This window comes from Eulemur rufifrons, chromosome 24, assembly GCF_041146395.1.
Source record: "Eulemur rufifrons isolate Redbay chromosome 24, OSU_ERuf_1, whole genome shotgun sequence".
In the NCBI taxonomy this organism is placed as follows: domain Eukaryota; kingdom Metazoa; phylum Chordata; class Mammalia; order Primates; family Lemuridae; genus Eulemur; species Eulemur rufifrons.
The window spans coordinates 18,925,030-19,069,208 of NC_091006.1; the positions used below are offsets into that span (position 1 = coordinate 18,925,030).

General features: G+C 35.8%; 1 protein-coding gene across 1 annotated transcript; it reads left to right on the forward strand.

Annotated features, from left to right (window-relative positions):
- Nucleotides 1–30,178: 30,178 nt before the first annotated feature.
- Nucleotides 30,179–118,023, forward strand: CNOT6L (CCR4-NOT transcription complex subunit 6 like). The gene is made up of 12 exons (XM_069457112.1): nucleotides 30,179–30,225; nucleotides 65,526–65,647; nucleotides 68,459–68,645; nucleotides 70,027–70,112; nucleotides 84,646–84,735; nucleotides 88,504–88,572; nucleotides 92,216–92,373; nucleotides 94,464–94,618; nucleotides 106,571–106,722; nucleotides 110,267–110,494; nucleotides 112,648–112,850; nucleotides 117,243–118,023. Exons 2-12 carry the CDS (start codon nucleotides 65,536–65,538, stop codon nucleotides 117,453–117,455), a joined length of 1,653 nt encoding a protein of 550 aa, XP_069313213.1. The 5' UTR covers nucleotides 30,179–30,225; nucleotides 65,526–65,535; the 3' UTR covers nucleotides 117,456–118,023.
- Nucleotides 118,024–144,179: the final 26,156 nt, after the last annotated feature.

The window sequence follows — 144,179 nt, forward strand, 5'->3', positions numbered from 1 at the left end:
AAGAAAAAGAAGAGAATTTTGCTCACAAAAAACTCATACTGTTATGGGAGAAACCTACACCTAACACAGTATGGGAACAAATAAGAGGGAATAACTTAGCCCAGGTTGGGAGAATCTCAGATTTCAAATGAGAGGTGAGATTTCATTAGAATGTGTAGGTGTGAAAACAGATAAAGATGTAAAAAAACATTCAAAGGAGCCTGAATTTTAGGTAAATTGGCCATTAACAGCAGTGATCATTAAGTAAATAAGCTTTAGACAAATTGACTTCAGACTAATTTATTTTAGTTAAGCAATTTTAGGCAACTGTTTGTGTCTTTCTTTAGAAGTGGTTTCAAATGAAAGCCTTATTGAGTACCTACCATGAAAACAAGTGAGAGTCTGAGGATTCTGGGATGGATGTGAGTTCTCTTTGCCCTAGAGCTACAGGTCTGGATCACCAGAAGGGCTGGTTAAACACGTATTAGGAGGCGCCACTCCCAGACTTTCTAATTCAGAGGTCTGGGGTGTGACCAGAGAATGTCTAGTTCTAACAAGTTCCCAGGTGACACTGATGCTGCCTCTAGGAGACTACGCTAAGAGAACCACTGCCCTAGAGGAATCACAAACTAACTGGAAAAAGGAGGTTGGTATCTGGGAGGCCTGCACAGCTGAGTTTGTAATGGAAGGAATTTGTAAAGGAAGGACAAGGGGGAAGGGAATTCTGGGTGAAGTTTAGCATTTACAAAAGCAGAGACTGGGAAGGCAAGATTTAGGATATTTGGAAACTAAAGAACTCGTGGGAGACCCGGCAGGAAAAGAAGCCCTTGCCTGCTTGGCTAAGGAGCTTGACATCACTACGGTCCTTGGAGATTGAAGGATTTTAATCAAGACAAAGGAGAAACAATAATAATTTTACCACAACGTTCCTTTGACACCCATAAAAGTTAGCGATACTTGCTGCATTCTTTAAAAATGAGAAAACTAGAACTTAATAGTGCAACAGTACTAAAAGCAATTACTTCTAAATGATCTGTTCCCAGACGAAAGTCTGGAAGTGGGCTGCATCTTTGGTACAGAGGGACTTTTATTAGATATTTTATATTAGAAACTCAAGACAGGCCGGGCGAGGTGGCTCACGCCTGTAATCCTAGCACTCTGGGAGGCCGAGGTGGGCGGATCGTTTGAGCTCAGGAGTTCGAGACCAGCCTGAGCAAGAGCGAGACCCCATCTCTACTAAAAATAGAAAGAAATTATATGGACAGCTAAAAATATATATAGAAAAAATTAGCCGGGCATGGTGGCGCATGCCTGTAGTCCCAGCTACTCGGGAGGCTGAGACAGGAGGATCGCTTGAGCTCAGGAGTTTGAGGTTGCTGTGAGCTAGGCTGATGCCACGGCACTCACTCTAGCCTGGGCAACAGAGTGAGACTCTGTCTCAAAAAAAAAAAAAAAAAAAAAAAAAAGAAACTCAAGACAAATTTATTTAATGCCATAACAATATTTAAATAAAAGTATTTCAATGTTTCTTTCTTTTCTTTTTGTAACTAACTATCTGGGAAGGAAATATAGTTGATTTTTCTAGGCAGATTTTGACATTTAAAATAAACATAAGCCCAAGGGGTAGGGATTTTCATTACTTAGGTTTACTTTCAGTAAATCAAAGTGCTGGTTTGTATAATGTTATACAGCAGAATTTGTTCTATATGAAGAATCAAGAGAACATTGTAAATGGATATTAATAATACTTCAAATATATTTAAATTTTAGTAGAGAATTAAAGTCAGCCCAATAATAATGTACATTTATCAGTAATTATACTGAGACATATGTTGATAAATACTTCAGCACAAAGGGACAGATAAAGCTAAGAACAAGACTTTGGAATAAAAAAAAAACAAATAATTTAAAGAACATTCATGTTCTAAGTAGAACTATGAAACAAGAGGTATTTTGTATCTATTAGTCAAAAGCTGTGATTCAACACTGATGTCAGCCAACCACCTGTATTGTGTGCTTAGCTTGGGAGAGGTACCAGGCACTAAGAGTGTGTTTTAAGAGTTGTATTCCGCAAAGGAAAATTGTAGTTTCCAGAACAGTTTGTAAATACAGTTAAGAATGCCTAATTCACATGAACGATAGATAGAAGTGAAAATGTTATTGAGAACACAAGAGGTAAATATCCAAAGCCAAAATAATTTAATAAAAATTCATGTGGGCCGGGCGAGGTGGCTCACACCTGTAATCCTAGCACTCTGGGAGGCCGAGGCGGGTGGATCGCTCGAGGTCAGGAGTTTGAGACCAGCCTGAGCAAGAGCGAGACCCCGTCTCTACTAAAAATAGAAATAAATTATATGGCCAACTAAAAATATATAGACAAAAAAATTAGCTGGGCAGTGGCACATGCCTGTAGTCCCAGCTACTCGGGCGGCTGAGGCAGGAGGATTGCTTGAGCCCAGGAGTTTGAGGTTGCTGTGAGCTAGGCTGACGCCATGGCACTCACTCTAGCCTGGGCAACAGAGTGAGACTCTGTCTCAAAAAAAAAAAAAAAAAAAAAAAAATTCATGTGAACGTCAAGTGAAGTGGTGGGGAGGGGACAACTCATTTTTGCAGACAAACAAGTTTCCCCCACAGTGACTAGCTTAATTCTAAAAATCTAAAGAAAAAGACTCAATAAAAAATAATAAGGGAAAGAAAAGAAAGAAAAAGCGATTTAGTAAAAGCTGACCAATTGCCCAGAACTTAATTTTCCCTTTCTTTCTTCAAGGCATATCTATTAACACAATTTTTTTAAGTAAAAAAATTTAAAGTTTGTTCATATTCTCTCTTTCTTTCTCTCTCTTTCTCTCAATCACTCTTTCTCTCTTGATCTCTTTCAATCTCTCAACCTCTCTTTTTCCTCTCTGTCTCTCTTTCCAGGCATAGAATAGGGGGAAATTATCTTTTGCCATTGGAGAGAATATGTGAGTTTGTACATTTTAAAGACTTCGAAGACTTGTTAATGGTAATCATAAAATTTATTATAGACAGGTTATAAACCAAGATACTCATCCATCCCTGTAGTAAGCAAGCATTTCTTATCTGGCTTAGTCTTTCATCTTTCCCTGCCAAGCATTTACTAGAACAAATGACCCACTTATTTACTGCCACAGAAAAAAAGCATTGCAGTGCCACCTCTTTGTTCTGGGGAGACAACAGGGCTCAGGAGACCAAAATGCAGTCTAGGGAGACAGGGTCAATGAATACTGGACCGGGTCTTTGCCATTCCTTGCCTTTGGGATATTAAGCAAAGCATTTAATCATCCATTCATTCATTTAATCATTTTCTTTGAACTCAGATAATAGCACCAGAGGAGTAGTTGTGAGGAATTAAATAATATGAAAGGGCTTTGTTAACACAAAATGGTTTATTTAATAATTCCTTTAGAAACTGAAATTCATACGCAACTTCTTCATTAAATCAGATTTTTTATTATATAAACTAATCCCTGAAAATAAGTAGGAAATTTTATCAGGTAACTTTTAGAGATATTGTAAAATCTTTTAGATTACCTCCTTTTAGGTAGCTGGAGAAAAAACCTGTTTCAGAGGCCAAACTAGTATCCTCTCTTAAAAGTTATCGTGGCTTCAAAATAGAAGAAAATTAAGATTTATTCAATGCATTAATTCAACAAACATTTATTGAGCATCTGCCATGTATCATGAGTATAGTCTATTCCTTGAAAAAATTAGGCACTCAGAAATCTCTGGATACAATATTGTAGTCAAATACTTATGAAAGGGGAAAAGCAAATGAAAATAATTTTCTTCCAAATGCCTATAAACTTAAGCCATGTTGGTAAAATCTACTTTATAATGTAGAGAGTAATTCTTTTTGTTCAGTCTGAGAGGAATCACATCCATTGCCTGAAATGTCGGGAGGACAAGCCTATATTCAGTTTGGGATTTTTTAATATAGCACATTAAACCTCTTTTGTATACCAAAAGTAATACAAATAATTGCAAAGAGTGTAAAGAAGAAAATGAAAGTCTCCCATGGTAATCCCACTTCCCAGGAGTAATTACAGTTAACATGTTTATTCATCCAGACTTTCTTTCTCTATGTGCTAGATTATAATAGGTGATCCGAGAAAGTAGAAATTTCCAAAGTACTGGCAAATTTGACAGTCAAACCTCTTCTATACTTGATGAAAGCCTAAGAGAATCTTAAATTATCCAAAAATTGCCAACAGTGTAGGCCTCTCCCAGTCGGTCAGTGGCCTGCTGTGCTGCCTTGCCACACGAGTGTGTGTATAAGTAGCAGGGTACAGAGCACACGTCTTCATTCCCTTTCTAGTCCTTTTCATGTCCTTGAAAGTAAGAGTTGAAAACTTCAAAACAACCTCATTATAAAAGTTTTGTCACCACTCTTCATAGGGCTTTGTATCATCCTGTTAATAATTCCCAGACTCAGACTTAATGACACCACATGTTGGATATTTCCAGCAGGAAGACCTGTAACATGTTCCCTTTCCCAGCCAGTTCTCTCATTCTACTGATGTCAGAGAGATCCTCATATTCTGGCCAAAACATGCATGTAAAAAAAAAACAGGTTGATATTTATTCCTTCAATGTGTATTTTTGAACACCTGCTTTCTGTCAATGAATAGTTAAGAGTAAATGTCCTGAGAGGACATGAAAGCCAAACTTCTCATTTTGTAGATAGGAAAATCGAAGTCCAAGAGGTGAAGAGACTTTTTCCCCAAATTACACAGCCAGCTGGTTAGGCAGCAGTAACTCAGGACCTGGGTCTGTATCCAGGTTAGGGCACCATAGTAGGCTTCGAGGAAGTGTAAGCACACCAAGGAAATAAAACAAAAATTGAAAAAAAAAAGACATTTTAAAATAAATATATATAATACAGCTTGATTAGTAATCCTGTATGGCTTCCAAGACATTACTACTAAGAATAGGAAAATACAGCAATGCACAAGAAACATCAAAGGCTAGATTAACAATTTAGTCTTATTTCTGAGTAAAACACTCTATATCCCTCATACAAACTTCTCATAAGATGTTTTAGATCAAAAGACTTTCCAGTAGCCAGAACAAGACCCAGTGCTAGATTCTAGGAGTACATAAAAAGCCTGTTGCGTTTATTAAGCATCTTGGATCAGGCCCTATTCTGTGAAAAGATGCTAACATATTTCTGTTCCAAATGCTATATTTTATATATTTATCTTAAAATGTTATGGAAAGAAACTTTTTTGTTAGTTGGAGTCTGGTGTTATGTGAAAAATTCGTTTACTGCCAGGTGCGGTGGCTCACTTCTATAGTCCCAGCACTTTGGGAAGCCTAGGTGGGAGGATTTCTTAAAGCCAGGAGTTCAAGACCAACCTGAGAAACATAGCGAGACCCCAACTCTACAAAAAATAAAAAAATTAGTGGGGCATGGTGGCGCACACCTGTACTCCCAGCTACTAGGGAGGCTGGGGCAGGAGGATCACTTGAGCCCAGGAGTTTGAGGTTGCAGTGAGCTATGATGATGTCACTTCACTCTAGCCTGAGCAACAGAGTGAGATATCATTAAAAAAAAATTTTTTTTTGTTTACTATTGGCTGATATGTAGTTTGCTGATCAGTATGGCAGGCAGCTAAGTGCCTTATTAGACTTAGTCTCATGTCACTTAGACATGTGTGATACAAGTAAAGACTTTTGGAGGTAATGCATTATGAGGTCTTTCATTTTCACTTCATTTTTAGTTTTTTGTCATTTTCATCCAATCCTATTAGAAAACTCTGATGATTTCTATTCATTTATTTTTTAAAATTTCAAAATATTAAAGGAGTACAAATGTTTTAGGTTACATGGATCACTTTTGTAATGCTTGAGTCCCAGCTAAAGGTGTGCCTGTCACCCAAATAGTGTTCATAGTACCCACTAGGTAGGTTTTTGCCCCTCACCTTTTCCCCACTCCCGCCTGATTGATTTCCACTGAGTTTTACTTCCCTCTGTGCACATGTGTGCTCATTGGTTTAGTTCCAATTTAATAGTGAGTACATGCAATATTTGTTTTTCCATTTTTGAGCCACTTCACTTAGGAAAATGGTCTCTAGTTCCATCCAAATTGTTGCATAAGGCATTAATTCATCCTCTTTTATGACCAACACTCCATTGTACACATATACCACTTTTTATTAATCCACTCATGAACTGATGGGCACTTGGGTTGATTCCACATCTTTGCAATTGTGAATTGTGCTGCAATAAACATTCAAGTGCAGGTGTCATTTTGATGAAAGTCTTTTTTTCCTTTGGGTAAATACCAATAGTGGGATTGCTGGATTGAATAGTAGGTCTACTTTTAGTTCTTTGAGGAATCTCCATACTGCTTTCCATAGAGTTTGTACTAATTTGCAGTTCCACCAACAGTGTATACATATTCCTTTTTCTCTGCATCCACACCAGCATCTATTGTTTTTAGACTTTTTGGTAAATGCCATTCTGACTGAGGTAAGGTGATATCTCATTGTGGAATGGCATTTGCATTTCTCTAATGATGACTGATGTTGAGCATTTTCTCATATGTTTATTGGCCATTAGTCTGTCTTCTTTTGAAAAGCTTCTGTTTTGTAATGGGGTTGATTTTTTCTTTTTGCTGACTTGTCTTGAGTTCTTTGCTTTGAAGATTCTGGTTATAAGCTCTTTATCAGATGTGTAGCTCACAAATATTTTCTCCCATTCTGTAGTTGTCTATTTGCTCTGTTGATTGGATTTATATTCATTTAACTTGATTTCAAGAAATTGTCAAGCTGCCCTATATTGTTGTACTGAAACAAATGTCTTATTCCACAAAACTTCATTTGAATGAACAAACTATTGTTATATTCATTTAATAATATAATAGCCCTACAACTCTCCAATATGTTGATATTTGCTATGAAGTCATTGGCACAGACAATTGGATAAGTGCTCACTCTAATGCAGTCCTTGAAATAGAGCTTATTATAGGGCTCTCTTTTGATCCTAAGCAATTATTTGGATCTATAGAGTTCATTTCCTGTTTTTCTCCAGCTTCTATGATTTAAGTAGTACCATCTGCATTAGTAGTTGCTAAGATTTTGATTCTATATGGTGAAGAGTTTAGTGCTACTGGATAACCACAAAAATAACCTATACTATTTTTCTATACAAGGGTTTAGTGAAGAGTATTTCTATGATAGAAATTGTGGTTCAGAAATTTATTTTCTTTCCTTTCCTTTTTTTATTCCTTTAAGAGATGGGATCTTGCTATATCACCCAGGTTGGTCTCCAACTCCTGGCCTCAAGCGATCTTCCTACCTCAGCCTCCTGAGTAGCTGGGACTATAGGCTTGAGCCATCCCATCCAACCAGAAATTTCAAGTAAGTAAAACTACAGTTAAATGTAAGCATAAGGCAACAGGATCATTTGCGACCAGGAGTTCGAGACCAGCCCGAATAACATGGCGAGATCCCCATCTCCACAAAAAATATTAATAGAAAAATTATTTGGGTGTGGTGGCACATACCTGTAGGCCCAGCTACTCAGGAGGCTGAGGCAGGAGGATCACTTGAGCACAGGAGTTTGAGGTTTTGGCAAAGTATGATGACACCCCAGCACTCTAGCCCAGGTGACAGAGTGAGATCTTGTCTTAAAAAATAAAAAAAGAAGTAAATATAAATGGCTTGATGAAATAATGTACAGCATGAAGAAGCAGAAAGATCATGTCCTGAAGGTCAGAATGCTTGGATTTGAGACCTAGATCTGCCACATACCAACAGATCTTACTTGGAGACCTCACTGGCATATCTGTGTTTTCTTACTTGCTAAAATGACAGTTATGATATCACTCTATTTCTCCACAACAATGTTGTTGTAAAGATCAAATGAGCTGACTGTACATCAAAAAGTTATATAAATTATAAAGTAAGTGATATTCAAAATCAGAAATATATTAATAAAATATTTAAAAATTCAAAGTACTATTTCATTTATTCTTTTTTTTCCATAACTAAAAAGGTTTAGAAATGATGTTGTACTTTTTTTTGCCTTAATTCATTTTATTGGACCTTTTCTACACAACTCAGATTTTAGGAAACTATACTTATTGTCTAATTTGATTTTAATGAAACAATATTGTTTATGTTCTATACAAGACAGTCTGCACATGCCCACCATTAAGAATTTAACAAGCTTCTGTAGTATGTTACGTGTTAAAGGAAAAAAACCCCCAAGACATTAGGAACAGACTTTCCACTTTACTAATAAAACATTTATTTATTTATTTATTTATTTTTTTGAGACAGAGTCTCGCTCTGTTGCCCGGGCTAGAGTGAGTGCCATGGTGTCAGCCTAGCTCACAGCAACCTCAAACTCCTGGGCTTATGCGATCCTACTGCCTCAGCCTCCTGGGTAGCTGGGACTACAGGCATGTGCCACCATGCCCGGCTAATTTTTTCTATATATATTTTAGTTGGCCAGATAATTTCTTTCTATTTTTAGTAGAGACGGGGTCTCGCTCTTGCTCAGGCTGGTCTCGAACTCCTGACCTCGAGCTATCCACCCGCCTCGGCCTCCCAGAGTGCTAGGGTTACAGGCGCGAGCCACTGTGCCCGGCCAATAAAACATTTATTAAATATCTTCTGGGGAAAATCTAGAGAGAGCTACCCAACCAAAAGTCAAGAATAGCCAACTTGAAGTACAGAAAAACTTGAAAGAAAATGACAAGAAACCAAACTTGAAAGATAATCAAAGAAAAGCCTCCAGGGAAGTCTTTTCTCCAGTCAAAAGGATGTACTCAAACCTTATTTAAAAGAAAGAGGAAAGAGCTATTAGAGTAGTAAGAATAGTTGATATGAAAAAATATAAGAATGGTGTCAAGCAAGGAAGCTGAGGCACAAAAGCACTAGTGTTCTTAAGGGAGAGAGAAATTGATAAATGCTTACAAAAAGAAAGACATGTAATAAGCTAGGAAACTCCAGATATCCCTGTGGTTACACATTGAAAAGGGAGTTCTTTATGTTCATATCTATCTCTGCCACTAGATTGTTAGTTTGTTAAAGCAAGGTGCCACATCTTATTCATTCTTGTGTCTCTCACAGCAGCTAGCTCAGTTCCTTGCTCAGGGAAGGTGCTCAATGGATGTTGACTTGAACGTGAATAAAAGTTATCTGGACTGCAGCTTACATGCTGGCTGTTAAAAATAATGGAAGGAACAAAGCGAGACAACTCTAAATAAATATATACTGGCTTATTAATTCATTCTACAAATTCCTGGGGAGCATGATGTGCTAGGAAGACTGAGGATAGAGCAATGAATCATATGTGTTAGGATTCTGTTTTTCTTTACAAAAATATAACCCAGATCTTCAAGTTTAGCATTAGAAGGGAAATTTCCAGATGTTCAGGAGACAGTTGGACCACTTGATCCTGCCTATTTCCCCTGGCTTTCTCTTGCCATTGGGGTCTTTAAACTGAATGCCATTGAGACAAACGTACTAGTGAAGGTCGGTTTGCAGATCACCCCTTGGGCATTCTGGCCCGAGCATGAACAAGTGACCCTCTCTTTCTTTCTTGCAGTACAGCTAAAATAGTTTATTAAAGATTAAGGGATTTAACAAAGGGAAATAAACCTAAATAATTGCATGAATTTGGATAATGTGGGTTGAAATTATACCTTGCTCTCCAAAGTTCATGTGCTACCCTGGAGGGGAAAAGCAGTCCTTTAGAAAATAAACAGATCTTATCTGTGTCCTTCCTTCTTGGCTCCTCATTTACTACCATGTGGATCAGGGGAGCCATCTTCAATAGCAATTACTGACAAGTACACTTCTAAACTTTCTGACTCCTGGGCCTTTGGAGATCAAATCTCCTCTCATATCAATTTTGAGCCCACCCATTCAGTAAAATTTTCCTGTGTGAGGACTAGACTTTTTCCTTCACAGTTGTCAACAAGGAAGACCTAATCCTTCAAATGAGATTCTATTCTCTGGTCTGAGGCTTTTATATTATGGACTCTTCAGGATAACTGCATCACAACACAGTAAGATGAACATTCCTCCAAGAGATGCACACATACAGTAATACCATGGGTGGAAAAGTTAGTTCCCTACCGTGAAGGCACTATTCTCTAATTTCCTCTTTCATTCCTAATTAGGAAAATAGACTCTGCATATATTCCAAAAATAACAATATTATGATACAAGACTTAAAAATTGTTGATTATGTCTAGATATCCCACCAAGCTCCAAATGCATGTCATACAAAAAGGCAAAAAATTATATTTCATGTGCACAGGTTCAAAATGTGAACACACACTTTGGCTCAGAGCACTCCATAAGGAAAGGGGGCTGTGAGGAAAGGTTAGAGAGAGAAAGGGAAGCCACTTTTTAAAAATGTCTCCTATGTGCTGATATAATTCTAACAACACTCACAAATATCATCTCATTGAATCTTCACAACAACCCTATGATTTAGGAACTATTAGGTTCATTTTATAGGTATAGAAAACAAAATACAAAGAGACTAAGTGGAGAAGTCTGTTCATGTTTAGCTTATAATTATTTTGCTAAATTAGATTGAACTCAGATTCATATACTCACTCAATGGATACTTACTGTGAATTTACTATGTATGAGCATTACAATGTATCATAGAGGAAACAAAGTGGCATACATTCTCTGTCTTCGAATTACTTCCACTCTAGTAATGAAGAAAAAAACACTCCATTAATGAGAGAGTTCATAAGTACTGAAATAATATTTTTAGATGATAATAGTGAAGGTGGAAGCAGCCATCCGGTAGTTTGAAAAGTGAGTGGCTGGTGAAAAAAAAAGAGGAACATGTAACAGTATACTCCCTGGACATGTTGGTTCAAGTTAAAATTTCTTAAGCTCCTTTAAAAATTGAATTTGCTCGGTTATATTGAGTCATTCATTCAGAGACAGCCTTAGGGTAGTGACATTAATTAGAACCAATTGTAGCAGATCAAAATCTAGCACAGATCTTAACTTTAAAAGGGGGGGTGGGAGTAGGGAACAGCCTCATATGTTTCCAGAAAAGAATTGTTCCAGCAAGATCAAAAAGGAAAGACATTGACAAAGGGAAGCTGCATCAGAAGGTAAGAAAAGTATGGAAAAAAAGAGAATGAGTGCTCTAAGAAGTAATAAAAACTACATTTGGCAAGATATTGTAGTGGCTAAGCACATAGATTTAAACATCAAAAAGACCTGGGTTTGGATTCTGGCTCCCTTGAAGAAAGTTACTTGAGGCCTTTGAACCTCAGGTTTCTCATCTGTAAAATGGGGAGAAATAGTAATACTTATTTTATATGGTGGTTGTAAAGGTTAAATAGGCAAATGTAAATAAAACATCTGGGGCATTGCAAGGTCTCAGTTAAGTTGTTCCTATTGTGATTATTCAGTGAGTGAAAGAGATTGTGTCTTTGAATTTAGTAAATAGTTGGTAACCCACTAGTGTCATATTAATTCAGTGGAATGCTAGACAATCTTTAAAATATATTCTACAACCATGGTTCTTAACTGGTGTGCTCGCACTCATGGGTGGGGGCATTCTGAAAGTTCATAGGAAAGGTTTTTGCACATCCCAATCACAGGAGTGGGAGTGGGGAGTCATATTTGGAATGAGTGGGGATGCTCAATGTCCTAGAATTCTCAGGAAAATACCTACACATAGATGGGTGCATTCTACGTGATTTTCATATGTCCCTCTAGACAAACAGGAAAAATCTGTTTATAATCTGAACCTAGAACCAACTCTATTTACTTATAACATAAAGTGTTTTGAGAGGTTTTTCCCATAGTTTTAATATGGATTTTCTAGCAATGTGGCTACTATGTAAATGAAAGAAAGAATGTATGTAATTTGTTTTGTGGGGAATTTTACCAAGAGCAGTTCATCATTTTTGAAAAATCATGTCACTTCTATGATAAATCAACATATTTGTATATCAGTCTGCTCTGTAACCATGGGATGCACATTAAAGCGACATAGGTACAAGCATCTAACCTTTTCACTATGCCTTCTAATATACTCATGCCTGAGCATTTTCTTATATTATTTCATTATAAATTACTTTGCATTTAATTATTCTATATATTATAGTTAAGACATTATATTACTTTTTAATAAATTGTTTATATACATAAAATATATTATCTATGCATTCTAGGTCAGGATAATAAAGAAAGCATTACAAAATATTTGCTTTTAAAAGGGAATGTTGGGTCTGATGAGTTTGAGAACCATGTTCTAGGACAGGGGTGGGGAGCCTTTTGTGTTGAAAGGCCACATTAATTTAGCTGTAATCAAATAAGGCCACATTCAAGAAACTTCAATTAGATATACTTAAAAATGTCCATTATTTTGTAAAAATCTAACTACTTTGTACTTAATAATTTCAAAAATGAAAACTATTTGTTAATTTTAAAGTTAACTAACCGGCCGGGCACGGTGGCTCACGCCTGTAATCCTAGCACTCTGGGAGGCCGAGGCGGGTGGATCGTTTGAGCTCAGGAGTTTGAGACCAGCCTGAGCAAGAGCGAGACCCCATCTCTACTAAAAATAGAAAGAAATTATATGGACAGCTAAAAATATATATAGAAAAAATTAGCCGGGCATGGTGGTGCATGCCTGTAGTCCCAGCTACTCGGGAGGCTGAGACAGGAGGATCGCTTCAGCTCAGGAGTTTGAGGTTGCTGTGAGCTAGGCTAACGCCACAGCACTCACTCTAGCCTGGGCAACAGAGTGAGACTCTGTCTCAAAAAAAAAAAAATAAAAAAAAAAAATAAAGTTAACTAACCGGCCGGGCGCGGTGGCTCACGCCTGTAATCCTAGCACTCTGGGAGGCTGAGGCGGGTGGATCGTTTGAGCTCAGGAGTTTGAGACCAGCCTTAGCAAGAGTGAGACCCCCATCTCTACTAAAAATAGAAAGAAATGATCTGGACAGCTAAAAATATATAGAAAAAAATTAGCCGGGCATGGTGGCGCATGCCTGTAGTCCCCGCTACTCGGGAGGCTGAGGCAGGAGGATTGCTTGAGCCCAGGAGTTTGAGGTTGCTGTGAGCTAGGCTGACGCCACGGCACTCACTCTAGCCTGGGCAACAAAGTGAGACTCTGTCTCAAAATAAATAAATAAATAAATAAATAAAATAAAGTTAACTAACCTTCCAATGACTCTGTTGTATCTGATTTTTGTTGGAAAGCATTTGAAAATTTGGTTGCAGCATGGAGGTCCCCAGTTTCAGTTGATCCTCTAGATGGGTATCAGCTTTTGTGACCTTAGGGCATCTTGATTTGGGTTAGGTAGGAGAACGTAGATTCACAGTAATAAGTGGTTAAAAAAAGAAAGCATTTTTTTTGGCATGTTGTGTGGGTATTCTACTGCATTTTTCTGTATTTCAATTGGATATTTCTTAGCATCAAACAATGACTCTAACATGTCATCTACTGAGAGCTCAATCAATTCCACCTGTAATTCTTTAGGTGCCTTGGTGATATCAACTAGGTGAGGCCAAAATGCTTATTTGAGTGTGATGTCATGATTTTCACAGCCAGTGAAGCTTTCATTGTGTTCTCCAATTAATAGGTCTTTAACAGCTGTGTATTCTTCAAATGATGCACATATATCATCCTGCTCATCAATGACCTTTGCTAAATGGGGGAAATGTTCATCTGAAATTTCCTTTTGAACAGTGTTTTGAAAAAGGATAGCTTTTTTTGAAGTGCTTGGATTTTTTGCCACATATCATATATAGATTTAGTTTTACCTTGCAAAGAAATATTCACATTGTTTTGATTTGACATGATATCACACAGAAATGCTGCATTCCTATACAAATATTCTTTCAATAATTCACCATTACTAATTCTATTCCTCATAAAATTTAACTATCTGTTCTTGCACAGATAAAATTTTGGCTAACACTTGTCCCTGTGATAGCCAATGCATTTTAGAATGATACAGCAAATCCACACTGAATACCTTATCGTTCAACTTTAGCATGTTATGAAACTGATGATGCAGGGCTGCATTTGCACAAATATAGTGAACAATACTTATAACTTGTTGCAAAGTGTCACTTAAAAGAGTAGCTTTAGCACAGAGATTTTGTGGATACAAGATACAATGAAAAGAAATGAGAGCATCTGGATCTGTTAATACTTTTTTAAAATCTTGCAATAAACCCTTCATGTTTTCTTTCATGGAAGGTGCACCATCTGTACATATACTCACTAAATTTACCAAATTCAGTCCAACTTCAAGACATTTATCTTGAAAGTTGTTGAAGATATCCATTCCCCGTGTTCTGTTCACAAGAGTGCCCAAAGCCAGTAACTCTTCATAGTAATGAAAATCTTCTGTTATGACCCAAATGAAGTATAAAACCTGCACCACGTCAGTAGCATCAGTCGATTCATCCAAAGTGATTGAATAATATATATATATATATTTTTAATTAATTTATTTTTTTTGAGACAGAGTGTCGCTTTGTTGCCCTGGCTAGAGTGAGTGCCATGGCGTCAGCCTAGCTCACAGCAACCTCAAACTCCTGGGCTTAAGCGATCCTACTGCCTCAGCCTCCTGAGTAGCTGGGACTACAGGCAAGCGCCACCATGCCTGGCTAATTTTTCTATATATATTTTAGTTGGCCAGATAATTTCTTTCTATTTTTAGTAGAGACGGGGGTCTTGCTCTTGCTCAGGCTGGTCTCGAACTCCTGACCTTGAGCGATCCACCCGCCTCGGCCTCCCAGAGTGCTAGGATTACAGGCATGAGCCACCGCGCCCGGCCTGAATAATATATATTTTCCTTTTGAAGTATTGCATGAAGTTGTTCTGTTAAGTTGAAGGCTAATTCATGCTGCCGATCAGTTATGGTTCTCCTTGAAAGAGGCAGTTGTAGGTACTTTGAGATGTTATCGGGGTCTAAGCATCCTACGACTTTCACAGTTTCTACATCACTGAATGGCTTCCCTTTTATCCCAAGTATAGAAGTTACTTTATAAGTTACTCCAGTGGCATTATTTCCAGGTCTTATTGCTGCTTGAAAGAATTGTCTTTGCTTGTGCTTTCCATCTTTTAATTTTTGCAATACAACCTTTCATGCCTCTACCTCTAATTTAAAATATTTGTGGTCTTTATGAGTGTTATAATGCTGAGGAGCATTGAATTTCTTTAATGTTGATATTGCAGTATCACAAAACAAGCAAATCATCTTTAGTAGAAACAAGAAAAGATTGCAATTCTCAATCCTCATTAAAAAATCTGTTTTCTTCCTTCAGTGTTTTCTTGTTCTTCTTTGACATGATGGGCTGTTAAACAGACAGAATTGAAAAATACCACCAAGCTGTGCAACTATTCACAAATTCCACTTCAAACAGAAATACAGTGCACTGTTGTCAAAAGCTGATAACAGACTGGCGTACTCGACCCCTATAAACTCCCACCAACCAGCCTCGGTCAGTAGTGGCTCCAGTCAGGCGGGGGAAGTTAGAACTAAATCATGAGTGTAGCAGCTGTCAGTTTAGCTCTTGTGGCTTACTAATGTTCTAATTGTGCCAGTCAATCTGAAAGGATTATTTCATTGAAACTTATTTTATTCTTTGGCATTTTAAATGCATTTATTTTTAAAATAAAATAAAAATATAAAAGATAAAAAATGTATTAATAAAAATAAAAGGATTTGTTCTGTAAAATTTGGATTCAGTTAAAAGGCTGCACTTAAGGACCTAGAAGGCCACATGTGGCCTTAAGGCTGCGGGTTTCCCACTCGTGTTCTAGGATTATGTTTGATGGCAAGAAAATATATGAACAATGTAAGAGCAAGTGAAAAAAGTAAATTTCAAAGCACTGTCTATGGGTTGATCTCATTTTTATAAAAAAAAAAAAACAACAACAGAAGAACTCATACTTCTTCCCTCATAACATTTTACAGAATCACAGAAATAAGAGAGTCAGTAACCCAACTGAAGAGGCCTCTTATGTGCACCATAGTTAAGTAGCATTTTGATCAAATAATTTGTATGTTTCATTTCGCATTTATGAGTGTTAAGTAAATAGGGGTCTATGGTCAATATAGATGAGAAAACACTGTGTTAAACAAAGTTAAACATGTTCCTTTAGGTAAGACTTCTTAATTTTCTTGTTAAACTAAGAGTATTATGAGTTTTCAAGAGAAAGAATGCAGTGTGTAGCATTTCCTGTATTTATTTGAGCACAGAATCTCCCCTCTCCTTATTCCCTGAGAAACTCATGGAAAATAGCATTCTATATAGCAGGTATTGGGACACACTAATTTAAGATGATTTATGGTATTTTAGAAGCTTTTATTTTCAAAGGACTCAATCCCCATGGTGGGAATTGTCGGTCATTATAACACATAATGGGGAAAATAGTTTTGTGTAGTGACTCTCTTAAATCATATCATATATTGAAATCCTAACTTGTAAGTTCAGGTTGATAGAAAGAAGGAAATGAAAAGGTTAACTAGAGAACACAAATTAAAATGTGTGATAAGGATGAGTCATTTTAGAACCAAAGAGTGAAATAGAGGCTCTATCTTCACATCAAAAGGTTTGCTCTATTTCATAAATTCTGTAAAAAGAAACAGGCACGGTTGGCCTATTCAGCTAAAATCATTAAATCTGAAAGTTATTTATAAAAACAGCACAGAATGGATATAAAGAGAATGTACTATTTATTATATATGGAAAATAAATAGAAGTTAGAAGATTTTAAATATTAGAAATAATGTTCTTTCCTGGCTATTTTTAGGGATTGGACCACCAACACAGACAAGCTAAATAAAAAAATAGAATATAATTCTGGAAAGAACATAAATAACAAGATTATCCCTGTTGTAGCAAAGAGCAAAATTCCTTTAACTAATGATTATTTTAAAGGTCAGCTGGCGGTACTTCACAGAGTTTGTTTTGTGTAGGTGCACCAGCAGTTAGTATTAGTTTAAAACAAAAAACAAAACTTAATGCTTGACATTTAAAGAGTTAGTACAGATCATATGTCTCAAATTTCAGAATATAAATTATTTAATGGGCAGAATATCTGTTGTATTTTTTTTTTTTTTGAGACAGAGTCTCACTCTGTTCCCTGGGCTAGAGTGCCGTGGCATCAGCCTAGCTCACAGCAACCTCAAACTCCTGGGCTCAAGTGATCCTCCTGCCTCAGCCTCCTGAGTAGCTGGGACTGCAGGCATGCGCCACCATGCCCGGCTAATTTTTCTATATATATTTTTAGGTGTCCAGATCATTTCTTTCTATTTTTAGTAGAGATGGGGTCTCGCTCTTGCTCAGGCTGGTCTCGAACTCCTGACCTCGAGAGATCCTCCTGCCTTGGCCTCCCAGAGCTAGGATTACAGGTGTGAGCCACCGCACCCGGCCTGTTGTAAAATTTTAATATCTATTTCCCCTGCCATACAGCACATGAATGTGCTATGTGAAAAGTAATTTTAATAAAATACAATGGAAAGCTTCATCATCAAGGTATTTCCACTATCAAAATAAAAAGAAAACCAAACAGTCAGATAATGGATTCTAAAACTGAATTAAGGCTTCTTTCTTAACAGATAGAGTCCTTAGGGCAAAAACAATACTGAAGTCTATATTTTACCAAACAGTTACTAAGTCCCCACATGCACAAATCATTGAGGTAGATTTCTGTGGGGAAAACTGTCATCACCCTAATCCAGGATGCACATTCATTTATTTTGAGTCAAGTAGATATTATGTATCTTCTGATGATATGCAACATGAAGTATATAATGTACCTATGATGTGTCCTAGCCACAAATGTTTCATTTTAATCCATTAAACCTTTAGATATAACATCCAGTTTATAGAAAGCACAGAGGACAGTACGCCCCTGCTACCCCGAGCGTGCCTGACCTCGTCTGCTCTCTGAAAACACAGAGGACAGTGGAACAAACCAAATGATAACACAAGGAAGCAATTAGACAAACCAGAAAGTATGACGTTTTCTGGTTTAATGGATTTTCTAGAACAGTTGTCCTGGTTCCTTCAACAAGTCAGGGTCATAAAAAAAGGGACAGTGCTAGATGAAGGGAGACTCTGCCATGTTAACTGGATGCAGTGTGTGATCATGGATTGGAGACTGGTTTGGACAAAGCAGCCCTAAGCGACAGTTTTTTCTCTTTTTGTTTTTGGTCAATAAGGAATTAAAAAAATGTTCTGTATATTAGATAAAACAAAATTTACTAAAATAAGTAGACATCATTGGCTGATAAAAGCAGGTTACAAAACAGCATATATTAATATTATATGAGTTCATTTAGTTAAAAACTATATATAGAGAACTGGAAAGATATGCACCACTTAAGTGTCAAATGTAATAGAAATGTAATATTTTTGCTGTATTTTCTAATTTTCTATAATGCAAATTCATTAATAAAGGGCTATCAACAACAACAGAAAACACATGGCCGGCCCTCAAATAAAAATTTCAGTTTTCCTATAACTTGTCAGGCTGTATTTTAGTAAGGGAATATGACAAAAGCCAAGTTTTGCTTGGTCTCATGCTAGTTACCAGTCTCTTGCAAAATGCTTCCACCCCACTTTACCCCTATCCCCCTATTCTTCTATCAGTCAAATATTTCTAAGAGTCTTTCACAAGTTGTTAAGAGTGAATGCTTCTCCCTGTCTCCTAAAGATACACAGAGAAAAGGACTTCAACTACTCTTCCCACTCTAGGAAATGTTGGATGGAAGCCTTTCTCTGCTGTGCTCCTCACTCCCCAGTGCTCCAAGAAAGCAGTGGCAAACCACATGGGCTAGAGCTTGGTATTCATTAGAGCGTATTTTGCTGATGGATAGAGGTGCTGGGCCTAAAGGGCAACTCTGCACTTCATTACATCGGATGTATTAGAATGTGTTTCTTTCCAGCTCCAATATGTTAGCACATCTGGACAGAGCCTCAGCGTCTCCCTCCATGGGGACAAGACCTGCCACACTCTTAACGCCTATAGCTGTCTGTCCACCAATCTCTCTCTTGCTGCTCAGCTTCTTCCATACAATGGGATAAGTCAGCCAACCCAGCTATCTTCATTTCCATGGGAAGGAATTGAAGGAATCCCCCACATCGGCCTCAGCCCAATGGTGTAGCTAGTTCAGGACTTCCTTCAGCACAGTATGAAAAACATTTTTAGAGGCTATACTAAATATTCCTTTGTTGACAGGAAAATCCCCAGAAAAATGTACTCGGTTTTTGAAATATAAAAAGGTTTCAAATAGACAATTTAGAGCATGCAAAATTTATATGCCTCACAATTCTTTAGGAAAATTATGGTACTATGCAGTGCTTTCAGAATAACATGCCAGGTAGTAAAGTCTTGAAAAAATGTGCAATGTCTTTCCATCTTTTTTTTCTTTACCTACTCTTTCCACTTCTCTGTTGAATGTGATGATATTCTAATTAAAAATAATACAATAAAAATAAAAACAAAAATAAATCCAAAGGTTAAACATCTACATTCTTCTGGAAATTTGGAATTTCATGGAAAGTTCTCATCTGAAAAATCATCCCTATAGCAACTGATTCTAACTTTATTAACAGATTCACGTATCAGTGTGAGCTCTGGGTTGATGTCATATAATCGTTTGATGATTTCAAGCTCTAGATCATGCTTGCTGCACAGAATTGCAGATTGACCTGGAAAACAAGAACAGAAGAGCATATCCTTCCTCAATGCTTTTAGCATGAGAGCACAGTGACATTTGGTGTTTTTGTTAAGGCAGTTATGTGGGTCAACCCATGCATTAGCATATAATCTATCCACCAGAAGAATTAGTCAGGTGAAAATATTGATTTAATCGATCAGACAATTGTAAATGCTGGACTATTAAAGGAAGGCAGGAAGAAAGGAAAAAGCAAGGTAAGAGGGTAGATTGGTTCTGGGGCACTGATTAGAGTGTGTTATCATAAAACAAGGTACTATAGTTGATAATGAAGAAATTCATTACAGGAAGAAAGCCCAAAGAGACATACCTCTTTTAACCATTTATTTGTCTTGTTGTAATAACAAAATTACTAGACTTATAATAATATGTAGCATTTTTTGTTATTTATTCTTTCTCATAATATTTTCACTTAGTTATCTTTACCTTTAAGTTGTTTAGGTTATGTAATGTTCAGCTTTTATTCCCCGATTTTTGATAGATGAGGAAGCTGAGAAGTGAAAATTCTGACAAATTGCCAAAGGTAGCAGAACTAATCACAAATTAGAAGTGGAACACATCACTCCTGCCTCCCAATGCAGTACAAATAGATTTGTGTATTTCTGTAATTTTTCTGGCAATGGTTACCTGGAGATTATCTGAGAAGAGATTTCTTCAATTAAACATGTGCTTTAAGTAATTTCTACTTGTGATTGCATCTTCTAATTATGGTTGATGTGTTTTGTTTTCATGATTTTTTTTTTTTTTTTTTTTTTGAGAGGCAGGGTCTCGCTCTGTTGCCCAGACTGGAATGCAGTGGTGCAATCATAACTTCTGGGCTCCTCCCACATCAGCCTCCCAGAGTGCTGGGATTCCAGATGTGAGCCACTGCACCCAGCCTATTTTCATTTTTTACTTCTGATAACATCTTACAAAAGAAAGCACAACAGCTACTCCTTGAAGGCGTCTTTGAAAAATTCACAATATTAAATACAAGTCAGCACAAGCCTGTATGCTGTATCTATTAATTTAGTCAAGAAACATGAGAAACATGGAGTGCCTTCTATCATCAGGCTTAACAATTACTATTTCATTTGTTTTCATGCCAAGGCTGCAAGTAGATATTATACCTATGTTTCAGATGAAGTTATGCAATTTTTCTGTGATCATATAATAAATGGCAGAGCCAGAATTTGTAGTCAGATCTGTCTTACTCCAAAAATCACAGGGTTTCTACTACACCAAGTTTACATGTCAGAGTCCCTTCCCCCATAGTGCTATGGGTGTTCAGATGGGGAGGACGATATATCTGGTTGTGGGGGGATTGAGTAAGTCTTCATGAAAAAGCACTGGAGCCAGTGTTTGAAAGATGTTCTTGTCTGATGGTGTGGAAATGGGAGGTTGAGAAGTGGAAGCTGAAAGAATGTGAACAAAAGTATGGAGTGAGAAAGTCAAGGCATGTGTAGAGAACAAATTTGGATGGAATATAGTGTGAGTGAAGGAGAAATGTGCTAAATTTGGAAATGTTTGGGTCTAGATTACAAAGGTCCTTGAATGAAAGGCAGTGGGGAGACTTTACTAATTGCCATTGGCTTAGAAACATAGGGATGAACATAATACACACTGTCCTAAACTTTCAATGGTATCTCAGATAGGAAAAGGACCTTTTCTTAAGAAGAGACTTTTTAAAAATTTCATAAAGAGTAAGGAAATCCTTACATTCAGCAATTAAGAATTTAAATATAGATGTTCTTTGGGATAACAAAAACAAACTCTACTGACCTTGCAGAGAAAGAGAGAGAGACAGTGATAGAGACAGAGACAGAGATAGAAATAGAGATAGAAAGAGAGAGAAATTAATTATTGGCTTCTAAAGACAGACCACGAAGGTTTTGTTGAAAGTGTCTTGCTATAATTTAGATAAACATAATTGTAAGTTTGCTTTTAGTTATGAAACTCAATACAATGCTTTAACTCTAATTTCTTTGGACTCACCAACCATTCAATTTTGAAGTGATGGATTGCAATGTTGAAGTGATGGATTATATCTATGCTGCACTTAGACTGAGGCTGTCCAGTAGTTTATTTGCGGTGGCAGTGTGTTTAATTGAAACACTATGTTTCCCAGCTTCCCTTTCAGCTACTTGTGTCCTTTCATTAAGTTTTTTGACAGTGAAATCTAAGCAAATATTTTTTGAGTGAGCCTTTCAGGAAAGTGTTTAGGGGTGGGGATAATTTTTACCATATATACAGGAAAACAAATGGGATAGGTGGAATCCCAATGGCCATAATATATCTGTTAATGTCTTTAGGGCCTTTGAACAGAGTAGATGCAATTCCTCATGGCATACAGCCCCCACATACTTCTTGATCAGATGCTTTTGCATTAAACAAACTGTGGAACTCTATGGGTGGCCCTGACAGACTATGAAGCAGGAAGGGAAAGCTATGCTCTAAAGACAGCAAAGCCAAGAGAGAAGGAGCCTGGCCCTGCTTACCATGGATGTGCCATATTAGCCCTAAAGTTGCTACTTCCAGACTTCTTTTATGTGAGAGAAAAAGAAATTTAAATTACTGTTATTTCTGATTGCCTTTAGTAGCAGCTACTTGCGAGTAAAATAAGACTACATAGTATGATTTGAGAAGTGCTATAATTAATTAATTAAACAAATATTCCTTGGGAATTCTGTATCAGAAATTCTGCGATGTGCTAGAGATAAAGATAGAATTTGCAATCTAGGATGTGAAAGGTGTGTACAATTACAGTATAATGTTATATGGTTGTTCAGTTTGCACATTGCGCAGGGACACCTGGCCCAGACGTTAGTGGGGACTGTGCTTTGACAGAATGCATCAACCCAGAGGGGAAACATTTCCTGATTCATCTCCACAAATCGGTTGCATCTTTTCAAAGACTATGATTCAACCAATGATAATGCTTTACTGTAGTTTAGTTCAGTGATTTCCAAACTGAAGAGCAGCGGTTAGCCTTCTTTGAAAGAACAGTCATACAGAAACACAATACATTATTATCCAGATGTTTTGGTTGCAGTGGTCTAACCCAAGTTAGATGAGATGTATTAATAGAAGAGAATTTACTAGTTAATTTAACCGCAATTATTGTAATAGAAGTGGACATCTCCATTACAATAGGTGTAAAAGGAGTACAAAGTAGGGTTTTTAGAGAAGGCTTCATAGAGGAAATGATGGTTAGGCTGAATCTTGAAGGATGATTTCAAGAAGAGGACAAAACCGGAAAGAGTATACTATGCTGAGGAAATAGCATGTGCAAAGATATCTAAGAGAGCATTTCCTGTTTCAGAAATGACAAGCAGTTGATTAAAGGCTGGGTGAGACAGAGTCTGGTGATAAGGTAGCTGTAGGTGGTCGTGGTAAGAGAGCAGCAGATCATTACAGGACATACATGCTTGTGAAGTTACGTTTTATTTTATAAATATCGTGGAGTCATTTAAAGAGCAGAATAATATGAACAGAATGTGTTTTAGGAGGATGTTGGGATTATACTTAGTTGGGATACGTTAACATTAATAGATAAAATGCAAAAGCTCAGACAAGAGGTGACAGGCTGACTTAAAACACTGGCAGTGCATTGGAGTGAATGGACTAGGTTAATGAAAATATTTGGTAGGTAGAATTGGTAGATCTTGGTGAGGATGTGAGAGAAATGTTAAGAATTATTCCTAGGATTCTGCACTGGGTGACTATTCGTATGATTATATGATCTTTAGCATGATAGTACCATTTTTACTGAGAGAGGGTCATGCAAGGCCATGAATGGATTTTGAAGGAAGGGCAATGGAGCTCGGTTGTAGGCATACAGATCTCGAAATATGTGTAGACTGTTCAGGTGGAAATATCCAGGAGGAAATCTGAATTTGTGGCAAGAACTCTGGATTGGAGATGTAGACGGGAGTCATAAGCATAAAGATGGCAGTTAAAACTTGTAGATGTGACTATCTAAGACTTGAAGACTGTGTTTGAGTCCAATACAAAAAACTTTTGAGAGGCTCAAAGAGGAAAAAGGGTCTATTATGGCTTCCATGCCACCAAATATCTTCCCACTGTGCAGTCAGTGTCTGAAATTGCTATTGTTTTGATTTAGTCTTTCAGGTTAAAGTTGTATTTCTAAATAATTGCCCTTTAAAAATACCTTTGGGAGAAATTAAACAAGAGTAGCTTAATGAAAAGAACTTAACTAGGCATCTAGAGACCAGTTTCTAATGCTGACTTTGCCATAGATTGCCTGGGTGATATCCATTCAGCAAGTAACTTTGCCTCGGCTTCCTCAGGTGGAAAATGAGGGAATAGCACTGAGTGATCTTCAATGTTTGGTAGGCTGTGACTCAAACAGTAATAACGACTTAAGTCTAGTTCAGTGATTTTCAAACTTATTGAGCAGCAGTTAGCCTTCTTTGAAAGAACTCTCACGCAGAAACACAATGTATTAGGATGTTTTGGTTGTAGAGGTCTAACTGAAGTTAGTTAGGATATAGAAGAGAATTTGCTAGTTAATTTAGCTACACTATGTGAAAAGGTACAGCTGGGCCCTCAGGGATGACTGAAACCTAAGACTGGCGTAATGCCAGGAATTGTTCTTTACACTTCTCATCTGTGTGGTGGCTTCACTCTACACAAGACTACTGGCCGTTCTCAAACTTCCTTTTTGGCTCTACCGCTACAGTGGAATAGCCCCTCTTCCCTTAGTTCCACCAGAAAACATCTTGGAGAAGAACTCTGCTTGTTTTGGTCTGAGTCATATGCCCACCCTTGTAGCCAAGAAATTGGGGGATTCTCTTGAGCTGCAGCTGCCGCTAGAATCACTGTTGATAGTACAGGCAGGGATAGTTTCCCCAAAGAAAAGAAGAATTGTTTGGGGGGAAAAAAGAAAGGTTAGTGGGCAAATAGATGGTCGATATGTAAAACAGATAAAACAGGCTTTTTAGGTGAGGTCCTATCCACCTGGTTCCCGCTGTGTACTGTAAGTGGCTTCTTTTTTTTTTTTTTTTTTTGAGACAGAGTCTCACTCTGTTGCCCGGGCTAGAGTGAGTGCCGTGGCGTCAGCCTAGCTCACAGCAACCTCAAACTCCTGGGCTCAAGCGATCCTCCTGCCTCAGCCTCCCGAGTAGCTGGGACTACAGGCATGTGCCACCATGCCCGGCTAATTTTTTCTATATATATTTTTAGCTGTCCATATAATTTCTTTCTATTTTTAGTAGAGATGGGGTCTCGCTCTTGCTCAGGCTGGTCTCGAACTCCTGAGCTCAAACGATCCGCCCACCTCGGCCTCCCAGAGTGCTAGGATTACAGGCGTGAGCCACCGCGCCCGGCCTGTAAGTGGCTTCTGAAGCATACTTTGGAAACCCCCAGAAGGATACTTGGAGTATAGCATTAAAATAGTTATCCCTTGGTATCCACAGACGATATATTCCTGGACCTCCTGCTGATACCAAACTTCATGGATGCTCAAGTCCTTATATTAATATAAAATGACATAGTATTTGCATATACCCTATGCACACACTCCTGTATACTCACCTCTAGATTACTTATAATATCTAATACAATGTAAGTGCTATTCAGATAGTTGTTATCCTGTATTGTTTAGGGAATGACAAGAAAAAAAATTTGTACGTGTTCAGAACAGACACAACTGTCATTTTTTTCCTGAATATTTTGATCCAAGGTTGGTTGAATCCATGGATGTAGGACCCACAGATATGGAAGGCTGACTGTAGTTGATTTAATTAATTGGGTAGCATGCCAGTTACCTCCAAGTCCTTGACAAATTGAGGTACTAGATAATTATTGGTGGTGGTACTTGCCTAGTAAAAAATTTCTGTAATATAGGAAAAGTATTAGAAAGAGTTGTCCTGATATTGATGGGGTTGGGATGTAGATTCTAAATATTCAGAGATCAAGGGACATTGAGAAGGGGAGTATAGAATGAGGCAGGACACCTGCCTTTAAAGTCCAAAGATGAACTTTACTTATTTTACTATTTTGTGGAAGAACTGATGTATCATATGTCACACTATTAACAATGATGGAAAATGTTCATCTTTGACTAAGATAGGGGGATGATCATTGGTGTCATCCACAGTCATACTGAAGAAAGGAACAAAGGGGAGGTTGATGGCAAGAGAGTAGATGCACTTGGAAAGTGGAGCAAAGATGAGTAAAGCCACCTTTCTTGGATGAACATACCCATGGTAGATGCTACCTCAAGGAAATATAAGAAATAAATCAGGGGCGGATGGGGCAGGGAGAGACAGAGAAAAAGAGAGAGGGGAGAGAGAGAAGAGGAATAAATAAGTAAAAGATAGGAAGAATGAGAGGAGTGTAGTTTAGTAAAAGGTAGACTATATCACAATACATGGTTTGGAAGCGGCCCTATCAAGAGTTCTGGGAAGTAAAAATTCAAGATTATCTTGATTAATATTTGTTTTACAGTTATTTTACTGATGAATATGATGTAAAAATATATTTTACTAATTATACTTTATATACATTTTAATGTGATACTTTTATTGTAAAGTTATGTAGTTATTAGTATAAACATATATATTAAGTAAAATAAAATTTAATCAATTCTTTATCAAATAGTAATAATTTTCTTAAATAAAAAACTGAAATCTCCGCCTTCTGAGCAACCTGCTCAACAAAATTTCAGAAAAGAGACAAAGGAACATAGTTACAATGGATCTTTTTTTTTTTTTTTTTTTTTTTGAGACAGAGTCTCACTCTGTTGCCCAGGCTAGAGTGAGTGCCGTGGCGTCAGCCTAGCTCACAGCAACCTCAAACTCCTGAGCTCAAGGGATCCTCCTGTCTCAGCCTCCTGAGTAGTTGGGACTACAGGCATGCACCACCATGCCCGGCTAATTTTTTCGATATATATTTTTAGCTGTCCATATGATTTCTTTCTATTTTTAGTAGAGATGGGGTCTCGCTCTTGCTCAGGCTGGTCTCGAACTTCTGAGTTCAAACGATCCGCCCACCTCGGCCTCCCAGAGTGCTGGGATTACAGGCGTGAGCCACCGCGCCCGGCCACGATGGGTCTTATAGGACCAGCTACCTGTGTTACCAACAAAAACATGGAGGGATAGGAAGATTTATTCAGAACAAATATTAATTGCTAATTTTGAAAAGACACAGGTGGTCTCTAGAACATGAAGTACTTTTTAAAACTGAGAATGAACCAATTCTGTAATAATACAAATAAACATAAGTGTTGTTTCAGAACAAATTGTACCTACACACTGTTGCTATTAAGCCAATTTGATCAAAAAGGCCTTACTTAAGCCAGAAGTTGCAACTGAATAAATCATTTCTTTAAAGAATATTTGATTTTCTTATTGCATTCTTATTTCTAATCTTAATAAAAAAATTGCAATATCTGGACAAACATGAAAAATTCCCAGAAATGAGATATCAAAAGCAGATTACTATTCTGTTGTAAACTTTGATCCAGTATAAAACTGTTTTTAAAAAATGGCTGAAGTGCCACTCTATTGTTTTTGGAATGTCTTTTGAACTGGAATGTTATGAGGAAATTTTTTTTTTAATATCAATGAAGATTTAACTTCTCAGCATTTGTACAGTGTCAACTAGCTGAAAATTATTTCTTTAATGTCAATCTAATTGCAAATGAGAAAAACAATATATTTAAAAAAATGATCAGTTATACTAATGATATATAAAAGTATTGTTTCCTTTTGTTTTTAGCGAGAGTTGATATGGTATAAAGAGAACATCTCTGAGAGCAGAGATTATTTAAACTTAACCTGCATTCAATCGATCTTTTTATGACAACATCCACTATCCCTAACTCTAAATGTTGCTATTACCTTTTTTCCCTGATGGATTGTGATGCATTTACTATTCAAAATTTAGAGGCCAAAAATGAACATTCCATATATAAACTTGGGCTCTAGGACTAGCAAACCCCACTATTTATTAGTGCTTAACATTCACAATGGCTCTGTCCTTTCTCCCTACCTGTCCATCACTATCTGTAGGTAGCCTGTGGGAGTGGGCAGATGTCATATGGCTCAAGCAAAAATGCCAGTGCTATCAGCCTACCTTCCTAAACATTATTGTGACTATTAATTTTATGTCATCTTTCACACTTTCATTTCTGGTTTGTTCTGTGAGAATTTCCTGTTTATGTGTCAGCTTCCCCTATAATGATTGTGAGCTACTTAAAGATAGGGACTATACATGCATGACTGTGTGTCTCCAATGCTAAATATAGTGGCCAGAACATAACACACCCACCATATGTGTTTGTGTATTGTACATGATGAAAATTCATAGACTATTCACAGAAAATTCATAGAAATTTATCTATAGTTATTAGAGACTTAAATCTGTGAAGATATCACATTATCTGATTTATATTTTTTCAGGTATTTATTTCCCTCTTTCCTCCAACATTTTGCAGCATTTGTCCTTTGGGAAGAGTGTGTGCCAAGGAGAAATGCCGTGGGAAGATGCCATTGAGGCAGGCCCACTATTACAGATTCCTGAAGTTACTTGTTTGGATTTGTTGCTTACAAAGCCAAAGATAATTATTGATTATATGTCAACCTAGACTCTAGATAGTTGGGAAAGAGTGAGACTTCTTCCAGGATTAAGTCCATTTTGACACTTTTTACAGAAGAAGGTAAGGCCATGGTGTTGCTGGGAAACAACAGGTGGAAGACAAAGTAGCCTGCAGTCTTCTCTGTCCTGAGCAGTTTCTTCAATCACTCATTCATTCACACTTCCTGGTGACAAGATGAAAGTATGCGATTGTTCTTCTGCAATAGTGGACTCTTCTAATAGCTGTTCAGTTCTGGCTAAATGATAATTTACATTTTTACTGCACCCTTTCCCCCAAAAGATGAAGGCTTTTACATTAAAAAACAGGGCCTAAGATGAATGGCAACTAACACAAGGTGCTTAGTGTGCTAAACAACATTCTGGTAGAATAAAAAATACTGAACATTGCTAATATACTCTTGACCAACATCGGTAAGTACATGAGCCCAGAGAATGCATTGAGAAAAGAGATTAAAATTGTGTAAAACTGTAAGAGCAGTATTTTGCCCCTAGGGCCAGTGTAATTTGCTTTGTGGACTGCTGGTGGTGAAAGCTGAAGCAGGCCCACAAGAACAAAAATAAACTCCAGAAACTTAAATTATCAAGGCCACATTCACCAAGTAAACATTAGTATTTCGAGTTTACATTGGATGTTTTCATTCTGTAGCTGCGATGGATAAACTGCCAAACAACAAACGTAATTCTATCGCGAGAGGGGAGAATTAGAAAATAGGACGGAGTTACTGCAAAGCGTCACAGGTTTTCATTTACCTTTCACGACACAATTTACAGATGTTACAGGTTAAAAAAAAAAATCCCACCGAAGATGCCAGGAAACATTTCCTTCGGTCATCTCACCTCACCTGGCGTCTCAAAGCCACCCAGACCTGCGCTGTCAGGTCGCCTCGGGCGAGGGTGCAGTAAACAGCGCCGAGCCCACGAAAGAACCCAGAGTGAGGCGGTTTCCCCAGTCTCTTTCCCCATGGCTTTGTGGATGTGGTTTTAGATACCCTATCAGCCTCCTCAACGGTGCTGCTCGCTCAAGCCAAGAATACAGTGAGAAAACAGGAAGGGCAAAGGAGAAAATGGGCAACAACCACCAGCCACCGCGCGCGCACCACGACAGGACGCGGCGCACTAGGGGCGGGGCCAAGGCGCTGCGCACAGGGCACGGAGCTAAAGCGCAACGCTGGAGCTCCGCCCCCCCGCAGCCCCGCCTCCTTTCCCTCACCCCACCCCTCAGCGCCGGGGAGTGACTGACTCCCGCCAGCCCCTCCACGTCAATCAACCCTCCTCCCTCTCGCACTCTCTGCACCTTGTTATTAATCTCAATACCGATATCGCCCGGACGCCTCTCCCCCGGCCCTCGGGGGTGTGAACGTGTGTGAGCGACAGCGAAGGCACCGAAAGCTGGCGTCTCTGTTCAGCCTCGGCCCCAGCAGCACCAGGCACAGCAGCAACCCCCGCAGCGGCGGCAGCCCCAGCGCCAGGAAGCCAAGGCCAAGGCCAGGCTCTGCACGGCTCTCGGAGCAGTAGCCGCGGCTCAGGCCCTGCGGGGGCGCAGCTTCCTTCGGCTGGGGCCTTCGCGTCGGCCGCCGCGGCGGCGGGGCCTCTCCTGCTCGCCCAGGGTCACCGTCCTCGAAGCCCGGCGGCGCGGCCCTCGACCCCCTCCCCACCCCTCAATCGGTCTCCTTCTCGCTCCCTTCGGCCGCCCTCAGCGCCGCCGCCTCTGCCGTTCCTCAGGCGGCTCGGCCCGGCCTGCCCGCCCCGCGTCCCCTCCGGCCGGTGCCTCTCCCCCCGGCGGGCTGCCTGCATGTCTTTGCTGCCCTCAGCCCCGCCGCCACCGCCGCCGCCGCCTCCCCCGCCGCCGCAGCACCAGCACCAGCCGCCCCGCCGCCGCCGCCGCCGTCGCCGCCCGGACCCCGGCGCGCTGAATGCAGGTGAGGAGGGGACACAGGCCCCCGCGCCCGCCAGCGAACCCGGGATCCGGGCCCTGTCTGCCGCCGCGGCTTCCCCTCGGAGCGGGCGGGCGGGAGCGAGGCCCGCCCGTGGGTGTTTGTGTTTGCGTCTGCGGCCGCGGCTCTGAGGGAAAGCATCTGTGGGGGCCTGGTGCGCGCGCGCGCGTGTTTGTGTGTGTTTCCCCTGCCGCGGGGAAATGGCTGCTGTTGCTTCTTCTGGGCCAGAGGAAGAGAATGAGGTAGAGTGTTTTTGTGCCTTCTAGTAGGATCGAGAGTAGAGGGAAGAGGAGCGCGTCCCCGGGGAAATGAGGTGGGAGAGGGACAAATGTGCGTGTGGGTGTGCGAGTTGAGACTTTGGCGGGCGGAGAGGCGGCCTGAGGACCCACGGCAAGTGGGTGTGTGACGGGTGACTGGCGGGGGCGGCGGAGCTGACCCGAGTCTCTTCGGACGCGGGCGAAGGTGTCCGGGGTGTGTGTGTGTGTGTGTGGGGGGGGGGTGGGATGGGCCGGGGCCAGGGTGCGTGTCCGGGACCCCTGAGTGGCGCGTCCCCCCCCCTTTGTGGCCGAGACTCCAGAGCCTCGCAGGTGAGAGCTGCTCCGTGGGGGCCGAGGAGGGGTGAGTGCGTGCGGCACCCGCACGACAGCCGGGCTGCGAGAGCTGCGGGTCGGCGCCGCGCCGCCGTTCCGCGGCAGGAAGCGCGTCGGCCTGCTGTGCGGCCTAACCGCCTCGGCGCCCGCCCCGACGCCTCCCGGGACGCCGAGCCCGCGCGGGCCCAGGCTGCTGCCTCGGGCCTGGGCAGGTGAGGGTCCGAGGCGGGACGCGCCGATTGCCGTGCCTTGGCTGCCTCCGCGTCTCCCGAGGAGAGGCGAGGGCTTATTTTGGCGTTCCAGCTGCAAGCCTTTCCCGGGCCGGCTGTGGGACCTGAGGGAAAGTGAATCAAAGCAGTAAATCTCGTGAATACGCGGTGTCGAGATCCCTTCTTTTCATCCTTACCTTATGGCTGTGTGGAGGGACTAAGTAAATATTTTCGTTTTTCATTGCAAACACTTTCTCGTTGGTAAGATGTAATTTTTTTTTTTTATGAGATAATTTTCTTGGAGGGGCGGGGGAAGAAAGGGAAACTGGCTTCTTTGGCCTGTAGTGTTGGTGGGATTGGATAGATTTTGTGCATTTGAAATTGTTTTATCCTGCCTCCTGGGGGAAAGGCGTGTACACGCCGAGCTGAGGAGGTCTGTCAGGAAGAGGAAGTTACTGGAGCTGTCATCCTCCTTAACTCGGCCGGCTATTTAGCTTAGGCTGTTTAGGTGGATCGTGTTCAGGGAGTTTGGCTGTGCCGTTTGTACACGTTGAGAGCACAGTGCTACATTTTAGAAGATAGTGCCTTGTTGCCTCTAGTTATCTTAATTGTCAATCAAGATAGTCATGCACAACAAACACGTTTTCTTTACAGTCTCCAAAACCTAGATCAAGCAGCTTGTATTGTCTACTCTGTTTGCTCCTGGAAAGCTATTTTGCAAGTAGCCTAACTAAGCAAAACGCAGTTCTGAAGACACATCTGCTGCCAATAGGCGTGCAATGCATTTCAGAACCAAACATAAATGGCATTTGGGTTAATTGTTGGCTAATTTACTTTACCTACTCCAGCCTCTTTACATTTGCATCTAGTTAGCTCATCTAACTAGAACCCTGCTATGGATAAAATCGTAATACAGATTTGGTCCTTGTAGGCCGTGCTCTGTATAATGGCCAGAGATTGCTCTTCTCTGTACCGGGCTCACAAAGAAATAGTGTGGGAAGTGGAGGGAAGAGAAGGAGAGATGGAGAGCTGTTTTCTGTCACCACTACCAGAAAAACAATTGGAGTTTAATGGAGAAAGGACTTGTTTTACAGACCTCAGTTAGAACCCTGGCTGTGCCATATCTCTTAGCTGTTTGACTTTAGGCAAGGTATCTATTACCTATAAAGGCTGTTTTCTTATCTGTGACAGGTAAATACCTTTATAGTAAGGTGTTTGTGTGAATAGAATGAGAAATCATGTTTGGCACACAGTAAATGCTTAGTTAGATTTTAGTTCTGCCTCCTGAAGCCCTGATTTTGGGCATTGAAAACCACTTATGAGTGCAAATACTCATTAATTACCTAGAGCAATATTAAGTAACTCTAAGTTAAAAAAAAATCAAGAAAATGGAATTTTTCAGAGTCCTTTGATATACATAAACTATATATAAACAACTTTTAATGTATACGAGAAGTCTTTTTTCTAGAAATAAAACGGTCATTAAAATCACCTGGTATATTAGTTTATAGAGAGTTTATAATTTTTTCATATTTTCAAATACCCCATTTCTCAGTTTCGTTACTTTTTATGTGTTTCTGGTTTGCAGCCCTGGGGGAAAAAAATTTAAGCTCTATATAGCACATATATCTTCCAATACAATTAAGCATTAAAAAGGATCAAGGAACCAAAGTTTACTGTAAGTTTAAGTGCCACAAAAAATCCACATAATTATTTTAGCTCATGTCGACTGATTCTGGTAAACAAAACCTCTTGGAATATCTTTCTGAATAGAAGCAAAGTCCTTTATGAACTTAACTTTCAATAATGTTCTATTTTTATTATGTTGTCTGGAGTAGTAAATGTATTCACTACATTTTAACAGTTATGTGAAAAAAAGATACAGAGTAGTATGGAGTTGATGGTAAAAAAGACAATGGAGAGGTTAATTCAAGGCAAAGAGAATGTAGGAGTTTCATTGCTTTAAGTTTACAAATGCCAGGTTTCCCAGTAGGGCTTATACCATTATTTGTAATAAACAATGATAAGCTTTTTTTTTTTTTTTTTAAGTCTTACTAGATTTTTCTAAAATTCAAACTAAAATTTCAACATATTCAGTATAACTTATATATAAATATTTCTGTGAAGGATAGGGACAACTTTACTAGAATGCAGAATGTCATGGTTTTCATAAAGTGTTGTGAGGTTGTGTGTATTTAGAATGAACAGAATCATCTGGCATATGGTTATATTTAAAGGAAGAATTCTTACCTTAACTATAAATGATAATTTTTTAATACTATAGAAATAGTGAAATAGAAATTAATTTTGCCCTTATTTAGTATTTGGTAATTTTCATTAGACATTATGAATTATAGTATTTTAAAACTTCATAATTTTTTTTAATTTGGGAGAATTGGGGAGAACATCTCTCTTTAGTAATCATGAAAACAGATGTTATTGAACTAGAAAGATATTAAGTGGATGCGCTCATGCTATTATTTAGCATAGGAATTATGTTAACAAAATTCAAGGTGGAAATTTATTTAGGTTTTAAAATTTAATGTTATTTAAATGGGCTTCTAAACAGTCTTTCCAAAATATCTGTTATTAATTTCTTTCATTGGGAGGAATTGGAGTACTTAGGAATTTCTGCATGTATTACTTTGGCTAACGCAAATTAGATTAATAAATACACTCCAACAATTTCAGGGACATAACACATAGAAGTTTGTTTTTTGCTTTCATGACAGCCAAGTGCAGGTGCTCCTTGTTAGCACACTTGTGACTTTCCTCCATATTGTGATTTAGGGACCCAGGCTCCTTACATCTTGTGACTTCACCATTCTCTAGAGCCTTGGAATCCTGCCTATTGCCCGAGACTGTTTAAGAACCCCCAGATGTAAAGTGATAAACATCTCCCCAAATTTCACTGGCAAGAATTTATCACAGAGACTTATTTGGATGTAAGAAGGATGGGAAATGTCCCTGGCTAGTGGAAAGCTTGGCCCTACAAGGGGCATTTCATGGTGTTATTTTAGATGACAGCATATATTTATGAAATTATGTCTAAAAGGTGAATTAGAATTGCTTAAGAATTGCTTCCCATCTTTGAACAGTAAAATTCTGTGTGAGGAGAAGGCAGAGGGGAAAGGGAAAAGGAGGGAAGGGATAAGAGCCACAGGAACGGGAGCTCTTACCATTGAAGGGCTTGGATGGCAAGTGAACTTTAGCAGCTATTTAAAAATACAAATTTTACAGAGAACATTAGAGTTGGATTCTGTAGCCTATGGTGGGTCTCTCCTTTACTATCCAGTTACTGGTTGTCATGTGGTTTAATGGATTCTGGCTCTTTGAGTTATTTCTCTTTGTACTTTGAAATCAGTTGATATCAGGAGGGCAAAACTCTGAATTTCAGTTTCTGGGCTGTAGTTTCATAGGAAATATTTAAAAAAAATTTTTTTCTTCTATTGGGATAGAGCATTATTATTACTTTAAAGAAATATCATTTAGGTGGACTTTACCATGTTCTCTTGCTGCTGTTTTTGTAATTCTAAAGTCATTAAAATTAATATATGTGAGCATTAACCCAGAAAGAACAATAAAATCATCAGGTAAACAACAAAGGCTTAATTATTAACTTGTGCTCATACTTCATGATGAAGATACTACAACTTTCTTTGACAAATTGCACTAACACTGGACCTTTAATATGCTAAATGGGTTTTATCTTAATACAACTTTAATTTTAATTGAATCATTACTTAATCTTTCATTGTCCAGGATTATTGTAATGTGAAACCTCAGCTCTATGTCACCTTTACTTATTTTTATTCTAAGAGTTTGGTTAGGGATCTCTGGGGAGTTATATATAATCTATTCCCCAAAAGAAAGATTTTTGAGTAGTCTGGTTAACTTCTCCATGGTAAATATTTCTAATGTTTTGCATCTTGAAAACTACAAACCTTATTTGAGGATCTACTCTGTTCCCATTATTATACACAGTTATAAAGATAAATATGAAAGATGTAGAAGAGACCCTTGCAAAGCTTATACCTTATGAGTAAGGGAGATCAAACATACAATTTAATTATTTCAAAATAACAAATGAACAAGTGCAAGCCAATATAGTATAAACTGTTTATAGACATTCTGAGAGGGAGTAACATAAAATGGAATGGTAGGTGGGTTAGGGATTACTTAAAGGGTTGCTTTTTCTTTTTTGAAGTATAATTCACATACCTTAGAAGTAACCCATTTAAAGTGTACAATTCAATAGTTTTTACTATATTCACAGTTGTGCAACCACCACCATAATCAATTTTAGGACATTTTTATCACCTATAATATAAATGCTGTTACCCCTCATTCTTGCATGCCCCTAGTTCTAGACAGTCACTGATCTACATTCTGTCCTATGGATTTGCCTATTTTGGACATTTCAGATAAATGAAATCTTAATGTATGGTCTTTTATGATGGGGTTCTTTCACTTACCATGTTTTCCAGGTAAGTTCATGTCATAGCAAGTACTTCATTCTTTTTACAGCTGAATAGTATGCCATTGTATGGCTGAGTAGTAAACAAATAGATACCACTTGTGTTTGTTCATCACCTGATGGATGTTTACCATAGTAAACAAATTGATACAACATTTGATCATCTGTTCATCAGCTTATGGACATTTGGGTTGTTTCCACTTTTTGGCTAGTTAAATCGTGCTTCCGTGACCATTCGCTACAAGTTTTTGTGTATATGTGTTTTTAATTCTTTTGGGTATATACCTAGGGGTGGAATTACTGGAACATATGGTACCTCGTTTAAACTTTTGAGGAACTTCTAGATTGTTTTTCAAACCAGCCACACTATTTTTACATTCCTACCAGCAGTGTGTAAGAGCTCCAGTTTCTCCACATTCTTGCCCATAATTGTTACCTGGGTTTTTTTTTTATTTTTTTTTTTTATCATAGCTCCTCTAGTAGGTGTGAAGTGATATCTCTTGGGTTTGATTTGCCTTTCCCTGATGGTAAATGATGTTGAGCATCTTTGCACATGCTTATTGCCCATTTGTATATCTTCTTTGGAGAGGTGTGTGAAAAGATTCAAATCCTTTACCCATTTTTATATTGAGTTATTTTTTTGTTATTGAATTGTAAGAGTCCTTTATATATTATAGATATGTCCCTTAGCACATATATGATTTGCAAATATCCCTCATTTTGTGAGTTTTCTTTTCACTTTCCTGTTGGTGTCCTTTGAAGCACAGGAATTTTTAGCTTGAAGTCAAATTTATCTTTTCTTTTGTTGCTTGTGCTTTTGCTGTCATATTTAAGAAACCAGTGCCTAATTTAGGGTCACAAAGACTTACTTCTGTGTTTGTCCTAAGAGTTTTATAGTTTTAGCTCTTACACTTAAGTCTTTGACCCATTTTGAGTTACCTTCTATATATGGTTTGTTGTAGGGGTCTAATGTTCTTTTGCATGTGAATATCCAGTTTCCCAGTACCATTTGTTGAAAAGACTGTTCTTTCCCCATTGAATTGTTTTGTCACCCTTGTGAAAAATCAATTAGCTGTAAATGTGAGGGTTTATTTCTGGACTTCCAGTTCTATTTCATTGATCCATGTGTTTATCCTTATGCCAGTATTGTCTTGACTACTGTAGCCTTGTATAATAATTGAGAGATATAAGTCTTCCAACTTTTTTGTTCTTTTTCAAGATTATTTTGGCTATTTGGGTCTCTTGTATTTTCCTGTCTATTTTAGGATCAGCTTGTCAATTTTTATAAAGAACCCAGCTAGAATTTTGATAGGGATTCTGTTAAATCTATAAATCAATTTTGGGAACACTGCCATCTCAACAATATTAAGTCTGTCTGTGAACATGGATGTCTTTCCATTTATTTAGATCCTCTTTGACTTTAACAATGTTTTATGGTTTTCAGAGTGTAAGTTTTACATTTTTTGTTTCATTTATTCCCAAATATTTTGTTCTTTTAGATGTTATTAGAAATGGAATTGTTTTCTTAATTTCATTTTTAGATTTTGCATTGCAACTGTATAAAAATGCAATTGATTTTTGTGTGTTGATCTTGTATTCTGCACCCTTGCTGAACTTGTTTATTCTAATAGTTTTTATGTGGATTCCATAGGATTTTCTGTATACAGGGATCATGTTATCTGCAAATAATAAATGAAGTTTTAATTCTTCCTTTCCTTGTGGATGCATTTTATTTCATTTTTCTGCCTACTTGCCCTGGGTAGGACCTCCAATACATTGTTGAAAATAAGCATCAAGAGCAGACACTTGCAGCAAATCTTTTCTCTTATTCCTGATCTTAGGGAAAAAGCATTCAGTCTCCTGCCATTAAATATGATGTTAGCTATGGATTCTTTGTAAATGCCTTTTATCAAGTTGAGGAAGTCCAGTTCTATTCCTAGTTTATTGAGTGTGGATTTTTTTTTTTGTGTGTGTGTGAAAGTGTTAGGGTTGAGTTTTGAGATGTGTGAAACATGGGTTAGAAAAGTGAAGATATGTCTGGTAATGAGTGGCAGATAATAATGCTTAACTTGGGAAGACTGGCTAGATTTATTTTTACTCTTTTTCCCTCTCCCATCTTCCCTTCCTTCTCTACTCCTTTCTTGTTCTCTAATCATCTTCTCATCCATCCATATGCACATTTGGGGAGCACTTAATCCTTTACGGAAGATCTGAATAATGTACTTTTTTTTTTTTTTTTTAGCAGTGGCAAGTATTGTTTCTTTTGAAAATATTCAATAAAAACAATGTGGCAAATTTCTTTCTGATTTGTTTGATAGCTAGGTTTGAAGGGGAACACAGGAATTGGAATACTAGATCATAAATGAAGTGCTGATCATAGAATTAAAAAGTGAACATAATGGAATAATATTCAGTCATATAAAAGAATGAAATTCTGTCATTCTCTGCAACATGGATACAACTGGAGAACATTATGTTAAGTGAAATAAGTCAGGAACAGAAAGTTGAACACTGCATGTTCTCACTCCTAAGCAGAAGCTAAAATAAAGTTGATCTCATAGAAGTAAAAAGTGGAACAGAGGACACTAGGGGAGCGGGTAGGGGTGGTTTAGGGGAAAGGGAGAGGGAGAGAGATTGATTTGTTGTTAAAGGATACAAAATTACACCTAGATAAGAATAAGTTCTAGTGTTTATAGCATTGTAGGATGACTATAGTTAATAATAATATATGGTTGCAAATAGCTAGAAGGAGGATATTCAATGTTCCCAACACAAAGAAATGATAAATATTTGAGATGATGGATATGCTGATTACCTTGACCTGATCACTATACATTGTATCAAAACATCATTATGTACCCTATAAATATGTATAATTATGTGTCAATTGAAAAAATTAAAAAAAGGAGTAAACAAACCTTTGCCATATTAGGGGTGTGGTTAGTGAAGAATTCCATGTTTAGTCTGTTGTGCTTTGAAACTAGCTGTCATCTGACTTTTTCCCTCAAAACATTTCAGCGTCCAGTGGTTTTGTTTTTGTAAGTTTTCTAAAAAAAATTAATAGATTTCTTAGATTTTGCTCTGTAAGGTAATGTTTCACTTAATGTGATGATTACCCTTTGTTTAATTTTTGAAATTTTAATTGTGTTTCTGTACAGCTATGTTCTGATGAAATAAATATTTAAAACAATTTTACTTTCATCCTTCATGTATAGGCCTTAGAAGTTAAAATAACTTCCGAGTTTAGCCAGGAATATTCCTGTCCACAAGGCAAAATTGGAAAGTGGTAATAGAATTTTTGTTTTGTATTTCTCTTTTGTAGCAGGATTATTAATTTTCATTAATTTTTTTAATTCTTTAAAATTTTGTTACAGGTAAAATTCATTATTAAAGAAATAAATTTACTTTCCGTCATTCATACTGAATAGAAACCTGGTAATTTGGGCTTTCAAATATTTTCATTTATTAATAATTGAAATTGGTGACACAAAATAGAGATTAAAACACTTTGTCTTATATTCCTCTTTTACAGATAGAACCTCTCTCCGTAATCTTACAGTTTAAACTCTTTATTTCTCTCTTCCCCATATTACTTAGATTTCATGAATGAGTAACATAAATCAGAGTTATATAATACTAGTTATAAATACTCCTAAAAGAATAGAACTAAATTTAGGATATACCAGCCTTAATGTCTTTCTATAGAAAGACTTTGTGGGGATCTCACTTGTATATCCATTGCTTTCTGATCGTAATGTTTATTATATTTATTTATTTATTTTGAGACAGAGTCTCACTCTGTTGCCCAGGCTAGAGTGAGTGCCGTGGCGTCAGCCTAGCTCACAGCAACCTCAAACTCCTGAGCTCAAGCGATCCTCCTGTCTCAGCCTCCCGAGTAGCTGGGACTACAGGCATGCACCACCATGCCCGGCTAATTTTTTCTATATATATTTTTAGCTGTCCATATAATTTCTTTCTATTTTTAGTAGAGATGGGGTCTCGCTCTTGCTCAGGCTGGTCTCGAACTCCTGAGCTCGAACGATCCGCCCACCTCGGCCTCCCAGAGTGCTAGGATTACAGGCGTGAGCCACTGCGCCCGGCCTATATTTAAACACAACAAAACCCAAAACTATATAGATTCTACTATAGGTGCATACTAGATTTAGTGCAGTCTTCTGCAACATCTACGTATAAATTTATGAAACAATGTCATGTGAGCTATATACAGAATGGCAACCTGGAATCATGAGAATTTGAGTCACCAAGAGTATAACTTAGTAATAAATATTTATTAAGCTTCTACTGGCTACAAGCTGTTGTATTCAGGGTTCTGGGGAATAAAAAGAAATTTAGAATGCGGTCTTTCTACTAGAAAGTGGAACTAATATATATTGGACTGAGTAACAAGACTATGAAAAGCCACTCCCGTTTTTCCCTTTAAATGTGTAATCTAAATTAGTCTTCATGAAAATCCTATGAAATAAGCAGTATGATTCTCATTCTGTAGCTTGTTGAGAATGTGAGCCTTGGAGCTTCCACTTTCTAGCACTCAAGAAACTGATTTAACTTCTCCATGTTTCAGCTTCCTCATCTGTAATAGGGAGATAATCCGTATCTCAAAGAGTTGTGTGAGGGTTAAATGATGTAATACCTGTAAAGTGCTTAGAACAGTACCTGGCACTTCATAGTAAAAACAAACAAACTAAAAACTCTATGTATATTAGCTATTACTGTTTCTTAATGGAAAACATACAAGTTAATTAACATGCCTAAGATTACAGCTGGATCTGGTTGATTCCAAAATGCTTACTTCTACACTGCTTACACTTACAGGGCATTTAAGTCTGGATATAGTAAACAAGTGCAGGCAGAATATGCTAAGTGACAAAGTAACATTAAGTGCTATAACATATAGAGTACATATGGGTTTTAACCTACAGAGATGAAGAAAAAAGGGTTAGAAATAGCTCTTGCCTTTATGATGAGAAGAAAGGAAACAGATTACTGCAATATCTTCCTTGTTAGTGTATGAATTTCCATTATTGTTCCTTTGAATACATTGTCACCAGAGGAATCCTTGTAAAATTCATCCCACAATTGCTTACATTTCCTACTTTATAATCCTTCAGTAATAGTAATAGTTACTGTTTTCTGATTACCTACTGTGTGCTAGGATAGGAATCAGCAAGCTTCTTCTGTAAAGGGACAGATGTAGTAAATATTTTGGCTTTTTGGGTCACATAAGATCTTTGTCATGTATTCTTTTTTGTTGTAATTTTTTTTTTAATAATCCTTTAAAAATGTAAAAACAATTCTTTGCTGTCAAATCAGGCCAGATATAGTTTGTTGACTGACCCCTCTGCTGGGAGATTTACATGACTTAACTAATTTCTTCTTGTAGCAATCCTGGTAAAAATTGATATTATTAATCCCTATTTTACAGTTGAAAAAATTGAAGCTTAGGCACATTTGATGAAGGTCACATAGCAAGTAAGTGACAGATTCAGATTTAGATCATTGCAATTCCTAAACCTGTGTATTTCCCAGTGTGTCCTCCTGTTTCCTATTGCTTTTTAGAATAAGATGCAGATTTCTTAGCATTATATGTAAGGCCCATCATGTTCTTTGTCTACCTTTCCTGTTTATCATTTGTTACTCTGCTCTCTGTCATATACTCCCTAGCTTAGCCATAGTGAGTGACTTATATTCTGGTCTATGCTTTTGGGGGTGGGGAACCTGTGGCTTTGGGGCCACATGTGACCTTCTGGATCCTTGAGTGCAGCCTTTTGACTGAATCCAAATTATACAGAACAAATCCTTTTAGTAAGGGGATTTGTTCTATGAGGTTTTGATTTGGTCGAAGGGCCGCACTTGGGCATCTGAAGGGCCACATGCAGCCTTGAGATTGCAGGTTACCCACCCCTGGGCGGCACTGGGGGGGCCTCATTGACTTCTTTCATAAATTCACTTTAGGTTCTCCCTACTCTGGAAAACTTTATTTGACACTCCCAGTCTTTGCTTTATAATCTTTTTCTGTGCTCTCGTAGCATCCTGTGTATTCCTCTTTCATAACTCTTACCACATTGTTTTGTATTTACTTGGTTTATGTATCTACTTTTCCATTAGATTGTGTATTTTTTATTTTAAAGGGATGGGGTCTTGCTATGTTACCCAGGCTGGCCTTGAACTCATGGGCTCAGTGGATGCACCTACCTCAGCCTTAGATTGGGATTTTTAAGGTCGCAGATGATACATACCTCACCGTCGTTACTCAAGTGTTTGATACATAGTAGGCTTAATATGGAAAATTTTTATTAAATGAGTGAATAATCAAACGGCATTACAGATGTGAAAGTTACATGAACAGATGTGTAGTTATAGAAAGATGAGTCCAGATTCCAGGGTAGATGGGAAATTAAGTTAAATTTTGGTTAATTTCCAGGGCTTAAGTGGGAGCATAAGGCTAAGATAAATCGGAGCATGATTATGGAGAAGCTTGAATGCCTGGGTAAGGAATTTTAATTTTGTCCTAGGGTCATTAATACAGAGATTTCAACTGTAGAGCTGCAGGTGGGTTTTAAAATCTGTAACCTGGGGTCTCTTACTGATATCCAAATTTTATGTTATAATATTGCTTTAGATATTTTATAGGACTTTCATTACTTATACAATTGTATCGATTAATAGATACTGCAAATGTGGGTCTGGAATCTCATAATCATCAGTACTATAATACTGTTAAAGACATTGGGAGCAATTAACTTTGAGCCGGTTGGTGGTAGTTTGAAATTAATTTTTTAAGAGGATTAACCTGGTTGAAATACTCAGAATCATTGGAGGAGATGGGAGTGGGAGGAGGGAGGCCTTTTTTTTTTTTTTTTTAAGAGTTGAAAATATTATGTAAAGTGATAAGTCAAGAGAGAGCTGAGTGGAAGAGAAAGCTTTCAAGTGAAATTGATGATTGAATATGAGGAAGTCAGAAACAAATGAGAAAACCAGGAAGAGATGGTTTAAGGAAGGAAATTATGAATTTTGTGTCAGACAAATTGTTGTGATTTCTTTCTTTCGTGTTTTTTTTTTTTAATTTTTGCAATACTGTAAAACCTTGAAAATTGTTGTGATTTCTATTGGAATGATTTGTTGCCTGAATTTAGGCCCTGCTTATTTTATGCCTAAATAATTAGAATATTCTTGTGATTTGTTTCCCTCCCTGCCTCTAATTCATGGGTTCTTAACCTTTGTTCAGCACGTGGACCTTTTGGCAGTCTGGAGAAGGCTGTGGATCCTTTTTAGAATAACAGTTTGAAATGAGAGAAAGAAAATAGATAGGATTTAAAAGGAACCTGTTATATTGAAATGCCAAAATAAATAAAAACAAACCAGTTTATGATATAGTAATGTATACATCTTTATCAATGCACTTAAATAGGAAGGTCTAGCAGTGAGTCTAATAACTACTATAATTTTGAAATATTGATGATATTTTGATGATAGATGAGTATTAGACGATACTGAGATCTCTAGCAACGATAATGTGATATGGAAATGTAATTCTGTTAGTGACGAAAATCACAGGTACAACTAATACTATTATGGTAGGTTGTTTAGGTCTGTTTGAAAGAGGTACTAAATTTTAGTTAGAGGTTAGTGATATAATTTTTTTCCCTACAAATTCAGTTTCCCTGCGATCTATAGGTGCCAGGTTAATAATCTTTGCTTGTATTGTCTCCTGTTTTGCACTTTTCTGTGTATTTTTGTCATTGGAGTGTACTTTGCAGGTAGTAGTATTTTTATTGCTTCATGTCTGTTGTGGGAAGTAATATGTGCTCTTTATAGAAAAAATTCAAATGATACTGAAGAGCATAATTTTCTGGTTATCCTACTTCATGGAGATTGATATTGTTAATAGTGTAATATATACTATAGTCTTTTGGGATACTTGGGTGTTTGGTTCAAGGACCTCTATGTATACCCAGATGTACCCATGCTCAAGTCCTGCAGTTGACCTTGTGGAACCCGTATATACAAAAAGTTGGCCCACTGTATATGTGGGTCTTGAATCCCTCAAATGCTATATTTTGGATTTGTGTTTGCTTGAAAAAATATCTGCATGTAAGTGGACCTGCACAGTTCAAACCCATGTTTAAGGGTCAACTGTAGTACCATTATCTGTTTCTGGGCAATATGTACTTATATAACCATGTAAACATAATATAAATAGAATAATATTGTATATATTGTCTTTTTAACTTCGTTTTTCAATTTAATAACATCAAGACTTTTTTCCATCAATAGGTATCTCATGCTTTTAAAAATTTATAGGATAAATATTAAGATATATGTTACATAACATAAAACACTGTTAGATTACATTGTATAATCACCATTTAAAAATGTATACTTAAGTAATTTTAGTATATTCACTATGTTGTAAACCACCACTACTACCTAATTCCAGAACATTTCCATCATCCCCAAAAGAAACATCATATTTAATATCAGTTCCAATTCCCCATCTGCTGGCAACTACCGATGTATTTTCTGTCTCTATGGATTTGCTTATTCTAAGCATTTAATGTAAATGGAATCATACAATATGTGACCTTTTATGTCTGGCTTCTTTCACTTATAATAATTTAAAGATTAATCTATGTTGTAGTGTGCATTTCATTTCCTTTTATGATGAATACTGTTTTTCATTAATAATAATTTTTCATTAATATATATAACTTTTTGGCTATTATAAATAGTTCTGCTGTGAACATTCATGTACAAATTTTTGTGTGGACTATGTTTTCATTTCTCTTGGGCATATATCTAAGAGTGGAATTGTTGGATCATATGGTAATTCTGTGTTTAACTTTCTGAGGGATTGACAGACTTTTCCACAGCAGCTGCACCATTTTACATTTCCATATCTCATGCTTTTTAATGGCTTTATTGTAATCCATTTTATTGATGTGCCATCATTCAATCCCCTATTGGTTGATAGTTAATTCATTGCTGTATTTTTGGTGATTATCAACACTAATGAAGTGAAAAAACTTGTATATACACCTTCACACATTTTTTTAAAGGATAAATTTCTAGAAGTGGACTTCCTGGATCAAAATAATTACACATTTATAATTTTGATACATTTTATCTGATTGCCCTTTAGAAATGTACAAAATTACATTCCCACCAATTGTGTGATGGATGCCTATTTTCCCAAACTTTTGTTCACATTATGAATTTTTGTCATTCTGATAATAAAAAGTCACATATTTTAAAACTTGTAATTTTTTGACTAATAGTGGGGATAATTTTTTCACATTATTTTTGGGCCACTGTATTTGTTCTTTTATGATTTGCATAATCATGACTGTTATCCACATTTTTCTATTGAGGTGTTTATATTTTTTTATTGATTTATAAGAGCTGTTTATATTTTAGAAACATTACCTTGCTGTTCATTATAAATATTGCAGGCTCTTTGTTCCAGTTTCTTGTTTATCTTTTGACTTTGTTTATGACTTTACTCTTTGCCTATAGACATTTTTGCCTATAGACTCTTTGCCTATAGACATTAATTTTTTATATTGTTTAATCTTAATTTTTTTCCTTATGGCCTTTGCCTTGCTTAGAAAACTTCTCTGCACCCCAAGAATATAAGATTATTTTTTGCATTTTTTTTTCTAAGAATGTCTACCATTAAATTTCTCCTGATTTAGTAGAAGATGGATTTTGTAGTTGGGCTTAATTATGTTCAAATGCCAGTCTAGCCACTTATTAATAGCTATGAAGTGTTGGGTGTTTTCATACTGTCTCTGTACCTCAACTTACTCGTCTGTACAATGATAGTTGATAATAGTTGGTTTATAGTTTTGGTGAAATTAAATGCAATAATGCATGCAAACCATCTAGCACACTATCTGGGCATATACTGGGCATTTAGTGCATGTTTTCTTCTCTCTCCTGCTCAAACTCTGTCTTCCATCAGCCTAGTCAAAATCTGGACCAGAAGATAAGGGAAAGGAAGGTTTAAAAAAATAAGAGTGTTGTCCACAGTTTTCAAAACTAGTGAAGCCACGTGGGATAAGTACTTAGTGAAAAGAAGATTGGAAATTCATTTAGTAATTAGGAAGTAATTTATGTTTGATGAGAACATTTTTTAGTAGCATAAGAGAGCCATATTTTAATAGAATGTGGACTAAATAAAGCTGTACAACATACATAAAGGACATGTGCATATGCAACATGTATCTATCATTTATAATACCTGGGAGTCATAGTTGTAACTGTATTCTTTTCTCTCTCATTTGTTAAAATGTTAGTAAGAGGATAGAGAGAGCAATACTAACCCCTAAGTATGTTATACTATGTCTATTAATTGTATACAAATTTTGCTACTTTTTACTATGATTAGTTACGAATTATAGTATTTGTAACACTTCACAATTAAACATCAACCTGGTTAAGAACTGCTCCTCAGGAATTTTGTTCTTAGTAGTTCTTTCATAGAATTTATACATATTCTTCATTAAGTTACAACTATTTGTAAACACTTATATTTCCTTTGTAGAAACCAACTTTAAATACATTTTGGAAAGAGATGGGAAATAGGTAAATATTTACAGTATAGTAATCATTGTTTACATTTTTCTAATCTTCTTTCTCAGAATATAGGGCTTTTAGGGCAAGGAACATAGTTCTATAATGGATTTTTTAAAACATTTATTTAAAATTTTTTTTATTTTTAAGATTTTAATTTTTTTTAGAGACAAGGTCCTGCTCTATTGCCCAGGCTGAAGTGCAGTGGCTATTCACAGGTGTGATAATAGCACACCTTGAACTCATGGCCTAAATGGATCCTCCTGCCTCAGCCTCCCTAATGGCTGGGACTACAGGTGCACACTATGGCGCCTGGCTTATATTGGGTTTTTGAAAAATGTTTATGAAGTGTTACATTTTGCTGCATCTTTTTGTCTTTTGGTAAAACAAATAAGTGTTTCTAAAAAAAGTTAACAAAAATAGATGTTTATTTAGCTCTTCCTCACTTGAAATAATAATAGACATAGATTATGTGCAATTAGGTTTCAGAAAATGATATCAAATTCTATTCCTTGACTTTGGGTAACTGTCTATCATTCCTAGTACTTATGTATACTGTCATCATTTTGTTAGCTTCAGAACAAGAAGGGAATTCTCTGTTGGTTAGCTCAGTAGGAAGGTAATGAGTTTCAGTAACAAAACAAGAAATTTGTTCCTCTGTGACCTTTGATGAGTTTGTGAAGTTGGCGTTTTCACTGTAGGATTGAAATTGGGAAGAGCATTATATTTAGTTTGCTTTGTTGCTTTAGTGGAGGATCTACCTGCCAGGAAAACACAGGAATCCAAGTTAAAGTCTCTGCTACCTTTGTGGGAAATGATGAACAATACTTTTCCTTCTGCTGACAAAATCTGGGCATCTGTATTTTTCAATGGCCGGTTTTTGCTTTCACATAGGGCCAAAGTGTCCTTTTCCTGGAAGCAAGCTTGACTCAAAGCCTTTGTAAGGTCTCTTGTTCTTTATTCTTGTAATCAACTATTTTAGGAACTATTTTAAAGTTGACACCGCTTCCCTTCTAACCTTTTCCGCTCAATACAAAGCACCACCTTCTTGGCAGTCATTTGTAGGAGTAGAGTGGATACTCTTGTAATGCATTTATTCATGCCAAAAAGTTAAGGGTTAGCTATTTGTTTCAGCTATCTGTTTTGGATCAAAGTGAGTCAGCCTTGGCCCTACCTTTCTTTTAAATTTTTTCATAATTAAGACGTTGGCACCTTGGAACCCTTTCTTGAGTGGAGCTTTTCTTTATGCTTTATCAAGTTTTATCTCAGTTTGGTTACTAAGATTTTTTTTTTTTACCCCACTGTTTTCAATGGAGGCTTGTAGATTTAGATATGACTTATCCACATTCTAAACCCTGGTTCTCAGAATAGTAATACTAGTTTTAATACCTCTTTATATATATTTTGTTATGTTTATCTGATGCTGGAACGTTGTATAATTTGGTTCAGGTCAAAACCATGGGAAAGCTGTTCTGGTAACTCTCAGAGTTTCATATTGTTCAAAATTTTATATTCAAGATTTAATTTAAAATATTTTCCCAAAGAAATAGAAAAGCTAAAATAATAAAAGTTATTCATTGTGAAAAGGGTTCAGTAGTTAAACCCTTAGTTTTTGATATTATCAAGTTCACTTTTCTAGTAATTAGAATCAAATGATTTCTTGAATTAGTATTTAATTTTTTGATGCAACAGTGTTCTTAGTTTATATACAGATTGCTTGCTTACATAAGCAGATATTTGTGAAATAGTACTCAATTCTTTGATTTTTATGTATCATTAGAGAGGCAGAGTCTGAAATAGGAAGGTAGGAGAAGGAAAAATATGAGGCTTTTATAGGAAATGTTAGAATGTTCTTTTAGTTTGTTTCACATTTAAACATGTTGGACTGAATCTAATTTTTCTAGTGGATTTGTTACATTTAAGGAAAGAGCTCTCATACTCTTGATATACTTACTTTTAATAATGTGACTTATAGATGATATGTGATCCTTTTACGGATGCCCTTGCAACTTGTCTCAGTTTGGGTCTGAACATACTTACTTTTGACTTTGTTTCTAGTAGCAAAAATGTTTTCATTTTTGGTGGATTTGAAGAAACATACTGTGCTGTGGATTCTTGTTTACTCATCTTTCAGATTGTATAGCCAGTTGATTTAGGAAAATACTTTTCTTTGGGCAATAATTGTTATTGATTAGGAGTTTTAGGAGAGAACTTGCAGTAAACTTTCTGTAATTGTAGACATTCTTGTGTATAAGTACTCTTGCTTCTGTTTTTACCCCTCCTATTTAACTTTAGTAGGTTAACTATAATGGAAAAGAGAGGAATTCAAAGGAGAATTTGTGGCAGTCAGATAAAGTGACCTTTGATTATTGTTATGTTAGGAAGAATGCTGGAGAACAGACAAATGACTTTGCATGCTTGTCCTTGAACACATGACTTATGTGTTGGATAGATTTGTCTTGACTACGTAGTAGTATCTTGGTATGTAATAGGGTAGAAACTGTTCTGGTTCTGTGGCTTTTTTTTCTGCTTACCTGGATATCTAACAAATGCCCCTCTAAGAGGGATGTGAGCTCTATTGAGGTTAGGCTGACAGAATTTGGAGAACAAGAGTATGAATAAAATCTCAAACCATGATTCTTTTTTTTTTTCCCAGTATCTTTGTTAGTGAAGTAGGAAATGAAAGAGAAGAACTGCTAATGTGAATTTATTAGGATAATGGGAACATGGTTTCCTTTGTAGTATCTCTAAATTTGTTGAATAGTAAGCTGCTTTATAATGGGAATATAACATTTGTTCACATGTCAGACAAATGAACTCTTTTTGAATCACTACGTACTCCATTCGGGTTACTTGGATTCAGGGTGCTGGTGTGTAATAATAATTGGATTTGGGTATTCCTGGGTCTCTAACCATGTTATCATTTATGCTGCTAGTTATAATTCTACCTGTCTTTTTGAGGTTTCTGAGCTATACACATGAAAATAATTGAATTATCAACCTATTAATGCATGGGACTTGTGCTGGGCTGTTTTAAAATTAAGGCTTCTAAAGGCCTCCTAGTCTTCAGCTCTTCTTCTAGATCAATTTTAAAAAAATCATTTTGCTGAAATTGCCAAAATTATCTGATTTCTTTTTCTCAGGAAAGTTATTTTGAAATTTAGCCCCATTTTGTCATGTCTCTCAATAGTTTATTACTTTCTATTGCTGAATTCATTGTACAGATTTAACACAATTTGTGCATTATCCTATTGTTAGACATTTAGGTTGTTTCCAGTGTTTGGCTATTAAAAATAAAGCTGATAAGAACATTTGAATTCAGTTGAATCTTTTGGTGAACATATGTTTTCTTTTTTCTTGGGTATGTATGTAGGAGTGGAATGCCTGGGAAAGCCTGGGTGTGTGTTTAACTTTTTAAGAAACTACCAAACTGTTTTCCAAAGTTGTACTATTTTGCATTCTCATCTACAGTGTATGAGAGTTCCAGTTATTCCATATTGGTCAGTTTTTAAAATTTTAGCCATTCCAATAGGGATGTAGAGTAGTACCTCATTGTAGTTTAACATTCATTTCTCTAATGACTAATAACATTAAGCACCTTATCATGTGCTTATTTGCCATCATAATATCTTCTTTGGTGAATTTTCTATTATGATGTTTTGCTCATTAGAATTTTCTTTTTATTGAGTTTGAGAGTTCTTTGTTTATGCTGGGTATATACTCTTCATTATATAGATGATTCGTGAATATTTTTTCTCAGTGAGTTATTTTTTCATTTTCTCAATAAGGTCCTTCAAAGAGCAAAAGTTCTTGATTTTGGTGAAGTATGATTTATCAATTTTTTGTTTTATAGATAGTGCTTTTTGTTTTGGTGTTTAAGAAATCCTTGTGAAACTCATGATCACTGAGATTTTCTCCTGTGTGTTCTTCTGGATGTTTTTATAGTTTTAGCTCTTAAATTTAGGCATGTGATCTATTTTGAGTGTACAGTAGTTCTCCCTTATTTGTAGGGGATCTACATTTCAAGACCTCCAGTAGATGCCTGAAACTGAGACTAGTATAGAACTCTATATACTATGCATGAATTTCTTTTTCCTTCCTCAGAATTTCACAGATTTGTTCTTACCTTAGATCTGATCTTAGATTTTATCTTAGATCTTGGCAACCTCACCATATGATTTTTTTTTCTTATTAAGTGGAGAACTTTCATCTTTTCACTTGAAGCACCTTACTGCTTCTCATTAGCATTCAAATTGCCAGCATCACGAATTTTGAGCTTTGAGCCTTGTTAAGTAAAATAAGGGTTACTTAAACACAAGCACTATGACACTGTGACAGTTGATTTGATAACCAAGAAGGGTACTAAGTAACTAATAGGCAGGTATCAGATACAATGTGGATATGCTGGACAAAGGAATAATTCATGTCCAGGCAGTACGGAGCAGGACAGTGTGAGATTTCTTCACGCTACTCAGAATGGTACACAATTTAAAAAGTATGAATTATTGGAATTTTCCCCATTCAGTATCTTTGGAATGAGACTGGCCACAGGTAACAAACTGCAGAAAGCACAACTTCAAATAATGGGGGACTAATCTATTTTATGAGGAAAAAATTGAGGTTCATTTGCTTTCAATATGGTAATCTAATTGCTCTAGCACTACTTGTTAAAGATTATCCTTTCCTCATTGAATTGTCTTGGCACCTTTGTTGAAAATTAATCGACCATATATGTTTGTCTCCTAGGCACTCTGTTCTCTTGATCTGTTTGTCTTTATGTCAATACCTCATTGCTGTGATTACTGTAGCTTTATAATAACCTGAAACTACATCGTGTAAGTCCTCCAATTTTACTCTTCCTTTTTAAAGTTAGCTCTCTTTTAGGTCCTTTGTAATTCCATGTAAATTTTAGAATAGCTTGTCAATTTCTATTAAAAAAAAATACCTGCTGAGATTTCACTGGGATGATGTTAAATGTATACGTCAATTTGGGGAGAATTAACATCTTAACAATGTTGAGTCTTCTGATCCATAAATATGGATCTTTTTTATACGCTCATTCATTTTGTGTATCTACAAGTATTTTTAAACTACCTACCTTATTTGGCAACATTTTATTTCTCATTTTATTAATCTTTGTATTTTTTATAGTATAAGATTATTTATCTTAGTATTTTGCTGATATCTTTAGGTAATATACAGCTTTCTCAATATTGATAGCATGCTAGGTTATTAGAATTATGACAAGATTATTTTTGAAAATGAGTCTTATGTGTATCTTCATATATAGTCAAATGTCTTTTTGTTTTTTAATTAAAAATCCCTTTTTAAAACAAGCATGTGATACTGCTTTATGGCTACTAGAATGGCCAAATCCAAAACACTGATAACAGAAATTCTGGGGGGATGTGTAACAATGGGAATTCATTGCTGGTGGGAATGCAAAATAGCATAGCCACCTAGGAAGACAGTTTGGGCAGTTTCTTGCAGAACTAAACATACTCTTACTGTATGACCCACCAGTTGTATTCTTTGGTATTTACCCAAGTGAATAAAAAACTTATGTCCACATAAAAACGTGCACATGGGTGTTTGTGGCAGTTTTACTTATAATTGCCAAAACTTGGAAGCAACCAAGATATACTTTAGTAGGTGAGTGGCTAAAGAAACTGGTACATCCAGACAATGAAGAGTTATTCAGCGCTAAAAAGAAATGAACTTTTAAGCCCTAAAAAGACATGGAGGAAACTTAAATGCATACTACTAAGTGAAAGAAGCCAGTCTAAAAAGGCTATATAATGTATGATTCCAACTGAAATGACATTATGGAAAAGGCAAAACTATGGAGGCAGTAAAAAGATTAGTAGTTGCTAGGGGTTAGGGAGGAGGGGAAGAATGAACAGGCACAGTGTAGAGGATTTTTAGGGCATGCCTTATATTTAAAAATTTCTATGTTGTATTTAGCATATGGGAGTGATGCTTTTAATCTGTAAATAACCAGAAGGTACTATTCCATTAAATTTGCTTTGATGTACTTTATTTTATCCAAAAATACTTAACCATCTTAAAATATATAAGTATATTCTTATTTCCCTTTTTTATAGGTAGACATCGTAGTGACGTATAGGCAGTTCTTACATTAGCACTATGTAAACGAAAAATGATATTTTTGAGGGCATTGGTGAAAAGTTCCCTGCATTGTATCTCAGCATTTTTGTTAATGAAAAAAATTGAGTTGATTAAACAGTTGCATGTGAGGAGGGCCTGTGTACTCAGCATAGTAAGTTTGTGGGATATCAAGTTTTTTCTCCACAAGAAGTTTAATTAAAGGGTTTACTATCTCTTTGGGTTTGACTAAGAGCTGTATGATTAGTTAGATAATTTAGCAGTTTGGGAGACAACTCTGTATTGAATTATTTTTTGTGGACTTTATTTTTGGTCTAAAAATCTATCACATTCAAGTATAACAGTCTCGGCTGCTTAAAATTCATACATTAGGTTTGTTGAACTGAAATTGTAGTGTCTGGAAGGGGAGTTGGTAGATTGACTGCTTAAAATTCATACATTAGGTTTGTTGAACTGAAATTGTAGTGTCTGGAAGGGGAGTTGGTAGATTTAAATCAATTGATTTAATGATAAAAGGAAGAGAGAAAGGAGGCTTATTGTACTATCATATGACTCTATTATATTTAACCAACTTCTTTTTTTTCTTTTATTTATTTATTTTTTTGGAGACAGGGTCTCGTTCTGTCACCCAGGCTTATTTTTCCCAAATTGTTGCCACTTGGAATATAGATTTCCCAGTAATATTTTTGCATTGTTCCAGCACCATTTGTTGAAAATCTATCCTTTTTCTATTGAATTACCTTTACACCTTTGTTGACTGTGTGTGTGTGGATCTATTTCTAGTTTCTCAGTTCTGTTCCATTGAACTATATGTGTCTATTCTTTCATTAATACCAAACTGTCTGGATTACTGTAGCTTTTAATAAGTCTGTAATCAGGTAGTGTGTACATCCAAGTTTACATCTTTTTTCAAAAATGTTTTGACTATTTTAGATCCTTTGTCTTTCCATGTGAATTTTAGAATCAGCTTGTTGATTTCTACATGGGGAAATACACTGAAGAAGAGGTAAAAGATGACTTAAGCTAGAAAGGATGGATAGGAACTTGATACCCATTGAAATAGATGAGAATGTATATATCAGAAGAAATAGAAAACACAGACTAAACGAAAAAAGTGGAAAGATAGGAGTCAGGATAAGAAATCATAGTCCATCTGGAAAAATTGGTGTTGATAATTTTAAGCTCTTCTAATCACCTTCCATTTTCTATAGGATAATTCGATTGCATTCAGTATCTTTAGGTAAGTAGGCAGCATTAAATACAATGCATTAAAGCAGAGTGATTGTTAGGTGGAGACTAAGACCTAATTTGGAATGATAGAAAAGAGGTTAAGTTGTCCAAATTGATTGTTAATGAAATAAAATGAAACATGTCTAATAGTAGCATTATTTTGAAATTTTGAAGTGATTGGTAGATTCATAACCCAGGTCTAATCTCTGTTTTTCCTTTTAGTATTATTTACGTCTCATGTTGCTGCTGTTGTTTTCTTGTATCCTAAATATGGGAGAAAATTTCTAAATGTGCAGAAAAGGAGTTATATTGTAATTCTTTCTCCTTTTTGTCTTCCTGGTAGTACTTTAACTGACAAGTAGACCATACCCTTATCAGAGCCAGAAGTTTCCTGTATTTCTCTGGATTGCCATAAAGTTATCTTTGGTTACCTATGGAAAGATGTACCAATAAGATCTTCTCATCTTCGTCTAGGCCTAGGAGTTTTATTGCCACATATGCCAGTGCATTTTGTTTGGGTGGATAACTAGTGTTTTTTTTTTTTTTTTTATTTTTTATTTTTTTTTTTTTTGAGACAGAGTTTCACTCTGTTGCCCAGGCTAGAGTGAGTGCCGTGGCGTCAGCCTAGCTCACAGCAACCTCAAACTCCTGAGCTCAAGCGATCCTCCTGTCTCAGCCTCCCAAGTAGCTGGGACTACAGGCATGCGCCACCATGCCCGGCTAATTTTTTCTATATATATTTTTAGCTGTCCATATAATTTCTTTCTATTTTTAGTAGAGGTGGGGTCTCGCTCTTGCTCAGGCTGGTCTCGAACTCCTGAGCTCAAACAATCCGCCCACCTCGGCCTCCCAGAGTGCTAGGATTACAGGCGTGAGCCACCGCGCCCGGCCGATAACTAGTGTTTGACTTGGGATATGAAGAAGATACCTAAGAACGAACTGACTAGAAATAATACATGTGAGTCCAAGTATTTCTAAAGACCAAGAGGAGTCCTTGTTATTGCTGTTATATAATTATTTGGTTTGCTAATAAAGATTGTGAAAAAAATATGATCACTGGGTTTGGAAGCTAGTTGCTATCACCTTAATACCAGTTGTGGTATATGCTTAAACATATACCAGTTAAATATTGTGGTATATATTTAATCTGTTATCTTCAGTCCTAATTCCCAATATTAGGCCATTTAAAACTTGCCATTCTTGTCCTGGGAACTCTATTCTCTCCACCTGTCTTTGACCCTTCTAAAGGTTATCTATTATTCAACACCCTCATCCTTTGTGATAAGATTGTTTTATTTTCCCTTTAGTTCTACTCATTTCAGAATAGTGACAGTAGGGAGCAGTGCAACTACCTGTTGAAGGACAAAAAGTTGTAACAAGAAGAAATGTTAAATTATCATTTTATTTTATTTTTAGAGATGGGATCTGGCTTTGTTGCCCAGACTGGAGTGCAGTGGTATGATCATAGCTTACTGCAGCCTCAAACTCCTGGACTCCAGCAATATTTCCACCTCAGCCTCCTGAATAGCTAGGACTACAGGCATGTGCCACCATGCCTGGCTAATTTTTTAAATTTCTGTAGCGACATGGTCTCCCTGTGTTGCCCAGGCTGGTCTTGAACTCTTGGGCTCAAGCGAGCCTCTTACCTTGGCCTCCTGAAAATGCTGGGAGTCACTGTGCCTGGCCTCTTATAGAATTATTTAAAAGTAAAATATTCTATAACTTCCTTTTTGAAGTAGTGCCATGAAAATGGTATATGAGTGTAAGAACAATACTTCTCTTGTTCACTGTTGAAGCCCTAGTGCTTGGTACAATAAATGACAGTAGTAGGCATGCAATAAATGTGTCTTGAATAAATGTTAAACTGGTCAGAAACATGAGACTCCAAAAGTCTGAAGGTTATTTTTTTCATAATGATGAGTGACATCACCATCATCAAACATAGGTTTTGTTTATTTTGTTTAGAGTGGTCACAGAGCTGGAGATGTCATGAAAACTTGGAATGAGGTTCTTTTTGAATGCTTGCATTATTTATCATCTGTGGACTTTTTAGTTGAATATGTTACTAAATACAAATGCCATCCAGAGGCCCTTAATATGGAAATGGAATGAGATTGCTAGTGAAATTGTTCTTTATCCCAAGGTGACTTCTAAGCTCTTTTGATTTCCATCAATCTTTAATTTTGCCAGTATGATCCTACTATATGCAGTGTGATTTTGAGGTACAGTTTTTTTTAGTATTAGCTAGTAAGCCCATTCAGGTAAGGCATAAATTTTGTATGACAGTTTTAATGATTAATAGTTATGTATAGTTAAAAGTAGATATTGATGAGGAGATAGAAACTTCAAAAATAGTGCAGTGCAAAAGTTATTTGGCTTTATTAAACAAGAGATATGTGGACACATTTTCTCAGGAAGCTCGTAGTGCTTAAGACCAGATGGGAAGAATGATGTTTATCAAGGTGAATATTCAGTAAATAACAAATAATATGTTTTCCCTTCCATAACTTTTGGGAATAAATGCCAATATAAGACAGATTTATCTGCGAATGTGTAAAATGTAATGCCATTGACATTTGCTCTAAAACATAAACAGAAATATCTAATGTAGGCTTAATTTTGTGTTCTTCCAATTTTAGGAACTCTGCTAGTATCTGCATCTCTGCCCATAATTGCTTTTGTAAACTACTGTTGGAATGATCACTTAAAATTTCTACGGAAATATGTACATCTTTAATGATTCATATTTTAGGTTGAATCCCATTAAGTTAGAAGTGTCTGATTCATTATGAAGCACTCTTTGGTGGTTGTAGCGTTCTTTCTTAGTCTGAATTTTAAAGGACATAATAGTAATTGTGCTAAACTATAGACTGAGATAAAATGGTCTTAAACTTAGGGTGTTGAGAGAGAAGGTATAGGACTTACATCTTTACAAACAGTATAGAGCTACGGTTTTTTTTTTTTTATTTTTTTTTTATTTTGGAATTTCTTTTTTTTTTTCCTTTTTTTTTTATTCATGATAAATTATTAAGTGAACAGTGCAAGTTAAAAACAATAGTTTCATATTTTTTTCCCCACCCCCCCTTTCCCGAGTCAGCACCTTCAAGTGTTACCACTCCCCAAACGGTGCGCAATGCACTCATTGTGTAGGCATACCCCCATCCCCTCCCCCACCCCCCACCTCAGTCTGATGTCCAATTGGTGTCGTTCCCAGATTTGTATTTAGGTGATGATCAGGGAAACCAATTTTCTGGTGAGTACATGTGATGCATGTTTTTCCATTCTTGGGATACTTCACTTAATATAATGGGTTCCAACTCTCTCCAGGAGAACCATAGAGATGTCGTATCTGCATCATTCCTTATAGCTGAGTAATATTCCATGGTATACATATACCACAGTTTACTAATCCAATCATGTATTGATGGGCATTTGGGTTGTTTCCACATCTTTGCTATTGTGAATTGTGCTGCTATAAACATTTGGGTACATGTGCCTTTGTTACAGAATGACCTTTTTTCCTTTGGGTATATGCCCAGTAATGGGATTGCTGGGTCAAATGGTAGGTCTACTTGAATCTGTTTAAGATACCTCCATAATGCTTTCCACAGGGGTTGCACTAGTTTGCAGTCCCACCAGCAGTGTATTAGTGTTCCTGTCTCTCCACACCCACGCCAACGTGTGTTGTTTTGGGTTTTTTTGATAAAGGCCATTCTCACTGGGGTTAAGTGATATCTCATTGTGGTTTTGATTTGCATTTCCCTGATGATTAGAGATGTTGAACAATTTTTCATATGTTTGTTAGCCATTTTTATATCTTCTTTTGAAAAATTTCTATTCATGTCCTTTGCCCACTTTTTGATAGGGTTGCTTGATTTTTTCTTGCTGATTTTCCTGAGTTCTAAATAGATTCTTGTTATCAGTCCTTTATCTGATGTGTAGTATGCAAAAATTTTTTCCCATTCTGTAGGTGGTCTGTTTATTCTCTGGACTGTTTCTTCGGCTGTGCAGAAGCTTTTTAATTTAATCATGTCCCATTCATTTATTTTTGTTGCTGCTGTGATTGCCTTGGGGGTCTTCTTCATAAATTCTTTGCCTAGGCCAATGTCTGTAAGAGTCTTTCCTACATTTTCTTCTAGAATTCTGATTGTATCACGCCTAAGGTTTAAGTCTGTTATCCACCGTGATTTGATTTTTGTGAGAGGTGAAAGCTGTGGGTCCTGTTTCAGTCTTCTACAAGTGGCTAACCAATTCTCCCAGCACCATTTGTTGAATAGGGATTCTTGTCCCCAGGGTATATTCTTTCCCGCTTTGTCAAAAATTAGGTGACTATATGAGGATGGTTCTATGTTTGGATTTTCTGTTGTGTTCCACTGGTCTGTGTCCCTGCACTTGTGCCAATACCAGGCTGTTTTAAGAACCACGGCCTTGTAGTATTGTTTGAAGTCTGGCAAATTAATACCTCCCATTTTGTTTTTGTTGCTTAAAATTGCTTTTGCTATACGGGGTCTTCTTTGATTCCATACAAAGTGTATAATTATTTTCTCTATGTCTGTAAAGAATGATGTTGGTAATTTAATAGGGATTGCATTGAATCTGTAGATCATTTTGGGTAGTATAGACATTTTAACAATGTTGATTCTTCCGATCCACGAGCATGGTATATTTTTCCATCTATTTGCAAGTTCTGCTATTTCTTTTCTCAGTGTTTCATAGTTTTCCTTATAGAGGTCCTTTACCTCTTTAGTTAGATATATACCTAGATATTTTATTTTCTTTGTTGCTATTTTGAAGGGTATTGAGTCTTTAATTTGGTTTTCCGATTGACTGTTATTGGCATATATAAATGCCTCTGATTTGTGTATATTAATTTTGTAGCCTGAGACTTTGCTGTATTCGTTAATCAGTTCCAGGAGTCTCTTGGTTGAATCCTGGGGGTTTTCCAGATATAACATCATATCATCAGCAAAAAGTGAGAGTTTGATCTCTTCCTTCCCTATTTGGACTCCCTTGATTCTGCTCTCTTGCCTGATAGCTCTCGCAAGGACTTCCAATACTATGTTGAAAAGTAATGGAGACAATGGGCAGCCCTGTCTGGTTCCAGTTCTAAGTGGGAGTGCTTTCAGTTTTTCCCCATTCAGTATGATGTTGGCTGTGGGTTTGTCATATATGGCTTGTATCATTTTTAGGTAGGTTCCATCAATGCCTATTTTGTTAAGCGTTTTTATCATAAAAGGGTGTTGAATTTTGTCAAATGCTTTTTCTGCATCTAATGAGAGTATCATATGGTTTTTGTTTTTGCTTCTATTTATGTGGTGAATTACATTTATAGATTTACGTATGTTGAACCACCCCTGCATCTCGGGGATGAAGCCCACTTGGTCGTGGTGGATTACTTTTTTGATAAGTACTTGGATTCGATTTGCTAGTATTTTATTGAAAATTTTTGCATCTATATTCATGAGGGAAATTGGTCTGTAGTTCTCTATTTTTGTTGTGTCCTTTCCAGGTTTTGGTATTAATGTTATATTGGCTTGGTAGAACGTGTTGGGGAGAACTCCATCCTTCTCAATATTGGAGAATAGTTTATGTAGGATGGGCACCAGTTCTTCTTTGTATGTATGGTAAAATTCAGGTGTGAACCCATCTGGACCAGGGCTTTTCTTTTTGGGAAGGTTTTTTATTGCTGTTTCGATTTCATTTCTTGATATTGGTCTGTTCAGGTACTCTATTTCTTCCTGGTTGAGCCTGGGAAGACTATGTGTTTCTAAAAATTTGTCCATTTCCTCCACGTTCTCCAGTTTGTGTGCATAAAGATTTTTGTAGAATTCATAGATGATATCTTGTATCTCTGTAGCATCGGTTGTGATTTCTCCTTTCATGTTCCTAATGGAGGTTATTAGAGATTTTAGTTTTGTGCTCTTGGTTAGTCTAGCCAGAGGTGTGTCTATTTTGTTTATCTTTTCAAAGAACCAACTTTTTGTTTTATTAATTTCCCTTATAGTTTCTTTGTTGTCCTTTTCATTTAGTTCTGATTTGATCTTAGTAATTTCTCGCCTTCTGCTGGGTTTGGGATCGTTCTGTTCTTCTTTCTCCAGCCCTTTGAGTCTATTCGTTAGGTTGTCTATTTGCATGTTTTCTGTCTTTTTGATATAGGCATTTATGGATATGAATTTTCCTCTCAGGACTGCTTTAGCTGCATCCCATAGATTTTGATAAGTTGTATCTCCATTGTCATTTAATTCAAAGAAATTTTTGATTTCCATCTTGATTTCTTCTTTTATAGAATAATTATTCAGGAGAAGGTTATTTAGCTTCCATGACTTTGAGTAAGAGTGAGGGTTTCTGTTTGTGATCATTGTTACTTTTATTCCGCTGTGATCTGAGAAGATGCATGGTATAATTTCTATTTTTTTGAATTTTTGAAGACATGATTTATGTCCTAGGACATGGTCAATCTTAGAGAATGTCCCATGAGCTGATGAGAAGAATGTATGTTCTGTGGACTTTGGGTAGAATGTCCTATAGATGTCAGCCATGCCCATTTGTTCTAGCATTCTATTTAGGTCCATTATGTCTTTGTTTATGTTCTGTTTAGAGGATCTGTCCTGTACTCTCAGTGGGGTGTTAAAGTCTCCAGCTATTACAGTATTGTTATCTATCATTTGGTTGAGATCTAGTAGGGTTTGCTTTATGAATCTAGGTGCACCTAGGTTGGGTGCATATATATTGAGTATAGTCATGGCTTCTTGATGAATTGTGCCTTTAATCAGTATGTAGTAGCCATCTTTGTCTTTTATTATTTTTGTTGGTTTGAAAGCTAAGTTATTGGAAATTAAGATTGCCACACCAGCTTTCTTTTGGTTACCATTTGCTTGAAATATCGATTTCCATCCTTTTATTTTCAGTCTAAATGCATCTTTGCAGGTTAGGTGAGTTTCTTGAAGACAGCAGATACTTGGATTGTATTTTTTTATCCATTGGGCCAGTCTATGTCTCTTGAGTGGGGAGTTCAAGCCATTCACATTTATTGAGAAAACTGATAAGTGAGACAGTTTTTTGTTCAGCTTGTTGGGTAGAACTTCATTGTGATGTTTTCTCTCCTGGGCCATTGTGGTATCTGGAATTTGATCTTTAGCTCTTGAGTAGTTTTATATTCGTGGATCTTTCTTGTGCTGATCCGTGTGTAATTCTCTTCATAAATGGCAATCCGGTTCTTCTTGGGCATCAACATCGCGACGGCAGCAGGCTTCGGAGCCGCAGCTGGAAAAAGCAGAGCTACGGTTTTTATAAGTGACTCTGATGACCAATATTTACGGAAGTTTAGTTCTATTTTTTAACAGTTTGCTCTGGTTTGGCTCAGCTTATTTTGTCAGGGGGAATTATGCTGCTTTATTTTCCTAGTCCTAGATATAAAACCTGAGATTTAGGATTCTTTAGTAATAGTATACTTGGACATATTGGGTGTATTTTATATGTATTTTTTAATACTCCATTCACTGAAATAGTATGTTATGTAAGTATCTTTTATTTGAAGTTTTGGAGACTCTAATTTAAATTTTTCTATGTAAAATAGCCCTAGTGTTACGTATAATATTCCTTGTAATTAAAAAGATTGAAATATATTAAATTTTTTTTTTAAAGACATAAGGTCTTGCTGTGTTGCCCAGGCTGGAGTGCAGTGGCTATTCACAAACACAATTATAGCACACCGCAGCCTGGAACTCTAGGCTTCAAGTGATACTCCCGAGTAGCTGTGACTATAGGCATGTGCCATTGCGCTTGGCTTTAAAATATATTTTCTATAAAGTCAGTATTTTACAAGTTTATCTGAAGTTTTTGCTCAATGGAACGGAAGACTGCCTGACAAATTTATGAAAGCTTTCACTGTGTGGTTGGTAGTATTTAGTCAGCCTTTGATGATAGAGATTAAAACTTGTTTACTTCTGGAATAATTCATGTAGGGACTAAGAAGTAGGAGATAATCAGATTCCTTGTCTAGGACCGATGGTTATTCTCAGAAATTTTACAGTAGAGTCTCTGAAGGCTGTTAAGTGATACGCTAAGGAAGACAGTGGATGGCAGGTTCAACGCAGCTTAGTATTTGGGGAACCATGTAGAGTATTTTTCATAGAAAATGGTCTTGAAGAATGGGAAATTAAAAATATGTTGCAGTTTACTTTGTTACATAATCAGGATTAGATTGATGTAATGGGACAATCCTTTGGGAATTGGTATAAGATGTTGTAGAAATTAGAAACTCTTGGGAAAAACTAATTAAAAAACTTGCCTCTTTATCAATTTGAAATTAAAGATAAGGAAAGGAATTAGCTGTGCTAGGTTTTCCCAAATAAAATATTTTTGTTTTGGATGAAAAGTGTTCACTCAATATTTAAGCCTTGGACTGACCCCTATGAGACTATTAGAATATCAGTGTCACATTTAGAGATTTAAATTACATTTGAATGATTATTTCATAATTTGAAGTTACTTTGAAATAGATTTTTGTGGTATGCCCATAAGATGGAAAGTTGATACTGAGGACCTGAGAGGGGAAAATAAAACTGAACAGAAGGATTCAATAATGCTAATTTCCTGAATCTGAGTTTTTAATAGCATAGTCGAAAACCTGATGTTTGGAGTAGTAGTGACTAGAACTATACTAATTTAGTTATTGTAGTTAAATGAAAAATGTTTTGGCTTTAATCAGATGATCTAAATCTAGATCATGTTGAAGAATTAAGTGACTTGTGTTTTTATTAGCATCCTAATTGAATCCAAAATAGACCTCTGACCCCTAATATGGCAGTATTAATATTACTTTGGTTTTTACTTATTATAGATACTGGTAAACATTTTATGGAGCTGTTTTTTAAGGAAGAGGTTTTGTAATTTTAATGGGCTTATAAAGATAGAAAAATGAAAAATTAAAAAACTATTCTATATAGCTTCTATTTTGGAGATTATAATTGGAGCACCAGAAAGGATGGTAACTTCTCTTATCTAGATTTTAAAGATATTGGGGAAAATTGAACATGTAGATTTATTACCATTTCTTTAGATTAATTTTTAGAAAAGTATAGGATGTTAATTAGCTTGAGATGGGAAGGGTGGGAGGAAAGTGGTAGATTTTAGGATTATAAAGCGTATGATCATTCCACAAATACATATTAAGTGCTTACTATGTGGCAGGAACTGTATAGAGTTATAAAAAGGACATGCCTCCACACAGAAATAACTCATAGTCCCCTTACTTAACATATCATCTCGTGGTAACCATATTAAGACAGTCAGATTAAGTTGATTTATAATCCTATATGCTGTGTTTTATAAAAATGATCTAAAATTAATGAAACCTATTTAGTAGTTTTTGTTTTTTGCCCATCCTCTTTGTGGGTAATGGATTATGTAGCATGTGTTTGGATCTGGATCAGTTTGGTTTGGCTTTGCTTAATCCTGTATTTTGGTGGGTTCTTATATTAGTATGCAAAAGTAAAGAGATACATGTACCTTATGTTGTACAGTAGAAATTCTGAAAACTCTGGTAAAAACTTTATTTTCAGAAATATTATACATAGGCTGAATGTAGTAGAAATCAAGTTTTTCTCCCCTGGAAAATGATCATATTCTTTGTGCTATATGAAGTTCTAAGATATTTATGGAAAATAAAATGGCTTAGTATCACCCAAATTGTTTGATAGGATTAGAGTTGAGGTGCTTAACTGAGAAAATTGGGAACCTCTTACTGTTTACATATGAACAAATATGGAAAACTTTCTATTTGCCCCTTTACATAAATGGAAAGGAATGACTATTTTCCCTTCAGAAATATGAGAGAAAATGGTTGTATGGCAAATTTTTGATTGTACTCTTATAAACTAGCTTTGATTTCTTGATACATGATAGAATACCTGTAATTTTTGTTTATTCTCTGTGTGTAACAAATTTCAGACCACTTGAAACTAATTCTTCCGTTTGGGATAGAAGTTCTACATTCTACTTAGAGACAGTACCAGATTCCGATACTTTTTTTGAGGGGGGCTGGTGTGTGTATGTATTAAAATATGAACAAAGAACCAACTATAAATACTATGTGAGAATTTACTAACAGCATGCAGGAGTTTAATTAAGCTCAGGACTTTGTATCATTTGCACAATTCATATTAGATCTGTACTGGATTTTTTTCCTGCCTACTACCAAGTAGTAAGACTTGTATCAGACCCCTTGAATAAGTTTAGGGCCATTTGTCATCAGCTTCTTAGTGCATCTGAGGAGTTTTATGTCGAGTTGGCCATCATTGATGATGGTTCATTGATTATTTTGTTACATGAAGATGAGGGCATTATACAGTCACACACTGCATAAGAATGTTTCAATCAACAGTGGACAGTGATATAAGATTATAATACCATATTTTTACTGTACCTTTTCTATGTTTAGATACACAGATATTTACCATCGTGTTACAGTGGTCTACAGTATTCAGTACAGTAACATACTATACAGGTTTATAGCCTAGGAGTGATAAGCTATACCATATAGCCTAGATGTGTAATAGGTTATACCAACAGTCCCCCAATTTTTTGACATCAGGGACCAGTTTCAAGGAAGACAATTTTTCCACAGACTGTGAGGGGATGGTTTTGCAATGATTCAAGCATATTACATTTATTGTGCAGTCAAACCTCTCTGCTAATGATAACCTGTATTTGCAGCCACTCCCCAGCGCTAGCATCACCACCTTTGCTCCACCTCATATCATTAGGCATTGGATCATCATAAGGAGCTTGCAACCTAGATCCCTCACATGCACAGTTTATAGTAGGGTTTGTGCTCCTATGAGAATCTGATGCTGCTGTTGATCTGACAGGAGATGGAGCTTATGTGGTGATGTGAGCAATGGGGAGTGGATGTAAATACAGATGAAGTTTTGCTTCCTCACCCGCTGCTCACCACCTGCTGTGAAGCCCAGTTCCTAACAGGCCATGGACCAGTACCGGTCTGGTGCCCGGGGGTTGGGTACCACAGGGTTATACCATCTAGGTTTGTGTAAGTACATACTATGATGTTGGCAAAATGCTGAAATTGCCTATCAATGCATTTTTCAGAGTATATCCCTGGTGTTAAGTGACTCATGACAGTACTGGTTTTGATTAGGTTGGCTGTGTAAGTCATCCAAATTGGACATTTTTGAGAGTGAAAAGGAATGATAAAAAATTACTTCTGGAACAACAGATATAAACCAAGACTGGCCCAGGCAAGCTAAGATACGTAGTCATCCTAATTAGGATACTTTTGATTGCAAGTAACAGAAAACACAACTCAAACTAGCTTAAACAATAAAGGAACTATATTGGCTTGTGTATCTGAAAAGGCCAGTGTTTGGGAGTGCTACAGATGTGATTCAATGAGGACTCTGACTTTGTTTTCTATTTTCCAGAGTCTGCCTTCTATGGCTGGCTTCTCTTACAGTTGTTGGATGGCTGCCAATAGCAATTTGGGCAATATTCTTCTTCTTTTATGACCAGCAGGAGAGAAAAGCCTGCTTCTCCCATAAACATAGATTGGATCTTGAGACTTTGTGATTATTGGATACTTTTGAACTAATCTCTGTACCAAGGGGGATGTCTGTGCTGATTTTCTTAAGCATGGGATATCTGAGTATCAGTGAGTGAAGGAGGATACAATTACCTTATTCTTAGACTAGTCAGAGTTCATTCAGGAAACTGTAAAGTCAGTCTATCTGGGAAAGCAACACAACTGAATGAAGGGAAGGGGTTAGGAGGCAACCACAGTGTTTACTGCAAAATCCAGTGCTATTTCTTGTTTGCATTTTCCCTTAGGCGTCTGTTAATAAGTTCCTGCAAGAGACCGGTCTATTGCAGATGATATGTTTTTTTTTCTTAAGTGAGAATTTGTAGTATAAAATGACTTTTTACTACAGTAGAAGAGAAAAAAAAAAACAAAAAACCTGGCAGTGAGAGAGAAAAAAAAAAAACTTCTCATCCCATTTTTTTTCCTTTAAGATTATAATAATTGTTAATCTTCTATTTTTACAGACTAATAGGGATGCCAAAGGAAAAATATGATCCTCCAGATCCTCGCAGAATTTATACCATCATGTCAGCAGAGGAGGTAGCCAATGGGAAAAAATCTCACTGGGCAGAATTAGAAATCTCGGGTGAGTAGAATCTGAAGTATTTAAGCTGGAATATAACAGTAATAATGGATATGAGTTGAGTATTGCTATATTTATTTCTTTTTGTACATTTCTAATTAGATGGACTAACTGAAAAGATAGAAGATGCTGAGGTGTACTGGTGTTTATCTGTTGATTTTATATTTGCAACTAAATCTTTGTTTCTATCCTTTCTTTTGAGATTAGTTACATTGAGCAAGAATTGGCATCTGGAATTGAGGATATTGGGAATTCAATTTCTAAGTAAGATTAGGTTCTTTGATATAATAGGTTTTGTTTTGGCTACTTCAGAGTAATTATTTTTGCAAATTGAAATCTATGCCATCATCCTATCATCCCAGTTTTGGCAAAGAAGGAAACCTAGAAGCTATCTATTTTAACAATTAAGTGATAACTGTGTTTATAGGACCTTAATACATGTTTAGGATTTGTTAAAATAGAGTATGATTCCTAAAAAGTCATAACCCCAGGCCGGGCGCGGTGGCTCATGCCTGTAATCCTAGCACTCTGGGAGGCCGAGGCAGATGGATCGCTCAAGGTCAGGAGTTCGAGACCAGCCTGAGCAAGAGCGAGACCCCGTCTCTACTAAAAAAAATAGAAAGAAATTATCTGGCCAACTAAAATATATATAGAAAAAATTAGCCGGGCATGGTGGCGCATGCCTGTAGTCCCAGCTACTCGGGAGGCTGAGGCGGTAGGATCGCTTAAGCCCAGGAGTTTGAGGTTGCTGTGAGCTAGGCTGACGCCATGGCACTCACTCTAGCCCGGGCAACAAAGCGAGACTCTGTCTCAAAAAAAAAAAAAAGTCATAACCCCAGTCTAATAATGAGAAAAACGTCAAACACAAACTGTAGGACATTCTACAAAATACCTAACTAGTAATCTTCAAAATTATCAAGGTCATATAAATCAAGGAAAGACTGAGAAACTGTCACAGACCAGAGGAGACTAAGGAAACATGATAACTAAATGCAAAATGGTAGCCTGCATTGAATCCTGGAGCAAAAAGGTGTAAAAACTGGTGAAATCCAAATGTAGTCTGGAGTTTAGTTAATAGTAATATACCAGTGTTGGTTTCCTAGTTTTGACAAATGTAGCATGGTAATGTAAGATTCTAATAGGGAAACTGAGTGAGGCGTATATAGGAACACTGGAACACTGTATTATCTTGGTAACTTTTCTGTAAATCTAAAACTATTACAAAATTAAGAGTTCATTAAAATGGATTATAAGGACTATTTTTCTTTTATGAATTGGTACAATACAGATTATATATAGATGTATTTTCCCCCCAATTGGTTTGTGTTTGGAAGAGTTAAACCTCCATTGTAATTTCAATACCAAAAATTTCTTGCACATTTAGCTAAAAGGTAACTTTTAGCTAAAGCGTGGATTGGTGATTGGTAATGAAAAGAATGAATATGAGCAAATTCTATTAGCTTAGTCAAAGGTTTCTCAGCCTTGGCACTACTGACACTTTGGGCTCTACAATTCTTTGTGGTGGAGGGCTGTTGTGTGCATTGTAGGTTGTTTTGTAGCATCCTTGGCCTCCATTCACTGCAAACCAGTAATACCCTTTTAGTTGTGACAGACATCCCAAAGTCCCCTGGCGAGCAAAATCACCCCTGGTTGAGAACCACTTGGTTAAGCCCTGGGTAGAATTGAATGACATTTCTCTTTTATCCAGAGCCTCTTCACTTGAAAACTTTATTTCCTATTAAAATGCCAAATCCTAGTTGGCACTTTAAGTCTGATTATAGACAGCAGGAAGGAACCTGTGGTAGAAAGAACTCTGGACAGAGGTAAAAGTTTGAGTCTACTGCTCAATAGCTATATGAAAAGTAACATTTTCCCTTTGAGATTTTGTGCTCACTCTATCTTCCACTGCCCCTTTTATGAAAATCTATTTGGAAAATGCAACACTGACGTGCACATATAGTAATAACATTCATTGGGTGTCAGGGAGATGGGGGGGAAGGGAGGATGGGTATGTAGACACCTAACAGGTGTGGTGCGAACTGTCTTGGGGATGGACACACTTGAAGCTCTGACTCAGGTGGGGCAAAGGCAATATATGTAACCTGAACATTTGTACCCCGTAATATGCTGAAAAATAAAAAAAGTTAGAAAAAAACTATTTGGAAAATGATACATAATTAAAATGCTACTTAACTTTTGCAAAGTTTATAAAATACCTCCCTATAAAATATTTTGTATAATTAATACTTACAGGTAAAATAGGTAAGATAATATCCCATTTTATAGAAGGTGGGGCTAGATGATTTGCCCAGACTTACATAGCTAATAAATGGTCAAAATCAGGACTCTGAACCAAGTCTTCTGACTTGTTCTGGTACATGTTCCACCACAGGTATCAGATGCTGTGACTGATTGATAGAGCTTAATGTGTGACTGTTTCAATAAGTATGCTGCACTTAATGCAAAACCTTAAACCAGAGTTGATAATCTGTAATTGTGACATCAGAAAGCTGGGAAAGATGTCCCTTTTGTGGGTAAAATGGTTTTCCTGGTGACTAAGGTTGGTTCTATATCATAGTACTTTGCTCTTGTTTATTTAAAGTTGTAGACTAATCCACCTTGGATATGGATAATACCCTATTAAAGGGGGGGCAGGTTTGTTTGGAAGCAATCAAATGGCATTAAATACAAAATTAAAATGTCAATGATACAGTATCTGTTTGTATTTGCAGCATCTTCTACAACTTTTTAGTTCTTGCAGTTTAGCCTTCATCTTGGGCCTAGAGTTTTATGCTTCAATATTTTGTCTTTTAGGTAGAGTGCGGAGCTTAAGTACATCACTTTGGTCATTGACACACTTGACAGCGCTGCACCTAAATGACAATTACCTTAGTCGCATTCCACCTGATATTGCCAAGCTTCATAATCTGGTTTACCTGGATCTGTCATCCAATAAACTCAGAAGTTTACCAGCAGAACTAGGAAACATGGTGTCTCTCAGGTGAGAAAATAATACAGACATTACTCATTATATAATATTCTAAATTTAAGAAACTTAGGGGATGTTACTCATCTTACAGAAGGATTTCCACATGTGTGTGAAGATCAAATGATATAAACTGTCTATGCACAGTGCTTGCATTGTCCTCCATTGTACATTTTCCTTCCTTGAAATTTGGAGGTTTCCTGGATAAGAGTGTAGTGTGTATGTGTTACCAGTTTCTTTTGACAGACTTGAGGTGGGATGGGGCTAAAACAGTAAGTCTCACTTTAGGCTCATGTCTGATAAGACTAATCAGAAATAATTGGGAAAATATGATTTGCTTATAAGTAAAACTTTTAGGAACATATCTCTATTATATAAGACAAGGTATATTTATATTTTATATTACAACTTTTTAAGAAAACCTTAAAACCTGCTGAAGAGGATTTATTTCTCATCCTTCAGGATTCCTTAACTTCAGGATTCTTCATAAGAGAAAATTTTGTAGAAATCTTAAGACCTTATATAAATGTTCCCAATGAAGACAAGATTTGCTTTTCTACCTTGTTTATCTGCTGAGTAATAATTGTTAAAAATTGCTGTCACATGTATAAAATTAAGCATATTGCTTTAGAATTTTGTTCTTTACCATCCCCTTACTGGTTTTTTTTTTGTTTTGTTTTCTTCTACTTTTGGTCATCCGCTAATGAGGGTGCAATATATTTTTTATATAGTCTGTTCAAAATTTCACAGTCATAAACTTAGATCTCATTTATGTCATCCTGTTTTTATCTGTACTACCCTATGCTTTATTTTAATATTTATGTTCTGTCATAGTATTTTTGTCTTTTTACGTTTTCTGTTTGTTGTCTTTATTACACTACCTTGTTCTGTATTAATTTATTTTGTTTTGTTTTCATAGTATTTTGACACGATTAGTTGTATTCAGTTATAAAAAATGATGCAGGTGATTGGCTACTAATTATAGTTTAATTCTGAAGTTTGTGTGAAAATGTTATTTTTTCTATTAATTAGACTAAGTTCAAGGATATCTGTTGTTTTTTAATACTATGGATATCTGTTACTCTCATTTGCATTCGACAGGCATTTTGGGTGACAGAGAAAAGGGGTGGATTTAGCCTGAGAATTATGTGCAATTCCTACAACTCTCATCTGTGCTAGAGAATGAGTAAATCATAGAAACAGTGTTAACAATTGTGGCAAATTGCACATTTTGTAGTACTTTAATATTGTACAGCATTTTTGGATGAGCATATAGAAATTTGCCTTGAATGTAAACAGTCACTCATCGTATATTATAAGGAAGGTTAAGAATGGCAAATGTAGATGTTAATAAAATTTGGTATATTAAACTAAAACAATTTTTTTTTTTAAACAGGGAATTGCTTTTAAATAACAATCTGTTACGGGTTTTGCCTTATGAACTTGGTCGGCTCTTCCAGCTACAAACTCTAGGTTTGAAAGGTGAGTGATTTTTAAAAATATGATAGTGTTAAGGGAAGTATCCCAAGAATGGAAAAATAAGCACCACATGTACTCACCATCAAATTGGTTTCACTGATCATCACCTAAGAGCACATTTAGGAATAACATTGATCGGGTGTCAGGCAGATGTGGGTGGGGGAGGGGATGGATGTATACATACATAATGAGTGCGATGTGCACTGTCTAGGGGATGGACACGTTTGAAGCTCTGACTGGGGTGGAGGGGGGGGCAAGGGCAGTATATGTAACCTAAAATTTTGTACCCCCACAATATGCTGAAATAAGAATAAAAAAAAAAAAGAACAAAAAAAATATGATAGTGTTAACACTCAGTATTGAGGTGTTCTGAGCCTTTCTAAAAACCATTTTGGTCTTTAAAAATGTCAGGTCAGGTTTTAGTTTGATTTTGAGAATGTGACTATAGGTACTTTCTCTTGAAAGAAAAATAGTTCTTCGCGTATAAAATTGAGCTTCCAGATTTCAATATGTGCGATCATTTTAACAAATTTGTATGGAGAAATTTTTTTGTTTTTGTATTTTACCTTTAATTTTCTATAAATTTATTAGAGGAGATATTTTAAATTAACACTGTAGTTCTTCCCATTATCCTTTTTTTAATTCCTTTTAAAAAAAAGATGACTTTACATCATGCCTCATGTTTGGCTTTTCTTGGAGCAGATAAAATAACATTGAAATATTATATGATTATAAAGGAAAATATTATAACGGTAAAAATTAGCTATACGAAATACATATAATTATTCTAAATAAAAAGTATTAATCCAAAATATTCACATATGCTTCTCTGACCATCACTCTCAATCAGTTTGAGATGAAAGTCATATTCAATTCATACAAATACTGAAACTTATATATAATTTTCTCTTATGGCATAGCATATGAAGAAGAGTTTATTTTTGAATTCATAGAACTAAATAGAAATGCATTGGTTAAACAGTTTATGCTTATGGAGAATGAACATCAATCAAAGCCTTGTAAAGTATACACTTTCATATATTTTATTTTCCTTGTTTAAAGACTATTTGAGTGTCCATGAAAATGTTCTGTTTGCATTTACTGATGTCGTATAATGGAACATTAAGAATGAAGTTCGAATAAGAATGGAAAAAATGCTGATACTGTTGATTGAAATGACAGAATTAATGTTCGGCTTCCCTATAGTTTCATGAATTAGAGAATTACATGAATGGTCTGAATCTTGTATTTATAGTTTCTCTGTAGGATTTTTATTGATTTTTTTTTTTTAAATCATGTAAGAAGTAAAGAGAGAGGAGAATACTTATATCTAAAATATTTTCCTGAAGATTAACCTTAAGGCATTTGAAATTTTACTGTTGGAACATTTCTCCTCATTTTCTTTTTTTTTTTTTTTTGAGACAGAGTCTCGCTTCGTTGCCTGGGCTAGAGTGAGTGCCATGGCATCAGCCTAGCTCACAGCAACCTCAAACTCCTGGGCTCAAGCAATCCTCCTGCCTCAGCCTCCCGAGTAGCTGGGATGACAGGCATGCGCCACCATGCCCGGCTAATTTTTTCTATATATATTTTAGTTGGCCAGATAATTTCTTTCTATTTTTAGTAGAGACGGGGTCTCGCTCTTGCTCAGGCTGGTCTCGAACTCCTGACCTTGAGCGATCCACCTGCCTCGGCCTCCCAGAGTGCTAGGATTACAGGCGTGAGCCACCGCGCCCGGCCTCACCTCATTTTCTATATGCTGACTCTCATTCTTACGTAGTTGAAATAGCTACCCAGCTAGAATTGGAGTAGGAGCAAGTCTGTTCCTCTCTCTAAAAAAAAATTATGGCATGATTGTTGTTTTTGATAATCTTAGATTCATGAAGGATGAAATTCACACTTGCATGCTGCTTATAATAAATTATAATTCTTTATCTCTACTAAGAATAACCCTTGTTTTATTTTTAACCTCAGAGTAGCTATTTTTCTCCTCCTGATCTCAATGACAAATAATTTACTATGGAGCCCAGTGGACTTACCCTTGGTACCCAACAACATTCCTGAAAAAGCAAATGTTAATATTTCCTACTCTTTCATAAGTCTATTCTGTGTTTCTCCTAGAGGGACATGTTCCCCATAAATTTACACTAAGTATCAGTTGAGCTAATCATTCTGAATATCTCTTATCTCCTCAGTCCTTAATTCTGTTTTACTAGTTAAAATGTTAATTTTCCAAACTATTGTCTTTGACTGGCCTTTGATTCTAGTAGCCTTTTGTCTCCTGATTCACATTCATTGAAATTTTTTCTTAGACCTCTAGCAAGTCAGGCACCAGCTTGCTTCACCAATTATAATTTAGTTCTGTTCATGCCTATAGTTAAATGCCTTTTCATTAAACTTCAGTTTGTTCTATGGTAAATACCCATATGCAGCCCTTTTCTCTTTTTTGAGAATCTTGTCAGTGCCTCTTTCTATTCAGGTGATCCAGTACAGAAGAGCAAGGAAATTTCAGAAATGAAAGAGAACCAGAGCTCTTTGTGCCTTTTTTTAAAAGATGGTAAACACAGGATTGGCTTTATGAAGCAATTGAAGGAATAAAATGTCCCTAATGAATGGTAGCTTTATATTCTTAGGAAGGTAAAACTTGAAATAATTTCTAAATCAGTCTTAATAGCCACATTGTGGTACTTTGTACCCAGATTAAAAAAAAAAAAAAAAAAAAGGAAAGGGAATATAGCATTAAAAACAGCACAGTGATATGCTTAAAAGAAACAATAACAATGGACTGGACTGCCCCTGAGATTTCATTTTGTCTTGATAGTGGAAGAAGGAGTGCCCTTCTTTATTTCCTTTTCTTCCTTTGAAATATAGATACTGAGATTTTAATAATGATTTGGGTCATCTTGGCCCAACAAGCTAATTTTTAGAAATTCTATTTTGAGATTTGAGGAAGGTGTGTGTGGAAGGTAGGTTATTTGAAGAATTAGGTTAAGAAGGCCAATTTTAAAACCATACAGAGGGCCCGTGCAGTAAGTTAGAAGTGTTCTCCAAAGTCACTTAAAAGAAAAATCCAAATGTATTAATTTTATGGAAGAATAGTCATAAAAACAATTCTCATATAGTTATTTTAAAATAATTTAGAATTCATGTCCTAAGATGTAAGGCAATCCTTTCTCTGACATATATGCCAACAAATTGTTCTCAGGCATTAAACATTAATATCCTAGGTCATAGAAATATGTAGGACTTTAATAATTACAAAAATTTCTAGCTTTCTTCCAAGAATTACTTATCCCCCTTAAAATAAAATGGAACATGTCAGTGGAGTACTTTCTTTTACTGTATAAATTTGTTTTATTCATGGAATATATCATAATGTAAAAGAGTGACAACATACATTTTAAAGAAAATAAATGCATAACTGTATTCCCATTATGAACATTCTTGGTACATTTTTAAAAAATTGTTTAAAAATGTACTTGGAAAATTGTCATTTATATAGGAGGCAAAGTACTTATTTCTGTGTTATATATGACCTTCTGGAAATCAGTAAGAAAACAGTCTAGTAGAAAACATATTATAGTTCATATAATAGTTCACATAAGGATATACAAATGGTTCTAAAATATAGAGTTGATCAATTTCATGCTTAATAATGTAAATTGAAACTATACTCAATTACCATTTTTTGCCTATCATATTGGGAGAATTCTAAAAATTTCATAAAATAATTGTTGGTGAAATTATGGGGAAATAGGTATAACCATGCCTTGTTGGTATAGATCCCCTATAACTTTTAAGTTTCCTGTGTGCTGTTTCATTATTACATCTGACTGCCTTCTCCCAGAGGTTTCTACTGTCTTGAATTTAGATATTGGGGTTATGTATATATCTGTTAAAGGTGTTTTAACCTTTATATAAGTGTGATCCTATTGAAATGTCATTTTCTGTCACTTGCTTTTTATTCAACATTATGTTTTTATGATTCAGCCATGTTGATGCATGCATCTAATCACAGTTCATTTGTTTCACTGCTGTGTTGTATTCTGATATATAAATATGTTGTAATTTATTCATTCTACTATAGATATTTAGATTGTTTCCATTTTTGTTTTTGGCTACTATAAGCAGTGCAGTCATGAACATGCTTGTACACATCTCCTGATACAGTGCGTAGGAGTGGAATTGTTAGGTTGTAGAGGTTTGTGCATCCTTAGCTGTATTAGGTAATGCCATAATGTTTTACAAAGCAGTATTACAATATACTCTTCAAAGTAATATAGTTTCCATTTTTCAGTCTTCTTTCCAACACTTGGTATTGTCAGATTTTTTTAAAGTTTTGCCAATTATTATGAGTTTTTAATTGTACTCTCAATTTGCATTTTGCTAATGGCTAACAAGATTGAGCATCTTTTCATGTGTTTATTGGCCATTAATGTTTCTTCTTTGAAATTACTATTGAATTTTTTTTCCTTATTTTCAGCTTGGTTGTTTCTGATTGATTTGGAGGAATTCTTAACTTTTTTCTATTTTGTGTTATAAATGTCTTCTCCCACTCTGGCTTTCCTATTTTCTTTCTAGTATCTCTTAATGAGTAGATTTGACATTTTTAATGTAGTTCAATAAAAAAAATTTTTTTTTATAATTAGTGCATTTTGTGTCTTGTTAAAGAAATTTTGTCCTACCCTGGGTCAGAAATACATTCTCTGGTATTATCTTCTAAAGTTTCTAAAGTTTTGCTCTTCATGGTTAATTTTTTAATTCATTTCAAATTGATTTTTAAATATGATATGAAGAGTCTAATTTTGGGAAGGATCTAATCTTGTTTTTTCCCTACAAGTAACCAGTTGTCTCAATGTCATTTAGTAAATAGTTTTTCCTTTGCCCATTGATCATCATTCACCTCTCTCGTTTATCAACTATGTCTAGGTCTGTTTTGGAGATTTCTGTTCTGTTCTGGTGGTTAATTTGTCTAACCTTGCACCAATTGCTGTTATCTTAATTGGCTTTATATTAAGACTTGGTATCTGGTTTTGGAAGTCCTTTCACATTTTTCATTAGCAGTGTCTTGACAGTTTGGGCACCTTGACTATTCCTCATACGTAATAAACAGTTTAAGTTTCATGAAAGAACTCTATTGGAACTTTGGAATTGCGTTTACTCTTTGGATCGATTTAGGAAGAATTGACATCTTAATAATATTGAATCTTCTTGTTCATGAATTTAGGCTCCTTCTCCATTAATTTAGATCTTCTTTAATGTCTTTGAATAAAATTTTATAACTTTCTACACACTGGTCAAGCACATCTTTCATTAGATTTATTTCTAAGTACCTTATACATTTTTTTGTTCCTTTTGTGAACCATAACCCTTTTTTTGTTTAAGGTTTTTTTGTTTGCTTTTTGGACTATTGGTGTTGGGTATAGAAATACAGTTGATTTTGTTTTTTGTTTTTTAAATTGATCTTATAGTAAATCTTCTTGACTAAACTCTCATTCATTCTAAAAATTTGTCTGCAAATTCTTCTGGTTTTTTATGCAGATAATCATTTCCTCTGCTGAAAGTGACAGTTTTGTTTCTGTTCAAATTCTTATATATTTAATTTTTTCCCTTATTTTCATGCACTGACTAGTATATTTTATACAATGTTGAATAGAAACATCAATTCTGGACATCCTTCTAATCTCAATTTTAAAGGAAATGTTTCTAATATTTTTCTGTGAAGAATGATATTTGCTCTACGTTTTTGGTAAATAAATTTTTTTTAGTTTTCTTCCATTCCTACTTTGCATCCTTTTTCTGATGGTTTATCAAATGCTTTCCTTCATCTATTAAGATGATTATATTATTTTTCTCATGTCAAAGGTTGATTTGGTACATTATACGTATACTTTTTTTTTTTCCAGTTTAAACCACATTTGCATTTCTGAGATAAATCCAACTTGGCCATGTTGTTATATGCTTTTATACAATACTGGATTTAAATTGATGATCTCTATCAAGAAATGTACAGTGAGATTTTACCCTACTTACAAGCTAATCAGTTAGCCAATTGGTTTTTCATGGATACTGGCAGAAGACACCAGACTCCTGGGTCAGCGACAAAGAACATTATTACTCAAGCTACAAAATGGGCCCAGATGCATGCTGTATACACAGTGAGTTGTATTGCAATCCAGTAATCCAGGTCCAAGGGTTCAGCACTTTTCAAGCAAGCAGCACTTATTGTAGAAAGCAGCAAAAAGCTAGTCCTGTTTCCTCAGGGAAACAAACAGTTACATGGTAGTAATGCTGTGGTTGCCTTGACCTATTTAGTTGCTTATATAAGTAGTTACAGAAACTGCTCAGTATCACGAGACAGATAAGCCTTGGAATCTGTCACACTCACCAAGAATGCAGAGGGAAGCACAAGGCCCATGGTAGACTACCCCTCTCAATAATATATATATATTTTTTTTGTATATGTTTATGAATAAAGTAGTCCTTTGTTTTTCATTATTCTTATTCAAGTGTGTGTAAGGTTTATATTGATCTTAGAAACAGTGGGGAAAGTTCCGTATTTTTCAGTTCTCTGAAAGTTTATGTAAAATTGAACTAATGTGTTCCTTGAAAGTTTAGTAGAACAGACATGTAAAACTGTCATTGCCTGGTGTTTTCTTTGTGAAAGATATTTAACTACTATCTTAATGTATTTGTAGTTATAAGAACTATTGAGAAATTTCTAATAGTTAATGAGTCAGCTTTGTTGGGCCATATCTGTACTATTGGAATTTTATCAGCTTTTTAAGGTTTCAAATTTATTTGCATAAAAGTATTTATAATGTTATCTTGGTATATTCTTAGACTCTATTCTAATTGTAGCTATATCATCCCTCTTCATTTTTAAGATTAATTGTTCCTTCTATCTGTTTTTGTGATTTTTCCCCCCTTTTTTCTCTTTTTAAAAGTTGGACATATGATTTATCCATATTTAGAATGAATAATATTTTCGGATATAAGCATTTAAGCCTTTGCGTATTTGGCTTCCTTTTTGTGGCATACACAATTTTGATGTGAAATATTTTCATTACTGTTTTGGTTTAAGTATTTTTAATATAGGTTATATCATCTTTGATGCATCAGTTATTTAAAATATTATTTAAAATTTCCATGCATGTGTGATTTTAAATTTAGCTATTTTTATTGTTATCTTATCGTTTTAAGCTTTAAACTTAATTGCATTATAGACAAATGAGGTAGCCAGTATGAGCCAGTTCTTAAACGTTTGTTGATTCTTGCTTCATGGCCTACTATGTGATCAATTTTTCTAAATGTTTTGTCTGTATCTACAAAGATGTTTTTCTCTAATTGTTGGGCACAGGGCTATAGTTTTGTCCATTAGATAAAATTTGTAAGTTGTACAATTGCTCAGATTTTCTATGTCTTTAGAAATTTTTAATTGTTTGCTTTTTCAATAATTATTTGTTAAAATTTCCATCAAAATAGATCTATTCATTTCCCCGTGTAATTCAATCAGTTTTTGCCTTATATGTTTTGAGGTTATTTTATTAGGTACTACCAGTTTAATATTGTTATATCTTCTGGTGAGTTGGACCTAATACTAGCTAGTGAGCTTCTTTCTCTCTTATTAGGATTTTGTCTTATGGTCTATATTTCTAATATTATAGCTCTGCCAATTTTCTTTTGGTTAATGGTTGTCTAGTGTACCTTTTTTCACTTATGCTTAGGTATATCTCTTATAATTAATATATAAGACTTTTTAATGTGTGGGTTCAGACCAGTTCTTTTACAAATATTTTAATTATTGATATTTTTATGTTATTGCCATCCTATCTTTTATTTTATTATTATTTTTTATTTCAGCATATTACAGGGGTACAAATGTTTAGGTTACATATATTGCCTTTGCCCCGCCCTACTCAGAGCTATAAGCATGTCCATCCCCCAGATGGTGTACACCGCACCCATTAGGTGTGAGTATACCCATCCCCTCCTCCCACCTCCCACCTACCCGACACTTGATGAATGTTACTACTATAAGTGCACATAAGTGTTGATCAATTAATACCAATTTGATGGTGAGTACGTGTGCTACTTGTTTTTCCATTCTTGTGATACTTCACTTAGTAGAATGGGCTCCAGCTCTATCTAGGATAATACAAGAGGAGCTAAATCACCATTGATTTTGTGACTGAGTAGTACTCCATGTCCATCCTATCTTTTGATTCTACTGTTTGTGTTATTTTCCTTTTTTATCTTTCTAAAAATAGTTTGTTTTTCTTGTCTCTCACTCTGTATACTTTCTGTTGGTTTGAAATTATTATATTCTCATGTAGGCATGTAGTGGTTACTCTTGAAACTGTATCTTAAATAATTTTTTAAAGATTAATTTTTAAGCAACTTTTGATTGATATACTGTTTATATTTAATCAAATTAGAAAAATTAACTTCTTTTTACAGTTTTGTGAATATTGACAGATGTGTAGTTGCATAACCACCACTACAATCAAGAAATAGAATTATTTCATCACTTTCCAAAATTAATGCATGCCCATTAAAGTCAGTACCTTCTACTGTCAGCCCTTGGCAACTACTTTTCCAGAATGTCATATGTGAGAACATATAACATGTAGCCTTTTGGGTCTGGATTCTTTGTTTTAGTATAACACATTTGAGGTTCATCTGTACTGTGTGTATCAATAGTTCATTCATTTCTGTTGTTGAATAGTATTCCATTGTATGGATGAACCACAAATTTTGTATCTATGTACAAGTTGAAGGGCATTTGGGTTGTTACTAGTTATGGGTGATTAGGAATAAAGGCACTGTAAATATTTGCATACAGATTTCTGTGTGAAATAAGTTTTTATTTTTCTTGGGTAATACCTAAGAGTGGGATTGCTAGGTTGTATGGTAGGTGTATGTTAAACGTCAAAAGAAATTGTCAAACTGTTTGCCAAAGAGGCTGTATCATTTGCATTCCCACTAAGAATATAAAGGTTTCACTTGCTTGTTAGCACTTGATATTATCAACATTTTTTATTTTTGCCATTCTAATAGGATATGGTGGCATCAATGTATTTTCCTTGGTAGAGTTTTTATTCACATCTTTTGCCTAGTTTTATTATTGGGATGCCTTTTTCTAATTATTGAGATTTGAGAGTTTATCATATATTCAGATTTAACCTTTTTTAAGATATGTTTTGCAAATATTTTATGCGGCTTGCATTTCTGTTTTCTTTACAGTGCTTTTGAAAGATTAGTTTTTTATTTTGATGAAATTCAATTTATTACTTCTTTTATTCTCTGAGTTTTATCTTTGGCATCACATCTAAGAAAACTTTGCCTCGCACATGAAGAATTTCTTCTAGAAATTTTATAGTTTTAGGTTCTACTTTTAGGGCAATGGTCCCTTTTGTATTAGTTTTTGTATATGGCACGAGGTTTATTCTTTTGTATATTTATACTCAGTTATTCAACCACTGTTTGTTGAAAAGATTCTCCTTTCTACATGGAATTTCTCTTGCAACATTGTCAAAATTCAGTTGACCAAATATATGTGGGTCTACTGCTAGATATTCCATGCTCTTCCATTGATCTTTGCCAATACCAAAATGTTTGATTACTGTAGCTTTATGTTAAACCTTGGTATTAAGTATTGTGAGTTCTCCAATTTTGTTCATATTATTCAAAGTTTCATTGACACTTCTAGATGTTCTGCATTTCCATATAAATTTTGTAATCAGCTTATGATTTATGCTAAATATCCTGCTGGAATTCTTACTGGGATTGTGTTGAATATGTAGATCAGTTTGGGAATAATCAATAAGACTTAATATTGAGTCTTTCAATCTAGTATATCTCTGCATTTACTCAGATATTCTTTGCTTTCTTTCTTTCTTTCTTTTTTTTTTTTTTGAGACAGAGTCTCACTCTGTTGCCCAGGCTAGAGTGAGTGCCGTGGCGTCAGCCTAGCTCACAGCAACCTCAAACTCCTGAGCTCAAGGGATCCTACTGCCTCAGCCTCCCGAGTAGCTGGGACTACAGGCATGCACCACCATGCCCGGCTAATTTTTTCTATATATATTTTTAGCTGTCCATATAATTTCTTTCTATTTTTAGTAGAGATGGGGTCTCGCTCTTGCTCAGGCTGGTCTCGAACTCCTGAGCTCAAACGATCCGCCCACCTCGGCCTCCCAGAGTGCTAGGATTACAGGCGTGAGCCACCGCGCCCAGCCTGCTTTATTTCTTTATACAGTTTTTTAGTTTTCAGCATGAAGATCTTGCAGATATTTTGCTAGATTTATACTTATTTGATATTTTTATGCTATTGTAAATGGTACTGCTTTTTAAATTTTCAATTATTGTATAGACTTAAAATACAATTGATTTTTAAAAAATATGTTGACCATGTCTCTTTTGATGTTTGTAAATTTACTTGTTCTAGGAGCTTTCATAAACTCTTCATCTGTGAACAGAAGCTGTTTCATTTCTTCCTTTCTAATATATATTCTTTAATTTCTTTTTCTTGCCGTATCATGTTGGCAAGTACAGTCTTGAATAGAAGTGCTAACAGTGTACATCTATTTCTTGTTCTTGATATTAGGGGGAAAGTGCTATCTTTCACTATTGATAATAACTGTAGTTTTTTTGATAGATGTCCTTTCAGGTTAAATAATTTTCCCTTCTATTTCACATTTGCTTGAGAGTTTTTGTTGTTGGTGTAAAAAGTATTTGAATTTGGTCAAATACTTTCTCTGGAAAATGTTGCTAATACATCCATTTTCTGGAGGAGTTTGCAAACCATTTCTATTATTGCCTTCTTAAATGATTGGTAGAATTTTCCAGTAAAAATATATGGGCTTGGAATTTTCTTTATTGAAACATTCTTAATTTATAATTCAATTCCTTTCATAGATACAGGACATTGAGATTATTCACCCTTTTTTTTTAAACTATAGCCACTTCTGCTCTCTCTTGATTACTATTTGCATGTCATACTTTTTTCTATTTTACTTTAAACCTATCTGTCTTTGACTCTATAGTGTATCTCTTGTATACAGCATATAATGAATCATGCTTTTTATTTATTCTGCTAATCGCGGCTTTTTAATTGGAGAGTTTAATTCATTTACATTTCAGGCAATTGCTTATAAGGTAGGATTTATGTCTACCATTTTGCTATTTGTTTTCTATGTCTTTTGTCTTTTTTGTTCCTCTGTTCCTCAGTTAATGCCTTCTCTTGTGTTAAATGGATATTTTCTAGGGTTCTGGTGCAATTCTTTTTGTCATTTCTTTTGCTATATTATTAGAATTTATTTTCTTAGTGGTTACCCTGGGATTATAATTAACATATTAATTTACAGGAATCTAATTTCAAGAATATTAAAAAAACCTTTGCACCTGCAACTCCATTCATCTCTCTTTTATGCTGTGGTTATCACAAATATAATCTTTGTGCATTGTGCACCTATCAACATAGATTTATAATTCCTGCTTTACCTAATTGTGTTTTATATCAGATATTTATAATTCTCTTGTGACTGTCTTTTTGGCTTATGGATTATTTAGAAGTGTGATGTTTCATTTCAGAATATTTGGGAATTTTTTTAGATATTTATTAGTTTCTAATTCTATTTTGTTATCTGCAGACAGCGTGCTTTGTATGTTTTCATTTACTTTTAATCTGTTACAGTTTGTTTTCTAGCCTAGAATATGATCTCTTGGTGAATGTTCATGTACACTTGAATGTATATTTTTCTGATTTTGAGTTGAATATTATATAAATATTAGGTCATGTTGGTTGACAATGTTCTGTTCTCCATCTTCACTAATTTTTTTTTAATCTACTTTCAATAACTGAGAGATGAGTGTTTGAAGTCTCAAATACAATTCTTGCAACTCTTTGCAGATATTATTTCATTGTATTTTAGCTTCTAGCTTCTGTTGTCAAAGCGTGCCATTCTCATGTTCTTTTTTTTTTTTTTTTTTTTTTTTGTTTTTTGAGACAGAGTCTCGCTCTGTTGCCCGGGCTAGAGTGTCGGGCGTCAAGCTCACAGCAACCTCAAATTCCTGGGCTTAAGCAATCCTTCTGCCTCAGCCTCCCGAGTAGCTGGGACTACAGGCATGCGCCACCATGCCCGGCTAATTTTTTTCTATATATATAATTTTAGCTGTCCAGATCATTTCTTTCTATTTTTTTTAGTAGAGACGGGGTCTCGCTCTTGCTCAGGCTGGTCTCGAACTCCTGACCTCAAGCAATCCTCCCACCTCGTCCTCCCAGAGTGCTAGGATTACAGGCGTGAGCCGCCACACCTGGCTTCTCATGTTCTTTTGATGTGATTGGTCCCTTCCCTCCACATGGTTCTAAAATCTTCTATTTGTCATTGGCATTCTCTAGTTTGCACTATAATCTATTTTCGTTAAATAAAGTCCTTTCATAAACTGTTTTGTATATACGTGCTTCTTATATCAGCTTATTAATTTTTTAAAAAAATTAGCCTTTGAAAATTTGCATCCTTTCCTCTTCAAATATTGCCTCTTTTTGCTTCTCTCCTCTCTCTGATTTTTCTTTCTTGCTAGGAGTTAGTTGTGTTAACTATTTCCTGTAGCTATGGTGTCAGAGGCTAAAATTTCCTTAGTGGATCTGCCCGCCTCGGCCTCCCAGAGTGCTAGGATTACAGGTGTGAGCTACCGCGCCCGGCCCGTCAATTATAGTTTAAAGTGTTTCTGTAGATATTAGTTTCAGCTGTGGGCTTCTACTCCCAGTAATTTGTGATTCTCTGTATATTCTTGTTTGGGGCAGCAGTTTGTCCTCTATTGTAAGGACAGGAGTGACTGCTTCCAAGCTCTTTCTTTACATGTTAGATCAGAAACCTAAATCCTTCCTGTTCTCTCTTTCTAGATGTCCAATTTCATGTATATTAAACTTTCTTATTCTAACTTCCACATCTTTTATTGTCTGATGTTTTCCTTCTTTGGGACTCAGTGATGCATTTTGGGTAATTTCTTTGAATACATTTTTCCTGGTCATTGATTTTCTTTTCAGCTGTGTGTAATCTACTGCCTAATTCATTCATCAAGAGTTTTTCCCCTAGTACTTTGAGTTATAATTATATACAGCAAAGTACTTTAATATTTAAATATCCAGCTTTACTAATTTTGACATAGGCATACGCCTATATAACCAGCATCTAAATAAAGATATAGAGCATTTCCATCAACCCAGGTAGATTCCTTTTCACACTTTGAAGTCAGTTGGAAACTTCCAGTTAGACTTTCAAAGCTTACCATTTTACATTTTACCAGTAATTTAGAAGAGTTCCAGGCACTCCACAATTTTTCTAACAGGTTTGCTCATTAAAAAAAATTTTTTTTAGCCATTCTGGTGGATGTGTGTTGCATTGACGATTTTGTTTGCTTGTTATTTGTTTTAATAATTAGAACTTTCATTTTTGAAGTTCTATAGTTTGTATTTTTTCAAATCTGAATGCTAGACTGTTGCATGTTATTCTTGATGAATTCCTCCTTTATTTCCTAAGGGACTATAGAGTCTGCTAATAACAGTTTGTTTTTTGATATTTGATAAATCTGTACTCTTAGTACTTAGATATTCTTGGTCAGTATTGCAAAAATTCTTATTTTTCTCTCATATTTCATGAACCCATCTTGGTAACAGATTTTCTTCTCATTTGAAATATCTTCATTTTTTTCATAGATAATATGAATATTCTAATTAGGGAGACCTCTTCTTTATGATATCACTCATTCTTTCTCACATAGGGCTGTTTGTCTTTCAGTTAGAATATTGTCTTCAAAGATAAATGTAAAACTTACAGGGTTACTTCAAGGTGCCAGGTTGTGATATTACTTTAGAATTGACTAAGACTAACATATATGTGTTTATGTATGTACATAAGTGTTTTTGACAAGCCCAAGTTTTAGCTATACAGTATAAACAGAGAAATCTAGAAAGATATAACTTCTTCTTTTTTTTTTTTTTTTTTTTTTTTGAGACAGAGTCTCACTCTGTTGCCCGGGCTAGAGTGAGTGCCGTGGCGTCAGGCTAGCTCACAGCAACCTCAAACTCCTGGGCTCAAGCGATCCTCCTGTCTCAGCCTCCCGAGTAGCTGGGACTACAGGCATGCGCCACCATGCCCGGCTAATTTTTTTTTTTCTATATATATTTTTAGCTGTCCATATAATTTCTTTCTATTTTTAGTAGAGATGGGGTCTCGCTCTTGCTCAGGCTGGTCTCGAACTCCTGAGCTCAAACGATCCGCCCACCTTGGCCTCCCAGAGAGCTAGGATTACAGGCGTGAGCCACCACGCCCGGCCAAGACATAACTTCTTAAATGCTTTTCTTCATACTGTATTAACAAAGAAGAATATTTCTTTAAATTCGTATAACTTCTTTAAATGTATGTAACAAATACAGTAGAATTCAATTTAGAAAATTAATATTTTGTTTTATAGTATACATTTCTGTTTTGTCCTCCAATTGTAAGTTTTACAGGTTTTATTTTTGTCTCTGCTTTAGGCAATCCTTTATCACAGGATATTCTCAACTTATACCAGGACCCCGATGGAACCCGAAAGCTACTGAACTTCATGCTTGACAATCTTGCAGGTAACTATTAGTGACAAAGCAGTAAAGTAAACTCTACAGGTATTATTACTAGTTAATACGTCACATGTTGCTCAAGAATATTTGACCATTTTTTATAACTGTTTATACATTTGGAGTTCCTTCCGTTGGTATATCCCATGGCAGTGGGGCATTCTTCTTTTATATACTGAGTGTTTTCTATTTACCAAGCAATATATTAGGAGCTTTAGTTACATTATCTTGTTTAATCTTTCTAAGAACCTAGGAGGGTAGGAATTTTTACTCACATTTTAGAGATGCAAATTCTGAGATTCAGAGACTTAAGTAATTTACACATAGCTAATTAACGCCAAAGCTATGAACTCAAGATTGTCTTACTCTTAATCATAAAGTTATGTAGTTATTAGTTGTTTGAATTTGATGCAAATTACTTGGAAACCACACATTTTGCATGTTTAAATGAAATGACTAGTTGGATTCACTGCACATTTGTGGAAATTTTGCAAGCAGAGTTTAAATTAAGAACACCAGATTCATCTGCCTAAAATAGTTGTGTTCCAAACTAAAGTTTTCTTATATAAAAAGGCTACTAAATATTTGACTTAAAATATTTTTTTCCTTTTGTTAGGTCTGGAGCTGAGGGAGAGAGACACACACAAATTCTCATGTGTAGCAAAATGCTGTTTATATTGGGCATCTGGGTGCAGATGGGTGGAGGCCAAAGAACATCCACACTGAGGGGAGGGGAAAGCCTTGGGTTTTATAGAGGGTTTCTTAGGGGGGAGTGAGTACCTGGGCCAGAACAGCTGCTGTAATAAAATTTTTTTCAAACAAACAATTTCTGGGACCCTTGGGTCAGTCTCATCCTGTAGAGATAAGAGAGGAGGGTAGTTCCGTCCTCATCAGGGGGGATAGGAATGCTGGCTGCAGCTGTCTGTTAGGTTTACAACCTCCAGGGACTCTCCAGACCCCTGCAGCTATTGATTCACAAACCTCTGTTTTCTATTAACCGCATTCTGTCCCATACATACTTCTTGAGTTCCCACCTGGAACAAACCTAACACCTTTAGCACTCAAAATATGGGAAAAATATGGAGATACTACTAAATGCAGATATTTCCTTGGAATAATGTCTTTCTAAAATACAGAGTTCTGAAACAGCTAGAATAATTATAAGCTCGAGCACAGAGGCCATCATCACAATATTTTGGCTATACTCTTTTTAAATTCTCTTCATCATAGAAGATACCTTTACACACACAAAAAAATAAAGTTTAAAGTAAGGTAAAACCAAATTAATATCTAAAAAGTTTTTGCATAATAAGACTAAAAATTGATTGGAAGAGAAATAAGCAAATTTATTACAGAGGTCTAAAAGTAAGGAATTAGGAATATGTGATAGTTTAATGTGTATACAGCATATGTTTGCTGTTTCTAACTTGCTTTAAAATGAAATATCTCTCTTGTCTGTATAGATATACAGTTGACCCAGCCATATGACATGTGTGTGATGTGGATGTGTAATTTTAATGGAGTTCTTCATATGTTTTAGATAATAAGCTTTTTGTTATATGTATTGTAGATGTCTTCTCCTGTGCTGCTGTTTATTTTTCCATTCTCTTGGTTTGTCTTTTGATGAATAGAAAAATTTTAACACACTCTAATCCAATTTATTGATCTTTCTTCTTACAGTACAGCTTTTGTGTTCTCTTTAAGAGTTTTTCCCTACCCTCTTTAATAGTTTTGAAGATCAGGAGTGTATTCTTCTATATTATTATTGAGAAACTCTTATTTTTTAAAATATATTATCCTTCTTGTAAAAATGTTAAAATTCATGTTAAAGCTGAGATTTCCTTTGACTGCTACCTTTAATCCCAGGCCCCTCCATGTAGCTAATCACACTTGTGATTTGGATATGTATCTTTTTACTTTCTGGTAGGAATTTATGTACAAAAATTATACTAGAATTTTTATATTATTTATAGTGTACAGTTTTTAAGTTTTCTAATAAAATATACCACATTTAATGATGTAGTTTTCTACCCTTTTTAAAACTCCACAGTATCCCATGAATATTTTTCTTCCATAACACATATATATTTTTTTAAAAAACTATAGCATAGACATTTCTTAAAATGGATATTATTTAGCCATTTACCATTGCGTTTGCTGTTATAAACAATGGTGTAATGAATATCTTTTTGAATGCTGATTTAAGCGGATAGGTCTGATCCCAAGAAATAGAACTGCTAGGTCACATGGACATGGATGCTTTAAATTTTAGAAGATGATGCCAACTTGTTCTTCAGATAGCTGTACTAGTTTATATTCTAATGAGCTGTATATGCAAGTAGCTGCTTCTTATCATCACCACCAACTCTAGATATTAAACTTAAAAAATTTGTATTGGGTAACAAATATGCTTTCTCATCTTTTTAATTATACTGGTTACTGGTGAAATAGAGTATCCTTTCATATGTTTTTGGCTCTTTGGATATTGTTGGTGAATACTATTTATTTTATTTACACTGATATATTGTGGTATGTTAGTTAAGATATGGGAAGCACCAAAATGTTGACATTACCTTACTTGTTTTATTTAGAAAAGTTTTTTGATTTCTGAATTTTTAACAAAGCCAACTTAGGTAGATTTTGCTGTTAAGGATCCCAATAGCTGGAAAGTTCTTTGTTTACCTTTTATTCTATTTATATACTGGGCTTTCCACTTTTGAGACAGATGCCTGATTCTGGCATGGCACTCCTAGCAGGCATGATTATTTTCTATGTTGAATCAGCTGGAAGATTTGTCTGTCATCTTGTAGTAACCTTCATTTCTTTCCTGGAAAGATATGGTATATGTGAAGTTACGTTCATTTCAGTCTGCAATAAGTATGGCTGCTAAATTAGAATAGTACACTTTAGGTAGACTTTTGGAACACCAAAACGGTTAGTACAGTGACAGTTTAAAGATCTGGGCTACTTTGGTTAAAATTTCCACAGCTGGATAACGATAGTGTTTTTTGTTTTAAAGGAATACATTTCTCAGCCACTAATACTGTGGGCAAATCTATATACTTGAATCAAGTTGTCCTATAATTCCAAGTATTTTTAAAAGGGAAAGAAATGGAGCAGTTAAATCTTAACGTAGTGAGTTTTTTTCATCTGGTAGCATGTAGTTCCTTGGTATTGATAACCATATTGAGCAGTTAATGATTAACAAGTGCCTTCCTTTTTTCTGTACAATGGAGTTCTTTGCTTATCTCTTGCTTTGCATTGACATTATGAAAGAGAGAGAGAGTGAAATCAGGAAACAAATACTATATTAGAAAATTCACTAATTTTTATTACACATATATATGTGCTTTTTTCTATTTTAAAAATGTTTGAGACTTTTAAGTCATCAGTACATTAAAATTTCACATAGCTTTGATTTCCCAGAAGAGCATAAGGCTGGGTCAACACAGTTTGCATATGTAATTAAGACCTAAGATTTTACTTAGGTTTTTAAATAGGTATTAATAATTTTCATAAATACTGTATAAGTGGAAATGCCATTAATGAGTTTCCTAATGTTCTTTTCTGATATTAGTTCTGTGTTCTCTGCATAGGTCTTCTTAAAATTCCTTTGGCTTCTAAATCTTCTTTAAATTTCAGCTTTAGAGTTTTAAGTTAGTTTGTTGGCTATGGCAGCTGAGTAGAAAACAGGTTGATTTGACATTATAAACTAAATGATATTGATTTTAGAAATACATGAAAGTAACTTATATTTACAATATTTCTTTTTTTCAGTTCATCCAGAGCAGCTTCCTCCGAGGCCATGGATTACTTTAAAAGAACGAGACCAAATTCTGCCATCAGGTAAATAGTTTTTCTCATTTTTCCTTGACTTTTTTCAGAAATACTTAAAATACCATTTGGGCTTCGCTATCTGTAATTAACAAGCCTTCATTTTACCTCTTGTGAGTACATGAGTTTAAAAATACTAATGGATAGACTTTTAAAAATGCACATTAAAATAGGCCTATATACAAATATTTTGTATCTTTCACAGTAATGCAGCTCTTGGTTTTAAAATTATTTCTGTAATACAGTTTTCAAAATGGCATCTTCACATGGTATTGGGTGATTTAAGAAAAATGAGTGATAATGAATTTTTTTCTGAAAAGTTTTAAGCTATTAAGTTACTTTATCTTTCTTGAGAGGTAGATGGATAACATTTATAGAATAATAATTTAGACTGGGTATATATTTGATATGTTGGCAACAAAATTATGATACTAGTTCAGGAGTGACAGAATAGTAGAGGGGTGAGTATTTGAGCAATATAAGGATATAATCTAACATTTCTAGAATTGTAGTAATGTAGAAGATACAAACCTTTATTATCTCTTTGTGGGGCCCCAAAATGGATTGACATTTACAGGGCTACTTACTACATGTTGGACATTTTGTGCTTGAGAATTCTACTCAAAATAAGTTATGAATTATTATTTCTCCAAATGTCTTTTTAGTCATAGGAGTAATAGTTTTCATGACAGCTAACTTCATTTTAAAGTTAGATGAAAATTTTAACTGTTTCAATATGAAGGTTAAACCATTCATGGAATACTGCTACTTTAATAATTTTTAAAGGATAAATCACAGAATTTATTATGAACCATTTTGAACCATATAAAGCCCTTCTGTTTGTGAGTTTTTGGCTTTTTTTAAGTTAAGAAGCCAGAGGATTCAGAACAAGTCATTTGTTTTAGTATTGGAAAATGTGGGATATGTAACCTCTTCAGGGATTTATTTGCATTTTGATAACACTAAGAAATAGCATAATATATACATTTTTGTGCCTTCAGAGGAAATAATTTTAAAACCACCATACTCTATTGCCACAGTATCTGCCTGTTACAAGAGGCACTGTGTTGGTGTTACCATGAATAACACCCCTATTATCAGGATGCCCATTGATGTCTAAGTAAAAGGAATACCTAAAGTTTCTACAAAGCCTTAAGTGGATTTATTTTATACTTGGTCTTCCCTAGTGTATAATTATTCCCTTGCTGATGTTAAAAATATAATCTTCTAGTTCACCAAACTAATCCCCTTTGAACATGAGTGAACATAATCTTAAAAGCTTTCCTAATATTGCACAGCTATATTTCCATTAAGAAAAGAAACAGTAGCTGGGTGCAGTGGCCCTGGCCTGTAACCTCAGCACTTTGGGAGGCTAAGGCAGGAAGATTGCTTGAGCCTAGGACTTTGAGACCAGTCTGAGCAACATAGTGAGACCCCGTCTCTATAGAAAATTAAAAGAAAATTAGCCTGGCTTGGTGGCATGCACTTGTACTAGCTACTCTGGAGGCTGAGGTGGGAGGATCACTTGAGTCCAGGAGTTAGACATTACAGGGAATTATGATTGCACCACTGCACTCCAGCCTGGTTGACAGAGTGAGACTCTGTCTCTAAAGAAAGGAAAAACAAAAAAGAAATAAAAGGAACAGTAGAAACAAGTTTTCATTAGTTCCTGAGTTCTCAAAGTAATGTGTTCTGAGGTTTTCCTTATTGATAAACTAGTATGGGTTTTTCTTGTGATATATCTGAGTAGAATCTGAGTACTAAAGTAACTTATTGTTAAAAATGCCTTTTCTGATGCATAAGGGAATGTATATAGTAAATAGTGATGGTTATGGGTACTTTATAGCCAAAAAACTATAATGATAAACTATGTAGGGATCAAGTCCAGATAGTGAAAAAGGTATCAGAAAGAAACAGGGTATAGGAGAATAGTGATAATAAGCAATTTAGCTAATTTTCACTTCTGTTTAAAAATTGCTGGCTAATTCTCAGGCATTGACACAGATATGGAGAGTTTTGGGTGTGTTATAGAAATTGCAGCTAAGCATGATGGCTCATGCCTGTAATCCTAGCACTCTGGGAGGCTGAGTTGGGAGGATCGCTTGAGGTCAGGACTTTGAGACCAGCCTGAGCAAGAAAGAAAGGAAAAGAAAAATTAGCCAGGCGTGGTGGTGCACATCTGTAGTCACAGCTACTCGGGAGGCTGAGGCAGGAGGATCACTTAAGCCCAGGAATTTGAGGTTGCAGTGAGCTATGATGACACTACTGTACTCTAGCCCCTGCCACAGAGCAAGACCCTGTCTCAAAAAATAATAATAATAATTGCAGCCTCTGGCTTTTTCTATGAAATCTCACTTCACAAAGTTTTAGGAATAGTCTGAATGAAGCAATTAACAATCTGCCTTGCTTCTTTCCCCCTTACTTTCAAATGACATTTCAAATCCAGAGAAGCAGAGTAAGGTAAACTCAGGGTGCTCACTTCACAATGTAATGGCTTGGAAATGGTTCTGGATCATTTCCAAGATATATAATCAGAATACAAATCAACTCAAACTGAAATTTAGCCCCCAATATACAAAAGGGCCACCAGTCAGACCCCCAGGGGGCCACTGAACTGAGTTTTTCTTAATACCTTTCCTATCTGAAACTGAACCAACTTCAATCAAGTGTCACTTCACCTTGGATTTCTCACATTTTATTTAAATAAGTGATTCTCAACTATATCTGTCCATTATAATCACCTGAGATACTTTTTAAACTATGAATACCCAGACTCTAGTATTCTGACTTAATTAGTCTGAAGTCAGGCCCTTGATTTCAGCATTTATTTTTAACACTCTACAAAGTGGATTCTAGTGGGCAGCAGGGATTGCTGATAAAAATTGTGGCTTTTCAGACTTTAATGTACATGTGCATATGAATCACCTGGGGATTTTGTTAAACTGCAGATTTTATTCAATAGGTGTTTGTGGGGCTAGAGATTCTGCATTTCTAAGTTCCAAGGTGATAACTAATATTACTAGTCTTTAGAGCCATTTTTGAGTAGCAGGGATACAAACCATCTTCTCCTGCCTATTAGTTTGCTCACAGTCCTTTTATGGTTAAGGACATTTTAAAATGAGAATTTCATTTTAGAAATGAACATTTGATTGGCAAAAAGGATTCTCTTACAACTAAATTTTGTTAGCCCATTCTCTTCTGCCTCAGAGTAGTAACAACAGTAAGAGGCCCCCCGTCAAAATTAAGTATGGATATTTTGTTAGTAAAAATTGAGATTAGAGCCCTTTTATTAGAATGAAACAGAAATTTACCTTGTTTCATCCAGTTTGAGAAGCTTTTCTCAGCAAATTACATAAAAAAAATTAGCACTCCAATTTAAAGTTTGAATTTTTATTAAGATAAATTTCCTCAAAAATCTCAAATGTGAACTGTTAGTCTAATTTAAGACAAGTAAAAGAACTTTGATAGGGTGAACTCCAGTGAAGTTTTGGTAGCTAGAGATTAACAAAATCTTAATCTTGCCTAGACATTTTACAGTGATGATATTTGGGATATGTGTGTGTGCTTGTGCAGGTGTACACATGATACTGCTTTAGAAAAAGTTGCCTAATTTTCTCCCTTTTGTCTGTTGTTTTTTTTTCCCCTCACTTCTTAGCATCATTCACGGTTATGTGTTACAATGTGTTATGTGATAAATACGCCACCCGGCAGCTATATGGCTATTGCCCATCCTGGGCATTAAACTGGGAATACAGGAAAAAGGGAATTATGGAAGAAATTGTTAACTGTGACGCAGATATCATTAGTCTTCAGGTAACACCACAGAAATTAAATTGTCTTTAACTTAAAGGTGAACTTAAAAATAATAGAAAATCTTACCTCTGGGAGAGATCCTGTGTTCAAAACAAAACTCAGGACTTATTTTCTCTCCTCTTAAAATAAAGGACAATTTAAATAAACATTTAACACATTTCCACAGTGAAACTATTTTGCTGAGTACAGCCATCCACTTATATTCATTTACTGTTTTCTTAAGTGAAAATAATTTCACCCATTATCTGTGTGAATAATTCACCTCATGAACAAGTCGTTGGTATTGCTTAAAGAAAACTGTACAAGATTCCCATCTTTAGGAATACAAATTTAATTTATTATGGAGTCTGTTAAAAAATAAAGTGTTTGCCCACAGCTATTTTCTTAAAGATAAACATTTAAAAATATTGTACTATAAATCATTCATTTTTGCCTTACTTTATAAAGCACCTCTGAAATTTAGATTCTTCTGTTTTATAACACTTTATTGTAATGAACTTAGCTGAAGAAGCAGCACGTTTTCATGAAGTATATTTTATTACTGCTTTTCATCATTTAGCTAATGATGAGAAAAAAAGAATTGAGTAGTTTTTAGTAATTATTTTCTTAGTAACTTTCAAAGCATATTAAATGCTTAAAGGTTTACAATTTTTTTAAATTGACAAATACATTTATATGTTTATGGGATACAGTGATGTTCTGATACATGTATACAGTGTGGAATGAACAAATGAGGCAAATTAACATATCCATCACCTCAAATACTTAAAAGTATTTTAAAAGTTTTATGATTTCACACATTCATTTCAACATAGTTGGAGAGGAAAAATTATTATTTTAAATATTTTTTCTTATAGAGTACCTTGATAATTTATTTTTATATTGCCTAGAAAATAACAAGAAATAAGTCTTCAGAAATTAAAATTTCTTATAAACACTGACACAGAATTGGAGGAGTAGGCAAACAAAACTAGGCTATTGTACTTAATTTTCCACCTTTTGGTTTAGTATTGGCAGTGATAACAGCCTGGTACTCTTCTAATTAAAGTATACTTTGAAGGCTAAAACATAACAATTTAAGGAAATTGTTTTCTTTTAAAAATAATACTACATAGTATTATAAAGTGTTTATTTTAGATAAGTTGAAAGCTTTGAAAAAATATAAAGTATTATGGAGGAAAACATTTAATCTCATATCCTGAAAACAGTTACTATGTTAAAACTTTTAGAATATTTTCCTTTATACATTTTCTTTTTATTCACTTACCAATTTATTTACAGATATATTTGCAAAACAAAATTGATATCACATTATTGGCATATTTTGTTTATTGCACCTAATAGATTTTCCATGTTACCGAAATTCTTCAAAAGCAATTATATGAACATATATTAAGCCTTTTCCCTACTGTTGGACATTTAGTTGTGTATGGGGTTTTGCTGTTAAAAATTGTGCTATTATGAGTATCTTCATACATAAATCATTTCTTCATATTTGATTATTTCATTTGGAAAGATTTATTAATATTTTATGAGTCAAAGAATAGTCTAAATTAATAATTAACAGACCATTGGATGATTGGTATTTAGGTACTTGAAAATTTCTTAAAGTAGAATTTTTTGTTAATAGATCTTAACATTTCTCACTCTTGAGTATCATTCCCGTCTACCATGGTTCAGAAGGATAAATAATTTAAAAAATTACTTCTTTATATGTAAAATTTACTCTTCCCTACCATTTAATTTATCATATGCTCAAATTGCTCTGTTTAATTACCAGTCTTGAGGAAGTGGAGAATAGTGGAATGAACTCTAAACTGGGGATCAAGAGCCCTGGGGTATAATCTTGCTCCTGTTACTAACTAGCTGTGTGAGCACAAGAAAGCCATGTCACCTTTCTGGCTCTTTCATGTTTAAAAAGCTGCCATTGTCAAGTGGCAGCTGCTAGAAATAAGGTAAGATAGTCAGATCATACCTGTTATGTGAATTATTTTAACTTAATCACACATTATTCATAATGCTGAACATTTTAATATCTTAATCAGAGTTTTCCCTCTGTCATGTAGATGATAACTTTTTTTTCATCTCAGGAAGTGGAAACAGAGCAATACTTCACTCTTTTTCTGCCAGCATTGAAGGAGCGTGGATATGATGGATTTTTTTCTCCAAAGTCACGTGCCAAAATCATGTCTGAGCAGGAGAGAAAGCATGTGGATGGTTGTGCAATATTCTTCAAAACAGAAAAGTGAGTTAAGAAAGCATAATGGTATAATCTTATTTTTTAAAATTATCATGCATTTAAAATAGTCTTTGATTTAACCCTATAAAATAAAAAGCTAGAAAGCAAGAATTCCACAAGTTAAAACTTTTATTAATGTTTTATTTCTTAGCTTGTGTATTTGAAACAAGGATATTTATTGTATTTATGCTTTTATTGCAAAATTATACTAAAAACTTAAGAGGTATAGACTTGAATATAGTTTTATTTCAAAATATATTTTCATGAAGTAAAATATTAGTTTTGGTGTAAAAAAAGTGGTACCTTTTAAGATTTAACAATAAGTGATCTGGGTTTCTTTGTTTTTTTTTTTTTTTTTTTAATAGTTGGCCTTTTCTGGAATCAGTCATGTTATCAACCTTTTATCTTTTTCAGTTAACATTTCATACACTGGTTTAATCATTTATTCACTAAATGTTTACTAAGCATTTGCTTTGTGATTTTTTTGTGTGCTGGATACAATAATAGACACAAAGATTGACAAGAAATAGTTTCTAATCTCACTGAAAGCTAGGCATATAAGACCAATTACAGTATTATATGATATATACAAGATAGAGATATGCATAGATAGATAAGAGAGGACAGAAAAGAGGCACAGAGCTTATGGAGGTAGGGAGTTAGAGGATTAATTGAGACAAGGCAATGGAAAATGAAGTATGTGAAGTCATAGAGATTGAATCTCATGGTTAATAATTTAGATTTGATACATTAGATAAGGAATCATATTTATAGGCTAAGCATATACATGCTTATGGCTATTTTCCAGTATATCCCTGTTTAATACCTATTATAACAAAGCCAGTCAGTGTTTTTATTGACACAGGGTATTGCCAGCATGGCAGGTTATTTTAAGTAAATGAATTCAGTGAATTTGGAAGTTATTTGGTCCACTTATTGTTTATCTGTACTAGTTTCCTTTCTTTTTCCATGGATTTTTTTTTTTGAAACACCTTTGTTGGCCGGGCGCGGTGGCTCACGCCTGTAATCCTAGCACTCTGGGAGGCCGAGGTGGGCGGATCGTTTGAGCTCAGGAGTTCGAGACCAGCCTGAGCAAGAGCGAGACCCCATCTCTACTAAAAATAGAAAGAAATTATATGGACAGCTAAAAATATATATAGAAAAAAAATTAGCCGGGCATGGTGGCGCATGCCTGTAGTCCCAGCTACTCGGGAGGCTGAGACAGGAGGATCGCTTGAGCTCAGGAGTTTGAGGTTGCTGTGAGCTAGGCTGACGCCACGGCACTCACTCTAGCCTGAGCAACAGAGTGAGACTCTGTCTCAAAAAAAAAAAAAAGAAAAAAAAAAAACACCTTTGTTGATATATCCCATGGATTTTTTAGTAGCGATATTCACATTTTGGTTAACTAGTGCACAGCCTGTAGTATTCAAAATCAGAATATACTAAGTTCTTCTAGTGGTTTGGTAATTTTTCACGAGTTTTAGAATAACAATTGCTATTTTGGTTACATGTCTCTCACCTATGGGGATACATTCTGAGAAATGCATTGTTAGGTGATTTTTGTCATTGTGTAAACGTCATAGAGTGTCCTTACACAAACCTAGATGATAGTATAGCCTACTATACACCTAGGCTGTATGGTATAGCGTAGGCTACAAACCTGTATAGCTTGTTATTGTACTGAATATTGTAGGCAATTGTAACACCAATGGTATTTGTATATCTTAACATATCTAAACATAGAAAAGGTAATGCATTGTGCTATGATATTATGGTGGCTACAGCATCACTAGGCAATAGGAATTTTTCAGCTCCATTATAATTTATGGGACCACTGTCGTATATGTAGTTTGTCTTTGACCCAAACATTGTAATATGGCACATGACTATACTCCTAGTGTGTTTACCACATATCAGGTCTTTTGTAATTATTTATATGGATTGTCTTACTTACCATTTTTTTCTGTGTTATTTAATTTTAAAGCAACCCTCTGAGGGTAGGTATGGATCTTTTTCCTCATTTTTATAGATGTGGAAACCATGACATAGACAAGTTAATTAACTTGTCCAAGTTACACAGTAGTCTGATTTCATAGTCAGTGCTTTTAACCACTGTGATATACCAAATCTTTAGGCTTCTCGTTTGAGCTTCCCATATTACCTCTTATAAGATTATGTAATTTGGAAAACTGTCTTGAATTTGACATTTGTTACCTGGCTTCATATACAAACTTCCTCGAAGCACCATAATTTAAAAAAAAAAAAATGCATTGATAACATTGAGATATCTAACATCAAGCTCTTTTTCCATTTACCATTGCTTTTTTCAAGATAATATGGAAGATTTTTATTATTCCCCCCACAATTTTGAGAGGGAAAAAATCTAAAATTCCTTGGTAATTTACTAGAGGTAGTTAAGGTTTTGAAGTAAGAATCATAACTATTACCTAGCAAACTTTAAACATTGGATATTGTAAAATTATTAAAAATACTCTGAACTAGTTAAGTAGTGAATACATAGGAAATACTTAGATGCATCATCTGTTTTTCTTCCTTCCTCAATTCCTCTTTCCTAAATAGTAACATGGACCTGGCAACAGATGAAGACTTTGGGTGCGATACATTATTACATTATACCTCTTCTGAACCTCTTTCTTGGAATGATAGGACTATACCTCCTATGATAGAATAAAACCACCCTTGGCCGGGTGCGGTGGCTCATGCCTGTAATCCTAGCACTCTGGGAGGCCGAGGCAGGTGGATTGTTTGAGTTCAGGAGTTCGAGACCAGCCTGAGCAAGAACGAGACCCCGTCTCTACTAAAAATAGAAAGAAATTAGCTGGACAACTAAAAATATATATAGAAAAAATTAGCTGGGCATGGTGGCGCATGCCTGTAGTCCCAGCTACTCGGGAGGCTGAGGCAGAAGGATTGCTTGAGCCTAGGAGTTTGAGGTTGCTGTGAACAAGGCTGACGCCACGGTACTCTAGCCCGGGCAACAGAGTGAGACTGTGTCTCAAAAAAAAAAAAAAAAAAAAAAGAATAAAACCACCCTCTGTCTCAGTACCAAACATTTATCCATGACATGTTAGCCACCTGTCCAAAGCCAAACTATTTGGAATTTAACACAAAGTACACATCCTGCCTTTATTCTTTCTTCAGATTGGAGAGAAAATGCAAAGAAAAGAGTGAATTTTGAAGCCAGTTATTTCTCCTATTTATTGAGGTCATTAAATATGAAATGTTCAATTTCAGATCAGAAGTTTAGTTTATTACATCTCAAACAAGAAGCAGTACAATTAAAGTATGCACATAAACTGTCAGCACAGTTTTGCCATCTTAACGGTAGCTTGTTTATGCCAGCAGTGAAGAGGCCTGGAGAGCGAGGGGCAATGAAATCGTGAAAAGTGTTTTCCACAGCTTGCTGAGAATTGAATATTATTCCTTGCAAGAAGTGGTCCAAAGCCTGGAAGAAGTGCTAGTCAGTTGGTGCAAGGTCTGGTCAATATGGTGGATGACAGAGAGTTTTCAATGAACGCCTCTGTAGTTTGAGCAGTGTTCTTTGTGCAATATGTTGTTGAGACTTGTCTTGCAAGAAGATTGGCCTGTTTCTCTTGACCAGTCTCAGCTGCTTATTCGCAAGTATCTTCATCATTTCATCCACTTGGTTGCAGTAGCATCTGCCATCATGGATTGACCAAGTTTCCTGGAGCTGTAGTGGGTAATATCAGTGCTGGACCACCAGACACCATTAGTTTTTTTTTTTTTTTTTTTTTTTGAGACAGAGTCTTACTCTGTTGCCTGGGCTAGAGTGAGTGCCATGGCGTTAGCCTAGCTCACAGTAACCTCAAACTCCTGGGCTCAAGCGATCCTACTGCCTCAGCCTCCCGAGTAGCTGGGACTACAGGCATGTGCCACCATGCCCGGCTAACTTTTTCTATATATATATTTTAGTTGGCCAGATAATTTCTTTCTATTTTTAGTAGAGACGGGGTCTCGCTCTTGCTCAGGCTGGTCTTGAACTCCTGACCTCGAGCGATCCACCCACCTCGGCCTCCCAGAGTGCTAGGATTACAGGCGTGAGCCACTGTGCCCAGCCACTATTAGCTTTTTTAAATGAATATTCGGTGTTAAACTGTGTTTCAGCACTTCATCTTTATCTAACCATTGTGCTGAATGCTTGCAATTGTCAAAAAGAATCCATTTTTCATCACACTAACACATTTTTTTATCATCCTAACAATACAGTGCAGAAATGGTTCACCCTTATGTCTTGACAGCAAAGAAAGACAAGCTTTGAGATGATTTCTCTTGTGATACTCATTTAATTCATGCGGGACTCACCTTTGTCCAGCTTCTTTACTTTGCCGATTTGTTTTAAATGGTCCAATGTTGTTGGAATAGTTAATGTCAAACCTTGCTGCTACTACACACATGTAGGTTGAGATGGATTCACTTCCACTGCAGCTTTCAGTTCATCATTATCCACCTTGGTCTCAGGTTGCCCACATGGCTCATTTTCAAGATTAAAATCACCAGAACGGAGATGTACTGTGGGGGTTCATTAACCACATCCTTCCCAAACACTTCATTGAGCTGTCTGTGCTTCATTGGTTCCACTATGGAACTCATAGTGGAACTCGAAAATAACACGAATTTTTGATTTATTCATGGTTTCACAAAAATTGCTCTAAATTTGACAGATAATCACAAGCCAAACAGTGTATTTAAAAGAATGAGGATCTACCTTCACAATAAAAATGAAATGAAGTGTCAAAGTGAAATGTCAGAGATATCGACTGTCAAACTTAGTACTTAAGGAAATCGAACATTTCATACTTAATAACCTAATATTTAGCTGTATAATCTTGAATGAGTCACCCTTTCTGGACCTATTTCCTCATGTGTATATCTTTACCTTGTAAGACCATTTTTGAATATAGTTTATAAAGCTAGCAAAGTTAAATATAGCTGTAGATGAGTACTTCGATTCTCTGTACTCATTCTCAAAGTCTCATTCTTCTAAAACTAGAGTATCTGATAATTCCTAATCTTCTTTGATGATTGTTTAATCATGTGTGGGCAATAGTGGTACACAGTAGGTAACAATAAATAGAAATTATAATAGTTACTATTTCTAGCAAAATCTCTAATATAAATCTCTTATCCATCATGATGAAAGGATAAAGTATCGTTTAGTAAAGGCTAGGATAACAGGTTACCAATATTCAGAGAATTAGAGTACACTAATATATTCTTTAAATCATAGTATTCTATTTTAATTTAATTTGGGGGAATTCAGAAGCTACCTCAAGATTTGGCAGCACATTTTGGTTGTCATTATGAATATCATTTTTTGATAGTTAGATGCATAGAAAATCTAGAAAATAGAATTTTGATTGATAAAATACCAGAAGTCAGCTTTTGCTTTGTCCTGTATTTCAACAAGTATTATCTACAGTCCAAAGCATTTTATTAAATACATGTATACATATATGGATTTTGTATGTATATGTGTATATAGAAACCGAATTATTACAGATAAATATTTTAGACTCAGAATTTAAATTTCTTTTTTGCCATGTTTTGTCATATAGACAGATATACTAGAAGAAATCCAAAGTGGGAAAAAATGGAGATGAAAGCATACCTAGATACCTGACTTAGTTGCTGTTTCTGAGGTTAGCAGTTCTGATCTTCTGATCATACTTTATTTCAAATCCATAAGAAAGGGAAAGATGAGAATGGCAACTAAGAACAGTGTAACCATTGCACTGTGAATTGGCAGTCTCCCATCATAGGACTGGACACTTAGGTTGTTATGGTGCGTAGTTCTTGCTGTATTGCCTCTACTTTCTAACGTGCTTTCAGTCTCAGAGACCAGGTAGGGTCATGTCCTTGCTTTTTCTTCCCATAATAGTACAGGTAGTTTTGTCTTGGAAACAGGGCATTCAGAGGTTATAGTATCATTCCAAAAGGTTATATTATCGTTTCAAAATGACCTATTGTGATGCTCCCATATTAGTGGTCTCTCAGTTACCAATTTCCTATGTTATACGTGGTGGTTGCATTTAGGATTTGTTTATATGATTTTTTTTCTTAAATGAGATTTTGATTTCTGGATTCTAATGCTCACTTTCCCATTAATTCAATCTGGATCATAAAATTATAGCCTTGTGCTCCAGTTTCTTTGCCTTTCAAATATGGATGATAATAACTGTTACACTTTAGAAGTTTCTTATGGGACTAAAATGATAAATAATGTGCACTTGCTCAGTGGTTAAAAGAGCTTTACAAATAGAGGGTGGTGTTTAAGTCCTATAGATGGTTTTAGTTTCTCATAGTTGGCATTCACTTTCCCCTCTCTAGCATTAATGTAATCACATCACAGCCCATAAAATTACTTTAGACCATAAGTTGGTAAGAAATTGAGTTATGTCTTTGTTTGAAGGGCTGTTTTGGACATGTTCTTCCTTCATATGAAACATTCAACCTAATAATCTTTAACAAATCATATAAGAAGGGTTTTTTTTGTCATATCAATCTTCACTATATATGTTGTTTCTTATACTCATTTGACCTTTTGTTTAGATTTTTCAAAAGGCAAATATACAGAAGAATTGTTAGAATAAAACAGCTTCAGGAATAATGCTAATAGCATCAGGAAGGATGCTTATAGCATCTGTGTACCAGCCTTAGAGTATGAATAATAGATGAATAAAAGTATTGAAAGAGAGACAAGTTTAAGATTTTATGTATACTAAGACTTGGTGGCTTGTATTAATGACTGAAGAGTAACTATAAACCAGTATGTCTTATTCAAAATAAACATCTAATAGAAAGAAGGAAGGAAGATCTCAATATTTCAAAATGTTACCTGTATGGAAATCTGTGAGAAGGAAAGTAGCACAGTGGATTACATTTGGTTTGTGTGGGAAGGGAAAGTAAGAAGTAGCATTGTGAAGGTAAAGTTTGGGTAGAATATGGATAATTATTTCTTACTATATTATAAATGCATTATAAATAGATATTTTTTGGGATTTTATTTTTTATTTCAGCATATTATGGGGGTACAAATGTTTAGGTCACATATTGCCCTTGCCCTCCCCGCCCCCCACCCCCTAGTCAGAGCTTCAAGCATGTCCATCCCCCAGATGGTGCGCATCGCATTCATTATGTAGGTATATACTCATCCCCTCCTCCCAGCTCCCATCTGCCCGATGAATGTTATTCCCATATGTGCACTTAGGTGTTGATCAGTTAAAACCAATTTGATGGTGAGTACATGTGGTGCTTAGTTTTCCATTCTTGGGAGACTTCACTTAGAAGAATGGGTTCCAGCTCTATCCATGATGATACAAGAGGTGCTATATCATCATTGTTTCTTACAGCCGAATAGTACTCTATGGTATACAGATACCACGTTTTATTAATCTACAAATGTATTAGAAATATATATTAATATATAGTAAATGCAGAAACAAGATAAATTGTAGGATACTACAGCTATCAGCATTAATACTGGAAATCTCATTCTTTTAAAAGCGCAATATCTGAGAAAGTCTTAAGATTCAAGAAGTATATTTATACTCTTGTTTACTAGAAAGAAGAAACTATCTTTGGTTCCTTAGTTTTCAACTATCTTCTTGGTTCTTCACCTCTTGGTGCAGTTGAAGTATTAAAACCCTGAGAGAGTGAGACTCTGTCCCCTAGAGGACAGAGGGGAAGGAAGGGAATGTTAGTTATGTCATACGTACTCTGTTTAGGATTAGTGATTATGTAATCATTAATCGATCAAGAAAAAAAGAACCATACAATTTCTATCTTGTATGATCTCTATTGAGAAGAATTATCTTTAAGTGGAAACACTAAGACCAGGTGAAGAGGAGATTGGCAAATCAAGAGGTTAAGATTAATAAGCCTAGAGAGTCACTAAACTGCCTTAACTAGTTAGAGTTCCAAATGAAGATAATTAGATCTCATGGTATTATTAATGATCTTGCAAAAGATCATTAGATTTTCATTTGATTAGACAACTGGCATAGGTAAGTAAACTGTTAAGTATATTGTATTATAGGAAAAGTTCAAGGATTTTGGAGATGAATGAGCTATCCCATTTTTCAAAATGAAATACCTGCCCAGCCTTAGTTTTCCTTATCTTTGTGATGGCAATAGTAATACCTCCTGTTATAATTTAGATTCTCCAGAAAGAAGACTCTGAGATAGTTTGGTGTTAGGAGTTTATCAGGAACACCTGTGGAAAGGAAGGGGAGGAAGCAGAATTGGACACAGGGAGATGTGGAGTTGTGTTGCAGGACTGATGACCCCACAGGGAGCTCCAGAGCTGATGTGGCCTGTGAGAATTAAATCACAGGGGCCAACATCCTTGGACCTTTATCTTTTGCTTTTGGTCTGTAATTGGATGTGGGTGCTCCCAGAAGTGTGTGATCTTGAGTAGGCAGCTCTTTTCAACAAAAGCAATCCCTGAAGGATTGATGAGGAATCTGGGCAATATATGTCCATGTGCACATTTTAGGACTTTACATATAAAGTACCTATCACAGATCTTGATACTGGGTAGATCCTCAATAGTAGCTTTATTATTATGTTTATTATTCTGTCCTACTGAGAATTTTAATTATGTGAGAGAAGATAGAATACATGCATATAACATTTATAAATGTCCAAAAATGGCAGATATTTAATCTGTTAGAATGATCACATGTACCCCATAAATATATACAACTATTTTACGTATCTGTAAAAATTTAAAAAAATAGAATGAAGTTTCAATTAATATCTGAATAGGTGAACTAAAGAGCAGAAGCTTGTGAAATGATAACAGCTAAAATTTGCTGTTCTTAGATTCTTAATCGAAGGCAGAAAAAGAAGGGAGGGATAAGAAAATCAGCTGAGAATACAGAAAAATATTTATATGCATAAATTTTCATTATTGTCATTAGTTATAATAGCTCATATCAGAAGTAATTTAAATGTCCAACACAGAATAGTTAAGTAGATTATGGTGAATCTATGTAGTGGACTATAAAGCAGTCATAAAAATTTCAAAGAATATTTAATATTATAGGGAAATGTCCCTGATAGAATGTTTATTAGTAAACCAAAATATAAACTTACAGAGTTTTATCCTCACTATGTAAAAATATTTGAGTGCACATGTGTAGAGAAAAGTCTGGGGAAATATATTGACTCGTTAGTGGAGGTGTTAATGTTATAATTGTCTTTTAGTTTTCTTATATTTTTCTTTGTTTTCATCTCTCTATAATAAACATATTTAACTTAGTAAAATCATTTCCCCCACTTTTTTGTTTTTAAGCACCTATAGACATAGGGCTGAGGAGACCTGATTTAAGACCAAAAAACACCCAAACTTTGAGATGTATATTATTAAAGTTCCTATTTGGCTTATAATTAATATGGCTGTCTCCAAAGTACAACTTTAGTCTTTATTAACAAAAATACAAATAAAAACTGAAGAAGACAGTAGTTCATTTGTGCCCAGTTGATACTGTACCTTTGGGTAAACTTGAGTTTTTCAAATGAACAACTCACCACATATCATGTAAGGACTTGATCATTTCTTTTTTGGAGAAGATTGGAGGTGGGAGAGCATTGACATCTATTGTCAGATATTTAAAGTTGTGTCATGTGGAATTCTCTATTCTTTTAAAGAAAAGATCTAGATTTAATGGAAGAAATCGGACAGATACAGGGAAGCAAATTTTAGTTAAGGAAGACATTTCTTTACAGTCCTTTCCCTCCTCCCCCAAAAAGAATGACCTGATTTTGGTAGAAGTAAAATTTCAATACTAAAAATATTACTATTCAGCATGATTTTTAGACTGTCCTACAGAATTCTAGGTTCCTATAAATTAGCCTTAGAAGTTCTGTGAATATTTGGAAGATATCACAAAAATTAAATACAAACAATTGAACTATAATTTAAAAGTACATGTTCACTCAGATGTTTCAAATACCAAATTTTAACATTTTGGAACTCATTAACATGTTCCTGAAGTGCTTAGTCGTTTTGGTGCAGACCTCTAAATCAAGTTTTTGCCTGCCTGCTTGCTTTTTCAGAGTGCAAGTCCAGTTATTTTTCACTTATATCTGTGTGAATCAGGATTTTTATTAATACTTTGTATCCAAAACAAAATACAGCAATCAGTTGGGTACTGAGACGAATTATAAGGCTGTAATTATCATCTGTGCCCTCTAATTTCAGTTTTTTTATATTCATTAAAACAGGTTGATTGTTTTCAGTGATTGATTTATTCTAATATAATATGGCTTTGTTCTGTTTTATTTATGGGAATCTCACCAGAAATTATTTGAAAAAGATATTCCACTGCTTAAAAGTATTTGCAGAAGTCTAATATCCAGGATGGTCAGTCCTATCTGTAGAACATATTTTGAATCTGCTCACTCCTCTTTATTTCTCTTGCCTTTGCCCATGTCACTATCAATTCTCATTCAAATAACCTCAGAAACTTTTTAATTGGCTCCCAATTCCCATTTTGTCCCTTGTAATCTATTCTCCACAAAGCAACTAAAGTGATTTTAAAAAAAATATATCAAATAATATCGTGTCCTGGCTTAGAACCTTTAGTCATTCCTCTTCCTCTCATCTCCAACATCACTTATGTTTTTTTTAACCCATAAACTTACAAAGCTCTTTTCTATCTCAGGACCGTTCGTTTCTTCCTTTTACCTGGAATGCTCTTAATCCCATTCTTCACCTTGATAACTTCTCACCTTTCATATTTCACCTTAAAGATCACCTCTTCAGAAGGTAGAAACTATACTCCCTTTAAGCACTCTGGGTTAGAACTAGGTACATGACCCAGCCCTTTACACTTCTCAGCACATCTGAGACATGCAGAATTGGAGTGGGGGAGGGAGGGAATGTTATTCATCTAGCACCGCATCTTGCTGCTTAGTGAGTCAATATTTTTGAAGGGATGTGCACATGCTTCTGTTTTCAAAGGTAGGAGGAAAGTAGGGAGCAGGAACTGTTAGGAGAACAAAGATGTCTTTTCTTCATTTCACCCCAATGAACGTCTTATATTTAGATTTTGATCATTTATAAATATTTCACAAAATTTATAAAATTGGGCTGAAAGAGGTTAAATGGCTTGACCAAGGCACACTGCTATTAAATGTCAGTGCTAGATTAATTCTATTAAATCCTACAACTCTATAATACTTTATGATTTGGCACTAAGGAAATAAAATACTGTTAGCACAGAAGCTATAATTACAGGGAGAGCCATTTCTTCATCTTGCAGAATCTGTCTCACTGAACACTTACACACAACTGCAGCTTTCTAACAAAAACTAGGTGGGAAAAGCTGTTACTCCTTAGCTGAGAAGTGTGTGTCCCTGTATTTTCTTGACAAATCTCTTGATGTGGTGGGAACAAAACTGCAAACAGGATAGATAGATTTTATTCTGTTTTCCTTCATTAACTTGCTGACTCGGTTAAGAGTCTGTCTACCTTTAAATACCAGAGAATTCCAGCAGTAGCTTAAACAAATGAGGGGGGATAATTTTCTCACACAAGAAGTCATACAGTGATAGGCAGTCCAGAACGGGTTCAGTGGCTTCCTCATTTTTAGAAGGTTGGCTTTTGCCTTCCTGCTTCTTACTACATGGTCACAAGATGGTTATTCCTCCAGGCACTTGCTGAAAGGAGCAAAGGTGTAAATGAGCAAAGGGACATATATGCCATCTTTGGTAGGCGGGGCCTCCAAGGAAATTTTTACAGTAATCAGACTTCTTACATCTTATTGGCCAAAGCTATTAATATATCACATGGTCCCTTGCAGCTAGAAAATGACAATGAATGATGTCTGTATCTTGTGTCCCCCTTCATTTAATGTCTTTTAGCATTATATCCAAGTACCTAAGGTCGTAATAATGCATTATTCCTTTTAGATTTACATTGGTGCAGAAGCATACAGTGGAATTTAACCAAGTGGCAATGGCTAATTCAGACGGATCTGAAGCAATGCTGAACAGAGTGATGACAAAAGATAACATTGGTGTTGCTGTGGTATTAGAGGTCCACAAAGAACTATTTGGAGCAAGTGAGTGCAATTTAAAATATTCGTACTAAAAATAAACATCATGCCAGGTTTTCCCATCTCAAAACAAATGAAGAGAATCTTGCTGTTATTTATTGCAAAATTATTTTCTTGTCTTTTGAGGAAAGTTAAGGGAGATGGGCAGGAAAATAGCACTAACTGTGTAAAGCATCATATACTTCTTGAGATTTGCTTTTTTTTTTTGCTATTCTCTGATCCCTAGCACAGTCTTTTTTATTTGCCATGTAATCTGTGTAGTTTTTTTTTGGATATACCATTAATTCAAAAAGGTTCTTTGAACTGGGGAATATTTTAGTTAGGCTGAATTTAGAAATTATGATGACTTGTTCCTCTTTTGAGCCATATTTTTAGCTTCTTGAGTGTGAATCTTTTGTCTTCAAGGTTAAGTACTTGACACTTTTTCTCTAGTTTCTTTGTTATTAATATATCTCAGTCATTGTCAGGGTAAGAGCAAGAACAGGATCTTTTATCTACGTGGTACTTTTTCCCCAGCATTTTAGATTATTTATAGCTTTCTTCAGAGTCAGAAACTCATTATGTACTTAGCGTTATTATCCAGACCTTTTTTTTTTTTTTTTTACCCTTCCTATTGCCTGCCTTAAAGCATTTCGTTATTTACTAGTGTATTATTAAGCAAAGAGCAAGAAGAGGGTGAGACCACATTAGGCCATTTTTTTCCCCCTGTACTTTTTGCAGAAGAAAAGATTTTTTTTGCCTTGAGTATTGATTTGAATTGTTCAGACCATGCATATATATCAAACCTCCTTTCCCCATCATTCAAACCTCTCCTCCCCATCATCAAAGACAATCAGTCTTTGATATGAAATTTTGAATTTTCTTCCTTTTTTTAGCTCTCCATTTTATCACTTTTTATGTCATTTCCAATCCTATTCTTAAAGGGTTTTTTTTTTTTTTTTGGTATTGTGAAGATTGAATTTTTTTTTTTAATTTAACTCCCCTTTAATTTGCAGAAGAGTAATTCGAAATTATACAATAGACACTTTCACATTCTGAGATAAGTATCTCTTGTATTCCTAGAAGGGGAATTTAATAATATGGGAAATGCTTATGGCCCTTTTGTAAGGACAAATTTTTAATCTACAGCCAAAAGTGACACTATAAAACTTCTAGAAAAAAAAGACAGATTTTGGCTGCAAGTATTTATCTTATGATCAAATTGCTTTAAAAGTGACTTCTGTCACATATAACAGATACTTCAGTTACTTGTTGTCTCACCATTGAAAATAATTGTAGCTTGGTAAGACTAGAAAGAAACTTGATTTTATCAAAATAGCAGACTTAGAAAATTAGGTTATTTTCTCGAGTTTATATTTCAGTAGAAATTTTTTTTTTTTTTTTTTTTTTTTTTTTTTTTTGAGACAGAGTGTCGCTTTGTTGCCCAGGCTAGAGTGAGTGCCGTGGCGTCAGCCTAGCTCACAGCAACCTCAAACACCTGGGCTTAAGCAATCCTACTGCCTCAGCCTCCCGAGTAGCTGGGACTACAGGCATGCGCCACCATGCCCGGCTAATTTTTTTTTCTATATATATTTTAGTTGGCCAGATAATTTCTTTCTATTTTTAGTAGAGACGAGGTCTTGCTCATTGCTCAGGCTGGTCTCGAACTCCTGACCTTGAGCGATCCACCCGCCTCGGCCTCCCAGAGTGCTAGGATTACAGGCGTGAGCCACCGCGCCCGGCCTCAGTAGAAAATTTTGAGTGACATTTCTATAAAACTTTAAATAGAAAAATTTGTGTTCACTGATATTCCAACAGTCCAAAAGTATATAAAGTAAAAAGTGAGAGACCCCTCATCTCATTCATACTCTATAGGAATAGCTCTTGTTCATTTCTCTGTACAGATACTAACGTATAGAATATATATATATATAATTTTATTCAAAGGGTATCTTACCACGCATACCGGGCTTTATGCCTTGAATATTTTATGGGCATCTTTCTCTGTCAGTACATGTTAACTAACTACATTATGCTTAATTTTCACAATTTTTAATGTATTATCCTGTCCACCATTTGGAAAGTACTATGTTGATGTTTATTTTGACAGAATTAAAAAACATAGATTTTAGGGAAAAAAGTAAACTTAGAGATCTTCTAGTTGAATAGCTGATTTTCCAAATGAACCTGAGTACCAAAAATGTTAAATGACTGGCCCAAGACCGTACAAAATAATTAGTAATAAAACCAGGTCTACAACATAAGTGTTCGGACTTTGAGAGCATACTATGCTCTAATTCTCATTTTAAAAATAATTTTAAGTGTAGGGTATGAATTTGTTTAGGTAGCAAATTCACTTCCTTATTTCGTATAGATTAATATAGTGTTACTGCCATTTACTACTGACCCATCACTGTTATGCGTAAATGCAAGGCAAATGAATATTGGGCAAGAGGAAGAATTTAAATTAAGGTTTAGGTAACTCAAATAATTGAAAACCTGCCTCACTACGTTATTGTGATTTTATCTATTTATTTATTTATTTATTTTTGAGACAGAGTCTTGCTTTGTTGCCCAGGCTAGAGTGCCGTGGCGTCAGACTGGCTCACAGCAACCTCAGACTCCTAGGCTTAAGTGATCCTACTGCCTCAGCCTCCCGAGTAGCTGGGACTACAGGCATGCGCCACCATGCCCAGCTAATTTTTTCTATATATATTTTTAGGTGGCCAGCTAATTTCTTTCTATTTTTAGTAGAGACGGGGTCTAGCTCTTGCTCAGGCTGGTCTCAAACTCCTGACCTCGAGCGATCCACCCGCCTCGGCCTCCCAGAGTGCTAGGATTATAGGTGTGAGCCACCACGCCCAGCCTACTGTGATATTTAAATGACAGATATTGTTATAATGGACATTGGAGGCTCAGAAGGAGGGAGGAAGGGGGATGAGGGATGAGAAATTACCTATTGGGTACAATGTACACTATTCAGTTGATAGGTATGCTAAAAACTCTGACTCCATTATACTATACCATTCATCCATGTAAGAAAAAACTGCTTATACCCCTAAATCAATTGAAATTTTTTTAAAAAAGTGCTTGTTTAAGAACTCAGCAAATGCAAGCTGTTATAATCAAATGTTAATTAAATCATGATATAACTTGGGCATGTAGAACAGGGGTCAGCAAACTTTTTCTGTAAAGGGCCAGATAGTAAATACTGTATTTTAGGCTCTATGGGTCAAATACAGTCTCTTATCACACTATTTTTTTTTTTCTTCATAGGACCCTTTAAAAATTTAAAACCATCCTTAGCTCATATAGGCTCTACAAAAACATGTGGGCCAGATTTAGCCCATGGGCTACAGTTGGCCAACTTGATCTAGAAGAATAATTCCCGTATTAAGATTACCAGAATCTCAGCCCTGACTTCTAAGAACTACTTTATGAGATGGAAGTTATAAATTCATGGAAAAGAATAAAGTAGTAGCTATGGATCTTTTTGAGAAAACCTTAAGATACCACTTTTCTTGAAACATAAAGCATAACTTTATCTTCTTTTTGTAATGTTTAAATTTAGGTATGAAGCCTATTCATGCTGCAGACAAACAGCTGCTTATAGTGGCAAATGCCCACATGCATTGGGACCCAGAGTATTCTGATGTGAAACTTATCCAGACCATGATGTTTGTCTCAGAGGTTAAAAACATTCTGGAGAAAGCCTCTAGTAGGCCTGGCAGCCCAACTGCAGATCCTAATTCCATCCCGCTGGTGCTATGTGCAGATCTTAACTCATTGCCAGATTCAGGTATTTATAACATCTTTTCCTTATTGCTTTCAATTTACTCTTAGTTCAGAGACTAGCTAGCTCCTAACTTTTCAGTAGAGTATTTCCCTTCTAAATTAGGGAGTATATCGGTAAGAATCCCAGGGGTGGCACATGGGGTAATTGAGCAAAATTTAATAAAGAAGCTATTTCCAAAGGTATGAGCCAGGTTAAAGGAAATAAAACAATAAATGATGCAGTACTCTGCTACTAGGGAAGTTAGGATCCCTTTACCACCCCTATACCTAAAAGAGAAAGTGTTGGGAGCTGTCATCAGACAGAACTTGTAAAAAATACGGTTGTAGAAGAGGGCCACATAATAGGAGGAATGGCTTTGAATTGAATGATGCAGTCAGTCAATCCCTGGCAAACCAACAAGGGAGCCAGGGGAGTATATACCTCACCCCACTCTGCTCTGTCCTCTAATCTCCTGCCAGTGCTGCCTATTGACCAAATCCAACTAGAAGCAAGAGGCGGGCAGGGATTTGCAGTTGCTGCAATAAAGGTCAGCCTCCTGAGGCACAAGAGTGTAGTGGAGAAGGGTGACATGAAGGGGCAACCAGAAAATATTCATCATGGGTAGCTATACAATTTAATAACTTTGGCCACTTTTAAGTGAATTTGTTAAGCGATACTTGAATACTGTTATTGGGTACAGAAGAATTATCAGAATTCTCCTAGCATTTCATATTACTTCTTAAGTACTTCTAAGCTACTTTATGTCTGAACTTTTTTTATTTTAGATATTAATTTTCAAATGTAAAACATTGAAGTGTTATTCTTTTGCTAATACCAAAGCATATTATGAATTTTGTATGTTATCACTATTGGGCTATTTGAAATTATTTCAAATGATCATTCAACAATAAATATAATCCAAATGCCTAGACCGGGGATATTAAAAAAAAGTCACTGATCTGGAGAACATCTTTTTCTCCTTAGCAAATAAATGCTGAAATCATTGTTTACAAATGTTTATCTTCAACCCCTAGCCCACTTGACACCTTAACCACATTTTCCTTTCTTAATCCCTTTTTGAGTTGAATTGCTTTCAAGTGCAAGTTTTCCTCCTATTTTATTTGATTGTTTAAGCTAATTAACTGTCATTTGACAGCACAGCATAGTGAGTTGACTCTGGAGCCCCAGCCTATCAGGGTTGGATCCTGGTTCTGCCACTTACCAGCTATGCAGTCTGTGACTAAGTTCCTCATTTTAAGTAAGAGGATAATGATATTATTCACTTCATAGAGTTGTTTGAGAAAATTTAAGTATGTAAAGCACTTAGCATAGTGCCTGGCATGTAGTAAATACTAGATAAATGGTACCTCCTTTTGAGGTATCAAAATATGCACAATGCTGATACTGCATTTATCACTCATTCATTATATCTTGCTCTCATTTCTTGTTACAAATAGAAAAAGATGACTCTTAGCAGTGTTCACTAATCATCATCATCATAGAATTTTGACACATTTTTCAAATTTGCTAATTCAGTGGAAGCAGTGCACTTTTTTGGATGTTGCTATTTTCTTTAGCTTTTTAGACACATTTAGACATATACCTCTGGCATATAATGTTCTTTATAGTGTCAGACTGAGAAAACTCACTCTAGCTCAAAATAATGATACTGTCTAGCTACTATCACTAGACATTGAAATGTTGAAGATGCAAAATCTGTTTTGATTTTTTATTATGTGTGCTCTGTTTATATTTTCCCAAAGTTGTTGATTGACTGCATAGAATAGGGAAATACTAAGGAGATAGTGGTTTGGAATAATTTTTCAAAAACATTTAGGATCAAGGCCTTTCTGGTGAATGCCACCCTAGGTCCTGGAAATCATCTTTAGCCTGAAAAACCACTGAGAAAACTAAGGCTATTTTTGGGTGATCCTGATACTTTGTTTGAAATAGGCAAATATCCTTTAATTTGGTTGAATCATGAAATTGCTGATACTTGGTGTTTTTTTTTTTTTTTTTTTTTTTTAACAGCAGCAAGAAAAGGCAGTTTTATATGGCTCAATATAATCAAACACTTTGAACCTGGTGGGTCCACCTGCTAACAGGTCTTGGCTGTGAAGCCTTATATAAGGTCTAAATGCTAAATGGTAGTGTTCCTCTTTTCTTTATTCTACTAGGTGTTGTGGAATATTTAAGCAATGGAGGAGTAGCTGACAACCATAAAGACTTCAAAGAACTAAGGTACAATGAGTGTCTTACGAACTTCAGCTGCAATGGAAAGAGTGGAAGCTCAGAAGGGAGAATCACACATGGCTTCCAACTTAAGAGCGCCTATGAAAATAACTTGATGCCTTACACCAATTACACCTTTGATTTCAAAGTGAGTGGCAGCCTCTGGACTGATGTAGAAATTATTTCAAATATAAGCATGTGACAAGAAATGTGTAAATTTTTAATTTATGATTAATTGTATGATCTGCAGAAATTTTTAGATTCTCAAAATGTCTAGGCTAACATATGCACCTAAATGTAAGGAGGTTTGTTGGGATTTGTGGTTGTTGTTGTCTTGAGAATTCCTTTTGAACCCTCATTTGTTCAAATTTCAGGTAATATTGATAACAGCAAAAACTTCTAAAATGCTTACCAGGTTCCAGGCACTGTTCAAAGCAACTTGTATATATTAATATAGTTAATCCCCACCTGTCCATACCATCCCTAACTTTCAGCAAGAACCAAAATAAGCAGCACCAAATATAGCAAAACTCACCTTGAATGCATTTATATAGTCTTTTCTCAAAATTTTCTTAGGACTTTTGATATCTTTCTTTTAGGGATGGGGTTAGAGAAGGTTATACTTAAGGTCTATTTTATATCCTTGTATTCACACTAATATATTCCCAGGCAGTGGAACATACCAGCTTAAAAAAGGAAAAGAAAAACATTTTTTGCAAAATAAGAAAAAAAAACCTTACAGGTTTGGTCCCGTTGTACAGGACCAGCTATTCTTTAGAAAGCTTGATTGTGGTGTCTTTCTATATTTAATCACTTTCCCATTGCCAATTTTCTGATTACTCTAGCTGTAGCTCTTCTATTGCACCTCTGTTTGACTTTCTGGCATTTCAGGTATCTATACTAAAATCTTATATTATCCTGAAAAAAATGCAGATGTTAGAAAGTGCGTTGGTATAAGAAGCCTAGAGGGCATTTAATACCAAAGCAAATTTATGAAATGGGCTCTTTCGCATCTCTAATAACCTTTTTCCCTTTTTAGTGTTTGCTAGCTCCTTTCCAAGAAACAAGTAGTAAGAGGAAGAAAGGAAATTTGTATGTTGATATTGTTAATCAACTTTTGTGATCATAAAGTGAAAAAAAAATTGGAAAATATTAAAATAGATTCAACCTCTAACCAATTAGAAGAGGTAGTTCTATCCAAGCATTCGTATGCAATGATGTGCTGGTAAATATTTAATAATGAGCTTTTCTGGGAAAAAGCAGCCCTGATTTGTAGTGTTTGCTGATTTCTGTGGCTTAACGTAGAGTTGGGAAGAGGTACTAAGAAAGCCCGTACTATCTGGCTTGAGCACATTACTGGTCTTATGTAAGCTTAAAGGAACACCTCTAAGATTTAATGATACACAGTTTACTATAGCTTAAATCCTATCCTTGTGACTATAGTGATAAATAATACATCATCCAGCATAACTCAGAAAACCTGTAATAAAGTTCCCCAAAATAAGTGTCTAGTAATTCTACAGCTATTATTGTCGTTTTGGTATGTGTTTGGGTAAAAAGGTAAAAAAAAATTTCTTTCTCACCTAGACTTTTTTTTTTTTTTTTTTTTTTAAAGACAGAGTCTCGCTCTGTTGCCCTGGCTAGAGTGCTGTGGCGTCAGCCTAGCTCACAGCAACCTCAAACTCCCGGGCTCAAGCAATCCTTCTGCCTCAGCCTCCCGAGTAGCTAGGACTACAGGCATGTGCCACCATGCCCGGCTAATTTTTTTCTATATATATAATTTTAGCTGTCCAGATCATTTCTTTCTATTTTTAGTAGAGATGGGGTCTCGCTCTTGCTCAGGCTGGTCTCGAACTCCTGAGCTCAAACGATCCGCCCACCTCGGCCTCCCAGAGTGCTAAGATTATAGGCGTGAGCCACCGCGCCTGGCCATCACCTAGACTTTTTTAAGGGTTATTTTTTCTTGTCCATAAACCAAAAATCATCTTCCTCAGTCATCTGAATTAGTTTAAAATTCTTTATTGATATTTCTTCAAAAGATCTTACATGTTAATAATTGAATCAAAAATCTTGTTGAACCATTTTCATTATCCAAAAAAGTACAGGTAGAGAACTAGAAATGCCTGCCTCAGAAAGTGTTTGAAGTTTGGATGTATGGGATGGGATGAGAGGAGGACAGAGCTATAAATTGGTGGGTGAGATGTATATATGAGAAGATAAATAGGCTGGCTGGATAGATGGATGGGATGAGAGGGTGAAATAGATGGGAAGGAATGTTGGCCAGAGAATGAACTAAGGACACAGCTGACTAGAGAGAATTGAGCCTTTAGTCCAAGTAATAAAGAATGGACTTTTCAGTTTTATACAAATATTTTACATAATTAATGCTATTCTAATATTGGAGGCACTCAGAATAAAAGATAGGTAACATCAAATATAAAATGTCATGTGTGATCAGCATTAAATATAGATCTAAATACAGTATCCTGCCATTGTACCAGTGAGGTGTTAAATTTTGTTTACATAGCATTTGTTTACTTTCTTGGTTATTGAATAAAAGAAATGTAGAAAAGTGATGTTTGGAACTTAGATTCATTGAATCTAGAACTAATTTGGAGTGGACTGAAGGATAAGCAGTTAGGAGAATTATTCCTTTCTCAACATTTGCAGACCAGGTATGTTTAATTAACAGCTTAAACCTGCTGTGCCTCACTCCATCCCCAGCCCCCAGTGTAAGAGGTGTGCCGGAGTCATTTAATGAAAGGAGGAAGGACAGCTTTCCCATTACATCAAGTACTAAACCTTTCTCCGTTATATTATGAAATTTATGATTTCTCACATTCTTTTAAAAAATAAAACGTAGCATAATGCTAGCTCATAATGTTTTCATTGTTTTTGCTTTTTTCTTAAATACGGTTCTATAGACATATACAATATAGTCTTTACTAATATGACTATTTTCCCTCATTATTGTCTTTTTAAAAAACTAAACCAAAAAAAGGTTAAGAATCATTAGTCTCTAATCTTCTTTATAAATATGATCAAAGTTAGGGATCCCTCCCCGTATATGCATTATGTACAAATATTTGGGCAAATTCACAGATGTAACCTTGCAGGGTTTTGATAAGAGTTCTTACTCTGGATGTTTTAAACCAAGAAAATAGTTATAAGTGATGCCCCCCATTAAATGCATCTTACTTTCTGGAGTGTTTAACATCTTTCTTGGAGCCTACATTTGCAAAAACTCTAGCAGCTGATGTTCATGATGGCACTCTAATAAAGAGATAAGATACAGGTTTTGTTCAACATAAGTGATTGAGTTTGTTTTATTTTTTACTTTGTTTACTTTATAGTTGAAGCAAAAGGTGGTCTCAAGGGAAGGTAAAACCACTCTGACCCTTGTTAACTCTTTTCCTAAAGTATTCACTGTAAAACTAAGAATTAACCAAAATGAAGAATTAATAGCTTGTGATCATATCATTTCCTATTTGGACTTGCAGTTCCCTGGACTCAAGTAGCTTCCTTAGTTTGTGGTAAAGTTAAGGTTGGATAAGGTGTTATCTTTTAAAAGAAGGACTATTTTGGTCTTTGGCAAATGAAAATCAGCAAACTGAAGTGATTGTCTCTGAAATTTTATAAAAATTCTTTCATAATTTTTTAAAAAGCCCATTTCATTCCAAGCTCTCTTGATGTGGATAGGAACTAGATAGGAAGAAATTTAATTTTGCTCTCTTACATACACTGCCTGGGACAATAAAGGCCCACTGGTTTTTAGACGTACTGATCAGATAAATCATCTAGCTCTGAGAGAGAGAGAGAACTGATATATATGGGTCCCTGCTGAATGATTTTTGTTTAGTTATCGTTATGCAGCAAGGAAATCCAGAATTTACACATATACCAGGAGTTGTGATAATGAGTATTTTAAAGAACAAATTAGAACAAGTAACTGTGTGCAGTATTTCATATTTGTGTAGCAAATCTGGGAAAGCTGAACCTAGGTAGGATTAGCAAATCTGAAAACATGCTTTCCTAGGGCTTCATTTAGGTGTGTTTGGATATCTTGATATGTAAATGAAAATAATGCCAATTATTATAAAAGATGTGGGTCATACCTTTTCACTAAATGTGTATTTATATAAATATCCTATTGTCTACTTAGTGTAACTGATAGAATTCGTACAGTTTCCATTATATTTATACTGCTATATTAAATTTTACTTAACCAAGCAGGCCAATTCTAAAGATGACTAGACATGATTTGGTGTATCTAGTTTTCAGTTTATCAACTTACGCACAAATGCAAGGTTTTATGATTCCATTAAAGTGCTGTTTCCTTATTGAGCCACCTCTATTTCATGTAATACCCTTTGAAGACTTGAGCCTTATTTGACTCACTGTTAAGACAACCGGTACCAGAAGTCAGGTTACTCAGTTATTTGGCTTTTACAAATTATGGATTGTTCTTTATATATCTTGATTTTTTTCTTGTTTCTAAGCATATATTTTTCTTTTTTTCCAATCTCCAATCTCTTTCCAGGGCGTGATTGACTACATTTTCTATTCCAAGACTCATATGAACGTGCTTGGTGTCCTGGGGCCTTTAGATCCTCAATGGCTGGTTGAGAACAACATCACTGGGTGTCCACACCCTCATATCCCTTCAGACCACTTCTCACTGTTAACACAACTTGAACTCCACCCTCCACTCCTGCCTCTTGTCAATGGTGTTCACTTGCCTAATCGGAGGTAGTGGAGTACTGCCCCGTAAAGACGGGGATCTGTTGCTATGGACCTGTACAGTTGTAAATCAAAGTATGTAGGAGTGAAGTATGGCCATCCTTAAGCTGCTTCTTCAGGTTCCTTTCATTATGTGTTTGCTATAAGACTTTGTACATTTTTGTGCATATTGGTATCATTTGGCACTAGGGCTGGAACCAAAGTATTACTCTCTTTCCAAAATTTTAATTTAACATGTTTTTAAATTGGACTTTCTTTGCATTATGAGTCTGCATTCATAATTGATAACTTACCAATTGGAGGCCCCAAAACAGGATGTTTTTCCAAACCAAATGCTTTCTTTTGGTTTCAAATGAGCCATTTCTGTAAAAGGCAACTTTTTAAAACTATAAGATTTTAAACTGAATGATGGCATGCCTTGCAGGGAACACTTTCTTAAATTTATGTTTCTTTATCACAAACTGATTTTTGGCTTCCCAAGTCATTTGCACACTAACAGAGCACTTAAATTTGCTTGATCTGTATATAAGCTATGATATAGCCTCTAGCCATAATAAGAAAATTTGAGAAACTAAAGATGGTTGCACAATATGCTTTCAAAATCAAGCATTTAACACCACATGACCATTTCTTGGCCAAATGCTGGTTGGTGTTTTCTTTTTGTTTTTGTTTATTTGTTTGTTTTTCTGAGGAATCACTTTTTTTTTTTGTCCCCCTATTAGTTGTAACCTTAGAAATATTCTAAGCCTGTCTTTCCAGTTTATTTATAGGGAAACAACATTTAACTTATACTGCCACACATCTTTAAAATAGAATTTGGTATGTTTAGGATGCCCACAAAATTAGTGTCTAGTATTTTTCATTATTCCTATTCACCCTTCTTTTCTGTCTGGTTGTGCTGGAAAAACAGATATTATATGATCTATATTATTTTTGCTGTTACAGTCAAATGTTAAAAAAGAAAAAAACCCCCAAAACTCTTAAATGAAAAAACCCTGATCAACGTTTCAGAAGGGAAAAACCATACAAATATTTCATGTTTCCCAAAGTAGGTTATGTGGCTTGTTGGTTTTGGTTTTTTGAGGTGGCAGTGGAAAGGATTTGGGGAAGAGAGAGAACAAATATGGGACAGTAGTTGAAAACCTTGCATAATTTTTCCTGACTCTAGCTGCCAAATGGCCATTGTATGCTTTTAATCTTTGTTTTCATTGTCTGTCAGGGTTGAATTAAGAAGCTACTGGTTTATTCCCAGCTGTTGATGCCTTTAGATATGTTGGAATCCTTTTTTGTCAGAGGGGCCAGTTGAAAAATCTGTGACTCAAAAGGCAGTGAACGTAATATCATTTTCTGGGGGAAAAATTGGTTGGCTACTTGATGTTAATTATGGCACAGGAAAAGGTTGTGTCTGTGTTTTTAAGTTTTTCTTTATTCTGCTTTTTTGCTGCTATAAGAGTTTTCTGAAATTTATATTTTAAACTTTTCATGCACTTTACTGTTTCTAGTCTCAAAATGTGATATTTTTAATAAACAAGAAATTTTCCATTATGTGAATGAATTTTTAAAAGAAAATAGCCTATATTTGTGTCTCACTAATATATAAAGTACAGGTCAAATTTAAATTATTTAATTAGTTTTAAATATAAACAATTTGTCTCCTCTTAAACCTGACATCGTAGGCTGTTTTATTAGTCTTAAATGATGCATTTACTTTGGTCATTTTATGCTAATTTCTTCCATAGTAAATTAATCAGGCTATATGAGATAATATTTCCCCAAAGGGTAATTTTAGTGGGATGAGGGTGGTGGGATGATGTACTATCATATATGGGATTGCATTAGCAGAAGGGTTCTGTAAAGCCTAAACTCCCTTTTAAAAGTGCCTAGTTATAGAGGCGTTGTTTGTCATCTGTTGTAATTGGAATGTCATTGTAGTTCAGTGAAGTTTGATGTAAATATAATACTTTTAAAAATGTTAAAGTACCAGAATAAACAAAAAGAAACAACCCTTAAGATGACAGATTTTCCTCAACATGCAGGTATCCCTTCTTATATACCTCAAGCATCCAACATCTAGCCATGCAAATTGATTACCTGAAGCATAGTACTGGAAAGTAGAATAGCATGAAAAACTTAATTTTGTGGACATTACCTTTTTTTGTAATCAGCTACTGTATGTTTTATTTTAGATCTTTTGTTTTGGGTGGGTTTTCTGCTCTGGAGGTATATGCACTAACAAAACATTTTCCTCCTTTCATATACGCATGTTAATTAGCAATGTGAGCAATATTTCCTACCATACTTCACTCCCAATATTTTTCGAGATGTTTGTATAAAATGGAATTTAAAGTTCACTTATGATTGTATATGAACCACAGAGGAGCCCATTTATTAATAAACTTTTTTAATAGTTAAATGTAGAGGGAAAAAATAAAAAAATTGGGAAACATTGTAAACAGCTTAAGTTTATTTTGTGTATGATCGAGGCACTCTGTTGCAGGAAGGTGTGTAATTGGGTTCTCTCTGCTTCCAAATGCACTCTTTCAAACTATTCATTATCCTGTGTATTTTTAATGTGGTTTTAGTAAATGTTGGTAGTAGCTCTGTTGAAGTAGGTAATTGTGTTATGTTTTGGGTGGCGCACACACTTGGGGCATGGTAACCCAAATTTCATGTGCACGGTTTCCCTTTTAGCCCACTGCCCAAATTTCACACACCCTTCACCTTTTGTTCCCTTTGTAAAAGGAGTGGTATCTGTTTTGAGCTGCCAGTTCAGATGATCAGAAATGCTGCTTTCCTCAGCATTGTCTTGTTAAAACGCATGCCATTTGGAACTTTGGCAGTGAGAGGCCAAAAGGAAGAGGTGAATGACATATGGCATATATTCAACGAAGGTAAAATTTGTATGTTCATATACTTTCTAGTTCTCAGAATAAGTTAACAAGCTTTATGGCATTGGGCTGCTGCATATTTTATCTGAAGGTAAACGGAAATTTGGGCATTTTTAGAATGTGATACCTGTTTTTTTAACTGTTAAATATTATTTCTGATGTTTGTCTAAGAACTGGAGTGTTCTTTAAATTTATTAAAACAGTGTTGTTTGAGGAAGAGAAAACAGCACTGTTTGCCATTATTACAGTCATATAAGTGCATGTCAAGTCACCCACTCTCTCAGGCATCAGAATCCGCCTCATAGCTTTACACATTTTAATGGGGAATATTGCAGCATCCTCAGGACTGACATCTGGGAAAGCTCAAATCCACTTACTGCTCCTTGCTTGTTGACTTTGTTTTAAAATATTGTGCCTGGTGTCAACTTTTAAGCAACAGCACTGCCTAAAAGCAAGCAGAGAACAGAATCCCAGCACCATTCTATAGGCAACTTTTTAGAATTCAGATATAGTAAATCTGTCCAAGATTTATGATGTTTTATGTAAAAAAAAATTTTGTATAATATAGCTGAATATTTTTGTTTCATTTCTTTGATGTAAGGCGTGTGAACATTCGTTTGAATATCACATGTTATAGTCAGGTATGGCACAATGGGTTCTGAGACCAGCTTCCCTCCCCACCGCCCCCCTCCCATTTGCCTTGTTCTAAGCTTTCTTTTCAAATTACTTTTCTGATGTTCATAGGCAGATATTTAATTTTACTAAATAAGCATCCTGTGTGAATGAATTAAAGAAGCCACTGTGTTTTAGTGTTGTAGTTTGCAAAAATATAAAGCTCCATTTCTTATTTGCCCCCTTTTTTGTGTGTCTTAAAGTTATATATTAAATCACAGAAAAGCAAGGGAGAAAGTTGGAAAATATCTAAGGCTCATATCACTTGATTCTATGATAGATTACATTAGAATTGAGGGTGTGGCACATTAAAACTGGAACATGGACAAATGTATTGTGTTCCATTTTAAAATTCTGTCTCCAAGTAAATATTGTTGAATGGATAAAAATTTAAGTTTGTATTTGCATTTCCAAAGGTTTCTAAAAATCGCCAATGCATCTGTACTTTAAATATCAAATAACAAAGAATAGAGAAAGCACAAGGAAAAACAGGTTAAATATGTTCTCTGAAAGAACCAGAGGCATATGGTTTGTCATTCTAATACAAGGCTCAATTTTCTAGTGATAAAAATTGACTGTGTCCCAATACTTATTTGATTGTAAGCTTTTTTATTCTGAGTTTCTGAGATATTATAATAACTTTGCAAAATATGCTGACTGATCGATCAGTAGCTTCGGTTACAGAGAACATGATCAGTTTTGCTACAATAATGGTTTTATAGCAAGCAAAGATTTTATGGCACATTTTCAAAATAGCACTCATATGTGTTTTGACAGAAATATGAATTCTCACATTTATAAGGTATCCTTTCTTTTTCCCACCTACCCTCCTCTTTAAAAAAAAAAATCACCTTTCTAATGTGGAGAATATTCATCTTACCCCTTTCCTTTTGAATTATGTCTGTAGAGCTATGTGAATTGTAGGTAGATAAATTAGCTAGGGAAGTTAGGATTATTTTTCTAAGCCAGGAACTTGAACTAAAGTTTTCGATTTGTAGACAGATGAGAATTTTGTTTATGGTTGCTTTGGGTGATTTTAATTTTACAATAAATAGCATCATAATCACCAATTTTAGATTCAAACAGAAGTAAGTTAGTACATTTTTCACCTGGCTTATTTACCAAAGTTGTAATCTGTTGAACAGGATGCCAAGAGCATCTTTCATTTTATAGAATGATATGCTTTTAGGTGACATTTATAAAATAAAGATATGCATAAGGGTGAAAAAAAAAATGAAAGCCCTTACATTTATACTACTGTTAAATCTATATGCTGTTCTGAATAAGATCCATAGAAAGAAAATTAAAAAACAGCTCTTTTCTGGAAGGTGGTAGGGGTGAGCATACGTATTTCCTATTTTGACCAAATACCTTCTTTATGTAAATTTCTCTATTAAATCACAAGCCCTACAACAAGAACAAATAGGGAGATACCAGGAAAATACCAAGCTTTATTAACCTAATTAGTAATATCTTTTAGCATAAGTTTGGTTAGACTTGGGTTATTCTTGGAACCAAAGGAAAACAAATGTGTTGAGGTTTTCAGTCAATAAACATGATGTTGAAGCGATGGAATAAGCTAAGTAAAATAGCTTTCACTTTCAAAGCATATGAAATAAGGACATTTCTGCCTATTAAATGTTAATTTGGATGGCACATCATATAAACTGAGTAGCACTGAACTGAAATTAGAAGTGTCATCAGAAATCACATTATGAAAAGAATAGACAAATGCCAAGTGATATGACTCTTTTGGCATGGTAGCTTTCAGAATGTTTCAGAAGGCATACTCTGGTGCCTATTACTAGTTATTTTTGTTACAACAATCTCCCTGAATTTAATTTCCCTGTTTGTCACTTTCAACTAAAGCATAAGAATCATGATAGCCCTCTCAGAAGTGGTCCTTTCTTGCTCAGTTCAGTTTTGTGTTAATTTCAAATTATGGATGTATTTTCTTTCAAGCTATCAATTGTTATATTTACTACATTTGTTTAATTTGCCTGTAGTTATCTGAACTCACAAAATTGGCTCAGCATTGATGTGTCAAACAATGGCTTTGCTTCTTACTGAACAGACTTAGTATCCTGCTACTTGTTTCAATCTTGGTGCAGTAAGTGATGCAGTATCTGGGTTTGTATTTATTCAGAAACTGTACTGTCCTTTCTCTGTGCTTAACTTGCTTAAAATATATTCCCTTACCTGTGAAATTCCTGAGCGGTGCTCTGCCAACTTTTGTGGGGGAGGGATTTGGATGGCCATGTTACTGCACATTGGATCTGGAATTGTTCAGCGTTGTGAGTGGCAAATTTCTTAAACACCAGCAGCACTGAGAAGTGCACTATGGGCATTCGTACAGTTGTCCAAATGCAAACAATTCTTTCATCTAGTAGAAGCTGAGATACAGCGTTAAATAGGAATAGTTTGAGGAGAATGTTTCAACTTTGGCTTTATCATCTTTGGAGTAGGGTAGTATGGATTTTTTTTTTAAAGAGAAAGAATGTGTATGTACCTTTTCTCTCTAAAAGGGCCAACTTATGTTGGCCAAATTCACCATAGATTAATTTATATCTTCTATTGTGATTTCTATCAACCATATAACAAGTGCCAACTAATTGTCCGTGGGACAATCTACTCTTCCACTCAATTTACCATTTGAGTAAGGAAGGGTTCATTTATTTTCATTACCTGCATTAAGTTAAATAATTCATTGTTTTGCATACATTTGAGTCATTTTGTGGCCTATAAAGTGTTTTTGTAACTAATTCTAATGGTTGGAAAGTGAAGCACAGGATTTTAAAACCAAGCAAGGTGTTTTAATATTTTCTTTCCCTGAATACTTGGTAGTTTCTATTAATACTATTCCAAAACAAATTCTGTTTTAGGTTGTATATTTACTTTGTTTTTGTTCTAAGAAAAAGCCAAGCACTAAATCAACTTGTTACTGTGTTCCAATAATCAGTTTAAAAGTGTAAGATTTTTTTTTATTAGAAAATTAATGAAGTGCCATATAATTGTAGCTTGCTAGCGTTTAATGTTTAATAGACTGGTTCTGTGGTGTTCTAACCATTTCACACTCTGTCATCCCTGGAGAAAAGTGGTTCTACTCTTATTTGACCACATTCTCTCTGACAAAATCACCAGCTGCTTTATTTTTCTATTTATTACAGTTTAACAGTTGATAAGGTCTGAATCTTGACCAAACTGCTCAGCTAAGATGTTTTTCTCAGTAGACACTGTACAAAGTGTGCGTGCAAAAGGACACAGTTGGGAGATAGTATTTTTTCATTAATGTGAACGTTGATTAAACAAAGCAGTCCTACCTTTTAAATCTCGTGGCAGCTCAGAAGGGAGGTGCTTAAGAACCTTAACTACTATGTCAGATGACAAAATACTTTTTTCCATTTTGGAGATTGGTTACTGCTCACACATGATGTATAGGGCTAAATACATGCTTGTTTCCTTGCACCTGTGTACTTCCCCTTCTCTCCCTCCCTTTCCCTCCCCTGTAGGCAATAAATGGCCATTTTGCAACTGCATACCTCTGTCTTGGTTTTTGACTCTTTATTTGTGCAGCATAAGTTTCTGCTTTTAGGTTGGTACTTCTCTTGTAAAGTGAAGTTAGGGAGGCAATATAATTCAGGCAAAATATGTAATTACAAATTCATCCTACTTTTTTTCCAGTAAAAACTATATTACTACTTTGTTTAGATTCTGAAGTTAGTTATATGACTTGCTTTGCCTGAAGAAATCCAAGCAAAGGGACATGGTGTCATTTCTGAATGAAAGTTTAAGAGCCATTGTGTAATTTGCCATATTCCCTTTTCTTGCCTTGGTGACTATGGAAACATACGTTGAGATGGAATCGCTCATCCTAGATCCTTGAGTGACTTTGATGAACAGAACTACCCTGCTTACCTTTGGACATGCAGTATAAGAAACAACTGCTAAATATCAGTATCTAAATGTAATAAAGGTTTGTTATTAGGGCATAACTTAGTCCATCCTGTGTGATAGACAACCATCAGACAGATCTACTGAGTTACTAATGATGACCAAACTCAACAGCTGGACCTGCCATGACCTACAGTAAATTAATTCAACAAACATGAAGGTATCTTCTATGAACAAGGTGCTGAAAAACATCTTACTAATCCTGTCATCCAAAAATTCACATTCCAAATACTCTTCATGACACTGGAGAAGATATTGAAGTGTTTTAGAGTAAAGATACCTTAAATCTTAGACTCTTGGAAAGGGGGAGGGAGGGCACACAGTGAAGTGAAATAATTAGGAATTTTGTAAACTATGCTTAGGGATATTCAGCTGAAAAAATAATTTTAAGATACGGTGTGATTGAGAACAGATTATTCTTGGAGAGCAAAACAATAAAGAAACTGAGCTGTCCAGCTTAACAAGTGCTTGGGAAAGATAATGGCAGATTATTTTGGAACAGATTGCTAACATTGACAGAAATCTCTAGGCTGAAGTTTCAATACCTACTGGCTTTTTTTTAATTATTATTTTTAATCAAGGCTCCAATGTGAGCTTATTACTGACCCTGAGGACCTTTTCTCCACAGAAGCCATTTATGTTGGCCAGCCTATAGGAAGTCCTCCAGACATAGTCATGCACCTATAAAGTGGATCTTGAAGTTGTCCAGGTTTCAAGATAACTACCTTGTTAAGATACTCCTGAGATAGGTCATTGAACACATTGACCAAGTGTTCTTGCATTCCACTATGGAACCTTGGGCAAAATGTACAGTCACTGGTAAAGTGGAGATAAATTAAATCTCATGAAATGCTTTTCTCAAAAGCAGAGACCTGGAAAAGGGCTTACATGGAGGTAATTTATTTGGGTAAGTGATCCCAAGAAAGAATGAGGGACTAGAAAGAATGAAATGGGGAAGGAAGGAAAGCCAAGTCAAGCATGCAGGCAAGTTATACCTTCTTTTGGCCTTACTTTGCTAACTTAGCAGATGACCGATATCACCCCTGGTGCTTAAGCCAACACATTAAATCCTGAATCCCAGGCTCAGTAAATTCAGCCTGATCCAGTCTTTATTTCACCCTTCAGAATAGTCTTAGAATATATTCCCATACATGTTTCCCAGATTTCTTGTAATATAAATTAACAAAATTTGGCAACTCCTTTGGTATATTTGTTGTCTCATACGGGAGTGGATCATACACTTTTCCATCTGAGCTATGTTGGGATCAAACTCTTGTTATGAGACTAGAGACAGTGATGAGTGTCTGGGAGAATAAACATCCTCTTACTAACCCAGCCAGGAAAGTTCAGGGAGTTGGGGAGTTCAGAGTTCACAGCTTCATCTCTGCCCAGATGTCATCATTCATAGTATCAGTGTACCACTCCTTTCTAACCAGGGCCCTTACCTGAGCATAAAATACCTGATAAGACCATACATTTAACTGATGCTGCAACTTTGCGACCTGTGTTATCATGCCTCGGGCCTGATTCTCAGCCATGTCTGCCTTATGGCTACAGAGCTATGGAACATGGTTACATGGCTTGATTTGGGGTTAAAAATTCAAGGCCTTAGGCTTATTTTTCTTTGTATGTGCTCGTCAGGGCAATCAGAAGCATCCATCTTATGTAATAATCCTTGTTAATCATAATTACTATTAATATCGTAATAGTCAAATTCAACAGTTACTTGACCAAAGCCTTGCCTTTAACTTGTGCTATGTCTCAAGAAACCACAGCTTACAGTTTAAGTAATTATGATACCACTGCATGCCACAAATTATTAGTGTCCCATTTCTTGCCTGTGAGGAGATCATCATTGTATTCATGGTCAAACAGATAACACAATTATTTTTATTTTTTAAAAAGATTTAAATACTTGTACATATTTATGGGGTACATAGTGATGCAATACATACAATGTATAGTGATGAGATTAGGGAAATTAGCATATCCATAATCTCAAACATTTATCATTTATTTGTGTTGGGAATATTCAATATCCTCCTTCTAGCTATTTGAAATGATATTAACTATAGTCATCCCACGGTGGTGGCACTCCTCCTATCAAGCTGTAACTTTGTATCCTTTAACAAATCTTTCCCTGTCCCTCTATTCTTCCCATACCCTTCCTAGCCTCTAGGATCCTCTATTCTCCTTTTTACTTCTGAGATTTTTTTTTTTTTTTAAGTTTCCACATATGAGTAAGAACATGTGGTGGTTCACATTCTGTTCCTGGCTTATTTCACTTAACATAGTATCCCCCAGTTCAATCCATGTTGCCACAAATGACAGGATTTCATTCTTTTTTATGGCTGAGTAATATTCCATTATGTATATAATCCATATGTTCTTCATTCATCTGTTGTTAGGTACCTAGGTTGATTTCATATCTTGGCTACTGTGATTAGTGCTATGGTAAACATGGGGGTGCAGAGGTCTCTTCAATATACTGATTTCCTTTCCTTTGGATAAAAGCCCAGTAGTGGGATTGCTGGATCATATAGTATTTCTATATGTAGTTTTTTTAAGGAACCTCCATACTAGCTGTACTAGTTTACATTCCCACCAACAGTGTACAAGGGTTTCCTTTTCAAGCCAAGTACATTGGCTTACACCTATAGTCCCAACTACTTGGGAGCCTGAGGCGGGAAGATGGCTTGAGGCCAGGAGTTCAAGGCTGCAGTGAGCTATGATCATGCCACTGCCCTCCAGCCTGAGCAACAGATTGAGACTCCATCTCTAAAAAAAAGAAAAAAAAAAGTTTCCCTTTCTCTGCATTCTTGCTAGCAATTGTTATTTTTTGTCTTTTTTATACTAGCCATCCTAACTAGTATGGTGAGATGATACCTCATTGTGGTTCTGATTTGCATTTCCTTCATGCTTAGTGATATTTAGCATTTTTTCATATATTTCTTGGTCATTTGTATTCTTTCTAGCTGAAAAAGAAATCAAGAAGGCAATCCCATTGACAATAGCTACAAAAAGAAAAAAAACCTAGGAATAAATTTAGTAAAGGAGGTGAAAAACTACAAAACATTGATTAAAGAAATTGAAGAGGGTACAAATGGAAAAACATCCTTATGCCGAGGGATCAGAATATTGTTAGAATGACCATACTACCCAAAGCAACCTACAGATTCAATGCTAATCCCTCTCAAAATACCAATAACATTCTTCACAGAAATAGAAAATATGAAAATTTGTATGGAACCACAAAAAACCCCAAATAGCCAAAGCAATCCTGAGCAAAAAGAACAAAGCGGAGACACCATACTACCAGACTTTAAAATATACTACAAACCTATAATAGCTAAAACAGCATGGTACTGGCATAAAAATAGATACATAGACCAATGGAACAGAATAGAGAACTCAGAAATTAATATGTATCTTTAGCCAACTCATTTCTTACAAAGGTGCCAAGAACATACACTGGGGAAAGGACAGTCTCTTTAATAAATGGTGATGGGAAAACTGGACATTCATATGCAGGAGAATAAAACTAGAGCCCCACCTCTCACCCTATACAAAAATCAACTCGACATGGATCAAAGAACTAAATGTAAGGCTTGAAACTATAAAACTATTAGAAGAAAAATAGGGGAAATGCTTCAGGATATTGGTCTTGGAGAAGATTTTATGAATAAGCCCTGAAAAACACAAGCAACAAAAGCAAAAATAAACAAATGGGATTATATCAAACTAAAGCTTCTGCACAGCAAAGGAAACAACAGAGTGAAAAAGACAACCTACAGAATGGGAGAAAATATTTGCAAACTACTCATCCAACAGGGAATTAGATTCCAGAATATACAAGGAATTCAAACATCTCAACAGCAAAATAAATAAATAAATAAATAAAATTCAATTAAAAGATAAGCAAATGATCAACAGACATTTCTCAAAAGACAACACAATTTTAAAGTTCCATGTTGAATACCAGTTTCCTTGGACCATTCCTGGTACTAAGAGCTTATCATAAGGAACCATTCAGAAAAGCTGAAATCACTCTGTATAGCAGACAGAAGACATTTAATGCAGGGGATTGGTCACACAGGTAATGAAAGAGCTGGGAAGCCAAATAAGAAGACATTGAAGCAATCCCGAAATTCCCAAAATTAGAAAAAATAGGAAACTGTTACCACCATTGGGACTGATGGGGTGGAAGGGAGGACATAGTGTCACCACAGCTCAGAAACTGAGCTATCTAATAGGAGCTAGAACCTCTCAGCGGCTATCTTCTGAGATCTGAAAATACATAGGATTATCTGATTGGAGCTGGTGTTATGGAACAAACAGCCACTGAATACCAGAGAAATACCCTGGCTGCTTCTCTTTTCCCACCCTCAAGTAATCCAGCAAGGCTTCCCATTTGCCATATCTACTCAGAAGCCACTTGTCAAAGGAGTCTGGGAAATGTGAACTCAGATACAGGCAGAACTAGGGAAGGACAGGAATGAATCTGAGAACAAGCAGGCAAATGAGCAGTACAGGAAACATATCCCATTTTTGTAATTACATATACACTAGGTGCTATGGATGGATTCATAGAGGGGATATGGTACAGATCTTGCTTCAGAGAAGCCTGTAAATATATGGCCATATCATATTTATATATTATGTATGTCACTAGTAGTAAGAGCATCAATGCAGAAAAATATTGTATAATCCCAGCATTATTTCTGGTAGGGCTACCTACATTTTTTTAATACAGTATAAAGAAGATATCATTATAGATACCATCTGATGAGAGGCATGAAATTACTTAAAACAGCAAGCTTTTAAGTAAGATTTTACCTCGGTAATTTCCTTATTCTGAAATCCAAAGAGCAACATACATTTTCCCTCCTATGAGCTTGGCTTTCATTAGTGATTTGCAACTACATAGCCAAGATGATTTGTCTAAATTTAGTAGGCCACAAATGATGTGTGAAAACGAAGGATGGAGAGGAAATAGTATGGTGAGCCCTGCTTTGAGATACTTATTTCTGCTGCAACTTTAAATCTTTTAGTATTTTCACATCTATAAATATATAGATACATAGAATAGAAAATATTCTATTGCAGTACGTAAAGGGAACCTCCTATTTTAAGAGTCTTATTTTAAGCCAAAAATACTTTTGCCAAACTTTTTGCTTATGCCCTTAGTAGTTTGTGAACTGTGCGTATGAAAAATCAGATGAGTCTGGAAAGTTTAGGTTTGGAGACTTTGCGTCCTATATCTATACCAAGCTTCGAGGGGAAGGAGGGAGGTCTTCGTTTTGATTGTGTGAATTCTCTACCCTGTGGTCAGGAAGTAAGATTCAGGCATTGACCCAATGATCCATGGACCATCTTCCACTTTTTTCCCAGTAGAAGAAGGGAAGATTTGCTAGAGGGTCTGACAGCATGAGAACGTGCTACTTCTTTTAACCCTCCAGATTGGGTTTCTTCCCCAACACAACTGACCAAGCAGTTGTTTCTGAAGTGTCTTGAATGGTATCCACATGACCTGTTTCTCCATTTTACATGGTAATGCCTTCCATTAGAACCAATGGGATATCTTTGGTTAATCACCATAAACTTTACAAACTTGTCACTTACAAACTATGTGACATTGAATGCTAGATTCAATGCAAAAAAAGGCAAAAGATGGATGTTTCTTCTATCCTGATGCAGGCCAGTCCCTAGGTGTACTTTTGGGGGGTGGTCGGGGGCAGCACATAGAGCCATTAGGAAATGTGTATGGTAAGTTAGGGAGGTGAAAGGATACCAAAGACTAGACTCTTTTTGCAACCACTCAGTTTTTGAGAGTTGAGCAGTTTTTTCTTTCATCTCTGCACAGTGTCCTCAACAAATGTTTATTAAATGAATTCATTAAAGAAGACTTAGAAATATAACAGCCCTTCAAATATTTGAAAATTTTATATGGGAGAGGAACTATTAAATCTCTCTAATAGCCACCATTTGGTTTTAATTTTCCTCTCCTGAAAGTCACACAGAATAATAAATGGGAGAGTTTTCTAAATTATTAGAATTGTTTAAAAATTGACCACAGACTTCCTTGCTATTACTCCTAGACACACCATGGGAGAAAATATGGTTTTCGTAGATGATTATATTAGATGACCACTAATTGATCTCCCAACTCTGCCATTTAGAATTATAGAATCTTCAGTTTTCATTGAGATGTATATATACATATCAATAGAAATGTCTTCAAAGTATCAAAGAACTAAAATATAACTGAGGGAATTTGGAGACAGACCTCCAGGACTGTTTTAGTAAGTTACAATATACCTGTATGTCAGAAAACCTATGTAGGGATAATGTGTTTATGGACAGGAAAAGATGGCCATAATATACCATTAAGCAAAAAAAAAGTTTATCAAATATGTGTATGATATATAAACAAACTTGGCCTGGAAGAAATGTAATGGCTAATTTATTTAGCATAATTAAACAACAGCTTGACTCTTAATTAAGCCTCTTTCATTGTGTAGAAAGTTCATTTGATTCCATTACCCTCTCATCTTGAAAGAATATGAGAAATAAGTTTGAGAGTGAAGGAAAGGGAGGAGTCTACTTCTGCTCTTTGTTTCCCTCATCACACTCTCTCAGTCTTTAAATGCTCTGAAGCTGAAGAGAAGCATTTTAGTGGAGTAGTGAATCCAGAAACCCTAGATGGTCTTTGTCAATTCCTAGACATCAAATCAATGATCTTGGTCCTCATTTTTCTCTGCCTTTCTGCAGTTTTCAACCACGATAAGCATCTATTTCTTTTGCAAAGCCTCTATTTTCTTGGCTTCTTTGAACCTTCAGAAAAGTTGAAGATGGCTTGGGAAAAATCATTTCTTTTTCCTTTTCTTTCCTTCTCCACTGCCCTTAAATTATTCCAAGCATCAGCCCTAATTGCTTTCTTTCCTTTTCACAATTCCATCCATCATTCCTATTTAGATGACTCCCTAATGTCTATTTCTACCCCCTAATCTCTTTGTTTTTAGCTTTCTACTTCTAACTGCTTCTTCGGAAATTCTTAGGCACACCTAATTTCGCTATATTTGAAACTAAATGAATCTTCCATCATTAGTCCTGTTCCTCCTATTGTGTTTCTTAGGTAGGATGAATAAAAGATTCCAGTCAAGATTATTTAAGGGGGGTGGAAAAAAGACTAAGGTTTGAGGAGCCATGGAAAGAAAGAGGTCAAATATATTACAGATGAGTGACCTTTAGGACTTGATAACATATATCTTTCTCTTTTTATTCATTACAGACCCATTATTACTAATTTAAGTTGTACAGAAGTTCACTGATAGTCTATCTACTGTGCTGTTATATAGTTTTATTTTTGTTTATGTGGAACTTCTGTAATTTCAGTACTAAACAGTCTGTCAACTCTGTTTAGATCTTAGGCTCTTAAGTTTCTCAAATTCAACTTCTTCCATCTTGTGGATATTTGGGAACTTAATCCACAGTGGGGAGGTGGTATATGTGTGTGTTTACTATGATAGAATAAGGGTAATGATATATGGTCAAGTAAGGAAAACCTATCAAGGAATCAACTGAATCTGTGCTTCCCGGTATACTTCCTCCCCAAATTCTAAGCCACAATGTATGGGCTTAGTTATGGACCTATAATAACCCTTGCTCTTTCTCTAATGTTATCTAGGGTTAGTCCTTGATCTGATTACATTCTAAATACAACTGAAACGACTGGAAATGGCTTTTTGTCATGACTAAACTGTGTTTTGAACACCTGCTATCAAATACATGTTAAAGAAGCTTCTCCAAGTAGATGCTATGGTCTATCAGTAAAAATACTCAGCTGTCTGGAGGGACAAGTGTTAGCTCATGTGGGCTCTCAGTGACTATTGCCATATCCTGGAAACAAATGCCAGAGAGAGAAATAAGAAATATTTTTAGCATATATGCCAAAGGCCTGAGAGTGCCTTAGATTATGTTTTTTGGAACCAAATATAGTATCTCTGTGCCCATTTTCTAGAATTAGGCAATTATACAAAATTATGACTGGCCTGTCTCAAACTACAGCAGTGAGACTATCACCTTCCGCTGGAGTCATGTACCCATGGGCCACCAATTTTTCTTTAGTGCAGTGGCCTGTGGAATGAGGAGGACAGTCTTGGTGAACAGATGAAATGGAAGAAGTATTTGTTCTATTCTTCTTTTCTACTCCCCTTATCTGTGACTCAGAGGTGCCAAGAAGAGGGTCTGGCATGACTTTAGGGAAAAAAGAAGGCAGAAAGAGAAATGAAAGGGTTGATTTTTTTTTTTTTTTTAAATGGTGGTGGTGGTAAAGAATTGCTTATAGAAGAAAGAGTTCCAGGAATTAGCGGAAGCAATAAAATGGTTTATCCCACCTGTTGGCTGTGGGTTTATGTTATTAACATACTATACCTACAGCAGAGTTATCATATTGGCTCTGATTTGTTACTACTATGGATATATAAAAGTGCTTTTTAAACTAATAGCAGTTCTTTTAAAAAATATATGTGTAGGAGAAAAGTGGATAAATACATCAAAATGGTTACTACTCTTTAATTCATTCTTATATCCTGCTTTTTTTTTCTACTTAAATATTTCTTCAGGTTAGCAAATATATTTCAAAATCACAGATTATGAAGCCATTCAAAACAGTCATGCTATCATATGGCTGAATTTTGTATTTACTGAATATTTAAATTGCTTGTAATATTTTGCTATTTTATATCATTGAAACATAAATGTACTAGAATTCTTCCTTCTCAATATCAAAACTTACTTTACTAACACTTAGAATGAGTGGAATTACAGAGGAGCATTCAGGTATTATGTGACGTGTAGCTATTAGGTTATTAAGTATGAAATGTCCGATTTCCTTAAGTACTAGGTTTGACAGTAGATATCTCCGATGTTTCACTTTTACACTTCTTGTTTTATTTGTATTGTGAAGGTACATTCTCATTCTTTCAAACATGGTTTAGTTTGTGATTATCTTTCAAAATTTTTTTAGAGTAATTTTTGTGAAACCATGGATAAGTCAAAACTTCATGTTATTTTTGAATCTGAGATCTCTTGTGGAACTAATGCAGCCCAGACAGTTTGAAATATCAACAAAGTGTTTGGGAAGGATGTGGCTAATGAACTCACAGTACATTGATGGTTTAAGAAGTTCCATTCTGGTGATTTTAATCTTGAAAATGAGCCATGTTGGTGATCTGAGACCAAGGTAGATAATGATGAGCTGAAAGCTGTAGTGGAAGTGAATCCATCTCAACCTACTCATGAATTAGCAGCAAGGTTTGATGTTACTATTCCAACAATATTGGACCATTTGAAACAAAAGAGCAAGGTAAAGAAGCTGGATAGATGGGTTCTGCATGAATTAAACGAGCATCAGAAGAGAAATCATCTCAAAGCTTGCCTTTCTTTGCTGTCAGGCCATAAAGGCAAACCCTTTCTACACCATAGTGTTACGTGTGATGAAAAATGGGTTCTTTTTTCAATTGCAAGCATTTGGCACAATGGTTGGGTAAAGATGAAGTGCTGAAACACAGTCCAAAACTGAATATTCATCAAAAAAAGGAAATGGTGTGTGTTTGCTGGTCCAGCACTGGTATTATCCGCTACAGCTTCATGAAGCCTGGTCAATCCATTACAGCAGATGTCTGTGGGACCTAATTGGATGAAATGATGAGGATGCTGAGTAAGCAGCCGAGATTGGTCAATAGAGACAGGCCAATCTTCTTGCACAACAACACTGACCACATGTCGCACAAACAACACTGCTCAAACTACAGAGGCTGGACTTGGAAACTCTCTGTCCTCCACTGTATTCACCAGACCTTGCACCAGCTACCACTTCTTCCAGGCTTTGGACCACTTGTTGCAAGAAAAAATATTCAATTCTCAGCAAGCTGTGGAAAACGCCTTTGGTGATGTCATCTCCACTCGCCCTCTAGGCTGCTGGCATAAACAAGCTACCGTTAAGATGGCAAAACTGTCAATAATTTAGGTGCATACTTTAATTGTACTTCTTGTTTGAGATATAATAAACTGAACTTTTGATTCAAAAATCAGACATTTCATATTTAATGACTTAATAGCTACATGTGGAAGCTTCGGTTTCTAATCTACCTCCTCCATTAAAGTCCAGGGAACCAGGGGTTAAACTCCTAGCAGATGGTGCTGCTGCTAAAGATGCTGCTGACTGAGCATGCCAGGAATTTAAAGAGTTGCTTAAACAGGGTTAATATATGGCCTGTGGGAAGACAGCTGGTCTGCAGCAGAATTACAGGTCAGGAGGTGAGACACATTTCCCTGAAAACAGAGGACACACCAGAGTCAGGATCAGTGAAAGTCATTTAGGGAAAGGAAAAAGCATAAAGGTGCTATTTAAGGGAGCAATTGAATGAGAGGGTAGATGGTGCTAGGGTAGAACAGAGTAACTACCAAATATGGAGGAAGGGGATGGCAAAATGAAGGGAGAGAGAAACAAGCATGGCAGAACACTGCCCCTACAGCCTCCACTCAAAATATGGAGAGAACTTGATGAGTGCGATGCGCACTGCCTGGGGAATGGACACGCTTGAAGTTCTGAGTGGGGGAGATGGGGTGAGGGGAGGGGATGGGTGCACACCTACATGATAAGTGCGATGTGCACTGTCTAGGGAATGGACACAATTGAAGCTCAGACTCGGGGGGATGGGGAGGCATGGGCAATATATATAACCTGAACTTTTGTACCCCCATAATGAGTTGAAAATAAACAAACAAATAAATAAATAAAAGAAGGAGGAAAAAAAAATATGGAGAGAGATAATGCCACCAGCCTATTTCTCAGCTCCAGGATTTGTCGTCTTATGCTTTCACCAGTATGTGCATGGAGTTGGGAGAGCTCTGATCATGCCAGGCTATTGGACATTTAACATGGCTTTTATGATTAAGAGGACACAGTGAGATATTATCAAGTTGGAAGAAGACATTAACCTCTTAGAATTAAAATCTCATTAAGGACAGTGGCTTACATCTATTGCAGTCCAAGTTCTGCAAATGCCTTGAGGGTCTGTTCTTGATGAAGAAGCACTATGAGAGGTAATATGGAATAGAGGTTTGAAATTAAAGTAAGACACATTCTCAGCTCTCAGGTAGTTTATTATATAAGACAAGGGTGGTGAACAGAAGACTTAGATAAGCCTGTAACACAAGGTGACTAAGAAAATTGATACAGAGGAAGTAGTAGGAGAATCAAAAGCAAGAGAGAGAGAGAGAGACAAAGATTGGTGAAGAAAACATTGAAATTTTATGACGAATGAAGGAAAATACTACCAAAGACTTAGGAGGGAATTAAAAGAGAAAGAAATCACATAAGCATAGGCACCAAAAGATTGTTCTTTCTCTCTCATACACACATATACTTCATTGTAAAGTACTCTAAGGTTTCTTTATGAAATAAGACAACCTATCATGTTCAATTTCTGACAGGAAATGGATGTTAAATATATTTTGAATATTTGAAGACCCAGTTTCTATATGGCCTACAGAATAATAAAGGGAAAGAACATGGGCTTTAATGCTAGATAGATTTGTGTTCTAATTTTAATCCATTTCTTTGCTGTGTGACCTAGAATAAATTACTCAATCTCTGAGCAGTTTTCTTATTTATAAAAATGAGGACTATAAGAATGGACTTGCAAAGTTGTTGTAAGGATGAAATAGGCAGATGTGGTCATACACTTGCTTGGTAAGGGCTAGGCTTCTGCTTTTCCTTGTCTTCACCCTTGCCCTGACCAAGTTGGTGCAGCTGCTTGCTGCATCCTTGGTAACACCAGAGGGCAACATCATCCCATTCTTACAATCAAAGGCTTCCAGGAGTGAATGCTTCTTTGCAGACAGGATTTTTCTAAATGCTTTCAGCAAGGGAGGAAATAGAAACTGTGTTCCAGAATGTGAATAGGGCAATGAGGGATAAACCCTGGAAGGACTTTGGAGCAGCTGCTGTGTCCCTCTGTTGGCAACAGCTGTGTACGCAGACACCATCGGAAGGCACCACTTAGCCATCTATTTCTGCCAGCTGGGTTAGGAGGACTTCTGGTACTAATGCAACAACAGAACTTTAGATTGGGAAGCTAAATGAATCTGTTTGTTTACTACTAGAAAAGCACTGTGCTTGTATGATATATCTGAAAAGCCTGATGGAATGTGTTTGCTAGAGAGTCAGAAGTATGGTGACCATGTGTTCCAGTTTGCCTGGGACAGCCTGGTTTATGCTTATGGTTCTGGAGTAAGTAATTATTAGTACCCCCTTTTACTCCCAAAGTGTCTTGGTTTGCAGGATAAGTTATGTTGCCATCCCACTCAGAACAGTAAGAGGGCTACTCACTAATAATATGGATCTGACCTAGCCAGGGTCCTTGGGTCTGGTTAAGCTCATGCATGGGCTTTGGGGTCAGAAAATGACAGATGTATCTGGGTTAAAATCCCTGCTGCGTGTGTCACTGGCAAGTTATTTAACCTCTTTAAGCCCCAGTTTCCTGATGTATAGATTAGGGATAATAACAGGATGTGAATGCACTATCCCATTTAATCCTCCTAATTAAAGTGCATACCAGGGTCTCTGGTACAGTGATACATCAATGCTATCGTTGTTATATTTTTAAGATTCACTATAAGATTTGAGCTATTACCTTAGCTGTATTGATTGGATCTCTAGAGGTGAAGGAATTGAAGACAAAAGAAATTGCTCAAGGTTACAAAATTATTACTGAATTGTTCAAGGTTAGAGCCAAACAAGCACCCATTTCTCAGAACTCTCTAGTGCATTGAGGTGGTTGCTGTTTCTCTGGAGGTCATTCGGTATTAAAGATGTGACCGTCTCTGTTTTGAAGCAAGTACTGGGCAGGATGTTTTTCTGGAGCTTAGAGGACAGTAGACATTTGACTATTCTACTGCATTTTTCTTAATTGCAAAATATTTCAAATACATGAATAAGAATAATCTTGTGATGAACACCAGTGTGTGTACCTCTATTAAATCCTAACATTATTCCACACTTGCTTAAATTTTTTTCAAAGAAATTAAATGTCAAATATAATTAAGACCTGTGTACTCCTCTTGTACACAGGACTCTTATTTATTAGATATTATTTAACAGGTTTTAAATCTTAATTTAAATTATATCATACTATACCCCCCTCTGCAACTGTTTTGGGATTTATCCATGCTGGTAAATGCTATGTAGCCTACCATTATATACATTTTCTGCAATTCATTAATTCATTGTCTTCTTGATAGATATTTTGGGTTGTTCCAGTTTTCTGCAATTATGGACCATGCTTCAATGAACATCCTTATGCATATAACCCTCCTATGTATGAAAATTTCTCCAGGGATTATAGCCCTAAGTGGATTTGCAGCATCTTGGGGTATGAGTATCTTCAACTTTATTCAACATTGCCAAATTTTGCCAAATGTTAAAAGTCTTCCAAAGTAATTGTTTCTATTGTGTTTAATTTTTTTTTCCCAGATGACATTATTTAGTTAAAAAAACCCCCATGGTTAGTCCAGCAACGAAGTAACAGAAAAAGCACACTCAATGTAAAGCGTATGTATTTCAAGAGGCAGGGAAATAAATATTTATTGGATGCCTGCTATGTGCCAGGCCCTGAGCTAGGTGCATTACATTTGCTTTTCCAATTGCTTTTCAATTAATCCTGTTACCTATCAGTCACCAAATCCTCCTTTTTTTTTTTTTCTTTTTTAAGGAATTTGAGGGGTTTTGTTCCCCCCTTTAAGAGACAGGGTCTCGCTATGTTGCCCAGGCTGGTCTCAAACTCCTGAGCTCAAACGATCCTCCCACCTTGGCCTCCCAAAGTGCTGGGATTACAGACATGAGTCACTACACCCAGCCTCAAGTCCTCTTAATTCTATCTGAAAAACATCTCTTCCTCAATTCTTTTTTTTTTTTTTCTGTTGAAAATATCTTTTTTTTTTTTTTATTTCAGCTTATTATGGGGGGTACGAAAGTTCAGGTTACATACGTTGCCCATGTACTGCCTATCCCCCCAAGTCAGAGCTCCAGGCGTGTCCATTCCCTAGACAGTGCACATTGCACTCATCATGTAGGTATATACCCATCCCCTCCTCGCACCCCCCGCCCCAGAGTCAGCACCTTCAAGCGTGACCATTCCCCAGACGGTGTGCAACGCACTCATCATGTTCTTCCTCAATTCTTTACCCCCTTCTACAATTTCCTTGAGAAGTTTTTTCAAAAATGCAGATGACAGTTGCTGAGCTAAACCAACTTATCTCCCTGCTGCTAGTCTTTGCTGTTGTCAATCTGTCCCTTGCAGTTGTCATTTTCCTAAAAGCACAAATGGGATGATGTCACTTCCTCCTGTGGAAGCTTTTTTAGAAATTTTTCCATTGACTAGAGGATGAACTTTCAACTTTTTGGCTGGGGCCGTATTTTGAAAGATTTTGTTTTCCAGCCTTACCTCCTCCCCACCTCTTCACCCTGCATCCTGCCAGCACCTGATAGAGTAGTTCTGCAAATGGGCTGTGCTTTTCAAATTGGGAAGAGATCAAGCAAAGCCATGGAAGTTTAAATGTTCTTTCAACCACCCTCACCTCAGACAGATTTAACATAACTTACAGTTTTGAGTGATTCATTCTGTCTGGAGTAGGGAGGGGAGCAGTGTTGGAGTTGGCTTACTTCAGAAAGGAAGGATTAATTGGATGATTTAGCTATTTGTCATGGATATGAAGACCATATATCTAACATAGAACTTAACTGGGACAGTTTTGAGAGGGAGAGGTTAAAATTTTCTAATTTCATATATTTTAAAAGTTATTTATCACTATGTAACATTGGTTTTGTTATGTTGGTAGAACTATGAAATAGCTCTATTTTAAAACTATTTGCAATAAAATATCACAACTTTTGTACATTGAACCAAAATATTAAAACTACAAAAACCTGGTAAATTTTAAGTGCTGAAATTTTAAACTGAATTTACAATAGCATTCATAATAACGAGAGCTGTTTCACTTTTGTCAGGATGAATTTCCCATCTGATTCCTTGCCGCAGATGAAAACAATAAGCTATCATTGGACATAACCTAACTGACTTTCTCTTCGAAACATCCAAAGACTTTGATATTAAACTGGCATCATTTAGCACATGAAGAAGTCTGCTAGTGGAGCCAACACAGATAGTTCTCACTTCATTTTTGTACATACAGGGAACACTTGAGTGAATTAATTTAGAAGTTTGCTCTAAATGAAAAGTTATGCATTACTGGAGCATATATTAGCACTAATTTCTGAAGGTGCATATGTTAAATCAGCTTCTTTGGGTACAGTCTTTATATAATAACTACTGACTTCTTTTTAAGAAAGAAGTACATTGTCTTTAAATATTCTGCTAAAGTGTAATTCACCTACTTCACACAAAACTGCATAGAATATAAGTGTAGAGCTCAATGAATATACTTGGATCAAGAAATAGAACATCAGTAATACCCCATTCTCCCAACATTATACACACCTCCTCCCCAAGGTTAATCATTATCCTGACACTGGACATCATCCTTTAGTGTTGCTTACTTTTGAACTTCATTTAAATGGCATAATACATTATATATTTTTCTTACTTCTACCTCTTTTCCCTTAATATTATATTTGTGAAACTCACCCCTGTAGCACATAGCAGGAGTTTCTTTTCTTTGCTACTAAGTACTCCTTTGTGTGAATGCCACAATTTAGTCATTCTACTACGTTTCTACTATTTCTTTCCAGTTTGGGGCTATTATGAAAAATGCTGTTATGAACATTGTTGTACCTTTAGGGTGCATATATAGTCATTTTTGTTGAGTATGTACTTAGTAGAATTGCTGGGTCATTGCTTTCTCAAAAGATGACACACGAACGGTCAACAAATACAGTTCACCATTGAGCAACACCAGTTTAAACTGCATGGGCCCACTTATATGCAGATTTCTTCTTCAGCCAAGCATAGATTAGTATTTGTAGGGTACAAAACCTGCGTATATAAGGAGGGCTGACTTTCCATATAGGCGGGTCTCACAGGGCTGACTAAAGAACTTGAGTATGCACAGATTTTAGTATATGTGAGGGATTTTGGTATATAGTATATGAAACCAATCCCCACCCAGTGTACCAAGGGATGACTGTATATGAAAAAACACTCAATGTTGCTAATCATTAGGGAAATGCAAATTAAAGCCATAATGAGATATTATATCACACCTGTCAGAATGGCTATTATCAAAAAGACGAAAAATAAGTATAAGGATGTGAAGAAAAGGGAACCCCTGTACACTGTTGGTGGGAATGTAAATTAGTACAGCCATTATGCAGATCCCTCAAAAAACCAAGAATAGGATTACCATATAATCTAACAATCCCACTTCTAAGTATTTACCCAAAAGATTTGAAATCAGTTTGTCAAAGAGATGTCTGCACTTCTATGTTCATTGTAGCACTACTCACAATAGCCAAGTTGTGGAACCAACATAAATGTCTATCAGCAGATGAATGGATAAGGAAAATGTCACACACACACACACACATATGCAGTGGAATACTATTCAGCCTTAAAAAGGGAAATCCTGTGATTTTTGACAATCTGGATAAAATCAGAGAATGTTATGCTAAGTTAAATTGGCTCAGAAAGACAAATACTATACCACATGTTCTCACTTATATGTGGAACATAAAACAATCAAACTCATAGAAACAGAATAGAATGGTGGTTATGGAGGCTGGGTTGGGGCAGGCAGGGAATGGGGAGATGTTAGTCAAAGGGTACAAAATCTCAGGGGGAATAATTTTTTAAGATCTATTGTATATAAGGAAATAATCATTAGAGCAGACAACCTACAGAAGGAGAGAAAATATTTCTCAAGCTATACATCCAATAAAGGGCTAATAACCAGAATCTACAAAGAACTCAAGCAAATCAGTAAGGAAAAAAATCAAATAATCCCATTAAAAGTGGCCAAAAGACATGAACAGAAGCTTTTAAAAAGAAGATAGACAAATGGCTAATAAATATATGAAAAAATACTCAACATCACTAATTATCAGGGAAATGCAAATTGAAACCACAATGAGATATGGCCTTACCCCAGTTAGAATGGCTTTTATTAAAAAAGTCCAAAAACAATAGATGCTGGCATGGATGCAGAGAGAAAGGAATGCTTATACACTATTGGTGGGACTGAAAATTAGTACAACCTCTGTGGAAAACAGTATGGAGAGTCCTCCAAAAATTAAAAGTAGACCTACCATTTGATTCAGCAATCCCACTACTGGGTATTTACCCAAATGAAAAGAAGTCATCGTATCAAAAAACACCTGCACTTGAATGTTTATTGCAGCAGAATTCACAATTGCAAAGATGTGGAATCAACCCAAGTGCCCATCAATTCATGAGTGGATTAACAAAATGTGGTATATGTATACTACTACTCAGCCTTGAAAAAGGATGAACTAAGACCTTTTGCGATAATTTGGATGGAACTGGAGACAATTATCCTAAGTGAAGTGTCTAAAGAATGGAAAAACAAACACCACATATACTCGCTATTAAACTGGAACTAACCTATGAGCACACATGTGCACTGAGCGAAGTAAAACTCAATAGAAATCAAGCAGGGGGGAGTGGGGAGGAGGGGATGGGCAAAAACCTACGGGTACAATGAACACTATTTGGGTGATGGGCACACTTATTATATAACCCTAACTCAAGCATAAGAAAATCAATACATGTAACCAAAAACATCTGTACCCTGTAATATTTTGAAATAAAAAAATCTATTGTACAGTATGGTGAATATAGAGTATTGTACATTTCAAAATTGCTAAGAGTAAATTTCAAATGTTCTCACTACAAAAAACGTTAAGTTTTTGAAGCAATGGAAATGTTAATTGCTTTCATTATTCCACATTGTATTTATAAGTGGAGATCACTTTGTATCCTATAAATTATATAATTATATAGATTATGTAAATTTATATAGTTATAAATTATCAATTTATAATAAAAAATAATAGCTGGGTCACAGAGTAGGCATATGTTCAGCTTTAATAGATTCTGTAAAACAGATATTATGCATCTGGATTACTCAGGCTCTATTTCCCATACACATTTCACATATTTTCCCCTGTAACTTCCCACGTATCCTATTTGGAGGCCTGCTAGCTTCAGGCATCTCACAGGCTGGGGAATGGGCCACTGCATAATTAGCTGATTCACCAAGTGGCCATTGAGGGCAGTAGCGTGAAATACTTCCCTCCTCTCTTTTTTGTAGAGGAGGGGTAAGCTGGAGAAGTGGGGCATGGTGAGCAAGACAGCTGCTGGTAAAAAGAACATGTCTAGAGATTGACATCTCCTTTCCTAGTGTGATATATTTTGCCACTGGGCTTGTTGACCTGTTCCTACCTGACAAGGGGAAAGATCAGGAAAGCGATCTGAGAAAAGAGATGGTGTGTGGTCATGCCAGGCCAGTAGAAAGTATGTGTTTCCAGGTAGGTACAGAAGATGGATCTGGCCCATGCCCATACACTCCAGAATTGGGAGGAGGGAACATAGTTGAGATTTGGGGGTCACAGGCTTGCAATTCCAGTGTGGGGCAAAGGGGTATTGCACATCAGAGAAATATGGCACCAGACCACCAGCTGGAAGATATGGTGGAGTCTTTCAAGAGACCACCAATCCTAGGGAAACTACTTGGGATAAATTCCTCATCAATGAGCCTGTTAGGGAATTGGCTCCCTATGCCATGTCTATTATGGCTTCGTCAGTGGTGATTACCAAGAGAAAGGGAAGGTCAGCATTGCCTGGGCTGTCCTGTAACCAGTTGTCTTTTTCTTTCACCCTTCTGAGTCAGAACCAGGAGGGAAACTGCAGGAAAGAAGGGTGTGATGTCAAACAGCCAACCACACTCCACTTATACTAAGCTAAGGCTAGTTGTGTGGGAGGAAAAAGGATCCTTGATCAAGTAAGTGAATAAAGTTTTAAAATAAACAGAACTAAGTCTTAAGCAAAAACTGTTTTAATAACTGAAAGGGACAGCAAGTTATGGACTAGGACTACTACCCAGTGAGGAGGAGGATTAACAGAGTAGTGTTGAAAACATTTACTGGAAAAATAAAACAGTTCTGTTTATACCCAAGTTATTGAGAC

Excerpts from the sequence above, each read along its gene's own strand:
- CNOT6L (XM_069457112.1), top strand. The coding sequence starts at position 65,536 with ATGCCAAAGGAAAAATATGATCCTCCAGATCCTCGCAGAATTTATACC. Across the intron at positions 106,723-110,266 it reads CAAAGAACTATTTGGAGCAA|GTATGAAGCCTATTCATGCT; the intron begins GTGAGTGCAATT and ends GTTTAAATTTAG. Across the intron at positions 110,495-112,647 it reads TAACTCATTGCCAGATTCAG|GTGTTGTGGAATATTTAAGC; the intron begins GTATTTATAACA and ends TTATTCTACTAG.